Source organism: Petromyzon marinus, chromosome 56 (genome assembly GCF_048934315.1).
Source record: "Petromyzon marinus isolate PM22_M1 ecotype Great Lakes invasive population chromosome 56, UKy_Petmar_22M1.pri1.0, whole genome shotgun sequence".
NCBI lineage: Eukaryota > Metazoa > Chordata > Hyperoartia > Petromyzontiformes > Petromyzontidae > Petromyzon > Petromyzon marinus.
In genome coordinates, this window is record NC_133722.1 from 11,776,137 (window position 1) to 11,919,930 (window position 143,794).

Below are 143,794 nucleotides of genomic sequence, written 5' to 3' on the forward strand. Positions count from 1 at the left end.
GAGACTCCCATAGGGTTCAGTGTTAATCAGTGAGACTCCCACAGGGTTCAGTGTTAATCCGTGAGACTCCCACAAGGTTCAGTGTTAATCAGTGAAACTCCCACAGGGTTCAGGGGTAATCAGTAAGACTCCCACAGGGTTCAGTGTTAATCAGTGAGACACCCACAGGGTTCAGTGTTAATCAGTGAGACTCCCACAGGGTTCAGTGTTAATCAGTGAGACTCCCACATGGTTCAGTGTTAATCAGTGAAACTCCCACAAGGTTCATGGGTAATCAGTGAGACTCCCACAGGGTTCAGTGTTAATCAGTGAGACTCCCACAGGGTTCAGTGTTAATCAGTGAGACTCCCACAGGGTTCAGTGTTAATCAGTGAGACTCCCACAGTGTTCAGTGTTAATCAGTGAGGCTCCCACAGTGTTCAGTGTTAATCAGTGAGACTCCCACAGTGTTCAGTGTTAATCAGTGAGACTCCCATAGGGTTCAGTGTTAATCAGTGAGACTACCATAGGTTTCAGTGCTAATCAGTGAGACACCCACAGGGTTCAGTGTTAATCAGTGAGACTCCCACAGGGTTCAGTGTTAATCAGTGAGACTTCCACAGGGTTCAGTGTTAATCAGTGAGACTCCCATAGGGTTCAGTGTTAATCAGTGAGACTCCCACAGGGTTCATTGTTAATCAGTGAGACTCCCACAGGGTTCAGTGTTAATCAATGAGACTCCCATAGGGTTCAGTGTTAATCAGTGAGACTCCCACAGGGTTCAGTGTTAATCAGTGAGACTCCCACAGGGTTCAGTGTTAATCAGTGAGACTCCCTCAGGGTTCATGTGTTAATCAGTGAAACTCCCATAGGGTTCAGTGTTAATCATTGAGACTCCCACAGGGTTCAGTGTTAATCAGTGAGACTCCCACAGTGTTCAGTGTTAATGAGTGAGACTTCCACAGTGTTCCGTGTTAAACAGTGAGACTCCCTCTGGGTTCATGTGTTAATCACTAAGACTCCCAGAGGGTTCAGTGTTAATCAGTGAGACTCCCATAGGGTTCAGTGTTAATCAGTGAGAATCCCATATGGTTCAGTGTAAATCAGTGAGTCTCCCACAAGGTTCATGTGTTAATCAGTGAGACTCCCATAGGGATCAGTGTTAATCAGTGAGGCTCCCATAGGTTTCAGTGTTAATCAGTGAGACTCCCACAGGGTTCAGTGTTAATCAGTGAGACACCCATAGGGTTCAGTGTTAATCAGTGAGAATCCCATAGAGTTTGGTGTTAATCAGTGAGACTCCCATAGGGTTAATTGTTAATCATTGAGACTCCCATAGGGTTCAGTGTTAATCAGTGAGACTCCCATAGGTTTCAGTGTTAATCAGTGAGACTCCCATAGGGTTCAGTGTTAATCAGTGAGACTCCCACAGGGTTCATGTGTTAATCAGTGAGACTCCCATAGGGTTCAGTGTTAATCAGTGAGACTCCCACAGGGTTCAGTGTTAATCAGTGAGACTCCCACAGTGTTCAGTGTTAATGAGTGAGACTCCCACAGTGTTCCGTGTTAAACAGTGAGACTCCCTCAGGTTTCAGTTTAATCACTGAGACTCCCAGAGGGTTCAGTGTTAATCAGTGAGACACCCATAGGGTTCAGTGTTAATCAGTGAGAATCCCATAGAGTTCGGTGTTAATCAGTGAGACTCCCATAGGGTTAATTGTTAATCATTGAGACTCCCATAGGGTTCAGTGTTAATCAGTGAGACTCCCATAGGTTTCAGTGTTAATCAGTGAGACTCCCATATGGTTCAGTGTTAATCAGTGAGACTCCCACAGGGTTCATGTGTTAATCAGTGAGACTCCCATAGGGTTCAGTGTTAATCAGTGAGACTCCCACAGGGTTCAGTGTTAATCAGTGAGACTCCCACAGTGTTCAGTGTTAATGAGTGAGACTCCCACAGTGTTCCGTGTTAAACAGTGAGACTCCCTCAGGTTTCAGTTTAATCACTGAGACTCCCAGAGGGTTCAGTGTTAATCAGTGAGACTCCCATAGATTTCAGTGTTAATCAGTGAGACTCCCACAGGGTTCAGTGTTAATCAGTGAGACTCCCATAGGGTTCAGTGTTAATCAGTGAGAATCCCATAGAGTTTGGTGTTAATCAGTGAGACTCCCATAGGGTTCAGTGTTAATCAGTGAGACTCCCATAAGTTTAAGTGTTAATCAGTGAGACTCCCACAGGGTTCACTGTTAATCAGTGAGACTCCCATAGGGTTCAGTGTTAATCAGTGAGACTCCCACAGGGTTCAGTGTAAATCAGTGAGACTCCCTCAGGGTTCAAGTGTTAATCAGTGAGACTCCCATAGGGTTCAATGTTAATCAGTGAGACTCCCACAGGGTTCAGTGTTAATCATTGAGACTCCCACAGGGTTCAGTGTTAATCAGTGAGACTCCCACAGTGTTCAGTGTTAATCAGTGAGACTCCCACAGTGTTCAGTGTTAATGAGTGAGACTCCCACAGTGTTCCGTGTTAAACAGTGAGACTCCCTCAGGTTTCAGTTTAATCACTGAGACTCCCAGAGGGTTCAGTGTTAATCAGTGAGACACCCATAGGGTTCAGTGTTAATCAGTGAGAATCCCATAGAGTTCGGTGTTAATCAGTGAGACTCCCATAGGGTTAATTGTTAATCATTGAGACTCCCATAGGGTTCAGTGTTAATCAGTGAGACTCCCATAGAGTTCGGTGTTAATCAGTGAGACTCCCATAGGGTTAATTGTTAATCATTGAGACTCCCATAGGGTTCAGTGTTAATCAGTGAGACTCCCATAGGTTTCAGTGTTAATCAGTGAGACTCCCATAGGGTTCAGTGTTAATCAGTGAGACTCCCACAGGGTTCATGTGTTAATCAGTGAAACTCCCATAGGGTTCAGTGTTAATCAGTGAGACTCCCACAGGGTTCAGTGTTAATCAGTGAGACTCCCATAGGGTTCAGTGTTAATCAATGAGACTTCCATAGGGTTCAGTGTTAATCAGTGAGACTCCCATAGGGTTCAGTGTTAATCAGTGAGACTCCCATAGGGTTCAGTGTTAATCAGTGAGACTCCCATAGGGTTCAGTGTTAATCAGTGAGACTCCCACAGGGTTCATGTGTTAATCAGTGAGACTCCCATAGGGTTCAGTGTTAATCAGTGAGACTCCCATAGGGTTCAGTTTTAATCAGTGAGACTCCCACAGGGTTCAGTGTTAATCAGTGAGACTCCCTCAGGGTTCATGTGTTAATCAGTGAGACTCCCATAGGTTTCAGTGTTAATCAGTGAGACTCCCATAGGGTTCAGTGTTAATCAGTGAGACTCCCACAGGGTTCATGTGTTAATCAGTGAGACTCCCATAGGGTTCAGTGTTAATCAGTGAGACTCCCACAGGGTTCAATGTTAATCAGTGAGACTCCCACAGTGTTCAGTGTTAATGAGTGAGACTCCCACAGTGTTCCGTGTTAAACAGTGAGACTCCCTCAGGTTTCAGTGTTAATCACTGAGACTCCCAGAGGGTTCAGTGTTAATCAGTGAGACTCCCATAGGGTTCAGTGTTAATCAGTGAGAATCCCATAGGGTTCAGTGTAAATCAGTGAGTCTCCCACAAGGTTCATGTGTTAATCAGTGAGACTCCCATAGGGATCAGTGTTAATCAGTGAGACTCCCATAGGTTTCAGTGTTAATCAGTGAGACTCCCACAGTGTTCAGTGTTAATCAGTGAGACTCCCATAGGGTTCAGTGTTAATCAGTGAGACTACCATAGGTTTCAGTGCTAATCAGTGAGACTCCCACAGGGTTCAGTGTTAATCAGTGAGACTCCCACAGGGTTCAGTGTTAATCAGTGAGACTCCCACAGGGTTCAGTGTAAATCAGTGAGACTCCCTCAGGGTTCAAGTGTTAATCAGTGAGACTCCCATAGGGTTCAGTGTTAATCAGTGAGACTCCCACAGGGTTCAGTGTTAATCAGTGAGACTCCCACAGTGTTCAGTGTAAATCAGTGAGACTCCCACAGTGTTCAGTGTTAATCAGTGAGACTCCCATAGGGTTCAGTGTTAATCAGTGAGACTCCCTCAGGGTTCAGTGTTAATCAGTGAGACTCCCATAGGGTTAAGTGTTAATCAGTGAAACTCCCATAGGGTTCAGTGTGAATCAGTGAGACTCCCACAGGGTTCAGTGTTAATCAGTGAGACTCCCATAGGGTTCAGTGTTAATCAGTGAGACTCCTACAGGGTTCAGTGTTAATCAGTGAGACTCCCACAGGGTTCAGTGTTAATCCGTGAGACTCCCACAAGGTTCAGTGTTAATTAGTGAAACTCCCACAGGGTTCAGGGGTAATCAGTGAGACTCCCACAGGGTTCAGTGTTAATCAGTGAGACACCCACAGGGTTCAGTGTTAATCAGTGAGACTCCCACAGGGTTCAGTGTTAATCAGTGAGACTCCCACAGGGTTCAGTGTTAATCAGTGAGACTCCCACAGGGTTCAGTGTTAATCAGTGAGACTCCCACAGTGTTCAGTGTAAATCAGTGAGACTCCCACAGTGTTCAGTGTTAATCAGTGAGACTCCCATAGGGTTCAGTGTTAATCAGTGAGACTCCCTCAGGGTTCAGTGTTAATCAGTGAGACTCCCATAGGGTTAAGTGTTAATCAGTGAAACTCCCATAGGGTTCAGTGTGAATCAGTGAGACTCCCACAGGGTTCAGTGTTAATCAGTGAGACTCCCATAGGGTTCAGTGTTAATCAGTGAGACTCCTACAGGGTTCAGTGTTAATCAGTGAAACTCCCACAGGGTTCAGTGTTAATCCGTGAGACACCCACAGGGTTCAGTGTTAATCAGTGAGACTCCCACAGGGTTCAGTGTTAATCAGTGAGACTCCCACAGGGTTCAGTGTTAATCAGTGAAACTCCCACAAGGTTCAGGGGTAATCAGTGAGACTCCCACAGGGTTCAGTGTTAATCAGTGAGACACCCACAGGGTTCAGTGTTAATCAGTGAGACCCCCACAGGGTTCAGTGTTAATCAGTGAGACTCCCACAGTGTTCAGTGTTAATCAGTGAGACTCCCATAGGGTTCAGTGTTAATCAGTGAGACTCCCACAGGGTTCATTGTTAATCAGTGAGACTCCCACAGGGTTCAGTGTTAATCAGTGAGACTCCCATAGGGTTCAGTGTTAATCAGTGAGACTCCCACAGGGTTCAGTGTTAATTAGTGAGACTCCCACAGGGTTCAGTGTTAATCAGTGAGACTCCCTCAGGGTTCATGTGTTAATCAGTGAGACTCCCATAGGGTTCAGTGTTAATCAGTGAGACTCCCACAGGGTTCAGTGTTAATCAGTGAGACTCCCACAGTGTTCAGTGTTAATGAGTGAGACTCCCACAGTGTTCCGTGTTAAACAGTGAGACTCCCTCAGGTTTCAGTGTTAATCACTGAGACTCCCAGAGGGTTCAGTGTTAATCAGTGAGACTCCCATAGGGTTCAGTGTTAATCAGTGAGACTCCCACAGGGTTCAGTGTTAATCCGTGAGACTCCCACAAGGTTCAGTGTTAATCAGTGAAACTCCCACAAGGTTCATGGGTAATCAGTGAGACTCCCACAGGGTTCAGTGTTAATCAGTGAGACTCCCACAGGGTTCAGTGTTAATCAGTGAGACTCCCACAGGGTTCAGTGTTAATCAGTGAGACTCCCACAGTGTTCAGTGTTAATCAGTGAGGCTCCCACAGTGTTCAGTGTTAATCAGTGAGACTCCCACAGTGTTCAGTGTTAATCAGTGAGACTCCCATAGGGTTCAGTGTTAATCAGTGAGACTACCATAGGTTTCAGTGCTAATCAGTGAGACTCCCACAGGGTTCAGTGTTAATCAGTGAGACTCCCATAGGGTTCAGTGTTAATCAGTGAGACTCCCACAGGGTTCAGTGTTAATCAGTGAGACTCCCACAGGGTTCAGTGTTATTCAGTGAGACTCCCTCAGGGTTCATGTGTTAATCAGTGAGACTCCCATAGGGTTCAGTGTTAATCAGTGAGTTTCCCACAGGGTTCATTGTTAATCAGTGAGACTCCCACAGGGTTCAGTGTTAATCAATGAGACTCCCATAGGGTTCAGTGTTAATCAGTGAGACTCCCACAGGGTTCAGTGTTAATTAGTGAGACTCCCACAGGGTTCAGTGTTAATCAGTGAGACTCCCTCAGGGTTCATGTGTTAATCAGTGAGACTCCCATAGGGTTCAGTGTTAATCAGTGAGACTCCCACAGGGTTCAGTGTTAATCAGTGAGACTCCCACAGTGTTCAGTGTTAATGAGTGAGACTCCCACAGTGTTCCGTGTTAAACAGTGAGACTCCCTCAGGTTTCAGTGTTAATCACTGAGACTCCCAGAGGGTTCAGTGTTAATCAGTGAGACTCCCATAGGGTTCAGTGTTAATCAGTGAGACTCCCACAGGGTTCAGTGTTAATCCGTGAGACTCCCACAAGGTTCAGTGTTAATCAGTGAAACTCCCACAGGGTTCAAGGGTAATCAGTAAGACTCCCACAGGGTTCAGTGTTAATCAGTGAGACACCCACAGGGTTCAGTGTTAATCAGTGAGACTCCCACAGGGTCCAGTGTTAATCAGTGAGACTCCCACAGTGTTCAGTGTTAATCAGTGAGGCTCCCACAGTGTTCAGTGTTAATCAGTGAGACTCCCACAGTGTTCAGTGTTAATCAGTGAGACTCCCACAGGGTTCATTGTTAATCAGTGAGACTCCCACAGGGTTCAGTGTTAATCAATGAGACTCCCATAGGGTTCAGTGTTAATCAGTGAGACTCCCACAGGGTTCAGTGTTAATCAGTGAGACTCCCACAGGGTTCAGTGTTATTCAGTGAGACTCCCTCAGGGTTCATGTGTTAATCAGTGAGACTCCCATAGGGTTCAGTGTTAATCAGTGAGACTCCCACAGGGTTCATTGTTAATCAGTGAGACTCCCACAGGGTTCAGTGTTAATCAATGAGACTCCCATAGGGTTCAGTGTTAATCAGTGAGACTCCCACAGGGTTCAGTGTTAATTAGTGAGACTCCCACAGGGTTCAGTGTTAATCAGTGAGACTCCCTCAGGGTTCATGTGTTAATCAGTGAGACTCCCATAGGGTTCAGTGTTAATCAGTGAGACTCCCACAGGGTTCAGTGTTAATCAGTGAGACTCCCACAGTGTTCAGTGTTAATGAGTGAGACTCCCACAGTGTTCCGTGTTAAACAGTGAGACTCCCTCAGGTTTCAGTGTTAATCACTGAGACTCCCAGAGGGTTCAGTGTTAATCAGTGAGACTCCCATAGGGTTCAGTGTTAATCAGTGAGACTCCCACAGGGTTCAGTGTTAATCCGTGAGACTCCCACAAGGTTCAGTGTTAATCAGTGAAACTCCCACAGGGTTCAGGGGTAATCAGTAAGACTCCCACAGGGTTCAGTGTTAATCAGTGAGACACCCACAGGGTTCAGTGTTAATCAGTGAGACTCCCACAGGGTTCAGTGTTAATCAGTGAGACTCCCACATGGTTCAGTGTTAATCAGTGAAACTCCCACAAGGTTCATGGGTAATCAGTGAGACTCCCACAGGGTTCAGTGTTAATCAGTGAGACTCCCACAGGGTTCAGTGTTAATCAGTGAGACTCCCACAGGGTTCAGTGTTAATCAGTGAGACTCCCACAGTGTTCAGTGTTAATCAGTGAGGCTCCCACAGTGTTCAGTGTTAATCAGTGAGACTCCCACAGTGTTCAGTGTTAATCAGTGAGACTCCCATAGGGTTCAGTGTTAATCAGTGAGACTACCATAGGTTTCAGTGCTAATCAGTGAGACACCCACAGGGTTCAGTGTTAATCAGTGAGACTCCCACAGGGTTCAGTGTTAATCAGTGAGACTTCCACAGGGTTCAGTGTTAATCAGTGAGACTCCCATAGGGTTCAGTGTTAATCAGTGAGACTCCCACAGGGTTCATTGTTAATCAGTGAGACTCCCACAGGGTTCAGTGTTAATCAATGAGACTCCCATAGGGTTCAGTGTTAATCAGTGAGACTCCCACAGGGTTCAGTGTTAATCAGTGAGACTCCCACAGGGTTCAGTGTTAATCAGTGAGACTCCCTCAGGGTTCATGTGTTAATCAGTGAAACTCCCATAGGGTTCAGTGTTAATCATTGAGACTCCCACAGGGTTCAGTGTTAATCAGTGAGACTCCCACAGTGTTCAGTGTTAATGAGTGAGACTTCCACAGTGTTCCGTGTTAAACAGTGAGACTCCCTCTGGGTTCATGTGTTAATCACTAAGACTCCCAGAGGGTTCAGTGTTAATCAGTGAGACTCCCATAGGGTTCAGTGTTAATCAGTGAGAATCCCATATGGTTCAGTGTAAATCAGTGAGTCTCCCACAAGGTTCATGTGTTAATCAGTGAGACTCCCATAGGGATCAGTGTTAATCAGTGAGGCTCCCATAGGTTTCAGTGTTAATCAGTGAGACTCCCACAGGGTTCAGTGTTAATCAGTGAGACACCCATAGGGTTCAGTGTTAATCAGTGAGAATCCCATAGAGTTTGGTGTTAATCAGTGAGACTCCCATAGGGTTAATTGTTAATCATTGAGACTCCCATAGGGTTCAGTGTTAATCAGTGAGACTCCCATAGGTTTCAGTGTTAATCAGTGAGACTCCCATAGGGTTCAGTGTTAATCAGTGAGACTCCCACAGGGTTCATGTGTTAATCAGTGAGACTCCCATAGGGTTCAGTGTTAATCAGTGAGACTCCCACAGGGTTCAGTGTTAATCAGTGAGACTCCCACAGTGTTCAGTGTTAATGAGTGAGACTCCCACAGTGTTCCGTGTTAAACAGTGAGACTCCCTCAGGTTTCAGTTTAATCACTGAGACTCCCAGAGGGTTCAGTGTTAATCAGTGAGACACCCATAGGGTTCAGTGTTAATCAGTGAGAATCCCATAGAGTTCGGTGTTAATCAGTGAGACTCCCATAGGGTTAATTGTTAATCATTGAGACTCCCATAGGGTTCAGTGTTAATCAGTGAGACTCCCATAGGTTTCAGTGTTAATCAGTGAGACTCCCATATGGTTCAGTGTTAATCAGTGAGACTCCCACAGGGTTCATGTGTTAATCAGTGAGACTCCCATAGGGTTCAGTGTTAATCAGTGAGACTCCCACAGGGTTCAGTGTTAATCAGTGAGACTCCCACAGTGTTCAGTGTTAATGAGTGAGACTCCCACAGTGTTCCGTGTTAAACAGTGAGACTCCCTCAGGTTTCAGTTTAATCACTGAGACTCCCAGAGGGTTCAGTGTTAATCAGTGAGACTCCCATAGATTTCAGTGTTAATCAGTGAGACTCCCACAGGGTTCAGTGTTAATCAGTGAGACTCCCATAGGGTTCAGTGTTAATCAGTGAGAATCCCATAGAGTTTGGTGTTAATCAGTGAGACTCCCATAGGGTTCAGTGTTAATCAGTGAGACTCCCATAAGTTTAAGTGTTAATCAGTGAGACTCCCACAGGGTTCACTGTTAATCAGTGAGACTCCCATAGGGTTCAGTGTTAATCAGTGAGACTCCCACAGGGTTCAGTGTAAATCAGTGAGACTCCCTCAGGGTTCAAGTGTTAATCAGTGAGACTCCCATAGGGTTCAATGTTAATCAGTGAGACTCCCACAGGGTTCAGTGTTAATCATTGAGACTCCCACAGGGTTCAGTGTTAATCAGTGAGACTCCCACAGTGTTCAGTGTTAATCAGTGAGACTCCCACAGTGTTCAGTGTTAATGAGTGAGACTCCCACAGTGTTCCGTGTTAAACAGTGAGACTCCCTCAGGTTTCAGTTTAATCACTGAGACTCCCAGAGGGTTCAGTGTTAATCAGTGAGACACCCATAGGGTTCAGTGTTAATCAGTGAGAATCCCATAGAGTTCGGTGTTAATCAGTGAGACTCCCATAGGGTTAATTGTTAATCATTGAGACTCCCATAGGGTTCAGTGTTAATCAGTGAGACTCCCATAGGTTTCAGTGTTAATCAGTGAGACTCCCATAGGGTTCAGTGTTAATCAGTGAGACTCCCACAGGGTTCATGTGTTAATCAGTGAGACTCCCATAGGGTTCAGTGTTAATCAGTGAGACTCCCACAGGGTTCAGTGTTAATCAGTGAGACTCCCACAGTGTTCAGTGTTAATGAGTGAGACTCCCACAGTGTTCCGTGTTAAACAGTGAGACTCCCTCAGGTTTCAGTTTAATCACTGAGACTCCCAGAGGGTTCAGTGTTAATCAGTGAGACTCCCATAGATTTCAGTGTTAATCAGTGAGACTCCCACAGGGTTCAGTGTTAATCAGTGAGACTCCCATAGGGTTCAGTGTTAATCAGTGAGAATCCCATAGAGTTTGGTGTTAATCAGTGAGACTCCCATAGGGTTCAGTGTTAATCAGTGAGACTCCCATAAGTTTAAGTGTTAATCAGTGAGACTCCCACAGGGTTCAGTGTTAATCAGTGAGACTCCCATAGGGTTCAGTGTTAATCAGTGAGACTCCCACAGGGTTCAGTGTAAATCAGTGAGACTCCCTCAGGGTTCAAGTGTTAATCAGTGAGACTCCCATAGGGTTCAATGTTAATCAGTGAGACTCCCACAGGGTTCAGTGTTAATCATTGAGACTCCCACAGGGTTCAGTGTTAATCAGTGAGACTCCCACAGTGTTCAGTGTTAATCAGTGAGACTCCCACAGTGTTCAGTGTTAATGAGTGAGACTCCCACAGTGTTCCGTGTTAAACAGTGAGACTCCCTCAGGTTTCAGTTTAATCACTGAGACTCCCAGAGGGTTCAGTGTTAATCAGTGAGACACCCATAGGGTTCAGTGTTAATCAGTGAGAATCCCATAGAGTTCGGTGTTAATCAGTGAGACTCCCATAGGGTTAATTGTTAATCATTGAGACTCCCATAGGGTTCAGTGTTAATCAGTGAGACTCCCATAGGTTTCAGTGTTAATCAGTGAGACTCCCATAGGGTTCAGTGTTAATCAGTGAGACTCCCACAGGGTTCATGTGTTAATCAGTGAGACTCCCATAGGGTTCAGTGTTAATCAGTGAGACTCCCACAGGGTTCAGTGTTAATCAGTGAGACTCCCACAGTGTTCAGTGTTAATGAGTGAGACTCCCACAGTGTTCCGTGTTAAACAGTGAGACTCCCTCAGGTTTCAGTTTAATCACTGAGACTCCCAGAGGGTTCAGTGTTAATCAGTGAGACTCCCATAGATTTCAGTGTTAATCAGTGAGACTCCCACAGGGTTCAGTGTTAATCAGTGAGACTCCCATAGGGTTCAGTGTTAATCAGTGAGAATCCCATAGAGTTTGGTGTTAATCAGTGAGACTCCCATAGGGTTCAGTGTTAATCAGTGAGACTCCCATAAGTTTCAGTGTTAATCAGTGAGACTCCCACAGGGTTCAGTGTTAATCAGTGAGACTCCCATAGGGTTCAGTGTTAATCAGTGAGACTCCCACAGGGTTCAGTGTAAATCAGTGAGACTCCCTCAGGGTTCAAGTGTTAATCAGTGAGACTCCCATAGGGTTCAATGTTAATCAGTGAGACTCCCACAGGGTTCAGTGTTAATCATTGAGACTCCCACAGGGTTCAGTGTTAATCAGTGAGACTCCCACAGTGTTCAGTGTTAATCAGTGAGACTCCCACAGTGTTCAGTGTTAATCAGTGAGACTCCCACAGTGTTGAGTGTTAATCAGTGAGACTCCCATAGGGTTCAGTGTTAATCAGTGAGACTACCATAGGTTTCAGTGCTAATCAGTGAGACTCCCACAGGGTTCAGTGTTAATCAGTGAGACTCCCACAGGGTTCAGTGTTAATCAGTGAAACTCCCACAGGGTTCAGTGTAAATCAGTGAGACTCCCTCAGGGTTCAAGTGTTAATCAGTGAGACTCCCATAGGGTTCAGTGTTAATCAGTGAGACTCCCACAGGGTTAGTGTTAATCAGTGAGACTCCCACAGTGTTCAGTGTTAATCAGTGAGACTCCCATAGTGTTCAGTGTTAATCAGTGAGACTCCCATAGGGTTCAGTGTTAATCAGTGAGACTCCCATAGGGTTAAGTGTTAATCAGTGAAACTCCCATAGGGTTCAGTGTGAATCAGTGAGACTCCCACAGGGTTCAGTGTTAATCAGTGAGACTCCCATAGGGTTCAGTGTTAATCAGTGAGACTCCTACAGGGTTCAGTGTTAATCAGTGAGACTCCCACAGGGTTCAGTGTTAATCAGTGAGACACCCACAGGGTTCAGTGTTAATCAGTGAGACCCCCACAGGGTTCAGTGTTAATCAGTGAGACTCCCACAGGGTTCAGTGTTAATCAGTGAGATTCCCACAGGGTTCAGTGTTAATCAGTGAGACTCCCACAGTGTTCAGTGTAAATCAGTGAGACTCCCACAGTGTTCAGTGTTAATCAGTGAGACTCCCATAGGGTTCAGTGTTAATCAGTGAGACTCCCTCAGGGTTCAGTGTTAATCAGTGAGACTCCCATAGGGTTAAGTGTTAATCAGTGAAACTCCCATAGGGTTCAGTGTGAATCAGTGAGACTCCCACAGGGTTCAGTGTTAATCAGTGAGACTCCCATAGGGTTCAGTCTTAATCAGTGAGACTCCTACAGGGTTCAGTGTTAATCAGTGAGACTCCCACAGGGTTCAGTGTTAATCTGTGAGACACCCACAGGGTTCAGTGTTAATCAGTGAGACTCCCACAGGGTTCAGTGTTAATCAGTGAGACTCCCACAGGGTTCAGTGTTAATCAGTGAAACTCCCACAAGGTTCAGGGGTAATCAGTGAGACTCCCACAGGGTTCAGTGTTAATCAGTGAGACACCCACAGGGTTCAGTGTTAATCAGTGAGACCCCCACAGGGTTCAGTGTTAATCAGTGAGACTCCCACAGTGTTCAGTGTTAATCAGTGAGACTCCCATAGGGTTCAGTGTTAATCAGTGAGACTCCCACAGGGTTCATTGTTAATCAGTGAGACTCCCACAGGGTTCAGTGTTAATCAATGAGACTCCCATAGGGTTCAGTGTTAATCAGTGAGACTCCCACAGGGTTCAGTGTTAATTAGTGAGACTCCCACAGGGTTCAGTGTTAATCAGTGAGACTCCCTCAGGGTTCATGTGTTAATCAGTGAGACTCCCATAGGGTTCAGTGTTAATCAGTGAGACTCCCACAGGGTTCAGTGTTAATCAGTGAGACTCCCACAGTGTTCAGTGTTAATGAGTGAGACTCCCACAGTGTTCCGTGTTAAACAGTGAGACTCCCTCAGGTTTCAGTGTTAATCACTGAGACTCCCAGAGGGTTCAGTGTTAATCAGTGAGACTCCCATAGGGTTCAGTGTTAATCAGTGAGACTCCCACAGGGTTCAGTGTTAATCCGTGAGACTCCCACAAGGTTCAGTGTTAATCAGTGAAACTCCCACAAGGTTCATGGGTAATCAGTGAGACTCCCACAGGGTTCAGTGTTAATCAGTGAGACTCCCACAGGGTTCAGTGTTAATCAGTGAGACTCCCACAGGGTTCAGTGTTAATCAGTGAGACTCCCACAGTGTTCAGTGTTAATCAGTGAGGCTCCCACAGTGTTCAGTGTTAATCAGTGAGACTCCCACAGTGTTCAGTGTTAATCAGTGAGACTCCCATAGGGTTCAGTGTTAATCAGTGAGACTACCATAGGTTTCAGTGCTAATCAGTGAGACACCCACAGGGTTCAGTGTTAATCAGTGAGACTCCCACAGGGTTCAGTGTTAATCAGTGAGACTTCCACAGGGTTCAGTGTTAATCAGTGAGACTCCCATAGGGTTCAGTGTTAATCAGTGAGACTCCCACAGGGTTCATTGTTAATCAGTGAGACTCCCACAGGGTTCAGTGTTAATCAATGAGACTCCCATAGGGTTCAGTGTTAATCAGTGAGACTCCCACAGGGTTCAGTGTTAATCAGTGAGACTCCCACAGGGTTCAGTGTTATTCAGTGAGACTCCCTCAGGGTTCATGTGTTAATCAGTGAGACTCCCATAGGGTTCAGTGTTAATCAGTGAGACTCCCACAGGGTTCATTGTTAATCAGTGAGACTCCCACAGGGTTCAGTGTTAATCAATGAGACTCCCATAGGGTTCAGTGTTAATCAGTGAGACTCCCACAGGGTTCAGTGTTAATTAGTGAGACTCCCACAGGGTTCAGTGTTAATCAGTGAGACTCCCTCAGGGTTCATGTGTTAATCAGTGAGACTCCCATAGGGTTCAGTGTTAATCAGTGAGACTCCCACAGGGTTCAGTGTTAATCAGTGAGACTCCCACAGTGTTCAGTGTTAATGAGTGAGACTCCCACAGTGTTCCGTGTTAAACAGTGAGACTCCCTCAGGTTTCAGTGTTAATCACTGAGACTCCCAGAGGGTTCAGTGTTAATCAGTGAGACTCCCATAGGGTTCAGTGTTAATCAGTGAGACTCCCACAGGGTTCAGTGTTAATCCGTGAGACTCCCACAAGGTTCAGTGTTAATCAGTGAAACTCCCACAGGGTTCAGGGGTAATCAGTAAGACTCCCACAGGGTTCAGTGTTAATCAGTGAGACACCCACAGGGTTCAGTGTTAATCAGTGAGACTCCCACAGGGTTCAGTGTTAATCAGTGAGACTCCCACATGGTTCAGTGTTAATCAGTGAAACTCCCACAAGGTTCATGGGTAATCAGTGAGACTCCCACAGGGTTCAGTGTTAATCAGTGAGACTCCCACAGGGTTCAGTGTTAATCAGTGAGACTCCCACAGGGTTCAGTGTTAATCAGTGAGACTCCCACAGTGTTCAGTGTTAATCAGTGAGGCTCCCACAGTGTTCAGTGTTAATCAGTGAGACTCCCACAGTGTTCAGTGTTAATCAGTGAGACTCCCACAGGGTTCATTGTTAATCAGTGAGACTCCCACAGGGTTCAGTGTTAATCAATGAGACTCCCATAGGGTTCAGTGTTAATCAGTGAGACTCCCACAGGGTTCAGTGTTAATCAGTGAGACTCCCACAGGGTTCAGTGTTATTCAGTGAGACTCCCTCAGGGTTCATGTGTTAATCAGTGAGACTCCCATAGGGTTCAGTGTTAATCAGTGAGACTCCCACAGGGTTCATTGTTAATCAGTGAGACTCCCACAGGGTTCAGTGTTAATCAATGAGACTCCCATAGGGTTCAGTGTTAATCAGTGAGACTCCCATAGGGTTCAGTGTTAATCAGTGAGACTCCCACAGGGTTCAGTGTTAATCAGTGAGACTCCCACAGGGTTCAGTGTTATTCAGTGAGACTCCCTCAGGGTTCATGTGTTAATCAGTGAGACTCCCACAGTGTTCAGTGTTAATGAGTGAGATTCCCACAGTGTTCCGTGTTAAACAGTGAGACTCCCTCAGGTTTCAGTGTTAATCACTGAGACTCCCAGAGGGTTCAGTGTTAATCAGTGAGACTCCCATAGGGTTCAGTGTTAATCAGTGAGACTCCCACAGGGTTCAGTGTTAATCCGTGAGACTCCCACAAGGTTCAGTGTTAATCAATGAGACTCCCATAGGGTTCAGTGTTAATCAGTGAGACTCCCACAGGGTTCATTGTTAATCAGTGAGACTCCCACAGGGTTCAGTGTTAATCAGTGAGACTCCCTCAGGGTTCATGTGTTAATCAGTGAGACTCCCATAGGGTTCAGTGTTAATCATTGAGACTCCCACAGGGTTCAGTGTTAATCAGTGAGACTCCCACAGTGTTCAGTGTTAATGAGTGAGACTCCCACAGTGTTCCGTGTTAAACAGTGAGACTCCCTCAGGTTTCAGTGTTAATCACTGAGACTCCCAGAGGGTTCAGTGTTAATCAGTGAGAATCCCATATGGTTCAGTGTAAATCAGTGAGTCTCCCACAAGGTTCATGTGTTAATCAGTGAGACTCCCATAGGGATCAGTGTTAATCAGTGAGACTCCCATAGGTTTCAGTGTTAATCAGTGAGACTCCCACAGGGTTCAGTGTTAATCAGTGAGACACCCATAGGGTTCAGTGTTAATCAGTGAGAATCCCATAGAGTTCGGTGTTAATCAGTGAGACTCCCATAGGGTTAATTGTTAATCATTGAGACTCCCATAGGGTTCAGTGTTAATCAGTGAGACTCCCATAGGTTTCAGTGTTAATCAGTGAGACTCCCATAGGGTTCAGTGTTAATCAGTGAGACTCCCACAGGGTTCATGTGTTAATCAGTGAGACTCCCATAGGGTTCAGTGTTAATCAATGAGACTCCCATAGGGTTCAGTGTTAATCAGTGAGACTCCCACAGGGTTCAGTGTTAATCAGTGAGACTCCCACAGGTTTCAGTGTTAATCAGTGAGACTCCCTCAGGGTTCATGTGTTAATCAGTGAGACTCCCATAGGGTTCAGTGTTAATCAGTGAGACTCCCACAGGGTTCAGTGTTAATCAGTGAGACTCCCCCAGTGTTCAGTGTTAATGAGTGAGACTCCCACAGTGTTGCATGTTAAACAGTGAGACTCCCTCAGGTTTCAGTTTAATCACTGAGACTCCCAGAGGGTTCAGTGTTAATCAGTGAGACTCCCATAGGGTTCAGTGTTAATCAGTGAGAATCCCATAGGGTTCAGTGTAAATCAGTGAGTCTCCCACAAGGTTCATGTGTTAATCAGTGAGACTCCCATAGGGATCAGTGTTAATCAGTGAGACTCCCATAGATTTCAGTGTTAATCAGTGAGACTCCCACAGGGTTCAGTGTTAATCAGTGAGACTCCCATAGGGTTCAGTGTTAATCAGTGAGAATCCCATAGAGTTTGGTGTTAATCAGTGAGACTCCCATAGGGATAATTGTTAATCAGTGAGACTCCCATAGGGTTCAGTGTTAATCAGTGAGACTCCCATAAGTTTCAGTGTTAATCAGTGAGACTCCCACAGGGTTCAGTGTTAATCAGTGAGACTCCCATAGGGTTCAGTGTTAATCAGTGAGACTCCCACAGGGTTCAGTGTAAATCAGTGAGACTCCCTCAGGGTTCAAGTGTTAATCAGTGAGACTCCCATAGGGTTCAATGTTAATCAGTGAGACTCCCACAGGGTTCAGTGTTAATCAGTGAGACTCCCACAAGGTTCAGTGTTAATCAGTAAGACTCCCACAGTGTTCAGTGTTAATCAGTGAGACTCCCACAGTGTTCAGTGTTAATCAGTGAGACTCCCATAGGGTTCAGTGTTAATCAGTGAGACTCCCATAGGGTTAAGTGTTAATCAGTGAAACTCCCATAGGGTTCAGTGTGAATCAGTGAGACTCCCACAGGGTTCAGTGTTAATCAGTGAGACTCCCATAGGGTTCAGTGTTAATCAGTGAGACTCCTACAGGGTTCAGTGTTAATCAGTGAGACTCCCACAGGGTTCAGTGTTAATCAGTGAGACACCCACAGGGTTCAGTGTTAATCAGTGAGACCCCCACAGGGTTCAGTGTTAATCAGTGAGACTCCCACAGGGTTCAGTGTTAATCAGTGAGACTCCCACAGGGTTCAGTGTTAATCAGTGAGACTCCCACAGTGTTCAGTGTAAATCAGTGAGACTCCCACAGTGTTCAGTGTTAATCAGTGAGACTCCCATAGGGTTCAGTGTTAATCAGTGAGACTCCCTCAGGGTTCAGTGTTAATCAGTGAGACTCCCATAGGGTTAAGTGTTAATCAGTGAAACTCCCATAGGGTTCAGTGTGAATCAGTGAGACTCCCACAGGGTTCAGTGTTAATCAGTGAGACTCCCATAGGGTTCAGTGTTAATCAGTGAGACTCCTACAGGGTTCAGTGTTAATCAGTGAGACTCCCACAGGGTTCAGTGTTAATCTGTGAGACACCCACAGGGTTCAGTGTTAATCAGTGAGACTCCCACAGGGTTCAGTGTTAATCAGTGAGACTCCCACAGGGTTCAGTGTTAATCAGTGAAACTCCCACAAGGTTCAGGGGTAATCAGTGAGACTCCCACAGGGTTCAGTGTTAATCAGTGAGACACCCACAGGGTTCAGTGTTAATCAGTGAGACCCCCACAGGGTTCAGTGTTAATCAGTGAGACTCCCACAGTGTTCAGTGTTAATCAGTGAGACTCCCATAGGGTTCAGTGTTAATCAGTGAGACTCCCACAGGGTTCATTGTTAATCAGTGAGACTCCCACAGGGTTCAGTGTTAATCAATGAGACTCCCATAGGGTTCAGTGTTAATCAGTGAGACTCCCACAGGGTTCAGTGTTAATTAGTGAGACTCCCACAGGGTTCAGTGTTAATCAGTGAGACTCCCTCAGGGTTCATGTGTTAATCAGTGAGACTCCCATAGGGTTCAGTGTTAATCAGTGAGACTCCCACAGGGTTCAGTGTTAATCAGTGAGACTCCCACAGTGGTCAGTGTTAATGAGTGAGACTCCCACAGTGTTCCGTGTTAAACAGTGAGACTCCCTCAGGTTTCAGTGTTAATCACTGAGACTCCCAGAGGGTTCAGTGTTAATCAGTGAGACTCCCATAGGGTTCAGTGTTAATCAGTGAGACTCCCACAGGGTTCAGTGTTAATCCGTGAGACTCCCACAAGGTTCAGTGTTAATCAGTGAAACTCCCACAGGGTTCAGTGTTAATCAGTGAGACTCCCACAGGGTTCAGTGTTAATCAGTGAGACTCCCACAGTGTTCAGTGTTAATCAGTGAGGCTCCCACAGTGTTCAGTGTTAATCAGTGAGACTCCCACAGTGTTCAGTGTTAATCACTGAGACTCCCAGAGGGTTCAGTGTTAATCAGTGAGACTCCCATAGGGTTCAGTGTTAATCAGTGAGACTCCCACAGGGTTCAGTGTTAATCTGTGAGACTCCCACAAGGTTCAGTGTTAATCAGTGAAACTCCCACAGGGTTCAGTGTTAATCAGTGAGACTCCCACAGGGTTCAGTGTTAATCAGTGAGACTCCCACAGTGTTCAGTGTTAATCAGTGAGGCTCCCACAGTGTTCAGTGTTAATCAGTGAGACTCCCACAGTGTTCAGTGTTAATCAGTGAGACTCCCATAGGGTTCAGTGTTAATCAGTGAGACTACCATAGGTTTCAGTGCTAATCAGTGAGACACCCACAGGGTTCAGTGTTAATCAGTGAGACTCCCACAGGGTTCAGTGTTAATCAGTGAGACTTCCACAGGGTTCAGTGTTAATCAGTGAGACTCCCACAGGGTTCAGTGTTAATCAATGAGACTCCCATAGGGTTCAGTGTTAATCAGTGAGACTCCCACAGGGTTCAGTGTTAATCAGTGAGACTCCCACAGGGTTCAGTGTTATTCAGTGAGACTCCCTCAGGGTTCATGTGTTAATCAGTGAGACTCCCATAGGGTTCGGTGTTAATCAGTGAGACTCCCACAGGGTTCATTGTTAATCAGTGAGACTCCCACAGGGTTCAGTGTTAATCAATGAGACTCCCATAGGGTTCAGTGTTAATCAGTGAGACTCCCACAGGGTTCAGTGTTAATTAGTGAGACTCCCACAGGGTTCAGTGTTAATCAGTGAGACTCCCTCAGGGTTCATGTGTTAATCAGTGAGACTCCCATAGGGTTCAGTGTTAATCAGTGAGACTCCCACAGGGTTCAGTGTTAATCAGTGAGACTCCCACAGTGTTCAGTGTTAATGAGTGAGACTCCCACAGTGTTCCGTGTTAAACAGTGAGACTCCCTCAGGTTTCAGTGTTAATCACTGTGACTCCCAGAGGGTTCAGTGTTAATCAGTGAGACTCCCATAGGGTTCAGTGTTAATCAGTGAGACTCCCACAGGGTTCAGTGTTAATCCGTGAGACTCCCACAAGGTTCAGTGTTAATCAGTGAAACTCCCACAGGGTTCAGTGTTAATCAGTGAGACTCCCACAGGGTTCAGTGTTAATCAGTGAGACTCCCACAGTGTTCAGTGTTAATCAGTGAGGCTCCCACAGTGTTCAGTGTTAATCAGTGAGACTCCCACAGTGTTCAGTGTTAATCACTGAGACTCCCAGAGGGTTCAGTGTTAATCAGTGAGACTCCCATAGGGTTCAGTGTTAATCAGTGAGACTCCCACAGGGTTCAGTGTTAATCTGTGAGACTCCCACAAGGTTCAGTGTTAATCAGTGAAACTCCCACAGGGTTCAGTGTTAATCAGTGAGACTCCCACAGGGTTCAGTGTTAATCAGTGAGACTCCCACAGTGTTCAGTGTTAATCAGTGAGGCTCCCACAGTGTTCAGTGTTAATCAGTGAGACTCCCACAGTGTTCAGTGTTAATCAGTGAGACTCCCATAGGGTTCAGTGTTAATCAGTGAGACTACCATAGGTTTCAGTGCTAATCAGTGAGACACCCACAGGGTTCAGTGTTAATCAGTGAGACTCCCACAGGGTTCAGTGTTAATCAGTGAGACTTCCACAGGGTTCAGTGTTAATCAGTGAGACTCCCACAGGGTTCAGTGTTAATCAATGAGTCTCCCATAGGGTTCAGTGTTAATCAGTGAGACTCCCACAGGGTTCAGTGTTAATCAGTGAGACTCCCACAGGGTTCAGTGTTATTCAGTGAGACTCCCTCAGGGTTCATGTGTTAATCAGTGAGACTCCCATAGGGTTCGGTGTTAATCAGTGAGACTCCCACAGGGTTCATTGTTAATCAGTGAGACGCCCACAGGGTTCAGTGTTAATCAATGAGACTCCCATAGGGTTCAGTGTTAATCAGTGAGACTCCCACAGGGTTCAGTGTTAATTAGTGAGACTCCCACAGGGTTCAGTGTTAATCAGTGAGACTCCCTCAGGGTTCATGTGTTAATCAGTGAGACTCCCATAGGGTTCAGTGTTAATCAGTGAGACTCCCACAGGGTTCAGTGTTAATCAGTGAGACTCCCACAGTGTTCAGTGTTAATGAGTGAGACTCCCACAGTGTTCCGTGTTAAACAGTGAGACTCCCTCAGGTTTCAGTGTTAATCACTGAGACTCCCAGAGGGTTCAGTGTTAATCAGTGAGACTCCCATAGGGTTCAGTGTTAATCAGTGAGACTCCCACAGGGTTCAGTGTTAATCCGTGAGACTCCCACAAGGTTCAGTGTTAATCAGTGAAACTCCCACAGGGTTCAGGGGTAATCAGTAAGACTCCCACAGGGTTCAGTGTTAATCAGTGAGACACCCACAGGGTTCAGTGTTAATCAGTGAGACTCCCACAGGGTTCAGTGTTAATCAGTGAGCCTCCCACATGGTTCAGTGTTAATCAGTGAAACTCCCACAAGGTTCATGGGTAATCAGTGAGACTCCCACAGGGTTCAGTGTTAATCAGTGAGACTCCCACAGGGTTCAGTGTTAATCAGTGAGACTCCCACAGGGTTCAGTGTTAATCAGTGAGACTCCCACAGTGTTCAGTGTTAATCAGTGAGGCTCCCACAGTGTTCAGTGTTAATCAGTGAGACTCCCACAGTGTTCAGTGTTAATCAGTGAGACTCCCACAGGGTTCATTGTTAATCAGTGAGACTCCCACAGGGTTCAGTGTTAATCAATGAGACTCCCATAGGGTTCAGTGTTAATCAGTGAGACTCCCACAGGGTTCAGTGTTAATTAGTGAGACTCCCACAGGGTTCAGTGTTAATCAGTGAGACTCCCTCAGGGTTCATGTGTTAATCAGTGAGACTCCCATAGGGTTCAGTGTTAATCAGTGAGACTCCCACAGGGTTCAGTGTTAATCAGTGAGACTCCCACAGTGTTCAGTGTTAATGAGTGAGATTCCCACAGTGTTCCGTGTTAAACAGTGAGACTCCCTCAGGTTTCAGTGTTAATCACTGAGACTCCCAGAGGGTTCAGTGTTAATCAGTGAGACTCCCATAGGGTTCAGTGTTAATCAGTGAGACTCCCACAGGGTTCAGTGTTAATCCGTGAGACTCCCACAAGGTTCAGTGTTAATCAATGAGACTCCCATAGGGTTCAGTGTTAATCAGTGAGACTCCCACAGGGTTCAGTGTTAATCAGTGAGACTCCCACAGGGTTCAGTGTTAATCAGTGAGACTCCCTCAGGGTTCATGTGTTTATCAGTGAGACTCCCATAGGGTTCAGTGTTAATCATTGAGACTCCCACAGGGTTCAGTGTTAATCAGTGAGACTCCCACAGTGTTCAGTGTTAATGAGTGAGACTCACACAGTGTTCCGTGTTAAACAGTGAGACTCCCTCAGGTTTCAGTGTTAATCACTGAGACTCCCAGAGGGTTCAGTGTTAATCAGTGAGACTCCCATAGGGTTCAGTGTTAATCAGTGAGAATCCCATATGGTTCAGTGTAAATCAGTGAGTCTCCCACAAGGTTCACGTGTTAATCAGTGAGACTCCCATAGGGATCAGTGTTAATCAGTGAGACTCCCATAGGTTTCAGTGTTAATCAGTGAGACTCCCACAGGGTTCAGTGTTAATCAGTGAGACACCCATATAGGGTTCAGTGTTAATCAGTGAGAATCCCATAGAGTTCGGTGTTAATCAGTGAGACTCCCATAGGGTTAATTGTTAATCATTGAGACTCCCATAGGGTTCAGTGTTAATCAGTGAGACTCCCATAGGTTTCAGTGTTAATCAGTGAGACTCCCATAGGGTTCAGTGTTAATCAGTGAGACTCCCACAGGGTTCATGTGTTAATCAGTGAGACTCCCATAGGGTTCAGTGTTAATCAATGAGACTCCCATAGGGTTCAGTGTTAATCAGTGAGACTCCCACAGGGTTCAGTGTTAATCAGTGAGACTCCCACAGGTTTCAGTGTTAATCAGTGAGACTCCCTCAGGGTTCATGTGTTAATCAGTGAGACTCCCATAGGGTTCAGTGTTAATCAGTGAGACTCCCACAGGGTTCAGTGTTAATCAGTGAGACTCCCACAGTGTTCAGTGTTAATGAGTGAGACTCCCACAGTGTTCCGTGTTAAACAGTGAGACTCCCTCAGGTTTCAGTTTAATCACTGAGACTCCCAGAGGGTTCAGTGTTAATCAGTGAGACTCCCATAGGGTTCAGTGTTAATCAGTGAGAATCCCATAGGGTTCAGTGTAAATCAGTGAGTCTCCCACAAGGTTCATGTGTTAATCAGTGAGACTCCCATAGGGATCAGTGTTAATCAGTGAGACTCCCATAGATTTCAGTGTTAATCAGTGAGACTCCCACAGGGTTCAGTGTTAATCAGTGAGACTCCCATAGGGTTCAGTGTTAATCAGTGAGAATCCCATAGAGTTTGGTGTTAATCAGTGAGACTCCCATAGGGATAATTGTTAATCAGTGAGACTCCCATAGGGTTCAGTGTTAATCAGTGAGACTCCCATAAGTTTCAGTGTTAATCAGTGAGACTCCCACAGGGTTCAGTGTTAATCAGTGAGACTCCCATAGGGTTCAGTGTTAATCAGTGAGACTCCCACAGGGTTCAGTGTAAATCAGTGAGACTCCCTCAGGGTTCAAGTGTTAATCAGTGAGACTCCCATAGGGTTCAATGTTAATCAGTGAGACTCCCACAGGGTTCAGTGTTAATCAGTGAGACTCCCACAGGGTTCAGTGTTAATCAGTGAGACTCCCACAGTGTTCAGTGTTAATCAGTGAGACTCCCACAGTGTTCAGTGTTAATCAGTGAGACTCCCACAGTGTTGAGTGTTAATCAGTGAGACTCCCATAGGGTTCAGTGTTAATCAGTGAGACTACCATAGGTTTCAGTGCTAATCAGTGAGACTCCCACAGGGTTCAGTGTTAATCAGTGAGACTCCCACAGGGTTCAGTGTTAATCAGTGAAACTCCCACAGGGTTCAGTGTAAATCAGTGAGACTCCCTCAGGGTTCAAGTGTTAATCAGTGAGACTCCCATAGGGTTCAGTGTTAATCAGTGAGACTCCCACAGGGTTCAGTGTTAATCAGTGAGACTCCCACAGTGTTCAGTGTTAATCAGTGAGACTCCCATAGTGTTCAGTGTTAATCAGTGAGACTCCCATAGGGTTCAGTGTTAATCAGTGAGACTCCCATAGGGTTAAGTGTTAATCAGTGAGACACCCACAGGGTTCAGTGTTAATCAGTGAGACTCCCACAGGGTTCAGTGTTAATCAGTGAGACTCCCAAAGGGTTCAGTGTTAATCAGTGAAACTCCCACAAGGTTCAGGGGTAATCAGTGAGACTCCCACAGGGTTCAGTGTTAATCCGTGAGACTCCCACAAGGTTCAGTGTTAATCAGTGAAATTCCCACAGGGTTCAGGGGTAATCAGTGAGACTCCCACAGCGTTCAGTGTTAAACAGTGAGACACCCACAGGGTTCAGTGTTAATCAGTGAGACTCCCACCGGGTTCAGTGTTAATCAGTGAGACTCCCACAGGGTTCAGTGTTAATCAGTGAAACTCCCACAAGGTTCAGGGGTAATCAGTGAGACTCCCACAGGGTTCAGTGTTAATCAGTGAGACACCCACAGGGTTCAGTGTTAATCAGTGAGACTCCCACAGGGTTCAGTGTTAAGCAGTGAGACTCCCACAGGGTTCAGTGTTAATCAGTGAGACTCCCATAGGGTTCAGTGTTAATCAGTGAGACTCCCACAGGGTTCATTGTTAATCAGTGAGACTCCCACAGGGTTCAGTGTTAATCAATGAGACTCCCATAGGGTTCAGTGTTAATCAGTGAGACTCCCACAGGGTTCAGTGTTAATCAGTGAGACTCCCACAGGGTTCAGTGTTAATCAGTGAGACTCCCTCAGGGTTCATGTGTTAATCAGTGAGACTCCCATAGGGTTCAGTGTTAATCAGTGAGACTCCCACAGGGTTCAGTGTTAATCAGTGAGACTCCCACAGTGTTCAGTGTTAATGAGTGAGACTCCTACAGTGTTCCATGTTAAACAGTGAGACTCCCTCAGGTTTCAGTGTTAATCACTGAGACTCCCAGAGGGTTCAGTGTTAATCAGTGAGACTCCCATAGGGTTCAGTGTTAATCAGTGAGAATCCCATAGGGTTCAGTGTAAATCAGTGAGTCTCCCACAAGGTTCATGTGTTAATCAGTGAAACTCCATTAGGGATCGGTGTTAATCAGTGAGACTCCCATAGGTTTCAGTGTTAATCAGTGAGACTCCCACAGGGTTCAGTGTTAATCAGTGAGTCTCACATAGGGTTCAGTGTTAATCAGTGAGAATCCCATAGAGTTCGGTGTTAATCAGTGAGACTCCCATAGGGTTAATTGTTAATCAGTGAGACTCCCATAGGGTTCAGTGTTAATCAGTGAGACTCCCATAGGTTTCAGTGTTAATCAGTGAGACTCCCACAGGGTTCAGTGTTAATCAGTGAGACTCCCATAGGGTTCAGTGTTAATCAGTAAGACTCCCACAGGGTTCAGTGTAAATCAGTGAGACTCCCTCAGGGTTCAAGTGTTAATCAGCGAGACTCCCATAGGGTTCAGTGTTAATCAGCGAGACTCCCACAGGGTTCAGTGTTAATCAGTGAGACTCCCACAGGGTTCAGTGTTAATCATTGAGACGCCCACAGTGTTCAGTGTTAATCAGTGAGACTCCCACAGTGTGCAGTGTTAATCAGTGAGACTCCCACAGTGTTCAGTGTTAATCAGTGAGACTCCCATAGGGTTCAGTGTTAATCAGTGAGACTACCATAGGTTTCAGTGCTAATCAGTGAGACTCCCACAGGGTTCAGTTTTAATCAGTGAGACTCCCACAGGGTTCAGTGTTAATCAGTGAGACTCCCACAGGGTTCAGTGTAAATCAGTGAGACTCCCTCAGGGTTCAAGTGTTAATCAGTGAGACTCCCATAGGGTTCAGTGTTAATCAGTGAGACTCCCACAGGGTTCAGTGTTAATCAGTGAGACTCCCACAGTGTTCAGTGTTAATCAGTGAGACTCCCATAGGGTTCAGTGTTAATCAGTGAGACTCCCTCAGGGTTCAGTGTTAATCAGTGATACTCCCATAGGGTTAAGTGTTAATCAGTGAAACTCCCATAGGGTTCAGTGTGAATCAGTGAGACTCCCACAGGGTTCAGTGTTAATCAGTGAGACTCCCATAGGGTTCAGTGTTAATCAGTGAGATTCCTACAGGGTTCAGTGTTAATCAGTGAGACTCCCACAGGGTTCAGTGTTAATCACTGAGACTCCCACAGGGTTCAGGAGTAATCAGTGAGACTCCCACAAGGTTCATGTGTTAATCAGTGAAACTCCATTAGGGATCAGTGTTAATCAGTGAGACTCCCATAGGTTTCAGTGTTAATCAGTGAGACCCCCACAGGGTTCAGTGTTAATCAGTGAGACTCCCACAGGGTTCAGTGTTAATCAGTGAGACTCCCACAGGGTTCAGTGTAAATCAGTGAGACTCCCTCAGGGTTCAAGTGTTAATCAGTGAGACTCCCATAGGGTTCAGTGTTAATCAGTGAGACTCCCACAGGGTTCAGTTTTAATCAGTGAGACTCCCACAGTGTTCAGTGTTAATCAGTAAGACTCCCACAGTGTTCAGTGTTAATCAGTGAGACTCCCATAGGGTTCAGTGTTAATCAGTGAGACTCCCTCAGGGTTCAGTGTTAATAGTGAGCCTCCCATAGGGTTAAGTGTTAATCAGTGAAACTCCCATAGGGTTCAGTGTGAATCAGTGAGTCTCCCATAGGGTTCAGTCTTAATCAGTGAGACTCCCACAGGGTTCAGTGTTAATCAGTGAGACTCCCATAGGGTTCAGTGTTAATCAGTGAGACTCCCACAGGGTTCAGTGTTAATCAGTTAGACTCCCACAGGGTTCAGTGTTAATCCGTGAGACTCCCACAGGGTTCAGTGTTAATCAGTGAGACTCCCACAGGGTTCAGTGTTAATCAGTGAGACTCGCATAGGGTTCAGTGTTAATCAGTGAGACTCCCACAGGGTTCATTGTTAATCAGTGAGACTCCCACAGGGTTCAGTGTTAATCAGTGAGACTCCCATAGGGTTCTGTGTTAATCAGTGAGACTCCCACAGGGTTCATTGTTAATCAGTGAGACTCCCACAGGGTTCAGTGTTAATCAGTGAGACTCCCACAGGGTTCAGTGTTAATCAGTGAGACTCCCACAGGGTTCAGTGTAAATCAGTGAGACTCCCTCAGGGTTCAAGTGTTAATCAGTGAGACTCCCATAGGGTTCAGTGTTAATCAGTGAGACTCCCACAGGGTTCAGTTTTAATCAGTGAGACTCCCACAGTGTTCAGTGTTAATCAGTAAGACTCCCACAGTGTTCAGTGTTAATCAGTGAGACTCCCATAGGGTTCAGTGTTAATCAGTGAGACTCCCTCAGGGTTCAGTGTTAATCAGTGAGCCTCCCATAGGGTTAAGTGTTAATCAGTGAAACTCCCATAGGGTTCAGTGTGAATCAGTGAGTCTCCCATAGGGTTCAGTCTTAATCAGTGAGACTCCCACAGGGTTCAGTGTTAATCAGTGAGACTCCCATAGGGTTCAGTGTTAATCAGTGAGACTCCCACAGGGTTCAGTGTTAATCAGTGAGACTCCCACAGGGTTCAGTGTTAATCCGTGAGACTCCCACAAGGTTGAGTGTTAATCAGTGAAACTCCCACAGGGTTCAGGGGTAATCAGCGAGACTCCCACAGGGTTCAGTGTTAATCAGTCAGACACCCACAGGGTTCAGTGTTAATCAGTGAGACTCCCACAGGGTTCAGTGTTAATCAGTGAGACTCCCACAGGGTTCAGTGTCAATCAGTGAAACTCCCACAAGGTTCAGGGGTAATCAGTGAGACTCCCACAGGGTTCAGTGTTAATCAGTGAGACACCCACAGGGTTCAGTGTTCATCAGTGAGACTCCCACAGGGTTCAGTGTTAATCAGTGAGACTCCCACAGGGTTCATTGTTAATCAGTGAGACTCCCACAGGGTTCAGTGTTAATCAGTGAGACTCCCATAGGGTTCTGTGTTAATCAGTGAGACTCCCACAGGGTTCATTGTTAATCAGTGAGACTCCCACAGGGTTCAGTGTTAATCAGTGAGACTCCCACAGGGTTCATGTGTTAATCAGTGAGACTCCCATAGGGTTCAGTGTTAATCAGTGAGACTCCCACAGGGTTCAGTGTTAATCAGTGAGACTCCCATAGGGTTCAGTGTTAATCAATGAGACTCCCATAGGGTTCAGTGTTAATCAGTGAGACTCCCACAGGGTTCAGTGTTAATCAGTGAGACTCCCACAGGGTTCAGTGTTAATCAGTGAGACTCCCTCAGGGTTCATGTGTTAATCAGTGAGACTCCCATAGGGTTCAGTGTTAATCAGTGAGACTCCCACAGGTTCAGTGTTAATCAGTGAGACTCCCACAGTGTTCAGTGTTAATGAGTGAGACTCCCACAGTGTTCCGTGTTAAACAGTGAGACTCCCTCAGGTTTCAGTGTTAATCACTGAGACTCCCAGAGGGTTCAGTGTTAATCAGTGAGACTCCCATAGGGTTCAATGTTAATCAGTGAGAATCCCATAGGGTTCAGTGTAAATCAGTGAGTCTCCCACAAGGTTCATGTGTTAATCAGTGAGACTCCCATAGGGTTCAGTGTTAATCAGTGAGACTCCCATAGGGTTCAGTGTTAATCAGTGAGAATCCCATAGGTTTCAGTGTTAATCAGTGAGACTCCCACAGGGTTCAGTGTTAATCAGTGAGACTCCCATAGGGTTCAGTGTTAATCAGTGAGACTCCCACAGGGTTCAGTGTAAATCAGTGAGTCTCCCTCAGGGTTCAAGTGTTAATCAGTGAGACTCCCATAGGGTTCAGTGTTAATCAGTGAGACTCCCACAGTGTTCAGTGTTAATCAGTGAGACTCCCACAGGGTTCAGTGTTAATCAGTGAGACTCCCACAGGGTTCAGTGTTAATCAGTGAGACTCCCATAGGGTTCAGTGTTAATCAGTGAGACTACCATAGGGTTCAGTGTTAATCAGTGAGACTCCCACAGGTTCAGTGTTAATCAGTGAGACTCCCACAGTGTTCAGTGTTAATGAGTGAGACTCCCACAGTGTTCCGTGTTAAACAGTGAGACTCCCTCAGGTTTCAGTGTTAATCACTGAGACTCCCAGAGGGTTCAGTGTTAATCAGTGAGACTCCCATAGGGTTCAATGTTAATCAGTGAGAATCCCATAGGGTTCAGTGTAAATCAGTGAGTCTCCCACAAGGTTCATGTGTTAATCAGTGAGACTCCCATAGGGTTCAGTGTTAATCAGTGAGACTCCCATAGGTTTCAGTGTTAATCAGTGAGACTCCCACAGGGTTCAGTGTTAATCAGTGAGACTCCCATAGGGTTCAGTGTTAATCAGTGAGAATCCCATAGGTTTCAGTGTTAATCAGTGAGACTCCCACAGGGTTCAGTGTTAATCAGTGAGACTCCCATAGGGTTCAGTGTTAATCAGTGAGACTCCCACAGGGTTCAGTGTAAATCAGTGAGACTCCCTCAGGGTTCAAGTGTTAATCAGTGAGACTCCCATAGGGTTCAGTGTTAATCAGTGAGACTCCCACAGTGTTCAGTGTTAATCAGTGAGACTCCCACAGTGTTCAGTGTTAATCAGTGAGACTCCCACAGTGTTCAGTGTTAATCAGTGAGACTCCCATAGGGTTCAGTGTTAATCAGTGAGACTACCATAGGTTTCAGTGTTAATCAGTGAGACTCCCACAGGGTTCAGTGTTAATCAGTGAGACTCCCACAGGGTTCAGTGTTAATCAGTGAGACTCCCACAGGGTTCAGTGTAAATCAGTGAGACTCCCTCAGGGTTCAAGTGTTAATCAGTGAGACTCCCATAGGGTTCAGTGTTAATCAGTGAGACTCCCACAGGGTTCAGTGTTAATCAGTGAGACTCCCACAGTGTTCATTGTTAATCAGTGAGACTCCCACAGTGTTCAGTGTTAATCAGTGAGACTCCCATAGGGTTCAGTGTTTATCAGTGAGACTCCCTCAGGGTTCAGTGTTAATCAGTGAGACTCCCATAGGGTTAAGTGTTAATCAGTGAAACTCCCATAGGGTTCAGTGTGAATCAGTGAGACTCCCACAGGGTTCAGTGTTAATCAGTGAGACTCCCATAGGGTTCAGTGTTAATCAGTGAGACTCCTACAGGGTTCAGTGTTAATCAGTGAGACTCCCACAGGGTTCAGTGTTAATCCGTGAGACTCCCACAAGGTTCAGTGTTAATCAGTGAAACTCTCACAGGGTTCAGGGGTAATCAGTGAGACTCCCACAGGGTTCAATGTTAATCAGTGAGACACCCACAGGGTTCAGTGTTAATCAGTGAGACTCCCACAGTGTTCAGTGTTAATCAGTGAAACTCCCACAAGGTTCAGGGGTAATCAGTGAGACTCCCACAGGGTTCAGTGTTAATCAGTGAGACTCCCACAGGGTTCAGTGTTAATCAGTGAAACTCCCATAAGGTTCAGGGGTAATCAGTGAGACTCCCACAGGGTTCAGTGTTAATCAGTGAGACTCCCACAGGGTTCAGTGTTAATCAGTGAGACTCCCACAGGGTTCAGTGTTAATCAGTGAGACTCCCATAGGTTTCAGTGTTAATCAGTGAGACTCCCACAGGGTTCATTGTTAATCAGTGAGACTCCCACAGGGTTCTGTGTTAATCAGTGAGACTCCCATAGGGTTATGTGTTAATCAGTGAGACTCCCACAGGGTTCATTGTTTATCAGTGAGACCCCCATAGGGTTCAGCATTAATCTGTGAGAATGCCCATAGGGTTCAGTGTTAATCAGTGAGACTCCCACAGGGTTCAGTGTTAATCAGTGAAACTCCCATAGGGTTCAGTGTTAATCAGTGAGACTCCCACAGGGTTCAGTGTTAATCAGTGAGACTCCCATAGGGTTCAGTGTTAATCAGTGAGACTCCCACAGGGTTCAGTGTTAATCAGTGAGACTCCCATAGGGTTCAGTGTTAATCAGTGAGACTCCCATAGGGTTCAGTGTAAATCAGTGAGTATCCCACAAGGTTCATGTGTTAATCAGTGAGCTCCCACAGGGTTCAGTGTTAATCAATGAGACTCCCATAGGGTTCAGTGTTAATCAGTGAGACTCCCATAGGGTTCAGTCTTAATCAGTGAGACTCCCACAGGGTTCAGTGTTAATCAGTGAGACTCCCATAGGGTTCAGTGTTAATCAGTGAGACTCCCACAGGGTTCAGTGTTAATCAGTGAGACTCCCACAGGGTTCAGTGTTAATCCGTGAGACTCCCACAAGGTTCAGTGTTAATCAGTGAAACTCCCACAGGGTTCAGGGGTAATCAGTGAGACTCCCACAGCGTTCAGTGTTAATCAGTGAGACACCCACAGGGTTCAGTGTTAATCAGTGAGACTCCCACAGGGTTCAGTGTCAATCAGTGAAACTCCCACAAGGTTCAGGGGTAATCAGTGAGACTCCCACAGTGTTCAGTGTTAATCAGTGAGACTCCCACAGTGTTCAGTGTTAATCAGTGAGACTCCCATAGGGTTCAGTGTTAATCAGTGAGACTCCCTCAGGGTTCAGTGTTAATCAGTGAGACTCCCATAGGGTTAAGTGTTAATCAGTGAAACTCCCATAGGGTTCAGTGTGAATCAGTGAGTCTCCCATAGGGTTCAGTCTTAATCAGTGAGACTCCCACAGGGTTCAGTGTTAATCAGTGAGACTCCCATAGGGTTCAGTGTTAATCAGTGAGACTCCCACAGGGTTCAGTGTTAATCAGTGAGACTCCCACAGGGTTCAGTGTTAATCCGTGAGACTCCCACAAGGTTCAGTATTAATCAGTGAAACTCCCACAGGGTTCAGGGGTAATCAGTTAGACTCCCACAGGGTTCAGTGTTAATCAGTGAGACACCCACAGGGTTCAGTGTTAATCAGTGAGACTCCCACAGGGTTCAGTGTCAATCAGTGAAACTCCCACAAGGTTCAGGGGTAATCAGTGAGACTCCCACAGGGTTCAGTGTTAATCAGTGAGACACCCACATGGTTCAGTGTTAATCAGTGAGACTCCCACAGGGTTCAGTGTTAATCAGTGAGACTCCCACAGGGTTCAGTGTTAATCAGTGAGACTCCCATAGGGTTCAGTGTTAATCAGTGAGACTCCCACAGGGTTCATTGTTAATCAGTGATACTCCCACAGGGTTCAGTGTTAATCAGTAAGACTCCCATAGGGTTCAGTGTTAATCAGTGAGACTCCCACATGGTTCAGTGTTAATCAGTGAGACTCCCACAGGGTTCAGTGTTAATCAGTGAGACTCCCATAGGGTTCAGTGTTAATCAATGAGACTCCCATAGGGTTCAGTGTTAATCAGTGAGACTCCCACAGGGTTCAGTGTTAATCAGTGAGACTCCCACAGGGTTCAGTGTTAATCAGTGAGACTCCCTCAGGGTTCAGTGTTAATCAGTGAGACTCCCATAGGGTTCAGTGTTAATCAGTGAGACTCCCACAGGGTTCATTGTTAATCAGTGATACTCCCACAGGGTTCAGTGTTAATCAGTGAGACTCCCATAGGGTTCAGTGTTAATCAGTGAGACTCCCACAGGGTTCAGTGTTAATCAGTGAGACTCCCACAGGGTTCAGTGTTAATCAGTGAGACTCCCACAATGTTCATGTGTTAATCAGTGAGACTCCCATAGGTTTCAGTGTTAATCAGTGAGACTCCCACAGGGTTCAGTGTTAATCAGTGAGACTCCCATAGGGTTCAGTGTTAATCAATGAGACTCCCATAGGGTTCAGTGTTAATCAGTGAGACTCCCACAGGGTTCAGTGTTAATCAGTGAGACTCCCACAGGGTTCAGTGTTAATCAGTGAGACTCCCTCAGGGTTCATGTGTTAATCAGTGAGACTCCCATAGGGTTCAGTGTTAATTAGTGAGACTCCCACAGGGTTCAGTGTTAATCAGTGAGACTCCCACAGTGTTCAGTGTTAATCAGTGAGACTCCCGTTAATCAGTGAGACTCCCATAGGGTTCAGTGTTAATCAGTGAGAATCCCATAGGGTTCAGTGTAAATCAGTGAGTCTCCCACAAGGTTCATGCGTTAATCAGTGAGACTCCCATAGGGTTCAGTGTTAATCAGTGAGACTCCCATAGGTTTCAGTGTTAATCAGTGAGACTCCCACAGGGTTCAGTGTTAATCAGTGAGACTCCCATAGGGTTCAGTGTTAATCAGTGAGAATCCCATAGAGTTCGGTGTTAATCAGTGAGACTCCCATAGGGTTAATTGTTAATCAGTGAGACTCCCATAGGGTTCAGTGTTAATCAGTGAGACTCCCATAGGTTTCAGTGTTGATCAGTGAGACTCCCACAGGGTTCAGTGTTAATCAGTGAGACTCCCATAGGGTTCAGTGTTAATCAGTGAGACTCCCACAGGGTTCAGTGTAAATCAGTGAGACTCCCTCAGGGTTCAAGTGTTAATCAGTGAGACTCCCATAGGGTTCAGTGTTGATCAGTGAGACTCCCACAGGGTTCAGTGTTAATCAGTGAGACTCCCACAGTGTTCAGTGTTAATCAGTGAGACACCCACAGTGTTCAGTGTTAATCAGTGTGACTCCCATAGGGTTCAGTGTTAATCAGTGAGACTCCCTCAGGGTTCAGTGTTAATCAGTGAGACTCCCACAGGGTTCAGTGTTAATCAGTGAGACACCCACAGGGTTCAGTGTTAATCAGTGAGACTCCCACAGGGTTCAGTGTCAATCAGTGAAACTCCCACAAGGTTCAGGGGTAATCAGTGAGACTCCCACAGGGTTCAGTGTTAATCAGTGAGACACCCACATGGTTCAGTGTTAATCAGTGAGACTCCCACAGGGTTCAGTGTTAATCAGTGAGACTCCCACAGGGTTCAGTGTTAATCAGTGAGACTCCCATAGGGTTCAGTGTTAATCAGTGAGACTCCCATAGGGTTCAGTGTTAATCAGTGAGACTCCCTCAGGGTTCAGTGTTAATCAGTGAGACTCCCATAGGGTTAAGTGTTAATCAGTGAAACTCCCATAGGGTTCAGTGTGAATCAGTGAGTCTCCCATAGGGTTCAGTCTTAATCAGTGAGACTCCCACAGGGTTCAGTGTTAATCAGTGAGACTCCCATAGGGTTCAGTGTTAATCAGTGAGACTCCCACAGGGTTCAGTGTTAATCAGTGAGACTCCCACAGGGTTCAGTGTTAATCCGTGAGACTCCCACAAGGTTCAGTGTTAATCAGTGAAACTCCCACAGGGTTCAGGGGTAATCAGTGAGACTCCCACAGGGTTCAGTGTTAATCAGTGAGACACCCACAGGGTTCAGTGTTAATCAGTGAGACTCCCACAGGGTTCAGTGTCAATCAGTGAAACTCCCACAAGGTTCAGGGGTAATCAGTGAGACTCCCACAGTGTTCAGTGTTAATCAGTGAGACTCCCACAGTGTTCATTGTTAATCAGTGAGACTCCCATAGGGTTCAGTGTTAATCAGTGAGACTCCCTCAGGGTTCAAGTGTTAATCAGTGAGACTCCCACAGGGTTCAGTGTTAATCAGTGAGACTCCCATAGGGTTCAGTGTTAATCAGTGAGACTCCCACAGGGTTCAGTGTTAATCAGTGAGACTCCCATAGGGTTCAGTGTTAATCAGTGACACTCCCATAGGGTTCAGTGTAAATCAGTGAGTATCCCACAAGGTTCATGTGTTAATCAGTGAGCTCCCACAGGGTTCAGTGTTAATCAATGAGACTCCCATAGGGTTCAGTGTTAATCAGTGAGACTCCCATAGGGTTCAGTCTTAATCAGTGAGACTCCCACAGGGTTCAGTGTTAATCAGTGAGACTCCCATAGGGTTCAGTGTTAATCAGTGAGACTCCCACAGGGTTCAGTGTTAATCAGTGAGACTCCCATAGGGTTCAGTGTTAATCAGGGAGACACCCACAGGGTTCAGTGTTAATCAGTGAAACTCCCACAGGGTTCAGGGGTAATCAGTGAGACTCCCACAGCGTTCAGTGTTAATCAGTGAGACACCCACAGGGTTCAGTGTTAATCAGTGAGACTCCCACAGGGTTCAGTGTCAATCAGTGAAACTCCCACAAGGTTCAGGGGTAATCAGTGAGACTCCCACAGTGTTCAGTGTTAATCAGTGAGACTCCCACAGTGTTCAGTGTTAATCAGTGAGACTCCCACAGGGTTCAGTGTCAATCAGTGAAACTCCCACAAGGTTCAGGGGTAATCAGTGAGACTCCCACAGGGTTCAGTGTTAATCAGTGAGACACCCACATGGTTCAGTGTTAATCAGTGAGACTCCCACAGGGTTCAGTGTTAATCAGTGAGACTCCCACAGGGTTCAGTGTTAATCAGTGAGACTCCCATAGGGTTCAGTGTTAATCAGTGAGACTCCCACAGGGTTCATTGTTAATCAGTGATACTCCCACAGGGTTCAGTGTTAATCAGTGAGACTCCCATAGGGTTCAGTGTTAATCAGTGAGACTCCCACATGGTTCAGTGTTAATCAGTGAGACTCCCACAGGGTTCAGTGTTAATCAGTGAGACTCCCACAGGGTTCAGTGTTAATCAGTGAGACTCCCTCAGGGTTCAGTGTTAATCAGTGAGACTCCCATAGGGTTCAGTGTTAATCAGTGAGACTCCCACAGGGTTCATTGTTAATCAGTGATACTCCCACAGGGTTCAGTGTTAATCAGTGAGACTCCCATAGGGTTCAGTGTTAATCAATGAGACTCCCATAGGGTTCAGTGTTAATCAGGGAGACACCCACAGGGTTCAGTGTTAATCAGTGAGACTCCCACAGGGTTCAGTGTTAATCAGTGAGACTCCCTCAGGGTTCATGTGTTAATCAGTGAGACTCCCATAGGGTTCAGTGTTAATTAGTGAGACTCCCACAGGGTTCAGTGTTAATCAGTGAGACTCCCACAGTGTTCAGTGTTAATCAGTGAGACTCCCGTTAATCAGTGAGACTCCCATAGGGTTCAGTGTTAATCAGTGAGAATCCCATAGGGTTCAGTGTAAATCAGTGAGTCTCCCACAAGGTTCATGCGTTAATCAGTGAGACTCCCATAGGGTTCAGTGTTAATCAGTGAGACTCCCATAGGTTTCAGTGTTAATCAGTGAGACTCCCACAGGGTTCAGTGTTAATCAGTGAGACTCCCATAGGGTTCAGTGTTAATCAGTGAGAATCCCATAGAGTTCGGTGTTAATCAGTGAGACTCCCATAGGGTTAATTGTTAATCAGTGAGACTCCCATAGGGTTCAGTGTTAATCAGTGAGACTCCCATAGGTTTCAGTGTTGATCAGTGAGACTCCCACAGGGTTCAGTGTTAATCAGTGAGACTCCCATAGGGTTCAGTGTTAATCAGTGAGACTCCCACAGGGTTCAGTGTAAATCAGTGAGACTCCCTCAGGGTTCAAGTGTTAATCAGTGAGACTCCCACAGGGTTCAGTGTAAATCAGTGAGACTCCCTCAGGGTTCAAGTGTTAATCAGTGAGACTCCCATAGGGTTCAGTGTTAATCAGTGAGACTCCCACAGGGTTCAGTGTTAATCAGTGACACTCCCACAGTGTTCAGTGTTAATCAGTGAGACACCCACAGTGTTCAGTGTTAATCAGTGTGACTCCCATAGGGTTCAGTGTTAATCAGTGAGACTCCCTCAGGGTTCAGTGTTAATCAGTGAGACTCCCACAGGGTTCAGTGTTAATCAGTGAGACACCCACAGGGTTCAGTGTTAATCAGTGAGCCTCCCACAGGGTTCAGTGTCAATCAGTGAAACTCCCACAAGCTTCAGGGGTAATCAGTGAGACTCCCACAGGGTTCAGTGTTAATCAGTGAGACACCCACATGGTTCAGTGTTAATCAGTGAGACTCCCACAGGGTTCAGTGTTAATCAGTGAGACTCCCACAGGGTTCAGTGTTAATCAGTGAGACTCCCATAGGGTTCAGTGTTAATCAGTGAGACTCCCATAGGGTTCAGTGTTAATCAGTGAGACTCCCTCAGGGTTCAGTGTTAATCAGTGAGACTCCCATAGGGTTAAGTGTTAATCAGTGAAACTCCCATAGGGTTCAGTGTGAATCAGTGAGTCTCCCATAGTGTTCAGTCTTAATCTGTGAGACTCCCACAGGGTTCAGTGTTAATCAGTGAGACTCCCATAGGGTTCAGTGTTAATCCGTGAGACTCCCACAGGGTTCAGTGTTAATCAATGAGACTCCCACAGGATTCAGTGTTAATCAGTGAGACTCCCATAGGGTTCAGTATTAATCAGTGAGAATCCCATAGAGTTCAGTGCTAATCAGTGAGACTCCCACAGAGTTCAGTGTTAATCACTGAGACTCCCACAGGGTTCAGTCTTAATCAGTGAGACTCCCACAGGGTTCAGTGTTAATCAGTGAGACTCCCATAGGGTTCAGTGTTAATCAGTGAGACTCCCACAGGGTTCAAGGGTAATCAGTGAGACTCCCACAGGGTTCAGGGGTAATCAGTGAGACTCCCACAGGGTTCAGTGTTCATCAGTGAGACTCCCACAGGGTTCAGTGTTAATCAGTGAGACTCCCACAGGGTTCAGTCTTAATCAGTGAGACTCCCACAGGGTTCAGTGTTAATCAGTGAGACTCCCACAGGGTTCATGTGTTAATCAGTGAGACTCCCACAGGGTTCATGTGTTAATCAGTGAGACTCCCATAGGGTTCAGTGTTAATCAGTGAGACTCCCACAGGGTTCAGTGTTAATCAGTGAGAATCCCACAGGGTTCAGTGTTAATCAGTGAGACTCCCTCAGGGTTCATATGTTAATCAGTGAGATTCCCATAGGGTTCAGTGTTAATCAGTGAGACTCCCACAGGGTTCAGTGTAAATCAGTGAGGCTCCCATAGGGTTCATGTGTTAATCAGTGAGACTCCCATAGGGTTCAGTGTTAATCAGTGAGACTCCCACAGGGTTCAGTGTAAATCAGTGAGGCTTCCACAGGGTTCAGTGTTAATCAGTGAGACTCCCATAGGCGTCAGTGTTAATCAGTGAGACTCCCTCAGGGTTCATGTGTTAATCAATGAGACTCCCACAGGATTCAGTGTTAATCAGTGAGACTCCCATAGGGTTCAGTATTAATCAGTGAGAATCCCATAGAGTTCAGTGTTAATCAGTGAGACTCCCACAGAGTTCAGTGTTAATCACTGAGACTCCCACAGGGTTCAGTCTTAATCAGTGAGACTCCCACAGGATTCAGTGTTAATCAGTGAGACTCCCATAGGGTTCAGTGTTAATCAGTGAGACTCCCACAGGGTTCAGGGGTAATCACTGAGACTCCCACAGGGTTCAGGGGTAATCAGTGAGACTCCCACAGGGTTCAGTGTTCATCAGTGAGACTCCCACAGGGTTCAGTCTTAATCAGTGAGACTCCCACAGGGTTCAGTGTTAATCAGTGAGACTCCCACAGGGTTCAGTGTTAATCAGTGAGACTCCCACAGGGTTCATGTGTTAATCAGTGAGACTCCCACATGGTTCAGTGTTAATCAACGAGACTCCCATAGGGTTCAGTGTTAATCAGTGAGACTCCCACAGGATTTAGTGTTAATCAGTGAGACTCCCACAGGGTTCAGTGTTAATCAGTGAGACTCCCATAGGGTTCAGTGTTAATTAGTGAGACTCCCACAGGGTTCAGTGTTAATCAGTGAGACTCCCACAGTGTTCAGTGTTAATCAGTGAGACTCCCGTTAATCAGTGAGACTCCCATAGGGTTCAGTGTTAATCAATGAGACTCCCATAGGGTTCAGTGTTAATCAGGGAAACTCCCACAGGGTTCAGTGTTAATCAGTGAGACTCCCACAGGGTTCAGTGTTAATCAGTGAGACTCCCTCAGGGTTCATGTGTTAATCAGTGAGACTCCCATAGGGTTCAGTGTTAATTAGTGAGACTCCCACAGGGTTCAGTGTTAATCAGTGAGACTCCCACAGTGTTCAGTGTTAATCAGTGAGACTCCCGTTAATCAGTGAGACTCCCATAGGGTTCAGTGTTAATCAGTGAGAATCCCATAGGGTTCAGTGTAAATCAGTGAGTCTCCCACAAGGTTCATGCGTTAATCAGTGAGACTCCCATAGGGTTCAGTGTTAATCAGTGAGACTCCCATAGGTTTCAGTGTTAATCAGTGAGACTCCCACAGGGTTCAGTGTTAATCAGTGAGACTCCCATAGGGTTCAGTGTTAATCAGTGAGAATCCCATAGAGTTCGGTGTTAATCAGTGAGACTCCCATAGGGTTAATTGTTAATCAGTGAGACTCCCATAGGGTTCAGTGTTAATCAGTGAGACTCCCATAGGTTTCAGTGTTGATCAGTGAGACTCCCACAGGGTTCAGTGTTAATCAGTGAGACTCCCATAGGGTTCAGTGTTAATCAGTGAGACTCCCACAGGGTTCAGTGTAAATCAGTGAGACTCCCTCAGGGTTCAAGTGTTAATCAGTGAGACTCCCACAGGGTTCAGTGTAAATCAGTGAGACTCCCTCAGGGTTCAAGTGTTAATCAGTGAGACTCCCATAGGGTTCAGTGTTAATCAGTGAGACTCCCACAGGGTTCAGTGTTAATCAGTGACACTCCCACAGTGTTCAGTGTTAATCAGTGAGACACCCACAGTGTTCAGTGTTAATCAGTGTGACTCCCATAGGGTTCAGTGTTAATCAGTGAGACTCCCTCAGGGTTCAGTGTTAATCAGTGAGACTCCCACAGGGTTCAGTGTTAATCAGTGAGACACCCACAGGGTTCAGTGTTAATCAGTGAGACTCCCACAGGGTTCAGTGTCAATCAGTGAAACTCCCACAAGGTTCAGGGGTAATCAGTGAGACTCCCACAGGGTTCAGTGTTAATCAGTGAGACACCCACATGGTTCAGTGTTAATCAGTGAGACTCCCACAGGGTTCAGTGTTAATCAGTGAGACTCCCACAGGGTTCAGTGTTAATCAGTGAGACTCCCATAGGGTTCAGTGTTAATCAGTGAGACTCCCATAGGGTTCAGTGTTAATCAGTGAGACTCCCTCAGGGTTCAGTGTTAATCAGTGAGACTCCCATAGGGTTAAGTGTTAATCAGTGAAACTCCCATAGGGTTCAGTGTGAATCAGTGAGTCTCCCATAGTGTTCAGTCTTAATCTGTGAGACTCCCACAGGGTTCAGTGTTAATCAGTGAGACTCCCATAGGGTTCAGTGTTAATCCGTGAGACTCCCACAGGGTTCAGTGTTAATCAATGAGACTCCCACAGGATTCAGTGTTAATCAGTGAGACTCCCATAGGGTTCAGTATTAATCAGTGAGAATCCCATAGAGTTCAGTGTTAATCAGTGAGACTCCCACAGGGTTCAGGGGTAATCAGTGAGACTCCCACAGGGTTCAGGGGTAATCAGTGAGACTCCCACAGGGTTCAGTGTTCATCAGTGAGACTCCCACAGGGTTCAGTGTTAATCAGTGAGACTCCCACAGGGTTCAGTCTTAATCAGTGAGACTCCCACAGGGTTCAGTGTTAATCAGTGAGACTCCCACAGGGTTCATGTGTTAATCAGTGAGACTCCCACAGGGTTCATGTGTTAATCAGTGAGACTCCCATAGGGTTCAGTGTTAATCAGTGAGACTCCCACAGGGTTCAGTGTTAATCAGTGAGACTCCCACAGGGTTCAGTGTTAATCAGTGAGACTCCCTCAGGGTTCATATTTTAATCAGTGAGATTCCCATAGGGTTCAGTGTTAATCAGTGAGACTCCCACAGGGTTCAGTGTAAATCAGTGAGGCTCCCATAGGGTTCATGTGTTAATCAGTGAGACTCCCATAGGGTTCAGTGTTAATCAGTGAGACTCCCACAGGGTTCAGTGTAAATCAGTGAGGCTTCCACAGGGTTCAGTGTTAATCAGTGAGACTCCCAAAGGCGTCAGTGTTAATCAGTGAGACTCCCTCAGGGTTCATGTGTTAATCAATGAGACTCCCACAGGATTCAGTGTTAATCAGTGAGACTCCCATAGGGTTCAGTATTAATCAGTGAGAATCCCATAGAGTTCAGTGTTAATCAGTGAGACTCCCACAGAGTTCAGTGTTAATCACTGAGACTCCCACAGGGTTCAGTCTTAATCAGTGAGACTCCCACAGGGTTCAGTGTTAATCAGTGAGACTCCCATAGGGTTCAGTGTTAATCAGTGAGACTCCCACAGGGTTCAGGGGTAATCAGTGAGACTCCCACAGGGTTCAGGGGTAATCAGTGAGACTCCCACAGGGTTCAGTGTGCATCAGTGAGACTCCCACAGGGTTCAGTCTTAATCAGTGAGACTCCCACAGGGTTCAGTGTTAATCAGTGAGACTCCCACAGGGTTCAGTGTTAATCAGTGAGACTCCCACAGGGTTCATGTGTTAATCAGTGAGACTCCCACATGGTTCAGTGTTAATCAACGAGACTCCCATAGGGTTCAGTGTTAATCAGTGAGACTCCCACAGGATTTAGTGTTAATCAGTGAGACTCCCACAGGGTTCAGTGTTAATCAGTGAGACTCCCTCAGGGTTCATGTGTTAATCAGTGAGATTCCCATAGGGTTCAGTGTTAATCAGTGAGACTCCCACAGGGTTCAGAGTAAATCAGTGAGGCTCCCACAGGGTTCATGTGTTAATCAGTGAGACTCCCATAGGGTTCAGTATTAATCAGTGAGAATCCCATAGAGTTCAGTGTTAATCAGTGAGACTCCCACAGAGTTCAGTGTTAATCACTGAGACTCCCACAGGGTTCAGTCTTAATCAGTGAGACTCCCATAGGGTTCAGTGTTAATCAGTGAGACTCCCATAGGGTTCAGTGTTAATCAGTGAGACTCCCACAGGGTTCAGGGGTAATCAGTGAGACTCCCACAGGGTTCAGGGGTAATCAGTGAGACTCCCACAGGGTTCAGTGTTCATCAGTGAGACTCCCACAGGGTTCAGTGTTAATCAGTGAGACTCCCACAGGGTTCAGTCTTAATCAGTGAGACTCCCACAGGGTTCAGTGTTAATCAGTGAGACTCCCACAGGGTTCAGTGTAAATCAGTGAGAGTCCCACAGGGTTCATGTGTAAATCCGTGAGACTCCCACAGGGTTCAGTGTTAATCAATGAGACTCCCACAGGATTCAGTGTTAATCAGTGAGACTCCCATAGGGTTCAGTATTAATCAGTGAGAATCCCATAGAGTTCAGTGTTAATCAGTGAGACTCCCACAGAGTTCAGTGTTAATCACTGAGACTCCCACAGGGTTCAGTCTTAATCAGTGAGACTCCCACAGGGTTCAGTGTTAATCAGTGAGACTCCCATAGGGTTCAGTGTTAATCAGTGAGACTCCCACAGGGTTCAGGGGTAATCAGTGAGACTCCCACAGGGTTCAGGGGTAATCAGTGAGACTCCCACAGGGTTCAGTGTTCATCAGTGAGACTCCCACAGGGTTCAGTGTTAATCAGTGAGACTCCCACAGGGTTCAGTCTTAATCAGTGAGACTCCCACAGGGTTCAGTGTTAATCAGTGAGACTCCCACAGGGTTCATGTGTTAATCAGTGAGACTCCCACAGGGTTCATGTGTTAATCAGTGAGACTCCCATAGGGTTCAGTGTTAATCAGTGAGACTCCCACAGGGTTCAGTGTTAATCAGTGAGACTCCCACAGGGTTCAGTGTTAATCAGTGAGACTCCCTCAGGGTTCATATGTTAATCAGTGAGATTCCCATAGGGTTCAGTGTTAATCAGTGAGAATCCCACAGGGTTCAGTGTAAATCAGTGAGGCTCCCATAGGGTTCATGTGTTAATCAGTGAGACTCCCATAGGGTTCAGTGTTAATCAGTGAGACTCCCACAGGGTTCAGTGTAAATCAGTGAGGCTTCCACAGGGTTCAGTGTTAATCAGTGAGACTCCCAAAGGGGTCAGTGTTAATCAGTGAGACTCCCTCAGGGTTCATGTGTTAATCAATGAGACTCCCACAGGATTCAGTGTTAATCAGTGAGACTCCCATAGGGTTCAGTATTAATCAGTGAGAATCCCATAGAGTTCAGTGTTAATCAGTGAGACTCCCACAGAGTTCAGTGTTAATCACTGAGACTCCCACAGGGTTCAGTCTTAATCAGTGAGACTCCCACAGGGTTCAGTGTTAATCAGTGAGACTCCCATAGGGTTCAGTGTTAATCAGTGAGACTCCCAAAGGGTTCAGGGGTAATCAGTGAGACTCCCACAGGGTTCAGGGGTAATCAGTGAGACTCCCACAGGGTTCAGTGTTCATCAGTGAGACTCCCACAGGGTTCAGTCTTAATCAGTGAGACTCCCACAGGGTTCAGTGTTAATCAGTGAGACTCCCACAGGGTTCAGTGTTAATCAGTGAGACTCCCACAGGGTTCATGTGTTAATCAGTGAGACTCCCACATGGTTCAGTGTTAATCAACGAGACTCCCATAGGGTTCAGTGTTAATCAGTGAGACTCCCACAGGGTTCAGTGTTAATCAGTGAGACTCCCACAGGGTTCAGTGTTAATCAGTGAGACTCCCTCAGGGTTCATGTGTTAATCAGTGAGATTCCCATAGGGTTCAGTGTTAATCAGTGAGACTCCCACAGGGTTCAGAGTAAATCAGTGAGGCTCCCACAGGGTTCATGTGTTAATCAGTGAGACTCCCATAGGGTTCAGTATTAATCAGTGAGAATCCCATAGAGTTCAGTGTTAATCAGTGAGACTCCCACAGAGTTCAGTGTTAATCACTGAGACTCCCACAGGGTTCAGTCTTAATCAGTGAGACTCCCATACGGTTCAGTGTTAATCAGTGAGACTCCCATAGGGTTCAGTGTTAATCAGTGAGACTCCCACAGGGTTCAGGGGTAATCAGTGAGACTCCCACAGGGTTCAGGGGTAATCAGTGAGACTCCCACAGGGTTCAGTGTTCATCAGTGAGACTCCCACAGGGTTCAGTGTTAATCAGTGAGACTCCCACAGGGTTCAGTCTTAATCAGTGAGACTCCCACAGGGTTCAGTGTTAATCAGTGAGACTCCCACAGGGTTCAGTGTAAATCAGTGAGAGTCCCACAGGGTTCATGTGTTAATCAGTGAGACTCCCACAGGGTTCAGTGTTAATCAACGAGACTCCCATAGGGTTCAGTGTTAATCAGTGAGACTCCCACAGGGTTCAGTGTTAATCAGTGAGACTCCCACAGGGTTCAGTGTTAATCAGTGAGACTCCCTCAGGGTGCATGTGTTAATCAGTGAGATTCCCATAGGGTTCAGTGTTAATCAGTGAGACTCCCACAGGGTTCAGTGTAAATCAGTGAGGCTCCCACAGGGTTCATGTGTTAATCAGTGAGACTCCCATAGGGTTCAGTGTTAATCAATGAGACTCCAAAAGGGTTCAGTGTTAATCAGTGAGACTCCCACAGGGTTCAGTGTTAATCAGTGAGACTCCCAAAGGGTTCAGTGTTAATCAGTGAGACTCCCTCAGGGTTCATGTGTTAATCAATGAGACTCCCACAGGGTTCAGTGTTAATCAGTGAGACTCCCATAGGGTTCAGTGTTAATCAGTGAGAATCCCATAGAGTTCAGTGTTAATCAGTGAGACTCCCATAGGGTTCAGTCTTAATCAGTGAGACACCCACAGGGTTCAGTGTTAATCAGTGAGACTCCCATAGGGTTCAGTGTTAATCAGTGAGACTCCCATAGGGTTCAGTGTTAATCAGTGAGACTCCCATAGTGTTCAGTCTTAATCTGTGAGACTCCCACAGGGATCAGTGTTAATCAGTGAGACTCCCATAGGGTTCAGTGTTAATCCGTGAGACTCCCACAGGGTTCAGTGTTAATCAATGAGACTCCCACAGGATTCAGTGTTAATCAGTGAGACTCCCATAGGGTTCAGTATTAATCAGTGAGAATCCCATAGAGTTCAGTGTTAATCAGTGAGACTCCCACAGAGTTCAGTGTTAATCACTGAGACTCCCACAGGGTTCAGTCTTAATCAGTGAGACTCCCACAGGGTTCAGTGTTAATCAGTGAGACTCCCATAGGGTTCAGTGTTAATCAGTGAGACTCCCACAGGGTTCAGGGGTAATCAGTGAGACTCCCACAGGGTTCAGGGGTAATCAGTGAGACTCCCACAGGGTTCAGTGTTCATCAGTGAGACTCCCACAGGGTTCAGTCTTAATCAGTGAGACTCCCACAGGGTTCAGTGTTAATCAGTGAGACTCCCACAGGGTTCAGTGTTAATCAGTGAGACTCCCACAGGGTTCATGTGTTAATCAGTGAGACTCCCACATGGTTCAGTGTTAATCAACGAGATTCCCATAGGGTTCAGTGTTAATCAGTGAGACTCCCACAGGGTTCAGTGTTAATCAGTGAGACTCCCACAGGGTTCAGTGTTAATCAGTGAGACTCCCTCAGGGTTCATGTGTTAATCAGTGAGATTCCCATAGGGTTCAGTGTTAATCAGTGAGACTCCCACAGGGTTCAGTGTAAATCAGTGAGGCTCCCACAGGGTTCATGTGTTAATCAGTGAGACTCCCATAGGGTTCAGTATTAATCAGTGAGAATCCCATAGAGTTCAGTGTTAATCAGTGAGACTCCCACAGAGTTCAGTGTTAATCACTGAGACTCCCACAGGGTTCAGTCTTAATCAGTGAGACTCCCACAGGGTTCAGTGTTAATCAGTGAGACTCCCATAGGGTTCAGTGTTAATCAGTGAGACTCCCACAGGGTTCAGGGGTAATCAGTGAGACTCCCACAGGGTTCAGGGGTAATCAGTGAGACTCCCACAGGGTTCAGTGTTCATCAGTGAGACTCCCACAGGGTTCAGTGTTAATCAGTGAGACTCCCACAGGGTTCAGTCTTAATCAGTGAGAATCCCATAGAGTTCAGTGTTAATCAGTGAGACTCCCACAGGGTTCATGTGTTAATCAGTGAGACTCCCACATGGTTCAGTGTTAATCAACGAGACTCCCATAGGGTTCAGTGTTAATCAGTGAGACTCCCACAGGGTTCAGTGTTAATCAGTGAGACTCCCACAGGGTTCAGTGTTAATCAGTGAGACTCCCTCAGGGTTCATGTGTTAATCAGTGAGATTCCCATAGGGTTCAGTGTTAATCAGTGAGACTCCCGCAGGGTTCAGTGTAAATCAGTGAGGCTCCCACAGGGTTCATGTGTTAATCAGTGAGACTCCCATAGGGTTCAGTATTAATCAGTGAGAATCCCATAGAGTTCAGTGTTAATCAGTGAGACTCCCACAGAGTTCAGTGTTAATCACTGAGACTCCCACAGGGTTCAGTCTTAATCAGTGAGACTCCCACAGGGTTCAGTGTTAATCAGTGAGACTCCCATAGGGTTCAGTGTTAATCAGTGAGACTCCCACAGGGTTCAGGGGTAATCAGTGAGACTCCCACAGGGTTCAGGGGTAATCAGTGAGACTCCCACAGGGTTCAGTGTTCATCAGTGAGACTCCCACAGGGTTCAGTGTTAATCAGTGAGACTCCCACAGGGTTCAGTCTTAATCAGTGAGACTCCCACAGGGTTCAGTGTTAATCAGTGAGACTCCCACAGGGTTCAGTGTAAATCAGTGAGAGTCCCACAGGGTTCATGTGTTAATCAGTGAGACTCCCACAGGGTTCAGTGTTAATCAACGAGACTCCCATAGGGTTCAGTGTTAATCAGTGAGACTCCCACAGGGTTCAGTGTTAATCAGTGAGACTCCCACAGGGTTCAGTGTTAATCAGTGAGACTCCCTCAGGGTTCATGTGTTAATCAGTGAGATTCCCATAGGGTTCAGTGTTAATCAGTGAGACTCCCACAGGGTTCAGAGTAAATCAGTGAGGCTCCCACAGGGTTCATGTGTTAATCAGTGAGACTCCCATAGGGTTCAGTATTAATCAGTGAGAATCCCATAGAGTTCAGTGTTAATCAGTGAGACTCCCACAGAGTTCAGTGTTAATCACTGAGACTCCCACAGGGTTCAGTCTTAATCAGTGAGACTCCCATACGGTTCAGTGTTAATCAGTGAGACTCCCATAGGGTTCAGTGTTAATCAGTGAGACTCCCACAGGGTTCAGGGGTAATCAGTGAGACTCCCACAGGGTTCAGGGGTAATCAGTGAGACTCCCACAGGGTTCAGTGTTCATCAGTGAGACTCCCACAGGGTTCAGTGTTAATCAGTGAGACTCCCACAGGGTTCAGTCTTAATCAGTGAGACTCCCACAGGGTTCAGTGTTAATCAGTGAGACTCCCACAGGGTTCAGTGTAAATCAGTGAGAGTCCCACAGGGTTCATGTGTTAATCAGTGAGACTCCCACAGGGTTCAGTGTTAATCAACGAGACTCCCATAGGGTTCAGTGTTAATCAGTGAGACTCCCACAGGGTTCAGTGTTAATCAGTGAGACTCCCACAGGGTTCAGTGTTAATCAGTGAGACTCCCTCAGGGTGCATGTGTTAATCAGTGAGATTCCCATAGGGTTCAGTGTTAATCAGTGAGACTCCCACAGGGTTCAGTGTAAATCAGTGAGGCTCCCACAGGGTTCATGTGTTAATCAGTGAGACTCCCATAGGGTTCAGTGTTAATCAATGAGACTCCAAAAGGGTTCAGTGTTAATCAGTGAGACTCCCACAGGGTTCAGTGTTAATCAGTGAGACTCCCAAAGGGTTCAGTGTTAATCAGTGAGACTCCCTCAGGGTTCATGTGTTAATCAATGAGACTCCCACAGGGTTCAGTGTTAATCAGTGAGACTCCCATAGGGTTCAGTGTTAATCAGTGAGAATCCCATAGAGTTCAGTGTTAATCAGTGAGACTCCCATAGGGTTCAGTCTTAATCAGTGAGACACCCACAGGGTTCAGTGTTAATCAGTGAGACTCCCATAGGGTTCAGTGTTAATCAGTGAGACTCCCATAGGGTTCAGTGTTAATCAGTGAGACTCCCATAGTGTTCAGTCTTAATCTGTGAGACTCCCACAGGGTTCAGTGTTAATCAGTGAGACTCCCATAGGGTTCAGTGTTAATCCGTGAGACTCCCACAGGGTTCAGTGTTAATCAATGAGACTCCCACAGGATTCAGTGTTAATCAGTGAGACTCCCATAGGGTTCAGTATTAATCAGTGAGAATCCCATAGAGTTCAGTGTTAATCAGTGAGACTCCCACAGAGTTCAGTGTTAATCACTGAGACTCCCACAGGGTTCAGTCTTAATCAGTGAGACTCCCACAGGGTTCAGTGTTAATCAGTGAGACTCCCATAGGGTTCAGTGTTAATCAGTGAGACTCCCACAGGGTTCAGGGGTAATCAGTGAGACTCCCACAGGGTTCAGGGGTAATCAGTGAGACTCCCACAGGGTTCAGTGTTCATCAGTGAGACTCCCACAGGGTTCAGTCTTAATCAGTGAGACTCCCACAGGGTTCAGTGTTAATCAGTGAGACTCCCACAGGGTTCAGTGTTAATCAGTGAGACTCCCACAGGGTTCATGTGTTAATCAGTGAGACTCCCACTTGGTTCAGTGTTAATCAACGAGATTCCCATAGGGTTCAGTGTTAATCAGTGAGACTCCCACAGGGTTCAGTGTTAATCAGTGAGACTCCCACAGGGTTCAGTGTTAATCAGTGAGACTCCCTCAGGGTTCATGTGTTAATCAGTGAGATTCCCATAGGGTTCAGTGTTAGTCAGTGAGACTCCCACAGGGTTCAGTGTAAATCAGTGAGGCTCCCACAGGGTTCATGTGTTAATCAGTGAGACTCCCATAGGGTTCAGTATTAATCAGTGAGAATCCCATAGAGTTCAGTGTTAATCAGTGAGACTCCCACAGAGTTCAGTGTTAATCACTGAGACTCCCACAGGGTTCAGTCTTAATCAGTGAGACTCCCACAGGGTTCAGTGTTAATCAGTGAGACTCCCATAGGGTTCAGTGTTAATCAGTGAGACTCCCACAGGGTTCAGGGGTAATCAGTGAGACTCCCACAGGGTTCAGGGGTAATCAGTGAGACTCCCACAGGGTTCAGTGTTCATCAGTGAGACTCCCACAGGGTTCAGTGTTAATCAGTGAGACTCCCACAGGGTTCAGTCTTAATCAGTGAGAATCCCATAGAGTTCAGTGTTAATCAGTGAGACTCCCACAGGGTTCATGTGTTAATCAGTGAGACTCCCACATGGTTCAGTGTTAATCAACGAGACTCCCATAGGGTTCAGTGTTAATCAGTGAGACTCCCACAGGGTTCAGTGTTAATCAGTGAGACTCCCACAGGGTTCAGTGTTAATCAGTGAGACTCCCTCAGGGTTCATGTGTTAATCAGTGAGATTCCCATAGGGTTCAGTGTTAATCAGTGAGACTCCCGCAGGGTTAAGTGTAAATCAGTGAGGCTCCCACAGGGTTCATGTGTTAATCAGTGAGACTCCCATAGGGTTCAGTATTAATCAGTGAGAATCCCATAGAGTTCAGTGTTAATCAGTGAGACTCCCACAGAGTTCAGTGTTAATCACTGAGACTCCCACAGGGTTCAGTCTTAATCAGTGAGACTCCCACAGGGTTCAGTGTTAATCAGTGAGACTCCCATAGGGTTCAGTGTTAATCAGTGAGACTCCCACAGGGTTCAGGGGTAATCAGTGAGACTCCCACAGGGTTCAGGGGTAATCAGTGAGACTCCCACAGGGTTCAGTGTTCATCAGTGAGACTCCCACAGGGTTCAGTGTTAATCAGTGAGACTCCCACAGGGTTCAGTCTTAATCAGTGAGACTCCCACAGGGTTCAGTGTTAATCAGTGAGACTCCCACAGGGTTCAGTGTAAATCAGTGAGAGTCCCACAGGGTTCATGTGTTAATCAGTGAGACTCCCACAGGGTTCAGTGTTAATCAACGAGACTCCCATAGGGTTCAGTGTTAATCAGTGAGACTCCCACAGGGTTCAGTGTTAATCAGTGAGACTCCCACAGGGTTCAGTGTTAATCAGTGAGACTCCCTCAGGGTTCATGTGTTAATCAGTGAGATTCCCATAGGGTTCAGTGTTAATCAGTGAGACTCCCACAGGGTTCAGTGTAAATCAGTGAGGCTCCCACAGGGTTCATGTGTTAATCAGTGAGACTCCCATAGGGTTCAGTGTTAATCAATGAGACTCCAAAAGGGTTCAGTGTTAATCAGTGAGACTCCCACAGGGTTCAGTGTTAATCAGTGAGACTCCCAAAGGGTTCAGTGTTAATCAGTGAGACTCCCTCAGGGTTCATGTGTTAATCAATGAGACTCCCACAGGGTTCAGTGTTAATCAGTGAGACTCCCATAGGGTTCAGTGTTAACCAGTGAGAATCCCATAGAGTTCAGTGTTAATCAGTGATACTCCCATAGGGTTCAGTCTTAATCAGTGAGACACCCACAGGGTTCAGTGTTAATCAGTGAGACTCCCATAGGGTTCAGTGTTAATCAGTGAGACTCCCATAGGGTTCAGTGTTAATCAGTGAGACTCCCATAGTGTTCAGTCTTAATCTGTGAGACTCCCACAGGGTTCAGTGTTAATCAGTGAGACTCCCATAGGGTTCAGTGTTAATCCGTGAGACTCCCACAGGGTTCAGTGTTAATCAATGAGACTCCCACAGGATTCAGTGTTAATCAGTGAGACTCCCATAGGGTTCAGTATTAATCAGTGAGAATCCCATAGAGTTCAGTGTTAATCAGTGAGACTCCCACAGGGTTCAGTCTTAATCAGTGAGACTCCCACAGGGTTCAGTGTTAATCAGTGAGACTCCCATAGGGTTCAGTGTTAATCAGTGAGACTCCCACAGGGTTCAGGGGTAATCAGTGAGACTCCCACAGGGTTCAGGGGTAATCAGTGAGACTCCCACAGGGTTCAGTGTTCATCAGTGAGACTCCCACAGGGTTCAGTCTTAATCAGTGAGACTCCCACAGGGTTCAGTGTTAATCAGTGAGACTCCCACAGGGTTCAGTGTTAATCAGTGAGACTCCCACAGGGTTCATGTGTTAATCAGTGAGACTCCCACATGGTTCAGTGTTAATCAACGAGACTCCCATAGGGTTCAGTGTTAATCAGTGAGACTCCCACAGGGTTCAGTGTTAATCAGTGAGACTCCCACAGGGTTCAGTGTTAATCAGTGAGACTCCCTCAGGGTTCATGTGTTAATCAGTGAGATTCCCATAGGGTTCAGTGTTAATCAGTGAGACTCCCACAGGGTTCAGTGTAAATCAGTGAGGCTCCCACAGGGTTCATGTGTTAATCAGTGAGACTCCCATAGGGTTCAGTATTAATCAGTGAGAATCCCATAGAGTTCAGTGTTAATCAGTGAGACTCCCACAGAGTTCAGTGTTAATCACTGAGACTCCCACAGGGTTCAGTCTTAATCAGTGAGACTCCCACAGGGTTCAGTGTTAATCAGTGAGGCTCCCATAGGGTTCAGTGTTAATCAGTGAGACTCCCACAGGGTTCAGGGGTAATCAGTGAGACTCCCACAGGGTTCAGGGGTAATCAGTGAGACTCCCACAGGGTTCAGTGTTCATCAGTGAGACTCCCACAGGGTTCAGTGTTAATCAGTGAGACTCCCACAGGGTTCAGTCTTAATCAGTGAGACTCCCACAGGGTTCAGTGTTAAACAGTGAGACTCCCACAGGGTTCAGTGTTAATCAGTGAGAGTCCCACAGGGTTCATGTGTTAATCAGTGAGACTCCCACAGGGTTCAGTGTTAATCAACGAGACTCCCATAGGGTTCAGTGTTAATCAGTGAGACTCCCACAGGGTTCAGTGTTAATCAGTTAGACTCCCACAGGGTTCAGTGTTAATCAGTGAGACTCCCTCAGGGTTCATGTGTTAATCAGTGAGATTCCCATAGGGTTCAGTGTTAATCAGTGAGACTCCCACAGGGTTCAGTGTAAATCAGTGAGGCTCCCACAGGGTTCATGTGTTAATCAGTGAGACTCCCATAGGGTTCAGTGTTAATCAATGAGACTCCAAAAGGGTTCAGTGTTAATCAGTGAGACTCCCACAAGGTTCAGTGTTAATCAGTGAGACTCCCAAAGGGTTCAGTGTTAATCAGTGAGACTCCCTCAGGGTTCATGTGTTAATCAATGAGACTCCCACAGGGTTCAGTGTTAATCAGTGAGACTCCCATAGGGTTCAGTGTTAATCAGTGAGAATCCCATAGAGTTCAGTGTTAATCAGTGAGACTCCCATAGGGTTCAGTCTTAATCAGTGAGACACCCACAGGGTTCAGTGTTAATCAGTGAGACTCCCATAGGGTTCAGTGTTAATCAGTGAGACTCCCATAGGGTTCAGTTTTAATCAGTGAGACTCCCATAGGGTTCAGTCTTAATCTGTGAGACTCCCACAGGGTTCAGTGTTAATCAGTGAGACTCCCATAGGGTTCAGTGTTAATCCGTGAGACTCCCACAGGGTTCAGTGTTAATCAGTGAGACTCCCACAGGGTTCAGTGTTAATCAGTGAGACTCCCACAGGGTTCAGTGTTTATCAGTGAAACTCCCACAGGGTTCAGGGGTAATCAGTGAGACTCCCACAGGGTTCAGTGTTAATCAGTGAGACTCCCACAGGGTTCAGTGTTAATCAGTGAAACTCCCATAGGGTGCAGTGTTAATCAGTGAGACTCCCACAGGGTTCAGTGTTAATCAGTGAGACTGCCATAGTGTTCAGTGTTAATCAGTGAGACTCCCACAGGGTGCAGTGTTAATCAGTGAGACTCCCATAGGGTTCAGTGTTAATCAGTGAGACTCCCACAGGGTTCAGTGTTAATCAGTGAGACTCCGACCGGGTTCAGTGTTAATCAGTGAGACTCCCTCAGGGTTCATGTGTTAATCAGTGAGACTCCCATAGGGTTCAGTGTTCATCAGTGAGACTCCCACAGGGTTCAGTGTTAATCAGTGAGACTGCCACAGGGTTCAGTGTTAATCAGTGAGGCTCTCACAGGGTTCAGGGGTAATCAGTGAGACTCCCACAGGGTTCAATGTTAATCAGTCAGACTCCCACAAGGTTCAGTGTTAATCAGTGAGACTCCCACAGGGTTCAGTGTTAATCAGTGAGACTCCCTCAGGGTTCATGTGTTAATCAGTGAGACTCCCATAGGGTTCAATGTTAATCAGTGAGACTCCCATAGGGTTCAGAGTAAATCAGTGAGACTCCCACAGGGTTCATGTGTTAATCAGTGAGACTCCCACATGTTTCAGTGTTAATCAACGAGACTCCCATAGGGTTCAGTGTTAATCAGTGAGACTCCCACAGGGTTCAGTGTTAATCAGTGAGACTCCCACAGGGTTCAGTGTTAATCAGTGAGACTCCCATAGGGTTCAGTGTTAATCAGTGAGACTCCCACAGGGTTCAGTGTAAATCAGTGAGGCTCCCACAGGGTTCATGTGTTAATCAGTGAGACTCCCATAGGGTTCAGTGTTAATCAATGAGACTCCAAAAGGGTTCAGTGTTAATCAGTGAGACTCCCACAGGGTTCAGTGTTAATCAGTGAGACTCCCAAAGGGGTCAGTGTTAATCAGTGAGACTCCCTCAGGGTTCATGTGTTAATCAATGAGACCTCCCACAGGATTCAGTGTTAATCAGTGAGACTCCCATAGGGTTCAGTATTAATCAGTGAGAATCCCATAGAGTTCAGTGTTAATCAGTGAGACTCCCACAGAGTTCAGTGTTAATCACTGAGACTCCCACAGGGTTCAGTCTTAATCAGTGAGACTCCCACAGGGTTCAGTGTTAATCAGTAAGACTCCCATAGGGTTCAGTGTTAATCAGTGAGACTCCCACGGGGTTCAGGGGTAATCAGTGAGACTCCCACAGGGTTCAGTGTTCATCAGTGAGACTCCCACAGGGTTCAGTGTTAATCAGTGAGACTCCCACAGGGTTCAGTCTTAATCAGTGAGACTCCCACAGGGTTCAGTGTTAATCAGTGAGACTCCCATAGGGTTCAGTGTTAATCAGTGAGACTCCCACGGGGTTCAGGGGTAATCAGTGAGACTCCCACAGGGTTCAGTGTTCATCAGTGAGACTCCCACAGGGTTCAGTGTTAATCAGTGAGACTCCCACAGGGTTCAGTCTTAATCAGTGAGACTCCCACAGGGTTCAGTGTTAATCAGTGAGCCTCCCACAGGGTTCAGTGTCAATCAGTGAAACTCCCACAAGCTTCAGGGGTAATCAGTGAGACTCCCACAGGGTTCAGTGTTAATCAGTGAGACACCCACATGGTTCAGTGTTAATCAGTGAGACTCCCACAGGGTTCAGTGTTAATCAGTGAGACTCCCACAGGGTTCAGTGTTAATCAGTGAGACTCCCATAGGGTTCAGTGTTAATCAGTGAGACTCCCATAGGGTTCAGTGTTAATCAGTGAGACTCCCTCAGGGTTCAGTGTTAATCAGTGAGACTCCCATAGGGTTAAGTGTTAATCAGTGAAACTCCCATAGGGTTCAGTGTGAATCAGTGAGTCTCCCATAGTGTTCAGTCTTAATCTGTGAGACTCCCACAGGGTTCAGTGTTAATCAGTGAGACTCCCATAGGGTTCAGTGTTAATCCGTGAGACTCCCACAGGGTTCAGTGTTAATCAATGAGACTCCCACAGGATTCAGTGTTAATCAGTGAGACTCCCATAGGGTTCAGTATTAATCAGTGAGAATCCCATAGAGTTCAGTGTTAATCAGTGAGACTCCCACAGAGTTCAGTGTTAATCACTGAGACTCCCACAGGGTTCAGTCTTAATCAGTGAGACTCCCACAGGGTTCAGTGTTAATCAGTGAGACTCCCATAGGGTTCAGTGTTAATCAGTGAGACTCCCACAGGGTTCAAGGGTAATCAGTGAGACTCCCACAGGGTTCAGGGGTAATCAGTGAGACTCCCACAGGGTTCAGTGTTCATCAGTGAGACTCCCACAGGGTTCAGTGTTAATCAGTGAAACTCCCACAGGGTTCAGTCTTAATCAGTGAGACTCCCACAGGGTTCAGTGTTAATCAGTGAGACTCCCACAGGGTTCATGTGTTAATCAGTGAGACTCCCACAGGGTTCATGTGTTAATCAGTGAGACTCCCATAGGGTTCAGTGTTAATCAGTGAGACTCCCACAGGGTTCAGTGTTAATCAGTGAGAATCCCACAGGGTTCAGTGTTAATCAGTGAGACTCCCTCAGGGTTCATATGTTAATCAGTGAGATTCCCATAGGGTTCAGTGTTAATCAGTGAGACTCCCACAGGGTTCAGTGTAAATCAGTGAGGCTCCCATAGGGTTCATGTGTTAATCAGTGAGACTCCCATAGGGTTCAGTGTTAATCAGTGAGACTCCCACAGGGTTCAGTGTAAATCAGTGAGGCTTCCACAGGGTTCAGTGTTAATCAGTGAGACTCCCAAAGGCGTCAGTGTTAATCAGTGAGACTCCCTCAGGGTTCATGTGTTAATCAATGAGACTCCCACAGGATTCAGTGTTAATCAGTGAGACTCCCATAGGGTTCAGTATTAATCAGTGAGAATCCCATAGAGTTCAGTGTTAATCAGTGAGACTCCCACAGAGTTCAGTGTTAATCACTGAGACTCCCACAGGGTTCAGTCTTAATCAGTGAGACTCCCACAGGATTCAGTGTTAATCAGTGAGACTCCCATAGGGTTCAGTGTTAATCAGTGAGACTCCCACAGGGTTCAGGGGTAATCACTGAGACTCCCACAGGGTTCAGGGGTAATCAGTGAGACTCCCACAGGGTTCAGTGTTCATCAGTGAGACTCCCACAGGGTTCAGTCTTAATCAGTGAGACTCCCACAGGGTTCAGTGTTAATCAGTGAGACTCCCACAGGGTTCAGTGTTAATCAGTGAGACTCCCACAGGGTTCATGTGTTAATCAGTGAGACTCCCACATGGTTCAGTGTTAATCAACGAGACTCCCATAGGGTTCAGTGTTAATCAGTGAGACTCCCACAGGATTTAGTGTTAATCAGTGAGACTCCCACAGGGTTCAGTGTTAATCAGTGAGACTCCCATAGGGTTCAGTGTTAATTAGTGAGACTCCCACAGGGTTCAGTGTTAATCAGTGAGACTCCCACAGTGTTCAGTGTTAATCAGTGAGACTCCCGTTAATCAGTGAGACTCCCATAGGGTTCAGTGTTAATCAATGAGACTCCCATAGGGTTCAGTGTTAATCAGGGAAACTCCCACAGGGTTCAGTGTTAATCAGTGAGACTCCCACAGGGTTCAGTGTTAATCAGTGAGACTCCCTCAGGGTTCATGTGTTAATCAGTGAGACTCCCATAGGGTTCAGTGTTAATTAGTGAGACTCCCACAGGGTTCAGTGTTAATCAGTGAGACTCCCACAGTGTTCAGTGTTAATCAGTGAGACTCCCGTTAATCAGTGAGACTCCCATAGGGTTCAGTGTTAATCAGTGAGAATCCCATAGGGTTCAGTGTAAATCAGTGAGTCTCCCACAAGGTTCACGCGTTAATCAGTGAGACTCCCATAGGGTTCAGTGTTAATCAGTGAGACTCCCATAGGTTTCAGTGTTAATCAGTGAGACTCCCACAGGGTTCAGTGTTAATCAGTGAGACTCCCATAGGGTTCAGTGTTAATCAGTGAGAATCCCATAGAGTTCGGTGTTAATCAGTGAGACTCCCATAGGGTTAATTGTTAATCAGTGAGACTCCCATAGGGTTCAGTGTTAATCAGTGAGACTCCCATAGGTTTCAGTGTTGATCAGTGAGACTCCCACAGGGTTCAGTGTTAATCAGTGAGACTCCCATAGGGTTCAGTGTTAATCAGTGAGACTCCCACAGGGTTCAGTGTAAATCAGTGAGACTCCCTCAGGGTTCAAGTGTTAATCAGTGAGACTCCCACAGGGTTCAGTGTAAATCAGTGAGACTCCCTCAGGGTTCAAGTGTTAATCAGTGAGACTCCCATAGGGTTCAGTGTTAATCAGTGAGACTCCCACAGGGTTCAGTGTTAATCAGTGACACTCCCACAGTGTTCAGTGTTAATCAGTGAGACACCCACAGTGTTCAGTGTTAATCAGTGTGACTCCCATAGGGTTCAGTGTTAATCAGTGAGACTCCCTCAGGGTTCAGTGTTAATCAGTGAGACTCCCACAGGGTTCAGTGTTAATCAGTGAGACACCCACAGGGTTCAGTGTTAATCAGTGAGACTCCCACAGGGTTCAGTGTCAATCAGTGAAACTCCCACAAGGTTCAGGGGTAATCAGTGAGACTCCCACAGGGTTCAGTGTTAATCAGTGAGACACCCACATGGTTCAGTGTTAATCAGTGAGACTCCCACAGGGTTCAGTGTTAATCAGTGAGACTCCCACAGGGTTCAGTGTTAATCAGTGAGACTCCCATAGGGTTCAGTGTTAATCAGTGAGACTCCCATAGGGTTCAGTGTTAATCAGTGAGACTCCCTCAGGGTTCAGTGTTAATCAGTGAGACTCCCATAGGGTTAAGTGTTAATCAGTGAAACTCCCATAGGGTTCAGTGTGAATCAGTGAGTCTCCCATAGTGTTCAGTCTTAATCTGTGAGACTCCCACAGGGTTCAGTGTTAATCAGTGAGACTCCCATAGGGTTCAGTGTTAATCCGTGAGACTCCCACAGGGTTCAGTGTTAATCAATGAGACTCCCACAGGATTCAGTGTTAATCAGTGAGACTCCCATAGGGTTCAGTATTAATCAGTGAGAATCCCATAGAGTTCAGTGTTAATCAGTGAGACTCCCACAGGGTTCAGGGGTAATCAGTGAGACTCCCACAGGGTTCAGGGGTAATCAGTGAGACTCCCACAGGGTTCAGTGTTCATCAGTGAGACTCCCACAGGGTTCAGTGTTAATCAGTGAGACTCCCACAGGGTTCAGTCTTAATCAGTGAGACTCCCACAGGGTTCAGTGTTAATCAGTGAGACTCCCACAGGGTTCATGTGTTAATCAGTGAGACTCCCACAGGGTTCATGTGTTAATCAGTGAGACTCCCATAGGGTTCAGTGTTAATCAGTGAGACTCCCACAGGGTTCAGTGTTAATCAGTGAGACTCCCACAGGGTTCAGTGTTAATCAGTGAGACTCCCTCAGGGTTCATATGTTAATCAGTGAGATTCCCATAGGGTTCAGTGTTAATCAGTGAGACTCCCACAGGGTTCAGTGTAAATCAGTGAGGCTCCCATAGGGTTCATGTGTTAATCAGTGAGACTCCCATAGGGTTCAGTGTTAATCAGTGAGACTCCCACAGGGTTCAGTGTAAATCAGTGAGGCTTCCACAGGGTTCAGTGTTAATCAGTGAGACTCCCAAAGGCGTCAGTGTTAATCAGTGAGACTCCCTCAGGGTTCATGTGTTAATCAATGAGACTCCCACAGGATTCAGTGTTAATCAGTGAGACTCCCATAGGGTTCAGTATTAATCAGTGAGAATCCCATAGAGTTCAGTGTTAATCAGTGAGACTCCCACAGAGTTCAGTGTTAATCACTGAGACTCCCACAGGGTTCAGTCTTAATCAGTGAGACTCCCACAGGGTTCAGTGTTAATCAGTGAGACTCCCATAGGGTTCAGTGTTAATCAGTGAGACTCCCACAGGGTTCAGGGGTAATCAGTGAGACTCCCACAGGGTTCAGGGGTAATCAGTGAGACTCCCACAGGGTTCAGTGTTCATCAGTGAGACTCCCACAGGGTTCAGTCTTAATCAGTGAGACTCCCACAGGGTTCAGTGTTAATCAGTGAGACTCCCACAGGGTTCAGTGTTAATCAGTGAGACTCCCACAGGGTTCATGTGTTAATCAGTGAGACTCCCACATGGTTCAGTGTTAATCAACGAGACTCCCATAGGGTTCAGTGTTAATCAGTGAGACTCCCACAGGATTTAGTGTTAATCAGTGAGACTCCCACAGGGTTCAGTGTTAATCAGTGAGACTCCCTCAGGGTTCATGTGTTAATCAGTGAGATTCCCATAGGGTTCAGTGTTAATCAGTGAGACTCCCACAGGGTTCAGAGTAAATCAGTGAGGCTCCCACAGGGTTCATGTGTTAATCAGTGAGACTCCCATAGGGTTCAGTATTAATCAGTGAGAATCCCATAGAGTTCAGTGTTAATCAGTGAGACTCCCACAGAGTTCAGTGTTAATCACTGAGATTCCCACAGGGTTCAGTCTTAATCAGTGAGACTCCCATAGGGTTCAGTGTTAATCAGTGAGACTCCCATAGGGTTCAGTGTTAATCAGTGAGACTCCCACAGGGTTCAGGGGTAATCAGTGAGACTCCCACAGGGTTCAGGGGTAATCAGTGAGACTCCCACAGGGTTCAGTGTTCATCAGTGAGACTCCCACAGGGTTCAGTGTTAATCAGTGAGACTCCCACAGGGTTCAGTCTTAATCAGTGAGACTCCCACAGGGTTCAGTGTTAATCAGTGAGACTCCCACAGGGTTCAGTGTAAATCAGTGAGAGTCCCACAGGGTTCATGTGTAAATCCGTGAGACTCCCACAGGGTTCAGTGTTAATCAATGAGACTCCCACAGGATTCAGTGTTAATCAGTGAGACTCCCATAGGGTTCAGTATTAATCAGTGAGAATCCCATAGAGTTCAGTGTTAATCAGTGAGACTCCCACAGAGTTCAGTGTTAATCACTGAGACTCCCACAGGGTTCAGTCTTAATCAGTGAGACTCCCACAGGGTTCAGTGTTAATCAGTGAGACTCCCATAGGGTTCAGTGTTAATCAGTGAGACTCCCACAGGGTTCAGGGGTAATCAGTGAGACTCCCACAGGGTTCAGGGGTAATCAGTGAGACTCCCACAGGGTTCAATGTTCATCAGTGAGACTCCCACAGGGTTCAGTGTTAATCAGTGAGACTCCCACAGGGTTCAGTCTTAATCAGTGAGACTCCCACAGGGTTCAGTGTTAATCAGTGAGACTCCCACAGGGTTCATGTGTTAATCAGTGAGACTCCCACAGGGTTCATGTGTTAATCAGTGAGACTCCCATAGGGTTCAGTGTTAATCAGTGAGACTCCCACAGGGTTCAGTGTTAATCAGTGAGACTCCCACAGGGTTCAGTGTTAATCAGTGAGACTCCCTCAGGGTTCATATGTTAATCAGTGAGATTCCCATAGGGTTCAGTGTTAATCAGTGAGAATCCCACAGGGTTCAGTGTAAATCAGTGAGGCTCCCATAGGGTTCATGTGTTAATCAGTGAGACTCCCATAGGGTTCAGTGTTAATCAGTGAGACTCCCACAGGGTTCAGTGTAAATCAGTGAGGCTTCCACAGGGTTCAGTGTTAATCAGTGAGACTCCCAAAGGGGTCAGTGTTAATCAGTGAGACTCCCTCAGGGTTCATGTGTTAATCAATGAGACTCCCACAGGATTCAGTGTTAATCAGTGAGACTCCCATAGGGTTCAGTATTAATCAGTGAGAATCCCATAGAGTTCAGTGTTAATCAGTGAGACTCCCACAGAGTTCAGTGTTAATCACTGAGACTCCCACAGGGTTCAGTCTTAATCAGTGAGACTCCCACAGGGTTCAGTGTTAATCAGTGAGACTCCCATAGGGTTCAGTGTTAATCAGTGAGACTCCCACAGGGTTCAGGGGTAATCAGTGAGACTCCCACAGGGTTCAGGGGTAATCAGTGAGACTCCCACAGGGTTCAGTGTTCATCAGTGAGACTCCCACAGGGTTCAGTCTTAATCAGTGAGACTCCCACAGGGTTCAGTGTTAATCAGTGAGACTCCCACAGGGTTCAGTGTTAATCAGTGAGACTCCCACAGGGTTCATGTGTTAATCAGTGAGACTCCCACATGGTTCAGTGTTAATCAACGAGACTCCCATAGGGTTCAGTGTTAATCAGTGAGACTCCCACAGGGTTCAGTGTTAATCAGTGAGACTCCCACAGGGTTCAGTGTTAATCAGTGAGACTCCCTCAGGGTTCATGTGTTAATCAGTGAGATTCCCATAGGGTTCAGTGTTAATCAGTGAGACTCCCACAGGGTTCAGAGTAAATCAGTGAGGCTCCCACAGGGTTCATGTGTTAATCAGTGAGACTCCCATAGGGTTCAGTATTAATCAGTGAGAATCCCATAGAGTTCAGTGTTAATCAGTGAGACTCCCACAGAGTTCAGTGTTAATCACTGAGACTCCCACAGGGTTCAGTCTTAATCAGTGAGACTCCCATACGGTTCAGTGTTAATCAGTGAGACTCCCATAGGGTTCAGTGTTAATCAGTGAGACTCCCACAGGGTTCAGGGGTAATCAGTGAGACTCCCACAGGGTTCAGGGGTAATCAGTGAGACTCCCACAGGGTTCAGTGTTCATCAGTGAGACTCCCACAGGGTTCAGTGTTAATCAGTGAGACTCCCACAGGGTTCAGTCTTAATCAGTGAGACTCCCACAGGGTTCAGTGTTAATCAGTGAGACTCCCACAGGGTTCAGTGTAAATCAGTGAGAGTCCCACAGGGTTCATGTGTTAATCAGTGAGACTCCCACAGGGTTCAGTGTTAATCAACGAGACTCCCATAGGGTTCAGTGTTAATCAGTGAGACTCCCACAGGGTTCAGTGTTAATCAGTGAGACTCCCACAGGGTTCAGTGTTAATCAGTGAGACTCCCTCAGGGTGCATGTGTTAATCAGTGAGATTCCCATAGGGTTCAGTGTTAATCAGTGAGACTCCCACAGGGTTCAGTGTAAATCAGTGAGGCTCCCACAGGGTTCATGTGTTAATCAGTGAGACTCCCATAGGGTTCAGTGTTAATCAATGAGACTCCAAAAGGGTTCAGTGTTAATCAGTGAGACTCCCACAGGGTTCAGTGTTAATCAGTGAGACTCCCAAAGGGTTCAGTGTTAATCAGTGAGACTCCCTCAGGGTTCATGTGTTAATCAATGAGACTCCCACAGGGTTCAGTGTTAATCAGTGAGACTCCCATAGGGTTCAGTGTTAATCAGTGAGAATCCCATAGAGTTCAGTGTTAATCAGTGAGACTCCCATAGGGTTCAGTCTTAATCAGTGAGACACCCACAGGGTTCAGTGTTAATCAGTGAGACTCCCATAGGGTTCAGTGTTAATCAGTGAGACTCCCATAGGGTTCAGTGTTAATCAGTGAGACTCCCATAGTGTTCAGTCTTAATCTGTGAGACTCCCACAGGGTTCAGTGTTAATCAGTGAGACTCCCATAGGGTTCAGTGTTAATCCGTGAGACTCCCACAGGGTTCAGTGTTAATCAATGAGACTCCCACAGGATTCAGTGTTAATCAGTGAGACTCCCATAGGGTTCAGTATTAATCAGTGAGAATCCCATAGAGTTCAGTGTTAATCAGTGAGACTCCCACAGAGTTCAGTGTTAATCACTGAGACTCCCACAGGGTTCAGTCTTAATCAGTGAGACTCCCACAGGGTTCAGTGTTAATCAGTGAGACTCCCATAGGGTTCAGTGTTAATCAGTGAGACTCCCACAGGGTTCAGGGGTAATCAGTGAGACTCCCACAGGGTTCAGGGGTAATCAGTGAGACTCCCACAGGGTTCAGTGTTCATCAGTGAGACTCCCACAGGGTTCAGTCTTAATCAGTGAGACTCCCACAGGGTTCAGTGTTAATCAGTGAGACTCCCACAGGGTTCAGTGTTAATCAGTGAGACTCCCACAGGGTTCATGTGTTAATCAGTGAGACTCCCACATGGTTCAGTGTTAATCAACGAGATTCCCATAGGGTTCAGTGTTAATCAGTGAGACTCCCACAGGGTTCAGTGTTAATCAGTGAGACTCCCACAGGGTTCAGTGTTAATCAGTGAGACTCCCTCAGGGTTCATGTGTTAATCAGTGAGATTCCCATAGGGTTCAGTGTTAATCAGTGAGACTCCCACAGGGTTCAGTGTAAATCAGTGAGGCTCCCACAGGGTTCATGTGTTAATCAGTGAGACTCCCATAGGGTTCAGTATTAATCAGTGAGAATCCCATAGAGTTCAGTGTTAATCAGTGAGACTCCCACAGAGTTCAGTGTTAATCACTGAGACTCCCACAGGGTTCAGTCTTAATCAGTGAGACTCCCACAGGGTTCAGTGTTAATCAGTGAGACTCCCATAGGGTTCAGTGTTAATCAGTGAGACTCCCACAGGGTTCAGGGGTAATCAGTGAGACTCCCACAGGGTTCAGGGGTAATCAGTGAGACTCCCACAGGGTTCAGTGTTCATCAGTGAGACTCCCACAGGGTTCAGTGTTAATCAGTGAGACTCCCACAGGGTTCAGTCTTAATCAGTGAGAATCCCATAGAGTTCAGTGTTAATCAGTGAGACTCCCACAGGGTTCATGTGTTAATCAGTGAGACTCCCACATGGTTCAGTGTTAATCAACGAGACTCCCATAGGGTTCAGTGTTAATCAGTGAGACTCCCACAGGGTTCAGTGTTAATCAGTGAGACTCCCACAGGGTTCAGTGTTAATCAGTGAGACTCCCTCAGGGTTCATGTGTTAATCAGTGAGATTCCCATAGGGTTCAGTGTTAATCAGTGAGACTCCCGCAGGGTTCAGTGTAAATCAGTGAGGCTCCCACAGGGTTCATGTGTTAATCAGTGAGACTCCCATAGGGTTCAGTATTAATCAGTGAGAATCCCATAGAGTTCAGTGTTAATCAGTGAGACTCCCACAGAGTTCAGTGTTAATCACTGAGACTCCCACAGGGTTCAGTCTTAATCAGTGAGACTCCCACAGGGTTCAGTGTTAATCAGTGAGACTCCCATAGGGTTCAGTGTTAATCAGTGAGACTCCCACAGGGTTCAGGGGTAATCAGTGAGACTCCCACAGGGTTCAGGGGTAATCAGTGAGACTCCCACAGGGTTCAGTGTTCATCAGTGAGACTCCCACAGGGTTCAGTGTTAATCAGTGAGACTCCCACAGGGTTCAGTCTTAATCAGTGAGACTCCCACAGGGTTCAGTGTTAATCAGTGAGACTCCCACAGGGTTCAGTGTAAATCAGTGAGAGTCCCACAGGGTTCATGTGTTAATCAGTGAGACTCCCACAGGGTTCAGTGTTAATCAACGAGACTCCCATAGGGTTCAGTGTTAATCAGTGAGACTCCCACAGGGTTCAGTGTTAATCAGTGAGACTCCCACAGGGTTCAGTGTTAATCAGTGAGACTCCCTCAGGGTTCATGTGTTAATCAGTGAGATTCCCATAGGGTTCAGTGTTAATCAGTGAGACTCCCACAGGGTTCAGTGTAAATCAGTGAGGCTCCCACAGGGTTCATGTGTTAATCAGTGAGACTCCCATAGGGTTCAGTGTTAATCAATGAGACTCCAAAAGGGTTCAGTGTTAATCAGTGAGACTCCCACAGGGTTCAGTGTTAATCAGTGAGACTCCCAAAGGGTTCAGTGTTAATCAGTGAGACTCCCTCAGGGTTCATGTGTTAATCAATGAGACTCCCACAGGGTTCAGTGTTAATCAGTGAGACTCCCATAGGGTTCAGTGTTAACCAGTGAGAATCCCATAGAGTTCAGTGTTAATCAGTGATACTCCCATAGGGTTCAGTCTTAATCAGTGAGACACCCACAGGGTTCAGTGTTAATCAGTGAGACTCCCATAGGGTTCAGTGTTAATCAGTGAGACTCCCATAGGGTTCAGTGTTAATCAGTGAGACTCCCATAGTGTTCAGTCTTAATCTGTGAGACTCCCACAGGGTTCAGTGTTAATCAGTGAGACTCCCATAGGGTTCAGTGTTAATCCGTGAGACTCCCACAGGGTTCAGTGTTAATCAATGAGACTCCAAAAGGGTTCAGTGTTAATCAGTGAGACTCCCACAGGGTTCAGTGTTAATCAGTGAGACTCCCAAAGGGTTCAGTGTTAATCAGTGAGACTCCCTCAGGGTTCATGTGTTAATCAATGAGACTCCCACAGGGTTCAGTGTTAATCAGTGAGACTCCCATAGGGTTCAGTGTTAATCAGTGAGAATCCCATAGAGTTCAGTGTTAATCAGTGAGACTCCCATAGGGTTCAGTCTTAATCAGTGAGACACCCACAGGGTTCAGTGTTAATCAGTGAGACTCCCATAGGGTTCAGTATTAATCAGTGAGAATCCCATAGAGTTCAGTGTTAATCAGTGAGACTCCCACAGAGTTCAGTGTTAATCACTGAGACTCCCACAGGGTTCAGTCTTAATCAGTGAGACTCCCACAGGGTTCAGTGTTAATCAGTGAGGCTCCCATAGGGTTCAGTGTTAATCAGTGAGACTCCCACAGGGTTCAGGGGTAATCAGTGAGACTCCCACAGGGTTCAGGGGTAATCAGTGAGACTCCCACAGGGTTCAGTGTTCATCAGTGAGACTCCCACAGGGTTCAGTGTTAATCAGTGAGACTCCCACAGGGTTCAGTCTTAATCAGTGAGACTCCCACAGGGTTCAGTGTTAAACAGTGAGACTCCCACAGGGTTCAGTGTTAATCAGTGAGAGTCCCACAGGGTTCATGTGTTAATCAGTGAGACTCCCACAGGGTTCAGTGTTAATCAACGAGACTCCCATAGGGTTCAGTGTTAATCAGTGAGACTCCCACAGGGTTCAGTGTTAATCAGTGAGACTCCCACAGGGTTCAGTGTTAATCAGTGAGACTCCCTCAGGGTTCATGTGTTAATCAGTGAGATTCCCATAGGGTTCAGTGTTAATCAGTGAGACTCCCACAGGGTTCAGTGTAAATCAGTGAGGCTCCCACAGGGTTCATGTGTTAATCAGTGAGACTCCCACAGGGTTCAGTGTTAATCAATGAGACTCCAAAAGGGTTCAGTGTTAATCAGTGAGACTCCCACAGGGTTCAGTGTTAATCAGTGAGACTCCCAAAGGGTTCAGTGTTAATCAGTGAGACTCCCTCAGGGTTCATGTGTTAATCAATGAGACTCCCACAGGGTTCAGTGTTAATCAGTGAGACTCCCATAGGGTTCAGTGTTAATCAGTGAGAATCCCATAGAGTTCAGTGTTAATCAGTGAGACTCCCATAGGGTTCAGTCTTAATCAGTGAGACACCCACAGGGTTCAGTGTTAATCAGTGAGACTCCCATAGGGTTCAGTGTTAATCAGTGAGACTCCCATAGGGTTCAGTTTTAATCAGTGAGACTCCCATAGGGTTCAGTCTTAATCTGTGAGACTCCCACAGGGTTCAGTGTTAATCAGTGAGACTCCCATAGGGTTCAGTGTTAATCCGTGAGACTCCCACAGGGTTCAGTGTTAATCAGTGAGACTCCCACAGGGTTCAGTGTTAATCAGTGAGACTCCCACAGGGTTCAGTGTTTATCAGTGAAACTCCCACAGGGTTCAGGGGTAATCAGTGAGACTCCCACAGGGTTCAGTGTTAATCAGTGAGACTCCCACAGGGTTCAGTGTTAATCAGTGAAACTCCCATAGGGTGCAGTGTTAATCAGTGAGACTCCCACAGGGTTCAGTGTTAATCAGTGAGACTGCCATAGTGTTCAGTGTTAATCAGTGAGACTCCCACAGGGTGCAGTGTTAATCAGTGAGACTCCCATAGGGTTCAGTGTTAATCAGTGAGACTCCCACAGGGTTCAGTGTTAATCAGTGAGACTCCGACCGGGTTCAGTGTTAATCAGTGAGACTCCCTCAGGGTTCATGTGTTAATCAGTGAGACTCCCATAGGGTTCAGTGTTCATCAGTGAGACTCCCACAGGGTTCAGTGTTAATCAGTGAGACTGCCACAGGGTTCAGTGTTAATCAGTGAGGCTCTCACAGGGTTCAGGGGTAATCAGTGAGACTCCCACAGGGTTCAATGTTAATCAGTCAGACTCCCACAAGGTTCAGTGTTAATCAGTGAGACTCCCACAGGGTTCAGTGTTAATCAGTGAGACTCCCTCAGGGTTCATGTGTTAATCAGTGAGACTCCCATAGGGTTCAATGTTAATCAGTGAGACTCCCATAGGGTTCAGAGTAAATCAGTGAGACTCCCACAGGGTTCATGTGTTAATCAGTGAGACTCCCACATGTTTCAGTGTTAATCAACGAGACTCCCATAGGGTTCAGTGTTAATCAGTGAGACTCCCACAGGGTTCAGTGTTAATCAGTGAGACTCCCACAGGGTTCAGTGTTAATCAGTGAGACTCCCATAGGGTTCAGTGTTAATCAGTGAGACTCCCACAGGGTTCAGTGTAAATCAGTGAGGCTCCCACAGGGTTCATGTGTTAATCAGTGAGACTCCCATAGGGTTCAGTGTTAATCAATGAGACTCCAAAAGGGTTCAGTGTTAATCAGTGAGACTCCCACAGGGTTCAGTGTTAATCAGTGAGACTCCCAAAGGGGTCAGTGTTAATCAGTGAGACTCCCTCAGGGTTCATGTGTTAATCAATGAGACCTCCCACAGGATTCAGTGTTAATCAGTGAGACTCCCATAGGGTTCAGTATTAATCAGTGAGAATCCCATAGAGTTCAGTGTTAATCAGTGAGACTCCCACAGAGTTCAGTGTTAATCACTGAGACTCCCACAGGGTTCAGTCTTAATCAGTGAGACTCCCACAGGGTTCAGTGTTAATCAGTGAGACTCCCATAGGGTTCAGTGTTAATCAGTGAGACTCCCACGGGGTTCAGGGGTAATCAGTGAGACTCCCACAGGGTTCAGTGTTCATCAGTGAGACTCCCACAGGGTTCAGTGTTAATCAGTGAGACTCCCACAGGGTTCAGTCTTAATCAGTGAGACTCCCACAGGGTTCAGTGTTAATCAGTGAGACTCCGACAGGGTTCAGTCTTAATCAGTGAGACTCCCACAGGGTTCAGTGTTAATCAGTGAGACTCCCACAGGGTTCAGTGTTAATCAGTGAGACTCCCACAGGGTTCATGTGTTAATCAGTGAGACTCCCACAGGGTTCAGTGTTAATGAACGAGACTCCCATAGGGTTCAGTGTTAATCAGTGAGACTCCCACAGGGTTCAGTGTTAATCAGTGAGACTCCCACAGGGTTCAGTGTTAATCAGTGAGACTCCCTCAGGGTTCATGTGTTAATCAGTGAGATTCCCATAGCGTTCAGTGTTAATCAGTGAGAATCCCACAGGGTTCAGTGTAAATCAGTGAGGCTCCCACAGGGTTCATGTGTTAATCAGTGAGACTCCCATAGGGTTCAGTGTTAATCAATGAGACTCCAAAAGGGTTCAGTGTTAATCAGTGAGACTCCCACAGGGTTCAGTGTTAATCAGTGAGACTCCCAAAGGGTTCAGTGTTAATCAGTGAGACTCAGGGTTCATGTGTTAATCAATGAGACTCCCACAGGGTTCAGTGTTAATCAGTGAGACTCCCATAGGGTTCAGTGTTAATCAGTGAGAATCCCATAGAGTTCAGTGTTAATCAGTGAGACTCCCATAGGGTTCAGTCTTAATCAGTGAGACACCCACAGGGTTCAGTGTTAATCAGTGAGACTCCCATAGGGTTCAGTGTTAATCAGTGAGACTCCCATAGGGTTCAGTCTTAATCAGTGAGACTCCCACAGGGTTCAGTGTTAATCAGTGAGACTCCCACAGGGTTCAGTGTTAATCCGTGAGACTCCCACAGGGTTCAGTGTTAATCAGTGAGACTCCCACAGGGTTCAGTGTTAATCAACGAGACTCCCATAGGGTTCAGTGTTAATCAGTGAGACTCCCACAGGGTTCAGTGTTAATCAGTGAGACTCCCACAGGGTTCAGTGTTAATCAGTGAGACTCCCTCAGGGTTCATGTGTTAATCAGTGAGATTCCCATAGGGTTCAGTGTTAATCAGTGAGACTCCCACAGGGTTCAGTGTAAATCAGTGAGGCTCCCACAGGGTTCATGTGTTAATCAGTGAGACTCCTATAGGGTTCAGTGTTAATCAATGAGACTCCAAAAGGGTTCAGTGTTAATCAGTGAGACTCCCACAGGGTTCAGTGTTAATCAGTGAGACTCCCAAAGGGTTCAGTGTTAATCAGTGAGACTCAGGGTTCATGTGTTAATCAATGAGACTCCCACAGGGTTCAGTGTTAATCAGTGAGACTCCCATAGGGTTCAGTGTTAATCAGTGAGAATCCCATAGAGTTCAGTGTTAATCAGTGAGACTCCCATAGGGTTCAGTCTTAATCAGTGAGACACCCACAGGGTTCAGTGTTAATCAGTGAGACTCCCATAGGGTTCAGTGTTAATCAGTGAGACTCCCATAGGGTTCAGTCTTAATCAGTGAGACTCCCACAGGGTTCAGTGTTAATCAGTGAGACTCCCACAGGGTTCAGTGTTAATCCGTGAGACTCCCACAGGGTTCAGTGTTAATCAGTGAGACTCCCACAGGGTTCAGTGTTAATCAGTGAGACTCCCACAGGGTTCAGTGTTTATCAGTGAAACTCCCACAGGGTTCAGGGGTAATCAGTGAGACTCCCACAGGGTTCAGTGTTAATCAGTGAGACTCCCACAGTGTTCAGTGTTAACCAGTGAGACTCCCTCAGGGTTCAGTGTTAATAACTGAGACTCCCACTGGGTTCAGTGTTAATCAGTGAGACTCCCATAGGGTTCAGTGTTAATCAGTGAGACTCCCATAGGGTCCAGTCTTAATCAGTGAGACTCCCACAGGGTTCATTGTTAATCAGTGAGACTCCCATAGGGTTCAGTGTTAATCCGTGAGACTCCCACAGGGTTCAGTGTTAATCAGTGAGACTCCCACAGGGTTCAGTTTTAATCAGTGAGACTCCCACAGGGTTCAGCGTTTATCAGTGAAACTCCCACAGGGTTCAGTGTTAATCAGTGAGACTCCCACAGGGTTCAGTGTTAATCAGTGAAACTCCCATAGGGTGCAGTGTTAATCAGTGAGACTCCCACAGGGTGCAGTGTTAATCAGTGAGACTCCCACAGGGTTCAGTGTTAATCAGTGAGACTCCCATAGGGTTCAGTGTTAATCAGTGAGACTCCCACAGGGTGCAGTGTTAATCAGTGAGACTCCCATAGGGTTCAGTGTTCATCAGTGAGACTCCCACAGGGTTCAGTGTTAATCAGTGAGACTCCCACAGGGTTCAGTGTTAATCAGTGAGGCTCTCACAGGGTTCAGGGGTAATCAGTGAGACTCCCACAGGGTTCAGTGTTAATCACTGAGACTCCCACAGGGTTCAGTCTTAATCAGTGAGACTCCCATAGGGTTCAGTGTTAATCAGTGAGACTCCCACGGGGTTCAGGGGTAATCAGTGAGACTCCCACAGGGTTCAGTGTTCATCAGTGAGACTCCCACAGGGTTCAGTGTTAATCAGTGAGACTCCCACAGGGTTCAGTCTTAATCAGTGAGACTCCCACAGGGTTCAGTGTTAATCAGTGAGACTCCGACAGGGTTCAGTCTTAATCAGTGAGACACCCACAGGGTTCAGTGTTAATCAGTGAGACTCCCATAGGGTTCAGTGTTAATCAGTGAGACTCCCATAGGGTTCAGTCTTAATCAGTGAGACTCCCACAGGGTTCAGTGTTAATCAGTGAGACTCCCACAGGGTTCAGTGTTAATCCGTGAGACTCCCACAGGGTTCAGTGTTAATCAGTGAGACTCCCACAGGGTTCAGTGTTAATCAGTGAGACTCCCACAGGGTTCAGTGTTTATCAGTGAAACTCCCACAGGGTTCAGGGGTAATCAGTGAGACTCCCACAGGGTTCAGTGTTAATCAGTGAGACTCCCACAGTGTTCAGTGTTAACCAGTGAGACTCCCTCAGGGTTCAGTGTTAATAACTGAGACTCCCACTGGGTTCAGTGTTAATCAGTGAGACTCCCATAGGGTTCAGTGTTAATCAGTGAGACTCCCATAGGGTCCAGTCTTAATCAGTGAGACTCCCACAGGGTTCATTGTTAATCAGTGAGACTCCCATAGGGTTCAGTGTTAATCCGTGAGACTCCCACAGGGTTCAGTGTTAATCAGTGAGACTCCCACAGGGTTCAGTTTTAATCAGTGAGACTCCCACAGGGTTCAGCGTTTATCAGTGAAACTCCCACAGGGTTCAGTGTTAATCAGTGAGACTCCCACAGGGTTCAGTGTTAATCAGTGAAACTCCCATAGGGTGCAGTGTTAATCAGTGAGACTCCCACAGGGTGCAGTGTTAATCAGTGAGACTCCCACAGGGTTCAGTGTTAATCAGTGAGACTCCCATAGGGTTCAGTGTTAATCAGTGAGACTCCCACAGGGTGCAGTGTTAATCAGTGAGACTCCCATAGGGTTCAGTGTTCATCAGTGAGACTCCCACAGGGTTCAGTGTTAATCAGTGAGACTCCCACAGGGTTCAGTGTTAATCAGTGAGGCTCTCACAGGGTTCAGGGGTAATCAGTGAGACTCCCACAGGGTTCAGTGTTAATCACTGAGACTCCCACAGGGTTCAGTCTTAATCAGTGAGACTCCCATAGGGTTCAGTGTTAATCAGTGAGACTCCCACGGGGTTCAGGGGTAATCAGTGAGACTCCCACAGGGTTCAGTGTTCATCAGTGAGACTCCCACAGGGTTCAGTGTTAATCAGTGAGACTCCCACAGGGTTCAGTCTTAATCAGTGAGACTCCCACAGGGTTCAGTGTTAATCAGTGAGACTCCGACAGGGTTCAGTCTTAATCAGTGAGACTCCCACAGGGTTCAGTGTTAATCAGTGAGACTCCCACAGGGTTCAGTGTTAATCAGTGAGACTCCCACAGGGTTCATGTGTTAATCAGTGAGACTCCCACAGGGTTCAGTGTTAATCAACGAGACTCCCATAGGGTTCAGTGTTAATCAGTGAGACTCCCACAGGGTTCAGTGTTAATCAGTGAGACTCCCACAGGGTTCAGTGTTAATCAGTGAGACTCGCTCAGGGTTCATGTGTTAATCAGTGAGATTCCCATAGGGTTCAGTGTTAATCAGTGAGACTCCCACAGGGTTCAGTGTAAATCAGTGAGGCTCCCATAGGGTTCATGTGTTAATCAGTGAGACTCCCATAGGGTTCAGTGTTAATCAATGAGACTCCAAAAGGGTTCAGTGTTAATCAGTGAGACTCCCACAGGGTTCAGTGTTAATCAGTGAGACTCCCAAAGGGTTCAGTGTTAATCAGTGAGACTCAGGGTTCATGTGTTAATCAATGAGACTCCCACAGGGTTCAGTGTTAATCAGTGAGACTCCCATAGGGTTCAGTGTTAATCAGTGAGAATCCCATAGAGTTCAGTGTTAATCAGTGAGACTCCCATAGGGTTCAGTCTTAATCAGTGAGACACCCACAGGGTTCAGTGTTAATCAGTGAGACTCCCATAGGGTTCAGTGTTAATCAGTGAGACTCCCATAGGGTTCAGTGTTAATCAGTGAGACTCCCATAGGGTTCAGTCTTAATCAGTGAGACTCCCACAGGGTTCAGTGTTAATCAGTGAGACTCCCATAGGGTTCAGTGTTAATCCGTGAGACTCCCACAGGGTTCAGTGTTAATCAGTGAGACTCCCACAGGGTTCAGTGTTAATCAGTGAGACTCCCACAGGGTTCAGTGTTTATCAGTGAAACTCCCACAGGGTTCTGGGGTAATCAGTGAGATTCCCACAGGGTTCAGTGTTAATCAGTGAGACTCCCACAGTGTTCAGTGTTAACCAGTGAGACTCCCTCAGGGTTCAGTGTTAATAACTGAGACTCCCACTGGGTTCAGTGTTAATCAGTGAGACTCCCATAGGGTTCAGTGTTAATCAGTGAGACTCCCATAGGGTTCAGTCTTAATCATTGAGACTCCCACAGGGATCATTGTTAATCAGTGAGACTCCCATAGGGTTCAGTGTTAATCCGTGAGACTCCCACAGGGTTCAGTGTTAATCAGTGAGACTCCCACAGGGTTCAGTTTTAATCAGTGAGACTCCCACAGGGTTCAGCGTTTATCAGTGAAACTCCCACAGGGTTCAGTGTTAATCATTGAGACTCCCACAGGGTTCAGTGTTAATCAGTGAAACTCCCATAGGGTGCAGTGTTAATCAGTGAGACTCCCACAGGGTGCAGTGTTAATCAGTGAGACTCCCACAGGGTTCAGTGTTAATCAGTGAGTCTCCCATAGGGTTCAGTGTTAATCAGTGAGACTCCCACAGGGTGCAGTGTTAATCAGTGAGACTCCCATAGGGTTCAGTGTTCATCAGTGAGACTCCCACAGGGTTCAGTGTTAATCAGTGAGGCTCTCACAGGGTTCAGGGGTAATCAGTGAGACTCCCACAGGGTTCAGTGTTAATCAATGAGACTCCCACAGGGTTCAGTGTTAATCAGTGAGACTCCCACAGGGTTCAGTGTTAATCAGTGAGACTCCCTCAGGGTTCATGTGTTAATCAGTGAGACTCCCATAGGGTTCAATGTTAATCAGTGAGACTCCCATAGGGTTCAGAGTAAATCAGTGAGACTCCCACAGGGTTCATGTGTTAATCAGTGAGACTCCCACATGGTTCAGTGTTAATCAACGAGACTCCCATAGGGTTCAGTGTTAATCAGTGAGACTCTCACAGGGTTCAGTGTTAATCAGTGATACTCTCACAGGGTTCAGTGTTAATCAGTGAGACTCCCTCAGGGTTCATGTGTTAATCAGTGAGATTCCCATAGAGTTCAGTGTTAATCAGTGAGACTCCCACAGGGTTCAGTGTAAATCAGTGAGGCTCCCACAGGGTTCATGTGTTAATCAGTGAGACTCCCATAGGGTTCAGTGTTAATCAATGAGACTCCAAAAGGGTTCAGTGTTAATCAGTGAGACTCCCACAGGGTTCAGTGTTAATCAGTGAGACTCCCAAAGGGGTCAGTGTTAATCAGTGAGACTCCCTCAGGTTCATGTGTTAATCAATGAGACTCCCACAGGATTCAGTGTTAATCAGTGAGACTCCCATAGGGTTCAGTATTAATCAGTGAGAATCCCATAGAGTTCAGTGTTAATCAGTGAGACTCCCACAGAGTTCAGTGTTAATCACTGAGACTCGCTCAGGGTTCATGTGTTAATCAGTGAGATTCCCATAGGGTTCAGTGTTAATCAGTGAGACTCCCACAGGGTTCAGTGTAAATCAGTGAGGCTCCCATAGGGTTCATGTGTTAATCAGTGAGACTCCCATAGGGTTCAGTGTTAATCAATGAGACTCCAAAAGGGTTCAGTGTTAATCAGTGAGACTCCCACAGGGTTCAGTGTTAATCAGTGAGACTCCCAAAGGGTTCAGTGTTAATCAGTGAGACTCAGGGTTCATGTGTTAATCAATGAGACTCCCACAGGGTTCAGTGTTAATCAGTGAGACTCCCATAGGGTTCAGTGTTAATCAGTGAGAATCCCATAGAGTTCAGTGTTAATCAGTGAGACTCCCATAGGGTTCAGTCTTAATCAGTGAGACACCCACAGGGTTCAGTGTTAATCAGTGAGACTCCCATAGGGTTCAGTGTTAATCAGTGAGACTCCCATAGGGTTCAGTGTTAATCAGTGAGACTCCCATAGGGTTCAGTCTTAATCAGTGAGACTCCCACAGGGTTCAGTGTTAATCAGTGAGACTCCCATAGGGTTCAGTGTTAATCCGTGAGACTCCCACAGGGTTCAGTGTTAATCAGTGAGACTCCCACAGGGTTCAGTGTTAATCAGTGAGACTCCCACAGGGTTCAGTGTTTATCAGTGAAACTCCCACAGGGTTCTGGGGTAATCAGTGAGATTCCCACAGGGTTCAGTGTTAATCAGTGAGACTCCCACAGTGTTCAGTGTTAACCAGTGAGACTCCCTCAGGGTTCAGTGTTAATAACTGAGACTCCCACTGGGTTCAGTGTTAATCAGTGAGACTCCCATAGGGTTCAGTGTTAATCAGTGAGACTCCCATAGGGTTCAGTCTTAATCATTGAGACTCCCACAGGGATCATTGTTAATCAGTGAGACTCCCATAGGGTTCAGTGTTAATCCGTGAGACTCCCACAGGGTTCAGTGTTAATCAGTGAGACTCCCACAGGGTTCAGTTTTAATCAGTGAGACTCCCACAGGGTTCAGCGTTTATCAGTGAAACTCCCACAGGGTTCAGTGTTAATCATTGAGACTCCCACAGGGTTCAGTGTTAATCAGTGAAACTCCCATAGGGTGCAGTGTTAATCAGTGAGACTCCCACAGGGTGCAGTGTTAATCAGTGAGACTCCCACAGGGTTCAGTGTTAATCAGTGAGTCTCCCATAGGGTTCAGTGTTAATCAGTGAGACTCCCACAGGGTGCAGTGTTAATCAGTGAGACTCCCATAGGGTTCAGTGTTCATCAGTGAGACTCCCACAGGGTTCAGTGTTAATCAGTGAGGCTCTCACAGGGTTCAGGGGTAATCAGTGAGACTCCCACAGTGTTCAGTGTTAATCAATGAGACTCCCACAGGGTTCAGTGTTAATCAGTGAGACTCCCACAGGGTTCAGTGTTAATCAGTGAGACTCCCTCAGGGTTCATGTGTTAATCAGTGAGACTCCCATAGGGTTCAATGTTAATCAGTGAGACTCCCATAGGGTTCAGAGTAAATCAGTGAGACTCCCACAGGGTTCATGTGTTAATCAGTGAGACTCCCACATGGTTCAGTGTTAATCAACGAGACTCCCATAGGGTTCAGTGTTAATCAGTGAGACTCTCACAGGGTTCAGTGTTAATCAGTGATACTCTCACAGGGTTCAGTGTTAATCAGTGAGACTCCCTCAGGGTTCATGTGTTAATCAGTGAGATTCCCATAGAGTTCAGTGTTAATCAGTGAGACTCCCACAGGGTTCAGTGTAAATCAGTGAGGCTCCCACAGGGTTCATGTGTTAATCAGTGAGACTCCCATAGGGTTCAGTGTTAATCAATGAGACTCCAAAAGGGTTCAGTGTTAATCAGTGAGACTCCCACAGGGTTCAGTGTTAATCAGTGAGACTCCCAAAGGGGTCAGTGTTAATCAGTGAGACTCCCTCAGGTTCATGTGTTAATCAATGAGACTCCCACAGGATTCAGTGTTAATCAGTGAGACTCCCATAGGGTTCAGTATTAATCAGTGAGAATCCCATAGAGTTCAGTGTTAATCAGTGAGACTCCCACAGAGTTCAGTGTTAATCACTGAGACTCCCACAGGGTTCAGTCTTAATCAGTGAGACTCCCACAGGGTTCAGTGTTAATCAGTGAGACTCCCACATGGTTCAGGGGTAATCAGTGAGACTCCCACAGGGTTCAGGGGTAATCAGTGAGACTCCCACAGGGTTCAGTGTTCATCAGTGAGACTCCCACAAGGTTCAGTGTTAATCAGTGAGACTCCCACAGGGTTCAGTCTTAATCAGTGAGACTCCCACAGGGTTCAGTGTTAATCAGTGAGACTCCCACAGGGTTCAGTGTTAATCAGTGAGACTCCCACAGGGTTCATGTGTTAATCAGTGAGACTCCGACAGGGTTCAGTGTTAATCAACGAGACTCCCATAGGGTTCAGTGTTAATCAGTGAGAATCCCACAGGGTTCAGTGTTAATCAGTGAGACTCCCACAGGGTTCAGTGTTAATCAGTGAGACTCCCTCAGGGTTCATGTGTTAATCAGTGAGATTCCCATGGGGTTCAGTGTTAATCAGTGAGACTCCCACAGGGTTCAGTGTAAATCAGTGAGGCTCCCACAGGGTTCATGTGTTAATCATTGAGACTCCCATAGGGTTCAGTGTTCATCATTGAGACTCCCAAAGGGTTCAGTGTTAATCAGTGAGACTCCCTCAGGGTTCATGTGTTAATCAATGAGACTCCCACAGGGTTCAGTGTTAATCAGTGAGACTCCCATAGGGTTCAGTGTTAATCAGTGAGAATCCCATAGAGTTCAGTGTTAATCAGTGAGACTCCCATAGGGTTCAGTCTTAATCAGTGAGACACCCACAGGGTTCAGTGTTAATCAGTGAGACTCCCATAGGGTTCAGTGTTAATCAGTGAGACTCCCATAGGGTTCAGTGTTAATCAGTGAGACTCCCATAGGGTTCAGTCTTAATCAGTGAGACTCCCACAGGGTTCAGTGTTAATCAGTGAGACTCCCATAGGGTTCAGTGTTAATCTGTGAGACTCCCACAGGGTTCAGTGTTAATCAGTGAGACTCCCACAGGGTTCAGTGTTAATCAGTGAGACTCCCACAGGGTTCAGTGTTTATCAGTGAAACTCCCACAGGGTTCAGGGGTAATCAGTGAGACTCCCACAGGGTTCAGTGTTAATCAGTGAGACTCCCACAGGGTTCAGTGTTAATCAGTGAAACTCCCATAGGGTGCAGTGTTAATCAGTGAGACTCCCACAGGGTTCAGTGTTAATCAGTGAGACTCCCATAGGGTTCAGTGTTAATCAGTGAGACTCCCACAGGGTGCAGTGTTAATCAGTGAGACTCCCATAAGGTTCAGTGTTAATCAGTGAGACTCCCACAGGGTTCAGTGTTAATCAGTGAGACTCCGACAGGGTTCAGTGTTAATCAGTGAGACTCCCTCAGGGTTCATGTGTTAATCAATGAGACTCCCATAGGGTTCATTGTTAATCAGTGAGACTCCCACAGTGTTCAGTGTTAATCACTGAGACTTCCTCAGGGTTCAGTGTTAATAACTGAGACTCCCAAAGGGTTCAGTGTTAATAAGTGAGACTCCCATAGGGTTCAGTGTTAATCAGTGAGAATCCCATAGAGTTCAGTGTTAATCAGTGAGAATCCCATAGAGTTCAGTGTTAATCAGTGAGCCTCCCTCAGGGTTCAGTGTTAATCAGTGAGACTCCCATAGGGTTAAGTGTTAATTAGTGAGACTCCCATAGTGTGCAGTGTTAATCAGTGAGACTCCCATAGGGTTCAGTGTTCATCAGTGAGACTCCCACAGGGTTCAGTGTTAATCAGTGAGACTCCCACAGGGTTCAGTGTTAATCAGTGAGGCTCTCACAGGGTTCAGGGGTAATCAGTGAGACTCCCACAGGGTTCAGTGTTAATCAGTGAGACTCCCACAGGGTTCAGTGTTAATCAGTGAGACTCCCACAGGGTTCAGTGTTAATCAGTGAGACTCCCTCAGGGTTCATGTGTTAATCAGTGAGACTCCCATAGGGTTCAATGTTAATCAGTGAGACTCCCATAGGGTTCAGAGTAAATCAGTGAGACTCCCACAGGGTTCATGTGTTAATCAGTGAGATTCCCATAGGGTTCAGTGTTAATCAGTGAGACTCCCACAGGGTTCAGTGTTAATCAGTGAGACTCCCATAGGGTTCAGTGTTAATCAGTGAGACTCCCATAGGTTTCAGTGTTAATCAGTGAGACTCCCATAGGGTTCAGTCTTAATCAGTGAGACTCACAGCGTTCAGTGTTAATCAGTGAGACTCCCATAGGGTTCAGTGTTAAGCAGTGAGACTCCCACAGGGATCAGTGTTAATCAGTGAGACTCCCACAGGGTTCAGTGTTAATCAGTGAGACTCCCACAGTGTTCAGTCTTAATCAGTGAAACTCCCATAGGGTTCAGTGTAAATCAGTGAGACTCCCAAAGGGTTCATGTGTTAATCAGTGAGACTCCCATAGGGTTCAGTGTTAATCAGTGAGACTCCCTCAGGGTTCATGTGTTAATCAGTGAGACTCCCATAGGGTTCAGTGTTAATCAGTGAGACTCCCACAGGGTTCAGTGTAAATCAGTGAGACTCCCACAGGGTTCATTTGTTAATCAGTGAGACTCCCATAGGGTTCAGTGTTAATCAGTGAGACTCCCACAGGGTTCAGTGTTAATCAGTGAGACTCCCATAGGGTTCAGTGTTAATCAGTGAGACTCCCATAGGTTTCAGTGTTAATCATTGAGACTCCCACAGGGTTCAGTGTTAATCAGTGAGACGCCGATAGGGTTCAGTGACAATCACTGAGACTCCCATAGGGTTCAGTGTTAATCAGTGAGACTCCCATAGGGTTCAGTGTTATATCAGTGAGGCTCCCACAGGGTTCAGTGTTAATCAGTGAGACTCCCACAGAGTTCAGTGTTAATCAGTGAGACTCCCATAGGGTTCAGTGTTAATCAGTGACACTCCCCTATTGTTCGTGTGTTAATCAGTGAGGCTCCCACAGGGTTCAGTGTTAATCAGTGAGACTCCCACAGAGTTCAGTGTTAATCAGTGAGACTCCCATAGGGTTCAGTGTTAATCAGTGACACTCCCCTATTGTTCGTGTGTTAATCAGTGAGACTCCCACAGGGTTCAGTGTAAAACAGTGAGACTCCCACAGGGTTCATGTGTTAATCAGTGAGACCCCCATAGGGTTCAGTGACAATCACTGAGACTCCCATAGGGTTCAGTGTTAATCAGTGAGACTCCCATAGGGTTCAGTGTTAATCAGTGAGGCTCCCACAGGGTTCAGTGTTAATCAGTGAGACTCCCACAGAGTTCAGTGTTAATCAGTGAGACTCCCATAGGGTTCAGTGTTAATCAGTGACACTCCCCTATTGTTCGTGTGTTAATCAGTGAGACTCCCACAGGGTTCAGTGTTAATCAGTGAGACTCCGACAGGGTTCAGTGTTAATCAGTGAGACTCCCTCAGGGTTCATGTGTTAATCAATGAGACTCCCATAGGGTTCATTGTTAATCAGTGAGACTCCCACAGTGTTCAGTGTTAATCACTGAGACTTCCTCAGGGTTCAGTGTTAATAACTGAGACTCCCACAGGGTTCAGTGTTAATCAGTGAGACTCCCATAGGGTTCAGTGTTAATCAGTGAGAATCCCATAGAGTTCAGTGTTAATCAGTGAGAATCCCATAGAGTTCAGTGTTAATCAGTGAGCCTCCCTCAGGGTTCAGTGTTAATCAGTGAGACTCCCATAGGGTTAAGTGTTAATTAGTGAGACTCCCATAGTGTGCAGTGTTAATCAGTGAGACTCCCATAGGGTTCAGTGTTCATCAGTGAGACTCCCACAGGGTTCAGTGTTAATCAGTGAGACTCCCACAGGGTTCAGTGTTAATCAGTGAGGCTCTCACAGGGTTCAGGGGTAATCAGTGAGACTCCCACAGGGTTCAGTGTTAATCAGTGAGACTCCCACAGGGTTCAGTGTTAATCAGTGAGACTCCCACAGGGTTCAGTGTTAATCAGTGAGACTCCCATAGGGTTCAGTGTTAATCAGTGAGACTCCCATAGGTTTCAGTGTTAATCAGTGAGACTCCCATAGGGTTCAGTCTTAATCAGTGAGACTCACAGCGTTCAGTGTTAATCAGTGAGACTCCCATAGGGTTCAGTGTTAATCAGTGAGACTCCCATAGGGTTCAGTCTTAATCAGTGAGACTCACAGCGTTCAGTGTTAATCAGTGAGACTCCCATAGGGTTCAGTGTTAATCAGTGAGACTCCCTCAGGGTTCATGTGTTAATTAGTGAGACTCCCATAGGGTTCAGTGTTAATCAGTGAGACTCCCACAGGGTTCAGTGTAAATCAGTGAGACTCCCACAGGGTTCATGTGTTAATCAGTGAAACTCCCATAGGGTTCAGTGTTAATCAGTGAGACTCCCACAGGGTTCAGTGTTAATCAGTGAGACTCCCATAGGGTTCAGTGTTAATCAGTGAGACTCCCATAGGTTTCAGTGTTAATCATTGAGACTCCCACAGGGTTCAGTGTTAATCAGTGAGACGCCGATAGGGTTCAGTGACAATCACTGAGACTCCCATAGGGTTCAGTGTTAATCAGTGAGACTCCCATAGGGTTCAGTGTTAATCAGTGAGGCTCCCACAGGGTTCAGTGTTAATCAGTGAGACTCCCACAGAGTTCAGTGTTAATCAGTGAGACTCCCATATGGTTCAGTGTTAATCAGTGACACTCCCCTATTGTTCGTGTGTTAATCAGTGAGACTCCCACAGGGTTCAGTGTAAAACAGTGAGACTCCCACAGGGTTCACGTGTTAATCAGTGAGACCCCCATAGGGTTCAGTGACAATCACTGAGACTCCCATAGGGTTCAGTGTTAATAAGTGAGACTCCCATAGGGTTCAGTGTTAATCAGTGAGGCTCCCACAGGGTTCAGTGTTAATCAGTGAGACTCCCACAGAGTTCAGTGTTAATCAGTGAGACTCCCATAGGGTTCAGTGTTAATCAGTGACACTCCCCTATTGTTCGTGTGTTAATCAGTGAGACTCCCACAGGGTTCAGTGTAAAACAGTGAGACTCCCACAGGGTTCACGTGTTAATCAGTGAGACCCCCATAGGGTTCAGTGTTAATCAATGAGACTCCCATAGGGTTCAGTGTTAATCAGTGAGACTCCCACAGGGTTCAGTGTTAATCAGTGAGAGTCCCACAGGGTTCAGTGTTTATCAGTGAAACTCCCCCAGGGTTCAGGCGTAATCAGTGAGACTCCCACAGGGTTCAGTGTTAATCAGTGAGACTCCCAAGGGGTTCAGTGTTAATCAGTGAGACTTCCACAGGGTTCAGTGTTAATCAGTGAGACTCCCATAGGGTTCAGTGTTAATCAGTGATACTCCCACAGGGTTCAGTGTTAATCACTGAGACTCCCACAGGGTTCAGGGGTAATCAGTGAGACTCCCACAGGGTTCAGTGTTAATCAGTGAAGCTCCCACAGGGATCAGTGTTAATCAATGAGACTCCCACAGGGTTCAGTGTTAATCAGTGAGACTCCCACACGGTTCAGTGTTTATCACTGAGACTCCCACAGGGTTCAGTGTTAATCAGTGAGACTCCCACAAGGTTCAGTGTTAATCAGTGAGACTCCCACAGGGTTCAGTGTTAATAAGTGAGACTCCCACAGATTTCAGTGTTAATCACTGAGACTTCCACAGGGTTCAGTCTTAATCAGTGAGACTCCCACAGGGTTCAGTGTTAATCAGTGAGACTCCCATAGGGTTCAGTGTTAATCAGTGAGACTCCCACAGGCTGCAGGGGTAATCAGTGAGACTCCCACAGGGTTCAGTGTTCATCAGTGAGACTCCCACAGGGTTCAGTGTTAATCAGTGAGACTCCAATAGGGTTCAGTCTTAATCAGTGAGACTCCCACAGGGTTCAGTGTTAATCAGTGAAACTCCCATAGGGTGCAGTGTTAATCAGTGAGACTCCCACAGGGTTCAGTGTTAATCAGTGAGACTCCCATATGGTTCAGTGTTAATCAGTGAGACTCCCACAGGGTTCAGTGTTAATCAGTGAGACTCCCATAGGGTTCAGTGTTAATCAGTGAGACTCCCATTGGTTTTGTGTAAATCAGTGAGACTCCCACAGGGTTCATGTGTTAATCAGTGAGACTCCCACAGTGTTCAGTGTTAATCAATGAGACTCCCATAGGGTTCAGTGTTAATCAGTGAGACTCCCACAGGGTTCAGTGTTAATCAGTGAGACTCCCACAGGGTTCAGTGTTAATCAGTGAGACTCCCTCAGGGTTCATGTGTTAATCAGTGAGACTCCCATAGGGTTCAGTGTTAATCAGTGAGACTCCCACAGGGTTCAGTGTAAATCAGTGAGACTCCCACAGGGTTCATGTGTTAATCAATGAGACTCCCATAGGGTTCAGTGTTAATCAATGAGATTCCCATAGGGTTCAGTGTTAATCAGTGAGACTCCCACAGGGTTCAGTGTTAATCAGTGAGACTCCCACAGGGTTCAGTGTTAATCAGTGAGACTCCCACAAGGATCAGTGTTAATCAGTGAGACTCCCACAGGGTTCAGTGTTAATCTGTGAGACTCCCACAGGGTTCAGTGTTTATCAGTGAAACTCCCACAGGGTTCAGGGATAATCAGTGAGACTCCCACAGGGTTCAGTGTTAATCAGTGAGACTCCCACAGGGTTCAGTGTTAATCAGTGAGACTTCCACAGGGTTCAGTGTTAATCAGTGAGACTCCCATAGGGTTCAGTGTTAATCAGTGAGACTCCCACAGGGTTCAGTGTTAATCAGTGAGACTCCCACAGGGTTCAGTGTTAATCAGTGAGACTCCCACAGGGTTCAGTGTTAATCAGTGAGACTCCCATAGGGTTCAGTGTTAATCAGTGATACTCCCACAGGGTTCAGTGTTAATCACTGAGACTCCCACAGGGTTCAGGGGTAATCAGTGAGACTCCCACAGGGTTCAGTGTTAATCAGTGAAGCTCCCACAGGGATCAGTGTTAATCAATGAGACTCCCACAGGGTTCAGTGTTAATCAGTGAGACTCCCACACGGTTCAGTGTTTATCACTGAGACTCCCACAGGGTTCAGTGTTAATCAGTGAGACTCCCACAAGGTTCAGTGTTAATCAGTGAGACTCCCACAGGGTTCAGTGTTAATCAGTGAGACTCCCACAGATTTCAGTGTTAATCACTGAGACTTCCACAGGGTTCAGTCTTAATCAGTGAGACTCCCACAGGGTTCAGTGTTAATCAGTGAGACTCCCATAGGGTTCAGTGTTAATCAGTGAGACTCCCACAGGCTGCAGGGGTAATCAGTGAGACTCCCACAGGGTTCAGTGTTCATCAGTGAGACTCCCACAGGGTTCAGTGTTAATCAGTGAGACTCCAATAGGGTTCAGTCTTAATCAGTGAGACTCCCACAGGGTTCAGTGTTAATCAGTGAAACTCCCATAGGGTGCAGTGTTAATCAGTGAGACTCCCACAGGGTTCAGTGTTAATCAGTGAGACTCCCATATGGTTCAGTGTTAATCAGTGAGACTCCCACAGGGTTCAGTGTTAATCAGTGAGACTCCCATAGGGTTCAGTGTTAATCAGTGAGACTCCCATTGGTTTTGTGTAAATCAGTGAGACTCCCACAGGGTTCATGTGTTAATCAGTGAGACTCCCACAGTGTTCAGTGTTAATCAATGAGACTCCCATAGGGTTCAGTGTTAATCAGTGAGACTCCCACAGGGTTCAGTGTTAATCAGTGAGACTCCCACAGGGTTCAGTGTTAATCAGTGAGACTCCCTCAGGGTTCATGTGTTAATCAGTGAGACTCCCATAGGGTTCAGTGTTAATCAGTGAGACTCCCACAGGGTTCAGTGTAAATCAGTGAGGCTCCCATAGGGTTCATGTGTTAATCAGTGAGACTCCCATAGGGTTCAGTGTTAATCAATGAGACTCCAAAAGGGTTCAGTGTTAATCAGTGAGACTCCCACAGGGTTCAGTGTTAATCAGTGAGACTCCCAAAGGGTTCAGTGTTAATCAGTGAGACTCAGGGTTCATGTGTTAATCAATGAGACTCCCACAGGGTTCAGTGTTAATCAGTGAGACTCCCATAGGGTTCAGTGTTAATCAGTGAGAATCCCATAGAGTTCAGTGTTAATCAGTGAGACTCCCATAGGGTTCAGTCTTAATCAGTGAGACACCCACAGGGTTCAGTGTTAATCAGTGAGACTCCCATAGGGTTCAGTGTTAATCAGTGAGACTCCCATAGGGTTCAGTGTTAATCAGTGAGACTCCCATAGGGTTCAGTCTTAATCAGTGAGACTCCCACAGGGTTCAGTGTTAATCAGTGAGACTCCCATAGGGTTCAGTGTTAATCCGTGAGACTCCCACAGGGTTCAGTGTTAATCAGTGAGACTCCCACAGGGTTCAGTGTTAATCAGTGAGACTCCCACAGGGTTCAGTGTTTATCAGTGAAACTCCCACAGGGTTCTGGGGTAATCAGTGAGATTCCCACAGGGTTCAGTGTTAATCAGTGAGACTCCCACAGTGTTCAGTGTTAACCAGTGAGACTCCCTCAGGGTTCAGTGTTAATAACTGAGACTCCCACTGGGTTCAGTGTTAATCAGTGAGACTCCCATAGGGTTCAGTGTTAATCAGTGAGACTCCCATAGGGTTCAGTCTTAATCATTGAGACTCCCACAGGGATCATTGTTAATCAGTGAGACTCCCATAGGGTTCAGTGTTCATCAGTGAGACTCCCACAGGGTTCAGTGTTAATCAGTGAGGCTCTCACAGGGTTCAGGGGTAATCAGTGAGACTCCCACAGGGTTCAGTGTTAATCAATGAGACTCCCACAGGGTTCAGTGTTAATCAGTGAGACTCCCACAGGGTTCAGTGTTAATCAGTGAGACTCCCTCAGGGTTCATGTGTTAATCAGTGAGACTCCCATAGGGTTCAATGTTAATCAGTGAGACTCCCATAGGGTTCAGAGTAAATCAGTGAGACTCCCACAGGGTTCATGTGTTAATCAGTGAGACTCCCACATGGTTCAGTGTTAATCAACGAGACTCCCATAGGGTTCAGTGTTAATCAGTGAGACTCTCACAGGGTTCAGGGTTAATCAGTGATACTCTCACAGGGTTCAGTGTTAATCAGTGAGACTCCCTCAGGGTTCATGTGTTAATCAGTGAGATTCCCATAGAGTTCAGTGTTAATCAGTGAGACTCCCACAGGGTTCAGTGTAAATCAGTGAGGCTCCCACAGGGTTCATGTGTTAATCAGTGAGACTCCCATAGGGTTCAGTGTTAATCAATGAGACTCCAAAAGGGTTCAGTGTTAATCAGTGAGACTCCCACAGGGTTCAGTGTTAATCAGTGAGACTCCCAAAGGGGTCAGTGTTAATCAGTGAGACTCCCTCAGGTTCATGTGTTAATCAATGAGACTCCCACAGGATTCAGTGTTAATCAGTGAGACTTCCATAGGGTTCAGTATTAATCAGTGAGAATCCCATAGAGTTCAGTGTTAATCAGTGAGACTCCCACAGAGTTCAGTGTTAATCACTGAGACTCCCACAGGGTTCAGTCTTAATCAGTGAGACTCCCACAGGGTTCAGTGTTAATCAGTGAGACTCCCACATGGTTCAGGGGTAATCAGTGAGACTCCCACAGGGTTCAGGGGTAATCAGTGAGACTCCCACAGGGTTCAGTGTTCATCAGTGAGACTCCCACAAGGTTCAGTGTTAATCAGTGAGACTCCCACAGGGTTCAGTCTTAATCAGTGAGACTCCCACAGGGTTCAGTGTTAATCAGTGAGACTCCCACAGGGTTCAGTGTTAATCAGTGAGACTCCCACAGGGTTCATGTGTTAATCAGTGAGACTCCGACAGGGTTCAGTGTTAATCAACGAGACTCCCATAGGGTTCAGTGTTAATCAGTGAGAATCCCACAGGGTTCAGTGTTAATCAGTGAGACTCCCACAGGGTTCAGTGTTAATCAGTGAGACTCCCTCAGGGTTAATGTGTTAATCAGTGAGATTCCCATGGGGTTCAGTGTTAATCAGTGAGACTCCCACAGGGTTCAGTGTAAATCAGTGAGGCTCCCACAGGGTTCATGTGTTAATCATTGAGACTCCCATAGGGTTCAGTGTTCATCATTGAGACTCCCAAAGGGTTCAGTGTTAATCAGTGAGACTCCCTCAGGGTTCATGTGTTAATCAATGAGACTCCCACAGGGTTCAGTGTTAATCAGTGAGACTCCCATAGGGTTCAGTGTTAATCAGTGAGAATCCCATAGAGTTCAGTGTTAATCAGTGAGACTCCCATAGGGTTCAGTCTTAATCAGTGAGACACCCACAGGGTTCAGTGTTAATCAGTGAGACTCCCATAGGGTTCAGTGTTAATCAGTGAGACTCCCATAGGGTTCAGTGTTAATCAGTGAGACTCCCATAGGGTTCAGTCTTAATCAGTGAGACTCCCACAGGGTTCAGTGTTAATCAGTGAGACTCCCATAGGGTTCAGTGTTAATCTGTGAGACTCCCACAAGGTTCAGTGTTAATCAGTGAGACTCCCACAGGGTTCAGTGTTAATCAGTGAGACTCCCACAGGGTTCAGTGTTTATCAGTGAAACTCCCACAGGGTTCAGGGGTAATCAGTGAGACTCCCACAGGGTTCAGTGTTAATCAGTGAGACTCCCACAGGGTTCAGTGTTAATCAGTGAAACTCCCATAGGGTGCAGTGTTAATCAGTGAGACTCCCACAGGGTTCAGTGTTAATCAGTGAGACTCCCATAGGGTTCAGTGTTAATCAGTGAGACTCCCACAGGGTGCAGTGTTAATCAGTGAGACTCCCATAAGGTTCAGTGTTAATCAGTGAGACTCCCACAGGGTTCAGTGTTAATCAGTGAGACTCCGACAGGGTTCAGTGTTAATCAGTGAGACTCCCTCAGGGTTCATGTGTTAATCAATGAGACTCCCATAGGGTTCATTGTTAATCAGTGAGACTCCCACAGTGTTCAGTGTTAATCACTGAGACTTCCTCAGGGTTCAGTGTTAATAACTGAGACTCCCAAAGGGTTCAGTGTTAATAAGTGAGACTCCCATAGGGTTCAGTGTTAATCAGTGAGAATCCCATAGAGTTCAGTGTTAATCAGTGAGAATCCCATAGAGTTCAGTGTTAATCAGTGAGCCTCCCTCAGGGTTCAGTGTTAATCAGTGAGACTCCCATAGGGTTAAGTGTTAATTAGTGAGACTCCCATAGTGTGCAGTGTTAATCAGTGAGACTCCCATAGGGTTCAGTGTTCATCAGTGAGACTCCCACAGGGTTCAGTGTTAATCAGTGAGACTCCCACAGGGTTCAGTGTTAATCAGTGAGGCTCTCACAGGGTTCAGGGGTAATCAGTGAGACTCCCACAGGGTTCAGTGTTAATCAGTGAGACTCCCACAGGGTTCAGTGTTAATCAGTGAGACTCCCACAGGGTTCAGTGTTAATCAGTGAGACTCCCTCAGGGTTCATGTGTTAATCAGTGAGACTCCCATAGGGTTCAATGTTAATCAGTGAGACTCCCATAGGGTTCAGAGTAAATCAGTGAGACTCCCACAGGGTTCATGTGTTAATCAGTGAGATTCCCATAGGGTTCAGTGTTAATCAGTGAGACTCCCACAGGGTTCAGTGTTAATCAGTGAGACTCCCATAGGGTTCAGTGTTAATCAGTGAGACTCCCATAGGTTTCAGTGTTAATCAGTGAGACTCCCATAGGGTTCAGTCTTAATCAGTGAGACTCACAGCGTTCAGTGTTAATCAGTGAGACTCCCATAGGGTTCAGTGTTAAGCAGTGAGACTCCCACAGGGATCAGTGTTAATCAGTGAGACTCCCACAGGGTTCAGTGTTAATCAGTGAGACTCCCACAGTGTTCAGTCTTAATCAGTGAAACTCCCATAGGGTTCAGTGTAAATCAGTGAGACTCCCAAAGGGTTCATGTGTTAATCAGTGAGACTCCCATAGGGTTCAGTGTTAATCAGTGAGACTCCCTCAGGGTTCATGTGTTAATCAGTGAGACTCCCATAGGGTTCAGTGTTAATCAGTGAGACTCCCACAGGGTTCAGTGTAAATCAGTGAGACTCCCACAGGGTTCATTTGTTAATCAGTGAGACTCCCATAGGGTTCAGTGTTAATCAGTGAGACTCCCACAGGGTTCAGTGTTAATCAGTGAGACTCCCATAGGGTTCAGTGTTAATCAGTGAGACTCCCATAGGTTTCAGTGTTAATCATTGAGACTCCCACAGGGTTCAGTGTTAATCAGTGAGACGCCGATAGGGTTCAGTGACAATCACTGAGACTCCCATAGGGTTCAGTGTTAATCAGTGAGACTCCCATAGGGTTCAGTGTTATATCAGTGAGGCTCCCACAGGGTTCAGTGTTAATCAGTGAGACTCCCACAGAGTTCAGTGTTAATCAGTGAGACTCCCATAGGGTTCAGTGTTAATCAGTGACACTCCCCTATTGTTCGTGTGTTAATCAGTGAGGCTCCCACAGGGTTCAGTGTTAATCAGTGAGACTCCCACAGAGTTCAGTGTTAATCAGTGAGACTCCCATAGGGTTCAGTGTTAATCAGTGACACTCCCCTATTGTTCGTGTGTTAATCAGTGAGACTCCCACAGGGTTCAGTGTAAAACAGTGAGACTCCCACAGGGTTCACGTGTTAATCAGTGAGACCCCCATAGGGTTCAGTGACAATCACTGAGACTCCCATAGGGTTCAGTGTTAATCAGTGAGACTCCCATAGGGTTCAGTGTTAATCAGTGAGGCTCCCACAGGGTTCAGTGTTAATCAGTGAGACTCCCACAGAGTTCAGTGTTAATCAGTGAGACTCCCATAGGGTTCAGTGTTAATCAGTGACACTCCCCTATTGTTCGTGTGTTAATCAGTGAGACTCCCACAGGGTTCAGTGTTAATCAGTGAGACTCCGACAGGGTTCAGTGTTAATCAGTGAGACTCCCTCAGGGTTCATGTGTTAATCAATGAGACTCCCATAGGGTTCATTGTTAATCAGTGAGACTCCCACAGTGTTCAGTGTTAATCACTGAGACTTCCTCAGGGTTCAGTGTTAATAACTGAGACTCCCACAGGGTTCAGTGTTAATCAGTGAGACTCCCATAGGGTTCAGTGTTAATCAGTGAGAATCCCATAGAGTTCAGTGTTAATCAGTGAGAATCCCATAGAGTTCAGTGTTAATCAGTGAGCCTCCCTCAGGGTTCAGTGTTAATCAGTGAGACTCCCATAGGGTTAAGTGTTAATTAGTGAGACTCCCATAGTGTGCAGTGTTAATCAGTGAGACTCCCATAGGGTTCAGTGTTAATCAGTGAGACTCCCATAGGGTTCAGTCTTAATCAGTGAGACACCCACAGGGTTCAGTGTTAATCAGTGAGACTCCCATAGGGTTCAGTGTTAATCAGTGAGACTCCCATAGGGTTCAGTGTTAATCAGTGAGACTCCCATAGGGTTCAGTCTTAATCAGTGAGACTCCCACAGGGTTCAGTGTTAATCAGTGAGACTCCCATAGGGTTCAGTGTTAATCTGTGAGACTCCCACAGGGTTCAGTGTTAATCAGTGAGACTCCCACAGGGTTCAGTGTTAATCAGTGAGACTCCCACAGGGTTCAGTGTTTATCAGTGAAACTCCCACAGGGTTCAGGGGTAATCAGTGAGACTCCCACAGGGTTCAGTGTTAATCAGTGAGACTCCCACAGGGTTCAGTGTTAATCAGTGAAACTCCCATAGGGTGCAGTGTTAATCAGTGAGACTCCCACAGGGTTCAGTGTTAATCAGTGAGACTCCCATAGGGTTCAGTGTTAATCAGTGAGACTCCCACAGGGTGCAGTGTTAATCAGTGAGACTCCCATAAGGTTCAGTGTTAATCAGTGAGACTCCCACAGGGTTCAGTGTTAATCAGTGAGACTCCGACAGGGTTCAGTGTTAATCAGTGAGACTCCCTCAGGGTTCATGTGTTAATCAATGAGACTCCCATAGGGTTCATTGTTAATCAGTGAGACTCCCACAGTGTTCAGTGTTAATCACTGAGACTTCCTCAGGGTTCAGTGTTAATAACTGAGACTCCCAAAGGGTTCAGTGTTAATAAGTGAGACTCCCATAGGGTTCAGTGTTAATCAGTGAGAATCCCATAGAGTTCAGTGTTAATCAGTGAGAATCCCATAGAGTTCAGTGTTAATCAGTGAGCCTCCCTCAGGGTTCAGTGTTAATCAGTGAGACTCCCATAGGGTTAAGTGTTAATTAGTGAGACTCCCATAGTGTGCAGTGTTAATCAGTGAGACTCCCATAGGGTTCAGTGTTCATCAGTGAGACTCCCACAGGGTTCAGTGTTAATCAGTGAGACTCCCACAGGGTTCAGTGTTAATCAGTGAGGCTCTCACAGGGTTCAGGGGTAATCAGTGAGACTCCCACAGGGTTCAGTGTTAATCAGTGAGACTCCCACAGGGTTCAGTGTTAATCAGTGAGACTCCCACAGGGTTCAGTGTTAATCAGTGAGACTCCCTCAGGGTTCATGTGTTAATCAGTGAGACTCCCATAGGGTTCAATGTTAATCAGTGAGACTCCCATAGGGTTCAGAGTAAATCAGTGAGACTCCCACAGGGTTCATGTGTTAATCAGTGAGATTCCCATAGGGTTCAGTGTTAATCAGTGAGACTCCCACAGGGTTCAGTGTTAATCAGTGAGACTCCCATAGGGTTCAGTGTTAATCAGTGAGACTCCCATAGGTTTCAGTGTTAATCAGTGAGACTCCCATAGGGTTCAGTCTTAATCAGTGAGACTCACAGCGTTCAGTGTTAATCAGTGAGACTCCCATAGGGTTCAGTGTTAAGCAGTGAGACTCCCACAGGGATCAGTGTTAATCAGTGAGACTCCCACAGGGTTCAGTGTTAATCAGTGAGACTCCCACAGTGTTCAGTCTTAATCAGTGAAACTCCCATAGGGTTCAGTGTAAATCAGTGAGACTCCCAAAGGGTTCATGTGTTAATCAGTGAGACTCCCATAGGGTTCAGTGTTAATCAGTGAGACTCCCTCAGGGTTCATGTGTTAATCAGTGAGACTCCCATAGGGTTCAGTGTTAATCAGTGAGACTCCCACAGGGTTCAGTGTAAATCAGTGAGACTCCCACAGGGTTCATTTGTTAATCAGTGAGACTCCCATAGGGTTCAGTGTTAATCAGTGAGACTCCCACAGGGTTCAGTGTTAATCAGTGAGACTCCCATAGGGTTCAGTGTTAATCAGTGAGACTCCCATAGGTTTCAGTGTTAATCATTGAGACTCCCACAGGGTTCAGTGTTAATCAGTGAGACGCCGATAGGGTTCAGTGACAATCACTGAGACTCCCATAGGGTTCAGTGTTAATCAGTGAGACTCCCATAGGGTTCAGTGTTATATCAGTGAGGCTCCCACAGGGTTCAGTGTTAATCAGTGAGACTCCCACAGAGTTCAGTGTTAATCAGTGAGACTCCCATAGGGTTCAGTGTTAATCAGTGACACTCCCCTATTGTTCGTGTGTTAATCAGTGAGGCTCCCACAGGGTTCAGTGTTAATCAGTGAGACTCCCACAGAGTTCAGTGTTAATCAGTGAGACTCCCATAGGGTTCAGTGTTAATCAGTGACACTCCCCTATTGTTCGTGTGTTAATCAGTGAGACTCCCACAGGGTTCAGTGTAAAACAGTGAGACTCCCACAGGGTTCACGTGTTAATCAGTGAGACCCCCATAGGGTTCAGTGACAATCACTGAGACTCCCATAGGGTTCAGTGTTAATCAGTGAGACTCCCATAGGGTTCAGTGTTAATCAGTGAGGCTCCCACAGGGTTCAGTGTTAATCAGTGAGACTCCCACAGAGTTCAGTGTTAATCAGTGAGACTCCCATAGGGTTCAGTGTTAATCAGTGACACTCCCCTATTGTTCGTGTGTTAATCAGTGAGACTCCCACAGGGTTCAGTGTTAATCAGTGAGACTCCGACAGGGTTCAGTGTTAATCAGTGAGACTCCCTCAGGGTTCATGTGTTAATCAATGAGACTCCCATAGGGTTCATTGTTAATCAGTGAGACTCCCACAGTGTTCAGTGTTAATCACTGAGACTTCCTCAGGGTTCAGTGTTAATAACTGAGACTCCCACAGGGTTCAGTGTTAATCAGTGAGACTCCCATAGGGTTCAGTGTTAATCAGTGAGAATCCCATAGAGTTCAGTGTTAATCAGTGAGAATCCCATAGAGTTCAGTGTTAATCAGTGAGCCTCCCTCAGGGTTCAGTGTTAATCAGTGAGACTCCCATAGGGTTAAGTGTTAATTAGTGAGACTCCCATAGTGTGCAGTGTTAATCAGTGAGACTCCCATAGGGTTCAGTGTTCATCAGTGAGACTCCCACAGGGTTCAGTGTTAATCAGTGAGACTCCCACAGGGTTCAGTGTTAATCAGTGAGGCTCTCACAGGGTTCAGGGGTAATCAGTGAGACTCCCACAGGGTTCAGTGTTAATCAGTGAGACTCCCACAGGGTTCAGTGTTAATCAGTGAGACTCCCTCAGGGTTCAGTGTTAATCAGTGAGACTCCCATAGGGTTCAGTGTTAATCAGTGAGACTCCCATAGGTTTCAGTGTTAATCAGTGAGACTCCCATAGGGTTCAGTCTTAATCAGTGAGACTCACAGCGTTCAGTGTTAATCAGTGAGACTCCCATAGGGTTCAGTGTTAATCAGTGAGACTCCCATAGGGTTCAGTCTTAATCAGTGAGACTCACAGCGTTCAGTGTTAATCAGTGAGACTCCCATAGGGTTCAGTGTTAATCAGTGAGACTCCCTCAGGGTTCATGTGTTAATTAGTGAGACTCCCATAGGGTTCAGTGTTAATCAGTGAGACTCCCACAGGGTTCAGTGTAAATCAGTGAGACTCCCACAGGGTTCATGTGTTAATCAGTGAAACTCCCATAGGGTTCAGTGTTAATCAGTGAGACTCCCACAGGGTTCAGTGTTAATCAGTGAGACTCCCATAGGGTTCAGTGTTAATCAGTGAGACTCCCATAGGTTTCAGTGTTAATCATTGAGACTCCCACAGGGTTCAGTGTTAATCAGTGAGACGCCGATAGGGTTCAGTGACAATCACTGAGACTCCCATAGGGTTCAGTGTTAATCAGTGAGACTCCCATAGGGTTCAGTGTTAATCAGTGAGGCTCCCACAGGGTTCAGTGTTAATCAGTGAGACTCCCACAGAGTTCAGTGTTAATCAGTGAGACTCCCATATGGTTCAGTGTTAATCAGTGACACTCCCCTATTGTTCGTGTGTTAATCAGTGAGACTCCCACAGGGTTCAGTGTAAAACAGTGAGACTCCCACAGGGTTCACGTGTTAATCAGTGAGACCCCCATAGGGTTCAGTGACAATCACTGAGACTCCCATAGGGTTCAGTGTTAATAAGTGAGACTCCCATAGGGTTCAGTGTTAATCAGTGAGGCTCCCACAGGGTTCAGTGTTAATCAGTGAGACTCCCACAGAGTTCAGTGTTAATCAGTGAGACTCCCATAGGGTTCAGTGTTAATCAGTGACACTCCCCTATTGTTCGTGTGTTAATCAGTGAGACTCCCACAGGGTTCAGTGTAAAACAGTGAGACTCCCACAGGGTTCACGTGTTAATCAGTGAGACCCCCATAGGGTTCAGTGTTAATCAATGAGACTCCCATAGGGTTCAGTGTTAATCAGTGAGACTCCCACAGGGTTCAGTGTTAATCAGTGAGAGTCCCACAGGGTTCAGTGTTTATCAGTGAAACTCCCCCAGGGTTCAGGCGTAATCAGTGAGACTCCCACAGGGTTCAGTGTTAATCAGTGAGACTCCCAAGGGGTTCAGTGTTAATCAGTGAGACTTCCACAGGGTTCAGTGTTAATCAGTGAGACTCCCATAGGGTTCAGTGTTAATCAGTGATACTCCCACAGGGTTCAGTGTTAATCACTGAGACTCCCACAGGGTTCAGGGGTAATCAGTGAGACTCCCACAGGGTTCAGTGTTAATCAGTGAAGCTCCCACAGGGATCAGTGTTAATCAATGAGACTCCCACAGGGTTCAGTGTTAATCAGTGAGACTCCCACACGGTTCAGTGTTTATCACTGAGACTCCCACAGGGTTCAGTGTTAATCAGTGAGACTCCCACAAGGTTCAGTGTTAATCAGTGAGACTCCCACAGGGTTCAGTGTTAATCAGTGAGACTCCCACAGATTTCAGTGTTAATCACTGAGACTTCCACAGGGTTCAGTCTTAATCAGTGAGACTCCCACAGGGTTCAGTGTTAATCAGTGAGACTCCCATAGGGTTCAGTGTTAATCAGTGAGACTCCCACAGGCTGCAGGGGTAATCAGTGAGACTCCCACAGGGTTCAGTGTTCATCAGTGAGACTCCCACAGGGTTCAGTGTTAATCAGTGAGACTCCAATAGGGTTCAGTCTTAATCAGTGAGACTCCCACAGGGTTCAGTGTTAATCAGTGAAACTCCCATAGGGTGCAGTGTTAATCAGTGAGACTCCCACAGGGTTCAGTGTTAATCAGTGAGACTCCCATATGGTTCAGTGTTAATCAGTGAGACTCCCACAGGGTTCAGTGTTAATCAGTGAGACTCCCATAGGGTTCAGTGTTAATCAGTGAGACTCCCATTGGTTTTGTGTAAATCAGTGAGACTCCCACAGGGTTCATGTGTTAATCAGTGAGACTCCCACAGTGTTCAGTGTTAATCAATGAGACTCCCATAGGGTTCAGTGTTAATCAGTGAGACTCCCACAGGGTTCAGTGTTAATCAGTGAGACTCCCACAGGGTTCAGTGTTAATCAGTGAGACTCCCTCAGGGTTCATGTGTTAATCAGTGAGACTCCCATAGGGTTCAGTGTTAATCAGTGAGACTCCCACAGGGTTCAGTGTAAATCAGTGAGACTCCCACAGGGTTCATGTGTTAATCAGTGAGACTCCCATAGGGTTCAGTGTTAATCAATGAGATTCCCATAGGGTTCAGTGTTAATCAGTGAGACTCCCACAGGGTTCAGTGTTAATCAGTGAGACTCCCACAGGGTTCATTGTTAATCAGTGAGACTCCCACAAGGATCAGTGTTAATCAGTGAGACTCCCACAGGGTTCAGTGTTAATCTGTGAGACTCCCACAGGGTTCAGTGTTTATCAGTGAAACTCCCACAGGGTTCAGGGATAATCAGTGAGACTCCCACAGGGTTCAGTGTTAATCAGTGAGACTCCCACAGGGTTCAGTGTTAATCAGTGAGACTTCCACAGGGTTCAGTGTTAATCAGTGAGACTCCCATAGGGTTCAGTGTTAATCAGTGAGACTCCCACAGGGTTCAGTGTTAATCAGTGAGACTCCCACAGGGTTCAGTGTTAATCAGTGAGACTCCCACAGGGTTCAGTGTTAATCAGTGAGACTCCCATAGGGTTCAGTGTTAATCAGTGATACTCCCACAGGGTTCAGTGTTAATCACTGAGACTCCCACAGGGTTCAGGGGTAATCAGTGAGACTCCCACAGGGTTCAGTGTTAATCAGTGAAGCTCCCACAGGGATCAGTGTTAATCAATGAGACTCCCACAGGGTTCAGTGTTAATCAGTGAGACTCCCACACGGTTCAGTGTTTATCACTGAGACTCCCACAGGGTTCAGTGTTAATCAGTGAGACTCCCACAAGGTTCAGTGTTAATCAGTGAGACTCCCACAGGGTTCAGTGTTAATCAATGAGACTCCCACAGATTTCAGTGTTAATCACTGAGACTTCCACAGGGTTCAGTCTTAATCAGTGAGACTCCCACAGGGTTCAGTGTTAATCAGTGAGACTCCCATAGGGTTCAGTGTTAATCAGTGAGACTCCCACAGGCTGCAGGGGTAATCAGTGAGACTCCCACAGGGTTCAGTGTTCATCAGTGAGACTCCCACAGGGTTCAGTGTTAATCAGTGAGACTCCAATAGGGTTCAGTCTTAATCAGTGAGACTCCCACAGGGTTCAGTGTTAATCAGTGAAACTCCCATAGGGTGCAGTGTTAATCAGTGAGACTCCCACAGGGTTCAGTGTTAATCAGTGAGACTCCCATATGGTTCAGTGTTAATCAGTGAGACTCCCACAGGGTTCAGTGTTAATCAGTGAGACTCCCATAGGGTTCAGTGTTAATCAGTGAGACTCCCATTGGTTTTGTGTAAATCAGTGAGACTCCCACAGGGTTCATGTGTTAATCAGTGAGACTCCCACAGTGTTCAGTGTTAATCAATGAGACTCCCATAGGGTTCAGTGTTAATCAGTGAGACTCCCACAGGGTTCAGTGTTAATCAGTGAGACTCCCACAGGGTTCAGTGTTAATCAGTGAGACTCCCTCAGGGTTCATGTGTTAATCAGTGAGACTCCCATAGGGTTCAGTGTTAATCAGTGAGACTCCCACAGGGTTCAGTGTAAATCAGTGAGACTCCCACAGGGTTCATGTGTTAATCAGTGAGACTCCCATAGGGTTCAGTGTTAATCAATGAGATTCCCATAGGGTTCAGTGTTAATCAGTGAGACTCCCACAGGGTTCAGTGTTAATCAGTGAGACTCCCACAGGGTTCAGTGTTAATCAGTGAGACTCCCACAAGGATCAGTGTTAATCAACGAGACTCCCATAGGGTTCAGTGCTAATCAGTGAGACTCCCACAGGGTTCAGTGTTAATCAGTGAGACTCCCACAGGGTTCAGTGTTAATCAGGGTTCAGTGTTAATCAGTGAGACTCCCATAGGGTTCAGTGTTAATCAGTGAGACTCCCACAGGGTTCAGTGTTAATCAGTGAGACTCCCACAGAGTTCAGTGTTGATCACTGCGACTCCCACAGGGTTCAGGGGTAATCAGTGAGACTCCCACAGGGTTCAGTGTTAATCAGTGAGGGTCCCACAGGGTTCAGTGTTAATCAGTGAGACTCCCACAGGGTTCAGTGTTAATCAGTGAGACTCCCACACATTTCGGTGTTTATCACTGAGACTCCCACAGGGTTCAGTGTTAATCAGTGAGACTCCCACAGGGTTCAGTGTTAATCAGTGAGACTCCCACAGGGTTCAGGGGTAATCAGTGAGACTCCCACAGGGTTCAGGGGTAATCAGTGAGACTCCCACAGGGTTCAGTGTTCATCAGTGAGACTCGCACAGGGTTCAGTGTTAATCAGTGAGACTCCCACAGGGTTCAGTCTTAATCAGTGAGACTCCCACAGGGTTCAGTGTTAATCAGTGAGACTCCCACACGGTTCAGTGTTAATCAGTGAGACTCCCACAGGGTTCATGTGTTAATCAGTGAGACTCCCACAGGGTTCAGTGTTAATCAACGAGACTCCCATAGGGTTCAGTGCTAATCAGTGAGACTCCCACAGGGTTCAGTGTTAATCAGTGAGACTCCCACAGGGTTCAGTGTTAATCAGGGTTCAGTGTTAATCAGTGAGACTCCCATAGGGTTCAGTGTTAATCAGTGAGACTCCCACAGGGTTCAGTGTTAATCAACGAGACTCCCATAGGGTTCAGTGCTAATCAGTGAGACTCCCACAGGGTTCAGTGTTAATCAGTGAGACTCCCACAGGGTTCAGTGTTAATCAGTGAGACTCCCTCAGGGTTCATGTGTTAATCAGTGAGATTCCCATAGGGTTCAGTGTTAATCAGTGAGACTCCCACAGGGTTCAGTGTAAATCAGTGAGGCTCCCGCAGGGTTCATGTGTTAATCAGTGAGACTCCCATAGGGTTCAGTGTTAATCAATGAGACTCCCACAGGGTTCAGTGTTAATCAGTGAGACTCCCATAGGGTTCAGTCTTAATCAGTGAGACTCTCACAGGGTTCAGTGTTAATCAGTGAGACTTCCACAGGGTTCAGTGTTAATCAGTGAGACTCCCATAGGGTTCAGTGTTAATCAGTGAGACTCCCACAGGGTTCAGTGTTAATCAGTGAGACTCCCACAGGGTTCAGTGTTAATCAGTGAGACTCCCACAGAGTTCAGTGTTGATCACTGAGACTCCCACAGGGTTCAGGGGTAATCAGTGAGACTCCCACAGGGTTCAGTGTTAATCAGTGAGGGTCCCACAGGGTTCAGTGTTAATCAGTGAGACTCCCACAGGGTTCAGTGTTAATCAGTGAGACTCCCACACATTTCAGTGTTGATCACTGAGACTCCCACAGGGTTCAGTGTTAATCAGTGAGACTCCCACAGGGTTCAGTGTTAATCAGTGAGACTCCCACAGGGTTCAGGGGTAATCAGTGAGACTCCCACAGGGTTCAGGGGTAATCAGTGAGACTCCCACAGGGTTCAGTGTTCATCAGTGAGACTCGCACAGGGTTCAGTGTTAATCAGTGAGACTCCCACAGGGTTCAGTCTTAATCAGTGAGACTCCCACAGGGTTCAGTGTTAATCAGTGAGACTCCCACACGGTTCAGTGTTAATCAGTGAGACTCCCACAGGGTGCATGTGTTAATCAGTGAGACTCCCACAGGGTTCAGTGTTAATCAACGAGACTCCCATAGGGTTCAGTGCTAATCAGTGAGACTCCCACAGGGTTCAGTGTTAATCAGTGAGACTCCCACAGGGTTCAGTGTTAATCAGTGAGACTCCCTCAGGGTTCATGTGTTAATCAGTGAGATTCCCATAGGGTTCAGTGTTAATCAGTGAGACTCCCACAGGGTTCAGTGTAAATCAGTGAGGCTCCCGCAGGGTTCATGTGTTAATCAGTGAGACTCCCATAGGGTTCAGTGTTAATCAATGAGACTCCCACAGGGTTCAGTGTTAATCAGTGAGACTCCCATAGGGTTCAGTCTTAATCAGTGAGACTCTCACAGGGTTCAGTGTTAATCAGTGAGACTCCCATAGGGTTCAGTGTTAAGCAGTGAGACTCCCACAGGGATCAGTGTTAATCAGTGAGACTCCCACAGGGTTCAGTGTTAATCAGTGAGACTCCCACAGGGTCCAGTGTTAATCAGTGAAACTCCCATAGGGTGCAGTGTTAATCAGTGAGACTCCCACAGGGTTCAGTGTTAATCAGTGAGACTCCCATATGGTTCAGTGTTAATCAGTGAGACTCCCACAGGGTTCAGTGTTAATCAGTGAGACTCCCATAGGGTTCAGTGTTAATCAGTGAGACTCCCACAGGGTTCAGTGTTAATCAGTGAGACTCCCACAGGGTTCAGTGTTAATCAGTGAGACTCCCACAGGGTTCAGTGTTTATCAGTGAAACTCCCACAGGGTTCAGGGGTAATCAGTGAGACTCCCACAGGGTTCAGTGTTAATCAGTGTGACTCCCACAGGGTTCAGTGTTAATCAGTGAGACTTCCACAGGGTTCAGTGTTAATCAGTGAGACTCCCATAGGGTTCAGTGTTAATCAGTGAGACTGACTCAGGGTTCAGTGTTAATCAGTGAGACTCCCACAGGGTTCAGTGTTAATCAGTGAGACTCCCACAGAGTTCAGTGTTAATCACTGAGACTCCCACAGGGTTCAGTGTTAATCAGTGAGACTCCCACAGAGTTCAGTGTTAATCACTGAGACTCCCACAGGGTTCAGGGGTAATCAGTGAGACTCCCACAGGGTTCAGTGTTAATCAGTGAGGCTCCCACAGGGTTGTGTTAATCAGTGAGACTCCCACAGGGTTCAGTGTTAATCAGTGAGACTCCCACACGGTTCAGTGTTTATCACTGAGACTCCCACAGGGTTCAGTGTTAATCAGTGAGACTCCCACAGGGTTCAGTATTGATCAGTGAGACTCCCACAGGGTTCAGTGTTAATCAGTGAGACTCCCACCGAGTTCAGTGTTAATCACTGAGACTCCCACAGGGTTCAGTCTTAATCAGTGAGACTCCCACAGGGTTCAGTGTTAATCAGTGAGACTCCCGTAGGGTTCAGTGTTAATCAGTGAGACTCCCACAGGGTTCAGGGGTAATCAGTGAGACTCCCACAGGGTTCAGGGGTAATCATTGAGACTCCCACAGGGTTCAGTGTTCATCAGTGAGACTCCCACAGGGTTCAGTGTTAATCAGTGAGACTCCCACAGGGTTCAGTCTTAATCAGTGAGACTCCCACAGGGTTCAGTGTTAATCAGTGAGACTCCCACAGGGTTCAGTGTTAATCAGTGAGACTCCCACAGGGTTCATGTGTTAATCAGTGAGACTCCCACATGGTTCAGTGTTAATCAACGAGACTCCCATAGGGTTCAGTGTTAATCAGTGAGACTCCCACATGGTTCAGTGTTAATCAGTGAGACTCCCACAGGGTTCAGTGTTAATCAGTGAGACTCCCTCAGGGTTCATGTGTTAATCAGTGAGATTCCCATAGGGTTCAGTGTTAATCAGTGAGACTCCCACAGTGGTTCAGTGTAAATCAGTGAGGCTCCCACAGGGTTCATGTGTGAATCAGTGAGACTCCCATAGGGTTCAGTGTTAATCAATGAGACTCCAAAAGGGTTCAGTGTTAATCAGTGAGACTCCCACAGGGTTCAGTGTTAATCAGTGAGACTCCCAAACGGTTCAGTGTTAATCAGTGAGACTCCCTCAGGGTTCATGTGTTAATCAATGAGACTCCCACAGGGTTCAGTGTTAATCAGTGAGACTCCCATAGGGTTCAGTGTTAATCAGTGAGAATCCCATAGAGTTCAGTGTTAATCAGTGAGACTCCCACAAAGTTCAGTGTTAATCACTGAGACTCCCACAGGGGTAAGTCTTAATCAGTGAGACTCCCACAGGGTTCAGTGTTAATCAGTGAGACTCCCATAGGGTTCAGTGTTAATCAGTGAGACTCCCACAGGGTTCAGGGGTAATCAGTGAGACTCCCACATGGTTCAGGGGTAATCAGTGAGACTCCCACAGGGTTCAGTGTTCATCAGTGAGACTCCCACAGGGTTCAGTGTTAATCAGTGAGACTTCCACAGGGTTCAGTGTTAATCAGTGAGACTCCCACAGGGTTCATGTGTTAATCAGTGAGACTCCCACAGGGTTCAGTGTTAATCAACGAGACTCCCATAGGGTTCAGAGTTAATCAGTGAGACTCCCACAGGGTTCAGTGTTAATCAGTGAGACTCCCACAGGGTTCAGTGTTAATCAGTGAGACTCCCTCAGGGTTCATGTGTTAATCAGTGAGATTCCCATAGGTTTCAGTGTTAATCAGTGAGACTCCCACAGGGTTCAGTGTAAATCAGTGAGGCTCCCACAGGGTTCATGTGTTAATCAGTGAGACTCCCATAGGGTTCAGTGTTAATCAATGAGACTCCAAAAGGGTTCAGTGTTAATCAGTGAGACTCCCACAGGGTTCAGTGTTAATCAGTGAGACTCCCAATGGGTTCAGTGTTAATCAGTGAGACTCCCTCAGGGTTCATGTGTTAATCAATGAGACTCCCACAGGGTTCAGTGTTAATCAGTGAGACTCCCACAGGGTTCAGTGTTAATCAGTGAGACTCCCATATGGTTCAGTGTTAATCAGTGAGACTCCCACAGGGTTCAGTCTTAATCAGTGAGACTCCCACAGGGTTCAGTGTTAATCAGTGAGAGTCCCACAGGGTTCAGTGTTAATCAGTGAGACTCCCACAGGGTTCATGTGTTAATCAGTGAGACTCCCACATGGTTCAGTGTTAATCAACGAGACTCCCATAGGGTTCAGTGTTAATCAGTGAGACTCCCACATGGTTCAGTGTTAATCAGTGAGACTCCCACAGGGTTCAGTGTTAATCAGTGAGACTCCCTCAGGGTTCATGTGTTAATCAGTGAGATTCCCATAGGGTTCAGTGTTAATCAGTGAGACTCCCACAGGGTTCAGTGTAAATCAGTGAGGCTCCCACAGGGTTCATGTGTTAATCAGTGAGACTCCCATAGGGTTCAGTGTTAATCAATGAGACTCCAAAAGGGTTCAGTGTTAATCAGTGAGACTCCCACAGGGTTCAGTGTTAATCAGTGAGACTCCCAAACGGTTCAGTGTTAATCAGTGAGACTCCCTCAGGGTTCATATGTTAATCAATGAGACTCCCACAGGGTTCAGTGTTAATCAGTGAGAGTCCCACAGGGTTCAGTGTTAATCAGTGAGACTCCCACAGGGTTCATGTGTTAATCAGTGAGACTCCCACATGGTTCAGTGTTAATCAACGAGACTCCCATAGGGTTCAGTGTTAATCAGTGAGACTCCCACATGGTTCAGTGTTAATCAGTGAGACTCCCACAGGGTTCAGTGTTAATCAGTGAGACTCCCTCAGGGTTCATGTGTTAATCAGTGAGATTCCCATAGGGTTCAGTGTTAATCAGTGAGACTCCCATAGGGTTCAGTGTTAATCAATGAGACTCCAAAAGGGTTCAGTGTTAATCAGTGAGACTCCCACAGGGTTCAGTGTTAATCAGTGAGACTCCCAAACGGTTCAGTGTTAATCAGTGAGACTCCCTCAGGGTTCATGTGTTAATCAATGAGACTCCCACATGGTTCAGTGTTAATCAGTGAGACTCCCATAGGGTTCAGTGTTAACCAGTGAGAATCCCATAGAGTTCAGTGTTAATCAGTGAGACTCCCACAGAGTTCAGTGTTAATCACTGAGACTCCCACAGGGATAAGTCTTAATCAGTGAGACTCCCACAGGGTTCAGTGTTAATCAGTGAGACTCCCATAGGGTTCAGTGTTAATCAGTGAGACTCCCACAGGGTTCAGGGGTAATCAGTGAGACTCCCACAGGGTTCAGGGGTAATCAGTGAGACTCCCACAGGGTTCAGTGTTCATCAGTGAGACTCCCACAGGGTTCAGTGTTAATCAGTGAGACTTCCACAGGGTTCAGTGTTAATCAGTGAGACTCCCACAGGGTTCATGTGTTAATCAGTGAGACTCCCACAGGGTTCAGTGTTAATCAACGAGACTCCCATAGGGTTCAGTGTTAATCAGTGAGACTCCCACAGGGTTCAGTGTTAATCAGTGAGACTCCCACAGGGTTCAGTGTTAATCAGTGAGACTCCCTCAGGGTTCATGTGTTAATCAGTGAGATTCCCATAGGGTTCAGTGTTAATCAGTGAGACTCCCACAGGGTTCAGTGTAAATCAGTGAGGCTCCCACAGGGTTCATGTGTTAATCAGTGAGACTCCCATAGGGTTCAGTGTTAATCAATGAGACTCCAAAAGGGTTCAGTGTTAATCAGTGAGACTCCCACAGGGTTCAGTGTTAATCAGTGAGACTCCCAATGGGTTCAGTGTTAATCAGTGAGACTCCCTCAGGGTTCATGTGTTAATCAATGAGACTCCCACAGGGTTCAGTGTTAATCAGTGAGACTCCCATAGGGTTCAGTGTTAATCAGTGAGACTCCCACAGGGTTCAGGGGTAATCAGTGAGACTCCCACAGGGTTCAGGGGTAATCAGTGAGACTCCCACAGGGTTCAGTGTTCATCAGTGAGACTCCCACAGGGTTCAGTGTTAATCAGTGAGACTTCCACAGGGTTCAGTGTTAATCAGTGAGACTCCCACAGGGTTCATGTGTTAATCAGTGAGACTCCCACAGGGTTCAGTGTTAATCAACGAGACTCCCATAGGGTTCAGTGTTAATCAGTGAGACTCCCACAGGGTTCAGTGTTAATCAGTGAGACTCCCACAGGGTTCAGTGTTAATCAGTGAGACTCCCTCAGGGTTCATGTGTTAATCAGTGAGATTCCCATAGGGTTCAGTGTTAATCAGTGAGACTCCCACAGGGTTCAGTGTAAATCAGTGAGGCTCCCACAGGGTTCATGTGTTAATCAGTGAGACTCCCATAGGGTTCAGTGTTAATCAATGAGACTCCAAAAGGGTTCAGTGTTAATCAGTGAGACTCCCACAGGGTTCAGTGTTAATCAGTGAGACTCCCAATGGGTTCAGTGTTAATCAGTGAGACTCCCTCAGGGTTCATGTGTTAATCAATGAGACTCCCACAGGGTTCAGTGTTAATCAGTGAGACTCCCACAGGGTTCAGTGTTAATCAGTGAGACTCCCATATGGTTCAGTGTTAATCAGTGAGACTCCCACAGGGTTCAGTGTTAATCAGTGAGACTCCCATAGGGTTCAGTGTTAATCAGTGAGACTCCCACAGGGTTCAGTGTTAATCAGTGAGACTCCCACAGGGTTCAGAGTTAATCAGTGAGACTCCCACAGGGTTCAGTGTTTATCAGTGAAAATCCCACAGGGTTCAGGGGTAATCAGTGAGACTCCCACAGGGTTCAGTGTTAATCAGTGAGACTCCCACAGGGTTCAGTGTTAATCAGTGAGACTTCCACAGGGTTCAGTGTTAATCAGTGAGACTCCCATAGGGTTCAGTGTTAATCAGTGAGACTCCCACAGGGTTCAGTGTTAATCAGTGAGACTCCCACAGGGTTCAGTGTTAATCAGTGAGACTCCCACAGAGTTCAGTGTTAATCACTGAGACTCCCACAGGGTTCAGGGGTAATCAGTGAGACTCCCACAGGGTTCAGTGTTAATCAGTGAGGCTCCCACAGGGTTCAGTGTTAATCAGTGAGACTCCCACAGGGTTCAGTGTTAATCAGTGAGACTCCCACACGGTTCAGTGTTTATCACTGAGACTCCCACAGGGTTCAGTGTTAATCAGTGAGACTCCCACAGGGTTCAGTGTTAATCAGTGAGACTCCCACAGGGTTCAGTGTTAATCAGTGAGACTCCCACAGAGTTCAGTGTTAATCACTGAGACTCCCACAGGGTTCAGTCTTAATCAGTGAGACTCCCACAGGGTTCAGTGTTAATCAGTGAGACTCCCATAGGGTTCAGTGTTAATCAGTGAGACTCCCACAGGGTTCAGGGGTAATCAGTGAGACTCCCACAGGGTTCAGTGGTAATCAGTGAGACTCCCACAGGGTTCAGTGTTCATCAGTGAGACTCCCACAGGGTTCAGTGTTAATCAGTGAGACTCCCACAGGGTTCAGTCTTAATCAGTGAGACTCCCACAGGGTTCAGTGTTAATCAGTGAGAATCCCACAGGGTTCAGTGTTAATCAGTGAGACTCCCACAGGGTTCATGTCTTAATCAGTGAGACTCCCACATGGTTCAGTGTTAATCAACGAGACTCCCATAGGGTTCAGTGTTAATCAGTGAGACTCCCACAGGGTTCAGTGTTAATCAGTGAGACTCCCACAGGGTTCAGTGTTAATCAGTGAGACTCCCTCAGGGTTCATGTGTTAATCAGTGAGATTCCCATAGGGTTCAGTGTTAATCAGTGAGACTCCCACAGGGTTCAGTGTAAATCAGTGAGGCTCCCAAAGGGTTAATGTGTTAATCAGTGAGACTCCCATAGGGTTCAGTGTTAATCAATGAGACTCCAAAAGGGTTCAGTGTTAATCAGTGAGACTCCCACAGGGTTCAGTGTTAATCAGTGAGACTCCCAAAGGGGTCAGTGTTAATCAGTGAGCCTCCCTCAGGGTTCATGTGTTAATCAATGAGACTCCCACAGGATTCAGTGTTAATCAGTGAGACTCCCATATTGTTCAGTATTAATCAGTGAGAATCCCATAGAGTTCAGTGTTAATCAGTGAGACTCCCACAGAGTTCAGTGTTAATCACTGAGACTCCCACAGGGTTCAGTGTTAATCAGTGAGACTCCCACAGGGTTCATGTGTTAATCAGTGAGACTCCCACAGGGTTCAGTGTTAATCAGTGAGACTCCCACAGGGTTCAGTGTTAATCAGTGAGACTCCCACAGGGTTCATGTCTTAATCAGTGAGACTCCCACATGGTTCAGTGTTAATCAACGAGACTCCCATAGGGTTCAGTGTTAATCAGTGAGACTCCCACAGGGTTCAGTGTTAATCAGTGAGACTCCCACAGGGTTCAGTGTTAATCAGTGAGACTCCCTCAGGGTTCATGTGTTAATCAGTGAGATTCCCATAGGGTTCAGTGTTAATCAGTGAGACTCCCACAGGGTTCAGTGTAAATCAGTGAGGCTCCCAAAGGGTTAATGTGTTAATCAGTGAGACTCCCATAGGGTTTAGTGTTAATCAATGAGACTCCAAAAGGGTTCAGTGTTAATCAGTGAGACTCCCACAGGGTTCAGTGTTAATCAGTGAGACTCCCAAAGGGGTCAGTGTTAATCAGTGAGCCTCCCTCAGGGTTCATGTGTTAATCAATGAGACTCCCACAGGATTCAGTGTTAATCAGTGAGACTCCCATATTGTTCAGTATTAATCAGTGAGAATCCCATAGAGTTCAGTGTTAATCAGTGAGACTCCCACAGAGTTCAGTGTTAATCACTGAGACTCCCACAGGGTTCAGTGTTAATCAGTGAGACTCCCACAGGGTTCATGTGTTAATCAGTGAGACTCCCACAGGGTTCAGTGTTAATCAACGAGACTCCCATAGGGTTCAGTGTTAATCAGTGAGACTCCCACAGGGTTCAGTGTTAATCAGTGAGACTCCCACAGGGTTCAGTGTTAATCAACGAGACTCCCATAGGGTTCAGTGTTAATCAGTGAGATTCCCACAGGGTTCAGTGTTAATCATTGAGACTCCCACAGGGTTCAGTGTTAATCAGTGAGACTCCCTCAGGGTTCATGTGTTAATCAGTGAGATTCCCATAGGGTTCAGTGTTAATCAGTGAGACTCCCACAGGGTTCAGTGTAAATCAGTGAGGCTCCCACAGGGTTCATGTGTTAATCAGTGAGACTCCCATAGGGTTCAGTGTTAATCAATGAGACTCCAAAAGGGTTCAGTGTTAATCAGTGAGACTCCCACAGGGTTCAGTGTTAATCAGTGAGACTCCCACAGGGTTCAGTGTTAATCAGTGAGACTCCCTCAGGGTTCATGTGTTAATCAGTGAGATTCCCATAGGGTTCAGTGTTAATCAGTGAGACTCCCACAGGGTTCAGTGTAAATCAGTGAGGCTCCCACAGGGTTCATGTGTTAATCAGTGAGACTCCCATAGGGTTCAGTGTTAATCAATGAGACTCCAAAAGGGTTCAGTGTTAATCAGGGAGACTCCCACAGGGTTCAGTGTTAATCAGTGAGACTCCCACAGGGTTCAGTGTTAATCAACGAGACTCCCATATGGTTCAGTGTTAATCAGTGAGACTCCCACAGGGTTCAGTGTTAATCAGTGAGACTCCCACAGGGTTCAGTGTTAATCAGTGAGACTCCCTCAGGGTTCATTAGTTAATCAGTGAGATTCCCACAGGGTTCAGTGTTAATCAACGAGACTCCCATAGGGTTCAGTGTTAATCAGTGAGACTCCCACAGGGTTCAGTGTTAATCAGTGAGACTCCCACAGGGTTCAGTGTTAATCAGTGAGACTCCCTCAGGGTTCATGTGTTAATCAGTGAGATTCCCATAGGGTTCAGTGTTAATCAGTGAGACTCCCACAGGGTTCAGTGTAAATCAGTGAGGCTCCCACAGGGTTCATGTGTTAATCAGTGAGACTCCCATAGGGTTCAGTGTTAATCAATGAGACTCCAAAAGGGTTCAGTGTTAATCAGTGAGACTCCCACAGGGTTCAGTGTTAATCAGTGAGACTCCCAATGGGTTCAGTGTTAATCAGTGAGACTCCCTCAGGGTTCATGTGTTAATCAATGAGACTCCCACAGGGTTCAGTGTTAATCAGTGAGACTCCCACAGGGTTCAGTGTTAATCAGTGAGACTCCCATATGGTTCAGTGTTAATCAGTGAGACTCCCACAGGGTTCAGTGTTAATCAGTGAGACTCCCATAGGGTTCAGTGTTAATCAGTGAGACTCCCACAGGGTTCAGTGTTAATCAGTGAGACTCCCACAGGGTTCAGAGTTAATCAGTGAGACTCCCACAGGGTTCAGTGTTTATCAGTGAAAATCCCACAGGGTTCAGGGGTAATCAGTGAGACTCCCACAGGGTTCAGTGTTAATCAGTGAGACTCCCACAGGGTTCAGTGTTAATCAGTGAGACTTCCACAGGGTTCAGTGTTAATCAGTGAGACTCCCATAGGGTTCAGTGTTAATCAGTGAGACTCCCACAGGGTTCAGTGTTAATCAGTGAGACTCCCACAGGGTTCAGTGTTAATCAGTGAGACTCCCACAGAGTTCAGTGTTAATCACTGAGACTCCCACAGGGTTCAGGGGTAATCAGTGAGACTCCCACAGGGTTCAGTGTTAATCAGTGAGGCTCCCACAGGGTTCAGTGTTAATCAGTGAGACTCCCACAGGGTTCAGTGTTAATCAGTGAGACTCCCACACGGTTCAGTGTTTATCACTGAGACTCCCACAGGGTTCAGTGTTAATCAGTGAGACTCCCACAGGGTTCAGTGTTAATCAGTGAGACTCCCACAGGGTTCAGTGTTAATCAGTGAGACTCCCACAGAGTTCAGTGTTAATCACTGAGACTCCCACAGGGTTCAGTCTTAATCAGTGAGACTCCCACAGGGTTCAGTGTTAATCAGTGAGACTCCCATAGGGTTCAGTGTTAATCAGTGAGACTCCCACAGGGTTCAGGGGTAATCAGTGAGACTCCCACAGGGTTCAGTGGTAATCAGTGAGACTCCCACAGGGTTCAGTGTTCATCAGTGAGACTCCCACAGGGTTCAGTGTTAATCAGTGAGACTCCCACAGGGTTCAGTCTTAATCAGTGAGACTCCCACAGGGTTCAGTGTTAATCAGTGAGACTCCCACAGGGTTCAGTGTTAATCAGTGAGACTCCCACAGGGTTCATGTCTTAATCAGTGAGACTCCCACATGGTTCAGTGTTAATCAACGAGACTCCCATAGGGTTCAGTGTTAATCAGTGAGACTCCCACAGGGTTCAGTGTTAATCAGTGAGACTCCCACAGGGTTCAGTGTTAATCAGTGAGACTCCCTCAGGGTTCATGTGTTAATCAGTGAGATTCCCATAGGGTTCAGTGTTAATCAGTGAGACTCCCACAGGGTTCAGTGTAAATCAGTGAGGCTCCCAAAGGGTTAATGTGTTAATCAGTGAGACTCCCATAGGGTTCAGTGTTAATCAATGAGACTCCAAAAGGGTTCAGTGTTAATCAGTGAGACTCCCACAGGGTTCAGTGTTAATCAGTGAGACTCCCAAAGGGGTCAGTGTTAATCAGTGAGCCTCCCTCAGGGTTCATGTGTTAATCAATGAGACTCCCACAGGATTCAGTGTTAATCAGTGAGACTCCCATATTGTTCAGTATTAATCAGTGAGAATCCCATAGAGTTCAGTGTTAATCAGTGAGACTCCCACAGAGTTCAGTGTTAATCACTGAGACTCCCACAGGGTTCAGTGTTAATCAGTGAGACTCCCACAGGGTTCATGTGTTAATCAGTGAGACTCCCACAGGGTTCAGTGTTAATCAACGAGACTCCCATAGGGTTCAGTGTTAATCAGTGAGACTCCCACAGGGTTCAGTGTTAATCAGTGAGACTCCCACAGGGTTCAGTGTTAATCAACGAGACTCCCATAGGGTTCAGTGTTAATCAGTGAGATTCCCACAGGGTTCAGTGTTAATCATTGAGACTCCCACAGGGTTCAGTGTTAATCAGTGAGACTCCCTCAGGGTTCATGTGTTAATCAGTGAGATTCCCATAGGGTTCAGTGTTAATCAGTGAGACTCCCACAGGGTTCAGTGTAAATCAGTGAGGCTCCCACAGGGTTCATGTGTTAATCAGTGAGACTCCCATAGGGTTCAGTGTTAATCAATGAGACTCCAAAAGGGTTCAGTGTTAATCAGTGAGACTCCCACAGGGTTCAGTGTTAATCAGTGAGACTCCCACAGGGTTCAGTGTTAATCAGTGAGACTCCCTCAGGGTTCATGTGTTAATCAGTGAGATTCCCATAGGGTTCAGTGTTAATCAGTGAGACTCCCACAGGGTTCAGTGTAAATCAGTGAGGCTCCCACAGGGTTCATGTGTTAATCAGTGAGACTCCCATAGGGTTCAGTGTTAATCAATGAGACTCCAAAAGGGTTCAGTGTTAATCAGTGAGACTCCCACAGGGTTCAGTGTTAATCAGTGAGACTCCCACAGGGTTCAGTGTTAATCAACGAGACTCCCATATGGTTCAGTGTTAATCAGTGAGACTCCCACAGGGTTCAGTGTTAATCAGTGAGACTCCCACAGGGTTCAGTGTTAATCAGTGAGACTCCCTCAGGGTTCATTAGTTAATCAGTGAGATTCCCATAGGGTTCAGTGTTAATCAGTGAGACTCCCACAGGGTTCAGTGTAAATCAGTGAGGCTCCCACAGGGTTCATGTGTTAATCAGTGAGACTCCCATAGGGTTCAGTGTTAATCAATGAGACTCCAAAAGGGTTCAGTGTTAATCAGTGAGACTCCCACAGGGTTCAGTGTTAATCAGTGAGACTCCCACAGGGTTCAGTGTTAATCAGTGAGACTCCCTCAGGGTTCATGTGTTAATCAGTGAGATTCCCATAGGGTTCAGTGTTAATCAGTGAGACTCCCACAGGGTACAGTGTAAATCAGTGAGGCTCCCACAGGGTTCATGTGTTAATCAGTGAGACTCCCATAGGGTTCAGTGTTAATCAATGAGACTCCAAAAGGGTTCAGTGTTAATCAGTGAGACTCCCACAGGGTTCAGTGTTAATCATTGAGACTCCCAAAGGGTTCAGTGTTAATCAGTGAGACTCCCTCAGGGTTCATGTGTTAATCAATGAGACTCCCACAGGGTTCAGTGTTAATCAGTGAGACTCCCATAGGGTTCAGTGTTAATCAGTGAGAATCCCATAGAGTTCAGTGTTAATCAGTGAGACTCCCACAGAGTTCAGTGTTAATCACTGAGACTCCCACAGGGTTCAGTCTTAATCAGTGAGACTCCCACAGGGTTCAGTGTTAATCAGTGAGACTCCCATAGGGTTCAGTGTTAATCAGTGAGACTCCCACAGGGTTCAGGGGTAATCATTGAGACTCCCACAGGGTTCAGGGGTAATCAGTGAGACTCCCACAGGGTTCAGTGTTCATCAGTGAGACTCCCACAGGGTTCAGTGTTAATCAGTGAGACTCCCACAGGGTTCAGTGTTAATCAGTGAGACTCCCACAGGGTTCAGTGTTAATCAGTGAGACTCCCACAGAGTTCAGTGTTAATCACTGAGACTCCCACAGGGTTCAGGGGTAATCAGTGAGACTCCCACAGGGTTCAGTGTTAATCAGTGAGGCTCCCACAGGGTTCAGTGTTAATCAGTGAGACTCCCACAGGGTTCAGTGTTAATCAGTGAGACTCCCACACGGTTCAGTGTTTATCACTGAGACTCCCACAGGGTTCAGTGTTAATCAGTGAGACTCCCACAGGGTTCAGTGTTAATCAGTGAGACTCCCACAGGGTTCAGTGTTAATCAGTGAGACTCCCACAGAGTTCAGTGTTAATCACTGAGACTCCCACAGGGTTCAGTCTTAATCAGTGAGACTCCCACAGGGTTCAGTGTTAATCAGTGAGACTCCCATAGGGTTCAGTGTTAATCAGTGAGACTCCCACAGGGTTCAGGGGTAATCAGTGAGACTCCCACAGGGTTCAGTGGTAATCAGTGAGACTCCCACAGGGTTCAGTGTTCATCAGTGAGACTCCCACAGGGTTCAGTGTTAATCAGTGAGACTCCCACAGGGTTCAGTCTTAATCAGTGAGACTCCCACAGGGTTCAGTGTTAATCAGTGAGACTCCCACAGGGTTCAGTGTTAATCAGTGAGACTCCCACAGGGTTCATGTCTTAATCAGTGAGACTCCCACATGGTTCAGTGTTAATCAACGAGACTCCCATAGGGTTCAGTGTTAATCAGTGAGACTCCCACAGGGTTCAGTGTTAATCAGTGAGACTCCCACAGGGTTCAGTGTTAATCAGTGAGACTCCCTCAGGGTTCATGTGTTAATCAGTGAGATTCCCATAGGGTTCAGTGTTAATCAGTGAGACTCCCACAGGGTTCAGTGTAAATCAGTGAGGCTCCCACAGGGTTCATGTGTTAATCAGTGAGACTCCCATAGGGTTCAGTGTTAATCAATGAGACTCCAAAAGGGTTCAGTGTTAATCAGTGAGACTCCCACAGGGTTCAGTGTTAATCAGTGAGACTCCCAAAGGGGTCAGTGTTAATCAGTGAGACTCCCTCAGGGTTCATGTGTTAATCAATGAGACTCCCACAGGATTCAGTGTTAATCAGTGAGACTCCCATATTGTTCAGTATTAATCAGTGAGAATCCCATAGAGTTCAGTGTTAATCAGTGAGACTCCCACAGAGTTCAGTGTTAATCACTGAGACTCCCACAGGGTTCAGTGTTAATCAGTGAGACTCCCACAGGGTTCATGTGTTAATCAGTGAGACTCCCACAGGGTTCAGTGTTAATCAACGAGACTCCCATAGGGTTCAGTGTTAATCAGTGAAACTCCCACAGGGTTCAGTGTTAATCAGTGAGACTCCCACAGGGTTCAGTGTTAATCAACGAGACTCCCATAGGGTTCAGTGTTAATCAGTGAGATTCCCACAGGGTTCAGTGTTAATCAGTGAGACTCCCACAGGGTTCAGTGTTAATCAGTGAGACTCCCTCAGGGTTCATGTGTTAATCAGTGAGATTCCCATAGGGTTCACGGTTAATCAGTGAGACTCCCACAGGGTTCAGTGTAAATCAGTGAGGCTCCCACAGGGTTCATGTGTTAATCAGTGAGACTCCCATAGGGTTCAGTGTTAATCAATGAGACTCCAAAAGGGTTCAGTGTTAATCAGTGAGACTCCCACAGGGTTCAGTGTTAATCAGTGAGACTCCCACAGGGTTCAGTGTTAATCAGTGAGACTCCCTCAGGGTTCATGTGTTAATCAGTGAGATTCCCATAGGGTTCAGTGTTAATCAGTGAGGCTCCCACAGGGTTCAGTGTAAATCAGTGAGGCTCCCATAGGGTTCAGTGTTAATCAATGAGACTCCCACAGGGTTCAGTGGTAATCAGTGAGACTCCCACAGGGTTCAGTGTTCATCAGTGAGACTCCCACAGGGTTCAGTGTTAATCAGTGAGACTCCCACAGGGTTCAGTCTTAATCAGTGAGACTCCCACAGGGTTCAGTGTTAATCAGTGAGACTCCCACAGGGTTCAGTGTTAATCAGTGAGACTCCCACAGGGTTCATGTCTTAATCAGTGAGACTCCCACATGGTTCAGTGTTAATCAACGAGACTCCCATAGGGTTCAGTGTTAATCAGTGAGATTCCCACAGGGTTCAGTGTTAATCATTGAGACTCCCACAGGGTTCAGTGTTAATCAGTGAGACTCCCTCAGGGTTCATGTGTTAATCAGTGAGATTCCCATAGGGTTCAGTGTTAATCAGTGAGACTCCCACAGGGTTCAGTGTAAATCAGTGAGGCTCCCACAGGGTTCATGTGTTAATCAGTGAGACTCCCATAGGGTTCAGTGTTAATCAATGAGACTCCAAAAGGGTTCAGTGTTAATCAGTGAGACTCCCACAGGGTTCAGTGTTAATCAGTGAGACTCCCACAGGGTTCAGTGTTAATCAGTGAGACTCCCTCAGGGTTCATCTGTTAATCAGTGAGATTCCCATAGGGTTCAGTGTTAATCAGTGAGACTCCCACAGGGTTCAGTGTAAATCAGTGAGGCTCCCACAGGGTTCATGTGTTAATCAGTGAGACTCCCATAGGGTTCAGTGTTAATCAATGAGACTCCAAAAGGGTTCAGTGTTAATCAGTGAGACTCCCACAGGGTTCAGTGTTAATCAGTGAGACTCCCACAGGGTTCAGTGTTAATCAACGAGACTCCCATATGGTTCAGTGTTAATCAGTGAGACTCCCACAGGGTTCAGTGTTAATCAGTGAGACTCCCACAGGGTTTAGTGTTAATCAGTGAGACTCCCTCAGGGTTCATTAGTTAATCAGTGAGATTCCCATAGGGTTCAGTGTTAATCAGTGAGACTCCCACAGGGTTCAGTGTAAATCAGTGAGGCTCCCACAGGGTTCATGTGTTAATCAGTGAGACTCCCATAGGGTTCAGTGTTAATCAATGAGACTCCAAAAGGGTTCAGTGTTAATCAGTGAGACTCCCACAGGGTTCAGTGTTAATCAGTGAGACTCCCACAGGGTTCAGTGTTAATCAGTGAGACTCCCTCATGGTTCATGTGTTAATCAGTGAGATTCCCATAGGGTTCAGTGTTAATCAGTGAGACTCCCACAGGGTACAGTGTAAATCAGTGAGGCTCCCACAGGGTTCATGTGTTAATCAGTGAGACTCCCATAGGGTTCAGTGTTAATCAATGAGACTCCAAAAGGGTTCAGTGTTAATCAGTGAGACTCCCACAGGGTTCAGTGTTAATCATTGAGACTCCCAAAGGGTTCAGTGTTAATCAGTGAGACTCCCTCAGGGTTCATGTGTTAATCAATGAGACTCCCACAGGTTTCAGTGTTAATCAGTGAGACTCCCATAGGGTTCAGTGTTAATCAGTGAGAATCCCATAGAGTTCAGTGTTAATCAGTGAGACTCCCACAGAGTTCAGTGTTAATCACTGAGACTCCCACAGGGTTCAGTCTTAATCAGTGAGACTCCCACAGGGTTCAGTGTTAATCAGTGAGACTCCCATAGGGTTCAGTGTTAATCAGTGAGACTCCCACAGGGTTCAGGGGTAATCATTGAGACTCCCACAGGGTTCAGGGGTAATCAGTGAGACTCCCACAGGGTTCAGTGTTCATCAGTGAGACTCCCACAGGGTTCAGTGTTAATCAGTGAGACTCCCACAGGGTTCAGTGTTAATCAGTGAGACTCCCACAGGGTTCAGTGTTAATCAGTGAGACTCCCACAGAGTTCAGTGTTAATCACTGAGACTCCCACAGGGTTCAGGGGTAATCAGTGAGACTCCCACAGGGTTCAGTGTTAATCAGTGAGGCTCCCACAGGGTTCAGTGTTAATCAGTGAGACTCCCACAGGGTTCAGTGTTAATCAGTGAGACTCCCACACGGTTCAGTGTTTATCACTGAGACTCCCACAGGGTGCAGTGTTAATCAGTGAGACTCCCACAGGGTTCAGTGTTAATCAGTGAGACTCCCACAGGGTTCAGTGTTAATCAGTGAGACTCCCACAGAGTTCAGTGTTAATCACTGAGACTCCCACAGGGTTCAGTCTTAATCAGTGAGACTCCCACAGGGTTCAGTGTTAATCAGTGAGACTCCCATAGGGTTCAGTGTTAATCAGTGAGACTCCCACAGGGTTCAGGGGTAATCAGTGAGACTCCCACAGGGTTCAGTGGTAATCAGTGAGACTCCCACAGGGTTCAGTGTTCATCAGTGAGACTCCCACAGGGTTCAGTGTTAATCAGTGAGACTCCCACAGGGTTCAGTCTTAATCAGTGAGACTCCCACAGGGTTCAGTGTTAATCAGTGAGACTCCCACAGGGTTCAGTGTTAATCAGTGAGACTCCCACAGGGTTCATGTCTTAATCAGTGAGACTCCCACATGGTTCAGTGTTAATCAACGAGACTCCCATAGGGTTCAGTGTTAATCAGTGAGACTCCCACAGGGTTCAGTGTTAATCAGTGAGACTCCCACAGGGTTCAGTGTTAATCAGTGAGACTCCCTCAGGGTTCATGTGTTAATCAGTGAGATTCCCATAGGGTTCAGTGTTAATCAGTGAGACTCCCACAGGGTTCAGTGTAAATCAGTGAGGCTCCCACAGGGTTCATGTGTTAATCAGTGAGACTCCCATAGGGTTCAGTGTTAATCAATGAGACTCCAAAAGGGTTCAGTGTTAATCAGTGAGACTCCCACAGGGTTCAGTGTTAATCAGTGAGACTCCCAAAGGGGTCAGTGTTAATCAGTGAGACTCCCTCAGGGTTCATGTGTTAATCAATGAGACTCCCACAGGATTCAGTGTTAATCAGTGAGACTCCCATATTGTTCAGTATTAATCAGTGAGAATCCCATAGAGTTCAGTGTTAATCAGTGAGACTCCCACAGAGTTCAGTGTTAATCACTGAGACTCCCACAGGGTTCAGTGTTAATCAGTGAGACTCCCACAGGGTTCATGTGTTAATCAGTGAGACTCCCACAGGGTTCAGTGTTAATCAACGAGACTCCCATAGGGTTCAGTGTTAATCAGTGAAACTCCCACAGGGTTCAGTGTTAATCAGTGAGACTCCCACAGGGTTCAGTGTTAATCAACGAGACTCCCATAGGGTTCAGTGTTAATCAGTGAGATTCCCACAGGGTTCAGTGTTAATCAGTGAGACTCCCACAGGGTTCAGTGTTAATCAGTGAGACTCCCTCAGGGTTCATGTGTTAATCAGTGAGATTCCCATAGGGTTCACGGTTAATCAGTGAGACTCCCACAGGGTTCAGTGTAAATCAGTGAGGCTCCCACAGGGTTCATGTGTTAATCAGTGAGACTCCCATAGGGTTCAGTGTTAATCAATGAGACTCCAAAAGGGTTCAGTGTTAATCAGTGAGACTCCCACAGGGTTCAGTGTTAATCAGTGAGACTCCCACAGGGTTCAGTGTTAATCAGTGAGACTCCCTCAGGGTTCATGTGTTAATCAGTGAGATTCCCATAGGGTTCAGTGTTAATCAGTGAGGCTCCCACAGGGTTCAGTGTAAATCAGTGAGGCTCCCATAGGGTTCAGTGTTAATCAATGAGACTCCCACAGGGTTCAGTGGTAATCAGTGAGACTCCCACAGGGTTCAGTGTTCATCAGTGAGACTCCCACAGGGTTCAGTGTTAATCAGTGAGACTCCCACAGGGTTCAGTCTTAATCAGTGAGACTCCCACAGGGTTCAGTGTTAATCAGTGAGACTCCCACAGGGTTCAGTGTTAATCAGTGAGACTCCCACAGGGTTCATGTCTTAATCAGTGAGACTCCCACATGGTTCAGTGTTAATCAACGAGACTCCCATAGGGTTCAGTGTTAATCAGTGAGACTCCCACAGGGTTCAGTGTTAATCAGTGAGACTCCCACAGGGTTCAGTGTTAATCAGTGAGACTCCCTCAGGGTTCATGTGTTAATCAGTGAGATTCCCATAGGGTTCAGTGTTAATCAGTGAGACTCCCACAGGGTTCAGTGTAAATCAGTGAGGCTCCCAAAGGGTTAATGTGTTAATCAGTGAGACTCCCATAGGGTTCAGTGTTAATCAATGAGACTCCAAAAGGGTTCAGTGTTAATCAGTGAGACTCCCACAGGGTTCAGTGTTAATCAGTGAGACTCCCAAACGGGTCAGTGTTAATCAGTGAGCCTCCCTCAGGGTTCATGTGTTAATCAATGAGACTCCCACAGGATTCAGTGTTAATCAGTGAGACTCCCATATTGTTCAGTATTAATCAGTGAGAATCCCATAGAGTTCAGTGTTAATCAGTGAGACTCCCACAGAGTTCAGTGTTAATCACTGAGACTCCCACAGGGTTCAGTGTTAATCAGTGAGACTCCCACAGGGTTCATGTGTTAATCAGTGAGACTCCCACAGGGTTCAGTGTTAATCAACGAGACTCCCACAGGGTTCAGTGTTAATCAGTGAGACTCCCACAGGGTTCAGTGTTAATCAACGAGACTCCCATAGGGTTCAGTGTTAATCAGTGAGATTCCCACAGGGTTCAGTGTTAATCATTGAGACTCCCACAGGGTTCAGTGTTAATCAGTGAGACTCCCTCAGGGTTCATGTGTTAATCAGTGAGATTCCCATAGGGTTCAGTGTTAATCAGTGAGACTCCCACAGGGTTCAGTGTAAATCAGTGAGGCTCCCACAGGGTTCATGTGTTAATCAGTGAGACTCCCATAGGGTTCAGTGTTAATCAATGAGACTCCAAAAGGGTTCAGTGTTAATCAGTGAGACTCCCACAGGGTTCAGTGTTAATCAGTGAGACTCCCACAGGGTTCAGTGTTAATCAGTGAGACTCCCTCAGGGTTCATGTGTTAATCAGTGAGATTCCCATAGGGTTCAGTGTTAATCAGTGAGACTCCCACAGGGTTCAGTGTAAATCAGTGAGGCTCCCACAGGGTTCATGTGTTAATCAGTGAGACTCCCATAGGGTTCAGTGTTAATCAATGAGACTCCAAAAGGGTTCAGTGTTAATCAGTGAGACTCCCACAGGGTTCAGTGTTAATCAGTGAGACTCCCACAGGGTTCAGTGTTAATCAACGAGACTCCCATATGGTTCAGTGTTAATCAGTGAGACTCCCACAGGGTTCAGTGTTAATCAGTGAGACTCCCACAGGGTTCAGTGTTAATCAGTGAGACTCCCTCAGGGTTCATTAGTTAATCAGTGAGATTCCCATAGGGTTCAGTGTTAATCAGTGAGACTCCCACAGGGTTCAGTGTAAATCAGTGAGGCTCCCACAGGGTTCATGTGTTAATCAGTGAGACTCCCATAGGGTTCAGTGTTAATCAATGAGACTCCAAAAGGGTTCAGTGTTAATCAGTGAGACTCCCACAGGGTTCAGTGTTAATCAGTGAGACTCCCACAGGGTTCAGTGTTAATCAGTGAGACTCCCTCAGGGTTCATGTGTTAATCAGTGAGATTCCCATAGGGTTCAGTGTTAATCAGTGAGACTCCCACAGGGTTCAGTGTAAATCAGTGAGGCTCCCACAGGGTTCATGTGTTAATCAGTGAGACTCCCATAGGGTTCAGTGTTAATCAATGAGACTCCAAAAGGGTTCAGTGTTAATCAGTGAGACTCCCACAGGGTTCAGTGTTAATCAGTGAGACTCCCAAAGGGTTCAGTGTTAATCAGTGAGACTCCCTCAGGGTTCATGTGTTAATCAATGAGACTCCCACAGGGTTCAGTGTTAATCAGTGAGACTCCCATAGGGTTCAGTGTTAATCAGTGAGAATCCCATAGAGTTCAGTGTTAATCAGTGAGACTCCCACAGAGTTCAGTGTTAATCACTGAGACTCCCACAGGGTTCAGTCTTAATCAGTGAGACTCCCACAGGGTTCAGTGTTAATCAGTGAGACTCCCATAGGGTTCAGTGTTAATCAGTGAGACTCCCACAGGGTTCAGGGGTAATCATTGAGACTCCCACAGGGTTCAGGGGTAATCAGTGAGACTCCCACAGGGTTCAGTGTTCATCAGTGAGACTCCCACAGGGTTCAGTGTTAATCAGTGAGACTCCCACAGGGTTCAGTGTTAATCAGTGAGACTCCCACAGGGTTCAGTGTTAATCAGTGAGACTCCCACAGAGTTCAGTGTTAATCACTGAGACTCCCACAGGGTTCAGGGGTAATCAGTGAGACTCCCACAGGGTTCAGTGTTAATCAGTGAGGCTCCCACAGGGTTCAGTGTTAATCAGTGAGACTCCCACAGGGTTCAGTGTTAATCAGTGAGACTCCCACACGGTTCAGTGTTTATCACTGAGACTCCCACAGGGTTCAGTGTTAATCAGTGAGACTCCCACAGGGTTCAGTGTTAATCAGTGAGACTCCCACAGGGTTCAGTGTTAATCAGTGAGACTCCCACAGAGTTCAGTGTTAATCACTGAGACTCCCACAGGGTTCAGTCTTAATCAGTGAGACTCCCACAGGGTTCAGTGTTAATCAGTGAGACTCCCATAGGGTTCAGTGTTAATCAGTGAGACTCCCACAGGGTTCAGGGGTAATCAGTGAGACTCCCACAGGGTTCAGTGGTAATCAGTGAGACTCCCACAGGGTTCAGTGTTCATCAGTGAGACTCCCACAGGGTTCAGTGTTAATCAGTGAGACTCCCACAGGGTTCAGTCTTAATCAGTGAGACTCCCACAGGGTTCAGTGTTAATCAGTGAGACTCCCACAGGGTTCAGTGTTAATCAGTGAGACTCCCACAGGGTTCATGTCTTAATCAGTGAGACTCCCACATGGTTCAGTGTTAATCAACGAGACTCCCATAGGGTTCAGTGTTAATCAGTGAGACTCCCACAGGGTTCAGTGTTAATCAGTGAGACTCCCACAGGGTTCAGTGTTAATCAGTGAGACTCCCTCAGGGTTCATGTGTTAATCAGTGAGATTCCCATAGGGTTCAGTGTTAATCAGTGAGACTCCCACAGGGTTCAGTGTAAATCAGTGAGGCTCCCACAGGGTTCATGTGTTAATCAGTGAGACTCCCATAGGGTTCAGTGTTAATCAATGAGACTCCAAAAGGGTTCAGTGTTAATCAGTGAGACTCCCACAGGGTTCAGTGTTAATCAGTGAGACTCCCAAAGGGGTCAGTGTTAATCAGTGAGACTCCCTCAGGGTTCATGTGTTAATCAATGAGACTCCCACAGGATTCAGTGTTAATCAGTGAGACTCCCATATTGTTCAGTATTAATCAGTGAGAATCCCATAGAGTTCAGTGTTAATCAGTGAGACTCCCACAGAGTTCAGTGTTAATCACTGAGACTCCCACAGGGTTCAGTGTTAATCAGTGAGACTCCCACAGGGTTCATGTGTTAATCAGTGAGACTCCCACAGGGTTCAGTGTTAATCAACGAGACTCCCATAGGGTTCAGTGTTAATCAGTGAAACTCCCACAGGGTTCAGTGTTAATCAGTGAGACTCCCACAGGGTTCAGTGTTAATCAACGAGACTCCCATAGGGTTCAGTGTTAATCAGTGAGATTCCCACAGGGTTCAGTGTTAATCAGTGAGACTCCCACAGGGTTCAGTGTTAATCAGTGAGACTCCCTCAGGGTTCATGTGTTAATCAGTGAGATTCCCATAGGGTTCAGTGTTAATCAGTGAGACTCCCACAGGGTTCAGTGTAAATCAGTGAGGCTCCCACAGGGTTCATGTGTTAATCAGTGAGACTCCCATAGGGTTCAGTGTTAATCAATGAGACTCCAAAAGGGTTCAGTGTTAATCAGTGAGACTCCCACAGGGTTCAGTGTTAATCAGTGAGACTCCCACAGGGTTCAGTGTTAATCAGTGAGACTCCCTCAGGGTTCATGTGTTAATCAGTGAGATTCCCATAGGGTTCAGTGTTAATCAGTGAGGCTCCCACAGGGTTCAGTGTAAATCAGTGAGGCTCCCACAGGGTTCATGTGTTAATCAGTGAGACTCCCATAGGGTTCAGTGTTAATCAATGAGACTCCAAAAGGGTTCAGTGTTAATCAGTGAGACTCCCACAGGGTTCAGTGTTAATCAGTGAGACTCCCACCGGGTTCAGTGTTAATCAACGAGACTCCCATATGGTTCAGTGTTAATCAGTGAGACTCCCACAGGGTTCAGTGTTAATCAGTGAGACTCCCACAGGGTTCAGTGTTAATCAGTGAGACTCCCTCAGGGTTCATTAGTTAATCAGTGAGATTCCCATAGGGTTCAGTGTTAATCAGTGAGACTCCCACAGGGTTCAGTGTAAATCAGTGAGGCTCCCACAGGGTTCATGTGTTAATCAGTGAGACTCCCATAGGGTTCAGTGTTAATCAATGAGACTCCAAAAGGGTTCAGTGTTAATCAGTGAGACTCCCACAGGGTTCAGTGTTAATCAGTGAGACTCCCACAGGGTTCAGTGTTAATCAGTGAGACTCCCTCAGGGTTCATGTGTTAATCAGTGAGATTCCCATAGGGTTCAGTGTTAATCAGTGAGACTCCCACAGGGTTCAGTGTAAATCAGTGAGGCTCCCACAGGGTTCATGTGTTAATCAGTGAGACTCCCATAGGGTTCAGTGTTAATCAATGAGACTCCAAAAGGGTTCAGTGTTAATCAGTGAGACTCCCACAGGGTTCAGTGTTAATCAGTGAGACTCCCAAAGGGGTCAGTGTTAATCAGTGAGACTCCCTCAGGGTTCATGTGTTAATCAATGAGACTCCCACAGGATTCAGTGTTAATCAGTGAGACTCCCATATTGTTCAGTATTAATCAGTGAGAATCCCATAGAGTTCAGTGTTAATCAGTGAGACTCCCACAGAGTTCAGTGTTAATCACTGAGACTCCCACAGGGTTCAGTGTTAATCAGTGAGACTCCCACAGGGTTCATGTGTTAATCAGTGAGACTGCCACAGGGTTCAGTGTTAATCAACGAGACTCCCATAGGGTTCAGTGTTAATCAGTGAAACTCCCACAGGGTTCAGTGTTAATCAGTGAGACTCCCACAGGGTTCAGTGTTAATCAACGAGACTCCCATAGGGTTCAGTGTTAATCAGTGAGATTCCCACAGGGTTCAGTGTTAATCAGTGAGACTCCCACAGGGTTCAGTGTTAATCAGTGAGACTCCCTCAGGGTTCATGTGTTAATCAGTGAGATTCCCATAGGGTTCAGTGTTAATCAGTGAGACTCCCACAGGGTTCAGTGTAAATCAGTGAGGCTCCCACAGGGTTCATGTGTTAATCAGTGAGACTCCCATAGGGTTCAGTGTTAATCAATGAGACTCCAAAAGGGTTCAGTGTTAATCAGTGAGACTCCCACAGGGTTCAGTGTTAATCAGTGAGACTCCCACAGGGTTCAGTGTTAATCAGTGAGACTCCCTCAGGGTTCATGTGTTAATCAGTGAGATTCCCATAGGGTTCAGTGTTAATCAGTGAGGCTCCCACAGGGTTCAGTGTAAATCAGTGAGGCTCCCACAGGGTTCATGTGTTAATCAGTGAGACTCCCATAGGGTTCAGTGTTAATCAATGAGACTCCAAAAGGGTTCAGTGTTAATCAGTGAGACTCCCACAGGGTTCAGTGTTAATCAGTGAGACTCCCACCGGGTTCAGTGTTAATCAACGAGACTCCCATATGGTTCAGTGTTAATCAGTGAGACTCCCACAGGGTTCAGTGTTAATCAGTGAGACTCCCACAGGGTTCAGTGTTAATCAGTGAGACTCCCTCAGGGTTCATTAGTTAATCAGTGAGATTCCCATAGGGTTCAGTGTTAATCAGTGAGACTCCCACAGGGTTCAGTGTAAATCAGTGAGGCTCCCACAGGGTTCATGTGTTAATCAGTGAGACTCCCATAGGGTTCAGTGTTAATCAATGAGACTCCAAAAGGGTTCAGTGTTAATCAGTGAGACTCCCACATGGTTCAGTGTTAATCAGTGAGACTCCCACAGGGTTCAGTGTTAATCAGTGAGACTCCCTCAGGGTTCATGTGTTAATCAGTGAGATTCCCATAGGGTTCAGTGTTAATCAGTGAGACTCCCACAGGGTTCAGTGTAAATCAGTGAGGCTCCCACAGGGTTCATGTGTTAATCAGTGAGACTCCCATAGGGTTCAGTGTTAATCAATGAGACTCCAAAAGGGTTCAGTGTTAATCAGTGAGACTCCCACAGGGTTCAGTGTTAATCAGTGAGACTCCCAAAGGGTTCAGTGTTAATCAGTGAGCCTCCCTCAGGGTTCATGTGTTAATCAATGAGACTCCCACAGGGTTCAGTGTTAATCAGTGAGACTCCCATAGGGTTCAGTGTTAATCAGTGAGAATCCCATAGAGTTCAGTGTTAATCAGTGAGACTCCCACAGAGTTCAGTGTTAATCACTGAGACTCCCACAGGGTTCAGTCTTAATCAGTGAGACTCCCACAGGGTTCAGTGTTAATCAGTGAGACTCCCATAGGGTTCAGTGTTAATCAGTGAGACTCCCACAGGGTTCAGGGGTAATCAGTGAGACTCCCACAGGGTTCAGGGGTAATCAGTGAGACTCCCACAGGGTTCAGTGTTCATCAGTGAGACTCCCACAGGGTTCAGTGTTAATCAGTGAGACTCCCACAGGGTTCAGTGTTAATCAGTGAGACTCCCACAGGGTTCAGTGTTAATCAGTGAGACTCCCACAGAGTTCAGTGTTAATCACTGAGACTCCCACAGGGTTCAGGGGTAATCAGTGAGACTCCCACAGGGTTCAGTGTTAATCAGTGAGGCTCCCACAGGGTTCAGTGTTAATCAGTGAGACTCCCACAGGGTTCAGTGTTAATCAGTGAGACTCCCACACGGTTCAGTGTTTATCATTGAGACTCCCACAGGGTTCAGTGTTAATCAGTGAGACTCCCACAGGGTTCAGTGTTAATCAGTGAGACTCCCACAGGGTTCAGTGTTAATCAGTGAGACTCCCACAGAGTTCAGTGTTAATCACTGAGACTCCCACAGGGTTCAGTCTTAATCAGTGAGACTCCCACAGGGTTCAGTGTTAATCAGTGAGACTCCCATAGGGTTCAGTGTTAATCAGTGAGACTCCCACAGGGTTCAGGGGTAATCAGTGAGACTCCCACAGGGTTCAGTGGTAATCAGTGAGACTCCCACAGGGTTCAGTGTTCATCAGTGAGACTCCCACAGGGTTCAGTGTTAATCAGTGAGACTCCCACAGGGTTCAGTCTTAATCAGTGAGACTCCCACAGGGTTCAGTGTTAATCAGTGAGACTCCCACAGGGTTCAGTGTTAATCAGTGAGACTCCCACAGGGTTCATGTCTTAATCAGTGAGACTCCCACATGGTTCAGTGTTAATCAACGAGACTTCCATAGGGTTCAGTGTTAATCAGTGAGACTCCCACAGGGTTCAGTGTTAATCAGTGAGACTCCCACAGGGTTCAGTGTTAATCAGTGAGACTCCCTCAGGGTTCATGTGTTAATCAGTGAGATTCCCATAGGGTTCAGTGTTAATCAGTGAGACTCCCACAGGGTTCAGTGTAAATCAGTGAGGCTCCCACAGGGTTCATGTGTTAATCAGTGAGACTCCCATAGGGTTCAGTGTTAATCAATGAGACTCCAAAAGGGTTCAGTGTTAATCAGTGAGACTCCCACAGGGTTCAGTGTTAATCAGTGAGACTCCCAAAGGGGTCAGTGTTAAACAGTGAGACTCCCTCAGGGTTCATGTGTTAATCAATGAGACTCCCACAGGATTCAGTGTTAATCAGTGAGACTCCCATATTGTTCAGTATTAATCAGTGAGAATCCCATAGAGTTCAGTGTTAATCAGTGAGACTCCCACAGAGTTCAGTGTTAATCACTGAGACTCCCACAGGGTTCAGTGTTAATCAGTGAGACTCCCACAGGGTTCATGTGTTAATCAATGAGACTCCCACAGGATTCAGTGTTAATCAGTGAGACTCCCATATTGTTCAGTATTAATCAGTGAGAATCCCATAGAGTTCAGTGTTAATCAGTGAGACTCCCACAGGGTTCAGTGTTAATCAACGAGACTCCCATAGGGTTCAGTGTTACTCAGTGAAACTCCCACAGGGTTCAGTGTTAATCAGTGAGACTCCCACAGGGTTCAGTGTTAATCAACGAGACTCCCATAGGGTTCAGTGTTAATCAGTGAGATTCCCACAGGGTTCAGTGTTAATCAGTGAGACTCCCACAGGGTTCAGTGTTAATCAGTGAGACTCCCTCAGGGTTCATGTGTTAATCAGTGAGATTCCCATAGGGTTCAGTGTTAATCAGTGAGACTCCCACAGGGTTCAGTGTAAATCAGTGAGGCTCCCACAGGGTTCATGTGTTAATCAGTGAGACTCCCATAGGGTTCAGTGTTAATCAATGAGACTCCAAAAGGGTTCAGTGTTAATCAGTGAGACTCCCACAGGGTTCAGTGTTAATCAGTGAGACTCCCACAGGGTTCAGTGTTAATCAGTGAGACTCCCTCAGGGTTCATGAGTTAATCAGTGAGATTCCCATAGGGTTCAGTGTTAATCAGTGAGGCTCCCACAGGGTTCAGTGTAAATCAGTGAGGCTCCCACAGGGTTCATGTGTTAATCAGTGAGACTCCCATAGGGTTCAGTGTTAATCAATGAGACTCCAAAAGGGTTCAGTGTTAATCAGTGAGACTCCCACAGGGTTCAGTGTTAATCAGTGAGACTCCCACAGGGTTCAGTGTTAATCAGTGAGACTCCCTCAGGGTTCATGAGTTAATCAGTGAGATTCCCATAGGGTTCAGTGTTAATCAGTGAGGCTCCCACAGGGTTCAGTGTTCATCAGTGAGACTCCCACAGGGTTCAGTGTTAATCAGTGAGACTCCCACAGGGTTCAGTGTTAATCAGTGAGACTCCCACAGGGTTCAGTGTTAATCAGTGAGACTCCCACAGAGTTCAGTGTTAATCACTGAGACTCCCACAGGGTTCAGGGGTAATCAGTGAGACTCCCACAGGGTTCAGTGTTAATCAGTGAGGCTCCCACAGGGTTCAGTGTTAATCAGTGAGACTCCCACAGGGTTCAGTGTTAATCAGTGAGACTCCCACACGGTTCAGTGTTTATCATTGAGACTCCCACAGGGTTCAGTGTTAATCAGTGAGACTCCCACAGGGTTCAGTGTTAATCAGTGAGACTCCCACAGGGTTCAGTGTTAATCAGTGAGACTCCCACAGAGTTCAGTGTTAATCACTGAGACTCCCACAGGGTTCAGTCTTAATCAGTGAGACTCCCACAGGGTTCAGTGTTAATCAGTGAGACTCCCATAGGGTTCAGTGTTAATCAGTGAGACTCCCACAGGGTTCAGGGGTAATCAGTGAGACTCCCACAGGGTTCAGTGGTAATCAGTGAGACTCCCACAGGGTTCAGTGTTCATCAGTGAGACTCCCACAGGGTTCAGTGTTAATCAGTGAGACTCCCACAGGGTTCAGTCTTAATCAGTGAGACTCCCACAGGGTTCAGTGTTAATCAGTGAGACTCCCACAGGGTTCAGTGTTAATCAGTGAGACTCCCACAGGGTTCATGTCTTAATCAGTGAGACTCCCACATGGTTCAGTGTTAATCAACGAGACTTCCATAGGGTTCAGTGTTAATCAGTGAGACTCCCACAGGGTTCAGTGTTAATCAGTGAGACTCCCACAGGGTTCAGTGTTAATCAGTGAGACTCCCTCAGGGTTCATGTGTTAATCAGTGAGATTCCCATAGGGTTCAGTGTTAATCAGTGAGACTCCCACAGGGTTCAGTGTAAATCAGTGAGGCTCCCACAGGGTTCATGTGTTAATCAGTGAGACTCCCATAGGGTTCAGTGTTAATCAATGAGACTCCAAAAGGGTTCAGTGTTAATCAGTGAGACTCCCACAGGGTTCAGTGTTAATCAGTGAGACTCCCAAAGGGGTCAGTGTTAAACAGTGAGACTCCCTCAGGGTTCATGTGTTAATCAATGAGACTCCCACAGGATTCAGTGTTAATCAGTGAGACTCCCATATTGTTCAGTATTAATCAGTGAGAATCCCATAGAGTTCAGTGTTAATCAGTGAGACTCCCACAGAGTTCAGTGTTAATCACTGAGACTCCCACAGGGTTCAGTGTTAATCAGTGAGACTCCCACAGGGTTCATGTGTTAATCAATGAGACTCCCACAGGATTCAGTGTTAATCAGTGAGACTCCCATATTGTTCAGTATTAATCAGTGAGAATCCCATAGAGTTCAGTGTTAATCAGTGAGACTCCCACAGGGTTCAGTGTTAATCAACGAGACTCCCATAGGGTTCAGTGTTACTCAGTGAAACTCCCACAGGGTTCAGTGTTAATCAGTGAGACTCCCACAGGGTTCAGTGTTAATCAACGAGACTCCCATAGGGTTCAGTGTTAATCAGTGAGATTCCCACAGGGTTCAGTGTTAATCAGTGAGACTCCCACAGGGTTCAGTGTTAATCAGTGAGACTCCCTCAGGGTTCATGTGTTAATCAGTGAGATTCCCATAGGGTTCAGTGTTAATCAGTGAGACTCCCACAGGGTTCAGTGTAAATCAGTGAGGCTCCCACAGGGTTCATGTGTTAATCAGTGAGACTCCCATAGGGTTCAGTGTTAATCAATGAGACTCCAAAAGGGTTCAGTGTTAATCAGTGAGACTCCCACAGGGTTCAGTGTTAATCAGTGAGACTCCCACAGGGTTCAGTGTTAATCAGTGAGACTCCCTCAGGGTTCATGAGTTAATCAGTGAGATTCCCATAGGGTTCAGTGTTAATCAGTGAGGCTCCCACAGGGTTCAGTGTAAATCAGTGAGGCTCCCACAGGGTTCATGTGTTAATCAGTGAGACTCCCATAGGGTTCAGTGTTAATCAATGAGACTCCAAAAGGGTTCAGTGTTAATCAGTGAGACTCCCACAGGGTTCAGTGTTAATCAGTGAGACTTCCACCGGGTTCAGTGTTAATCAACGAGACTCCCATATGGTTCAGTGTTAATCAGTGAGACTCCCACAGGGTTCAGTGTTAATCAGTGAGACTCCCACAGGGTTCAGTGTTAATCAGTGAGACTCCCTCAGGGTTCATTAGTTAATCAGTGAGATTCCCATAGGGTTCAGTGTTAATCAGTGAGACTCCCACAGGGTTCAGTGTAAATCAGTGAGGCTCCCACAGGGTTCATGTGTTAATCAGTGAGACTCCCATAGGGTTCAGTGTTAATCAATGAGACTCCAAAAGGGTTCAGTGTTAATCAGTGAGACTCCCACAGGGTTCAGTGTTAATCAGTGAGACTCCCACAGGGTTCAGTGTTAATCAGTGAGACTCCCTCAGGGTTCATGTGTTAATCAGTGAGATTCCCATAGGGTTCAGTGTTAATCAGTGAGACTCCCACAGGGTTCAGTGTAAATCAGTGAGGCTCCCACAGGGTTCATGTGTTAATCAGTGAGACTCCCATAGGGTTCAGTGTTAATCAATGAGACTCCAAAAGGGTTCAGTGTTCATCAGTGAGACTCCCACAGGGTTCAGTGTTAATCAGTGAGACTCCCAAAGGGTTCAGTGTTAATCAGTGAGACTCCCTCAGGGTTCATGTGTTAATCAATGAGACTCCCACAGGGTTCAGTGTTAATCAGTGAGACTCCCATAGGGTTCAGTTTTAATCAGTGAGAATCCCATAGAGTTCAGTGTTAATCAGTGAGACTCCCACAGAGTTCAGTGTTAATCGCTGAGACTCCCACAGGGTTCAGTCTTAATCAGTGAGACTCCCACAGGGTTCAGTGTTAATCAGTGAGACTCCCATAGGGTTCAGTGTTAATCAGTGAGACTCCCACAGGGTTCAGGGGTAATCAGTGAGACTCCCACAGGGTTCAGGGGTAATCAGTGAGACTCCCACAGGGTTCAGTGTTCATCAGTGAGACTCCCACAGGGTTCAGTGTTAATCAGTGAGACTCCCACAGGGTTCAGTGTTAATCAACGAGACTCCCATAGGGTTCAGTGTTAATCAGTGAGACTCCCTCAGGGTTCATTAGTTAATCAGTGAGATTCCCATAGGGTTCAGTGTTAATCAGTGAGACTCCCACAGGGTTCAGTGTAAATCAGTGAGGCTCCCACAGGGTTCATGTGTTAATCAGTGAGACTCCCACAGGGTTCAGTGTTAATCAGTGAGACTCCCACAGGGTTCAGTGTTAATCAGTGAGACTCCCTCAGGGTTCATGTGTTAATCAGTGAGATTCCCATAGGGTTCAGTGTTAATCAGTGAGACTCCCACAGGGTTCAGTGTAAATCAGTGAGGCTCCCACAGGGTTCATGTGTTAATCAGTGAGACTCCCATAGGGTTCAGTGTTAATCAATGAGACTCCAAAAGGGTTCAGTGTTAATCAGTGAGACTCCCACAGGGTTCAGTGTTAATCAGTGAGACTCCCAAAGGGTTCAGTGTTAATCAGTGAGACTCCCTCAGGGTTCATGTGTTAATCAATGAGACTCCCACAGGGTTCAGTGTTAATCAGTGAGACTCTCATAGGGTTCAGTTTTAATCAGTGAGAATCCCATAGAGTTCAGTGTTAATCAGTGAGACTCCCACAGAGTTCAGTGTTAATCACTGAGACTCCCACAGGGTTCAGTCTTAATCAGTGAGACTCCCACAGGGTTCAGTGTTAATCAGTGAGACTCCCATAGGGTTCAGTGTTAATCAGTGAGACTCCCACAGGGTTCAGGGGTAATCAGTGAGACTCCCACAGGGTTCAGGGGTAATCAGTGAGACTCCCACAGGGTTCAGTGTTCATCAGTGAGTCTCCCACAGGGTTCAGTGTTAATCAGTGAGACTCCCACAGGGTTCAGTGTTAATCAACGAGACTCCCATAGGGTTCAGTGTTAATCAGTGAGACTCCCACAGGGTTCAGTGTTAATCAGTGAGACTCCCACAGGGTTCAGTGTTAATCAACGAGACTCCCATAGGGTTCAGTGTTAATCAGTGAGATTCCCACAGGGTTCAGTGTTAATCAGTGAGACTCCCACAGGGTTCAGTGTTAATCAGTGAGACTCCCTCAGGGTTCATGTGTTAATCAGTGAGATTCCCATAGGGTTCAGTGTTAATCAGTGAGACTCCCACAGGGTTCAGTGTAAATCAGTGAGGCTCCCACAGGGTTCATGTGTTAATCAGTGAGACTCCCATAGGGTTCAGTGTTAATCAATGAGACTCCAAAAGGGTTCAGTGTTAATCAGTGAGACTCCCACAGGGTTCAGTGTTAATCAGTGAGACTCCCACAGGGTTCAGTGTTAATCAGTGAGACTCCCTCAGGGTTCATGAGTTAATCAGTGAGATTCCCATAGGGTTCAGTGTTAATCAGTGAGACTCCCACAGGGTTCAGTGTAAATCAGTGAGGCTCCCACAGGCTTCATGTGTTAATCAGTGAGACTCCCATAGGGTTCAGTGTTAATCAATGAGACTCCAAAAGGGTTCAGTGTTAATCAGTGAGACTCCCACAGGGTTCAGTGTTAATCAGTGAGACTCCCACAGGGTTCAGTGTTAATCAGTGAGACTCCCTCAGGGTTCATGTGTTAATCAGTGAGATTCCCATAGGGTTCAGTGTTAATCAGTGAGACTCCCACAGGGTTCAGTGTAAATCAGTGAGGCTCCCACAGGGTTCATGTGTTAATCAGTGAGACTCCCATAGGGTTCAGTGTTAATCAATGAGACTCCAAAAGGGTTCAGTGTTAATCAGTGAGACTCCCACAGGGTTCAGTGTTAATCAGTGAGACTCCCAAAGGGTTCAGTGTTAATCAGTGAGACTCCCTCAGGGTTCATGTGTTAATCAATGAGACTCCCACAGGGTTCAGTGTTAATCAGTGAGACTCCCATAGGGTTCAGTTTTAATCAGTGAGAATCCCATTGAGTTCAGTGTTAATCAGTGAGACTCCCACAGAGTTCAGTGTTAATCGCTGAGACTCCCACAGGGTTCAGTCTTAATCAGTGAGACTCCCACAGGGTTCAGTGTTAATCAGTGAGACTCCCATAGGGTTCAGTGTTAATCAGTGAGACTCCCACAGGGTTCAGGGGTAATCAGTGAGACTCCCACAGGGTTCAGGGGTAATCAGTGAGACTCCCACAGGGTTCAGTGTTCATCAGTGAGACTCCCACAGGGTTCAGTGTTAATCAGTGAGACTCCCACAGGGTTCAGTGTTAATCAACGAGACTCCCATAGGGTTCAGTGTTAATCAGTGAGACTCCCTCAGGGTTCATTAGTTAATCAGTGAGATTCCCATAGGGTTCAGTGTTAATCAGTGAGACTCCCACAGGGTTCAGTGTAAATCAGTGAGGCTCCCACAGGGTTCATGTGTTAATCAGTGAGACTCCCACAGGGTTCAGTGTTAATCAGTGAGACTCCCACAGGGTTCAGTGTTAATCAGTGAGACTCCCTCAGGGTTCATGTGTTAATCAGTGAGATTCCCATAGGGTTCAGTGTTAATCAGTGAGACTCCCACAGGGTTCAGTGTAAATCAGTGAGGCTCCCACAGGGTTCATGTGTTAATCAGTGAGACTCCCATAGGGTTCAGTGTTAATCAATGAGACTCCAAAAGGGTTCAGTGTTAATCAGTGAGACTCCCACAGGGTTCAGTGTTAATCAGTGAGACTCCCAAAGGGTTCAGTGTTAATCAGTGAGACTCCCTCAGGGTTCATGTGTTAATCAATGAGACTCCCACAGGGTTCAGTGTTAATCAGTGAGACTCTCATAGGGTTCAGTTTTAATCAGTGAGAATCCCATAGAGTTCAGTGTTAATCAGTGAGACTCCCACAGAGTTCAGTGTTAATCACTGAGACTCCCACAGGGTTCAGTCTTAATCAGTGAGACTCCCACAGGGTTCAGTGTTAATCAGTGAGACTCCCATAGGGTTCAGTGTTAATCAGTGAGACTCCCACAGGGTTCAGGGGTAATCAGTGAGACTCCCACAGGGTTCAGGGGTAATCAGTGAGACTCCCACAGGGTTCAGTGTTCATCAGTGAGTCTCCCACAGGGTTCAGTGTTAATCAGTGAGACTCCCACAGGGTTCAGTGTTAATCAACGAGACTCCCATAGGGTTCAGTGTTAATCAGTGAGACTCCCACAGGGTTCAGTGTTAATCAGTGAGACTCCCACAGGGTTCAGTGTTAATCAACGAGACTCCCATAGGGTTCAGTGTTAATCAGTGAGACTCCCACAGGGTTCAGTGTTAATCAGTGAGACTCCCTCAGGGTTCATGTGTTAATCAGTGAGATTCCCATAGGGTTCAGTGTTAATCAGTGAGACTCCCACAGGGTTCAGTGTAAATCAGTGAGGCTCCCACAGGGTTCATGTGTTAATCAGTGAGACTCCCATAGGGTTCAGTGTTAATCAATGAGACTCCAAAAGGGTTCAGTGTTAATCAGTGAGACTCCCACAGGGTTCAGTGTTAATCAGTGAGACTCCCACAGGGTTCAGTGTTAATCAGTGAGACTCCCTCAGGGTTCATGTGTTAATCAGTGAGATTCCCATAGGGTTCAGTGTTAATCAGTGAGACTCCCACAGGGTTCAGTGTAAATCAGTGAGGCTCCCACAGGGTTCATGTGTTAATCAGTGAGACTCCCATAGGGTTCAGTGTTAATCAATGAGACTCCAAAAGGGTTCAGTGTTAATCAGTGAGACTCCCACAGGGTTCAGTGTTAATCAGTGAGACTCCCTCAGGGTTCATGTGTTAATCAGTGATATTCCCATAGGGTTCAGTGTTAATCAGTGAGACTCCCACAGGGTTCAGTGTAAATCAGTGAGGCTCCCACAGGGTTCATGTGTTAATCAGTGAGACTCCCATAGGGTTCAGTGTTAATCAATGAGACTCCAAAAGGGTTCAGTGTTAATCAGTGAGACTCCCACAGGGTTCAGTGTTAATCAGTGAGACTCCCACAGGGTTCAGTGTTAATCAGTGAGACTCCCTCAGGGTTCATGTGTTAATCAGTGAGATTCCCATAGGGTTCAGTGTTAATCAGTGAGACTCCCACAGGGTTCAGTGTAAATCAGTGAGGCTCCCACAAGGTTCATGTGTTAATCAGTGAGACTCCCATAGGGTTCAGTGTTAATCAATTAGACTCCAAAAGGGTTCAGTGTTAATCAGTGAGACTCCCATAGGGTTCAGTGTTAATCAGTGAGACTCCCACAGGGTTCAGTGTTAATCAACGAGACTTCCATAGGGTTCAGTGTTAATCAGTGAGACTCCCACAGGGTTCAGTGTTAATCAGTGAGACTCCCACAGGGTTCAGTGTTAATCAGTGAGACTCCCTCAGGGTTCATGTGTTAATCAGTGAGATTCCCATAGGGTTCAGTGTTAATCAGTGAGACGCCCACAGGGTTCAGTGTAAATCAGTGAGGCTCCCACAGGGTTCATGTGTTAATCAGTGAGACTCCCATAGGGTTCAGTGTTAATCAATGAGACTCCAAAAGGGTTCAGTGTTAATCAGTGAGACTCCCACAGGGTTCAGTGTTAATCAGTGAGACTCCCACAGGGTTCAGTGTTAATCAGTGAGACTCCCATAGGGTTCAGTGTTAATCAATGAGACTCCAAAAGGGTTCAGTGTTAATCAGTGAGACTCCCACAGGGTTCAGTGTTAATCAGTGAGACTCCCAAAGGGTTCAGTGTTAATCAGTGAGACTCCCATAGGGTTCAGTGTTAATCAGTGAGAATCCCATAGAGTTCAGTGTTAATCAGTGAGACTCCCACAGAGTTCAGTGTTAATCACTGAGACTCCCACAGGGTTCAGTCTTAATCAGTGAGACTCCCACAGGGTTCAGTGTTAATCAGTGAGACTCCCACAGGGTTCAGGGGTAATCAGTGAGACTCCCACAGGGTTCAGTGTTCATCAGTGAGACTCCCACAGGGTTCAGTGTTAATCAGTGAGACTCCCACAGGGTTCAGTCTTAATCAGTGAGACTCCCACAGGGTTCAGTGTTAATCAGTGAGACTTCCACAGGGTTCAGTGTTAATCAGTGAGACTCCCACAGGGTTCATGTGTTAATCAGTGAGACTCCCACAGGGTTCAGTGTTAATCAACAAGACTCCCATAGGGTTCAGTGTTAATCAGTGAGACTCCCACAGGGTTCAGTGTTAATCAGTGAGACTCCCACAGGGTTCAGTGTTAATCAGTGAGACTCCCTCAGGGTTCATGTGTTAATCAGTGAGATTCCCATAGGGTTCAGTGTTAATCAGTGAGACTCCCACAGGGTTCAGTGTAAATCAGTGAGGCTCCCACAGGGTTCATGTGTTAATCAGTGAGACTCCCATAGGGTTCAGTGTTAATCAATGAGACTCCAAAAGGGTTCAGTGTTAATCAGTGAGACTCCCACAGGGTTCAGTGTTAATCAGTGAGACTCCCAATGGGTTCAGTGTTAATCAGTGAGAATCCCATAGAGTTCAGTGTTAATCAGTGAGACTCCCACAGAGTTCAGTGTTAATCACTGAGACTCCCACAGGGTTCAGTCTTAATCAGTGAGACTCCCACAGGGTTCAGTGTTAATCAGTGAGACTCCCACAGGGTTCAGGGTTAATCAGTGAGACTCCCACAGGGTTCAGTGTTCATCAGTGAGACTCCCACAAGGTTCAGTGTTAATTAGTGAGACTCCCACAGGGTTCAGTCTTAATCAGTGAGACTCCCACAGGGTTCAGTGTTAATCAGTGAGACTTCCACAGGGTTCAGTGTTAATCAGTGAGACTCCCACAGGGTTCATGTGTTAATCAGTGAGACTCCCACAGGGTTCAGTGTTAATCAACGAGACTCCCATAGGGTTCAGTGTTAATCAGTGAGACTCCCACAGGGTTCAGTGTTAATCAGTGAGACTCCCACAGGGTTCAGTGTTAATCAGTGAGACTCCCTCAGGGTTCATGTGTTAATCAGTGAGATTCCCATAGGGTTCAGTGTTAATCAGTGAGACTCCCACAGGGTTCAGTGTAAATCAGTGAGGCTCCCACAGGGTTCATGTGTTAATCAGTGAGACTCCCATAGGGTTCAGTGTTAATCAATGAGACTCCAAAAGGGTTCAGTGTTAATCAGTGAGACTCCCACAGGGTTCAGTGTTAATCAGTGAGACTCCCAATGGGTTCAGTGTTAATCAGTGAGACTCTCTCAGGGTTCATGTGTTAATCAATGAGACTCCCACAGGGTTCAGTGTTAATCAGTGAGACTCCCACAGGGTTCAATGTTAATCAGTGAGACTCCCATATGGTTCAGTGTTAATCAGTGAGACTCCCACAGGGTTCAGTGTTAATCAGTGAGACTCCCATAGGGTTCAGTGTTAATCAGTGAGACTCCCACAGGGTTCAGTGTTAATCAGTGAGACTCCCACAGGGTTCAGTGTTAATCAGTGAGACTCCCACAGGGTTCAGTGTTTATCAGTGAAACTCCCTCAGGGTTCAGGGGTAATCAGTGAGACTCCCACAGGGTTCAGTGTTAATCAGTGAGACTCCCACAGGGTTCAGTCTTAATCAGTGAGACTTCCACAGGGTTCAGTGTTAATCAGTGAGACTCCCATAGGGTTCAGTGTTAATCAGTGAGACTCCCACAGAGTTCAGTGTTAATCAGTGAGACTCCCACAGGGTTCAGTGTTAATCAGTGAGACTCCCACAGAGTTCAGTGTTAATCACTGAGACTCCCACAGGGTTCAGGGGTAATCAGTGAGACTCCCACAGGGTTCAGTGTTAATCAGTGAGACTCCCACACGGTTCAGTGTTTATCACTGAGACTCCCACAGGGTTCAGTGTTAATCAGTGAGACTCCCACAGGGTTCAGTGTTAATCAGTGAGACTCCCAAAGGGTTCAGTCTTAATCAGTGAGACTCCCACAGGGTTCAGTGTTAATCAGTGAGACTCCCATAGGGTTCAGTGTTAATCAGTGAGACTCCCACAGGGTTCAGTGGTAATCAGTGAGACTCCCACAGGGTTCAGGGGTAATCAGTGAGACTCCCACAGGGTTCAGTGTTCATCAGTGAGACTCCCACAGGGTTCAGTGTTAATCAGTGAGACTCCCACAGGGTTCAGTCTTAATCAGTGAGACTCCCACAGGGTTCAGTGTTAATCAGTGAGACTCCCACAGTGTTCAGTGTTAATCAGTGAGACTCCCACAGGGTTCATGTGTTAATCAGTGAGACTCCCACAGGGTTCAGTGTTAATCAACGAGACTCCCATAGGGTTCAGTGTTAATCAGTGAGACTCCCACAGGGTTCAGTGTTAATCAGTGAGACTCCCACAGGGTTCAGTGTTAATCAGTGAGACTCCCTCAGGGTTCATGTGTTAATCAGTGAGATTCCCATAGGGTTCAGTGTTAATCACTGAGACTCCCACAGGGTTCAGTCTTAATCAGTGAGACTCCCACAGGGTTCAGTGTTAATCAGTGAGACTCCCACAGGGTTCAGGGGTAATCAGTGAGACTCCCACAGGGTTCAGTGTTCATCAGTGAGACTCCCACAGGGTTCAGTGTTAATCAGTGAGACTCCCACAGGGTTCAGTCTTAATCAGTGAGACTCCCACAGGGTTCAGTGTTAATCAGTGAGACTTCCACAGGGTTCAGTGTTAATCAGTGAGACTCCCACAGGGTTCATGTGTTAATCAGTGAGACTCCCACAGGGTTCAGTGTTAATCAACGAGACTCCCATAGGGTTCAGTGTTAATCAGTGAGACTCCCACAGGGTTCAGTGTTAATCAGTGAGACTCCCACAGGGTTCAGTGTTAATCAGTGAGACTCCCTCAGGGTTCATGTGTTAATCAGTGAGATTCCCATAGGGTTCAGTGTTAATCAGTGAGACTCCCACAGGGTTCAGTGTAAATCAGTGAGGCTCCCACAGGGTTCATGTGTTAATCAGTGAGACTCCCATAGGGTTCAGTGTTAATCAATGAGACTCCAAAAGGGTTCAGTGTTAATCAGTGAGACTCCCACAGGGTTCAGTGTTAATCAGTGAGACTCCCAATGGGTTCAGTGTTAATCAGTGAGACTCTCTCAGGGTTCATGTGTTAATCAATGAGACTCCCACAGGGTTCAGTGTTAATCAGTGAGACTCCCACAGGGTTCAATGTTAATCAGTGAGACTCCCATATGGTTCAGTGTTAATCAGTGAGACTCCCACAGGGTTCAGTGTTAATCAGTGAGACTCCCATAGGGTTCAGTGTTAATCAGTGAGACTCCCACAGGGTTCAGTGTTAATCAGTGAGACTCCCACAGGGTTCAGTGTTAATCAGTGAGACTCCCACAGGGTTCAGTGTTTATCAGTGAAACTCCCACAGGGTTCAGGGGTAATCAGTGAGACTCCCACAGGGTTCAGTGTTAATCAGTGAGACTCCCACAGGGTTCAGTCTTAATCAGTGAGACTTCCACAGGGTTCAGTGTTAATCAGTGAGACTCCCATAGGGTTCAGTGTTAATCAGTGAGACTCCCACAGGGTTCAGTGTTAATCAGTGAGACTCCCACAGGGTTCAGTGTTAATCAGTGAGACTCCCACAGAGTTCAGTGTTAATCACTGAGACTCCCACAGGGTTCAGGGGTAATCAGTGAGACTCCCACAGGGTTCAGTGTTAATCAGTGAGACTCCCACACGGTTCAGTGTTTATCACTGAGACTCCCACAGGGTTCAGTGTTAATCAGTGAGACTCCCACAGGGTTCAGTCTTAATCAGTGAGACTCCCACAGGGTTCAGTGTTAATCAGTGAGACTCCCACAGTGTTCAGTGTTAATCAGTGAGACTCCCACAGGGTTCATGTGTTAATCAGTGAGACTCCCACAGGGTTCAGTGTTAATCAACGAGACTCCCATAGGGTTCAGTGTTAATCAGTGAGACTCCCACAGGGTTCAGTGTTAATCAGTGAGACTCCCACAGGGTTCAGTGTTAATCAGTGAGACTCCCTCAGGGTTCATGTGTTAATCAGTGAGATTCCCATAGGGTTCAGTGTTAATCACTGAGACTCCCACAGGGTTCAGTCTTAATCAGTGAGACTCCCACAGGGTTCAGTGTTAATCAGTGAGACTCCCACAGGGTTCAGGGGTAATCAGTGAGACTCCCACAGGGTTCAGTGTTCATCAGTGAGACTCCCACAGGGTTCAGTGTTAATCAGTGAGACTCCCACAGGGTTCAGTCTTAATCAGTGAGACTCCCACAGGGTTCAGTGTTAATCAGTGAGACTTCCACAGGGTTCAGTGTTAATCAGTGAGACTCCCACAGGGTTCATGTGTTAATCAGTGAGACTCCCACAGGGTTCAGTGTTAATCAACGAGACTCCCATAGGGTTCAGTGTTAATCAGTGAGACTCCCACAGGGTTCAGTGTTAATCAGTGAGACTCCCACAGGGTTCAGTGTTAATCAGTGAGACTCCCTCAGGGTTCATGTGTTAATCAGTGAGATTCCCATAGGGTTCAGTGTTAATCAGTGAGACTCCCACAGGGTTCAGTGTAAATCAGTGAGGCTCCCACAGGGTTCATGTGTTAATCAGTGAGACTCCCATAGGGTTCAGTGTTAATCAATGAGACTCCAAAAGGGTTCAGTGTTAATCAGTGAGACTCCCACAGGGTTCAGTGTTAATCAGTGAGACTCCCAATGGGTTCAGTGTTAATCAGTGAGACTCTCTCAGGGTTCATGTGTTAATCAATGAGACTCCCACAGGGTTCAGTGTTAATCAGTGAGACTCCCACAGGGTTCAATGTTAATCAGTGAGACTCCCATATGGTTCAGTGTTAATCAGTGAGACTCCCACAGGGTTCAGTGTTAATCAGTGAGACTCCCATAGGGTTCAGTGTTAATCAGTGAGACTCCCACAGGGTTCAGTGTTAATCAGTGAGACTCCCACAGGGTTCAGTGTTAATCAGTGAGACTCCCACAGGGTTCAGTGTTTATCAGTGAAACTCCCACAGGGTTCAGGGGTAATCAGTGAGACTCCCACAGGGTTCAGTGTTAATCAGTGAGACTCCCACAGGGTTCAGTCTTAATCAGTGAGACTTCCACAGGGTTCAGTGTTAATCAGTGAGACTCCCATAGGGTTCAGTGTTAATCAGTGAGACTCCCACAGGGTTCAGTGTTAATCAGTGAGACTCCCACAGGGTTCAGTGTTAATCAGTGAGACTCCCACAGAGTTCAGTGTTAATCACTGAGACTCCCACAGGGTTCAGGGGTAATCAGTGAGACTCCCACAGGGTTCAGTGTTAATCAGTGAGACTCCCACACGGTTCAGTGTTTATCACTGAGACTCCCACAGGGTTCAGTGTTAATCAGTGAGACTCCCACAGGGTTCAGTGTTAATCAGTGAGACTCCCAAAGGGTTCAGTCTCAATCAGTGATACTCCCACAGGGTTCAGTGTTAATCAGTGAGACTCCCATAGGGTTAAGTGTTAATCAGTGAGACTCCCACAGGGTTCAGGGGTAATCAGTGAGACTCCCACAGGGTTCAGGGGTAATCAGTGAGACTCCCACAGGGTTCAGTGTTCATCAGTGAGACTCCCACAGGGTTCAGTGTTAATCAGTGAGACTCCCACAGGGTTCAGTCTTAATCAGTGAGACTCCCACAGGGTTCAGTGTTAATCAGTGAGACTCCCACAGTGTTCAGTGTTAATCAGTGAGACTCCCACAGGGTTCATATGTTAATCAGTGAGACTCCCACAGGGTTCAGTGTTAATCAACGAGACTCCCATAGGGTTCAGTGTTAATCAGTGAGACTCCCACAGGGTTCAGTGTTAATCAGTGAGACTCCCACAGGGTTCAGTGTTAATCAGTGAGACTCCCTCAGGGTTCATGTGTTAATCAGTGAGATTCCCATAGGGTTCAGTGTTAATCAGTGAGACTCCCACAGGGTTCAGTGTAAATCAGTGAGGCTCCCACAGGGTTCATGTGTTAATCAGTGAGACTCCCATAGGGTTCAGTGTTAATCAATTCGACTCCAAAAGGGTTCAGTGTTAATCAGTGAGACTCCCACAGGGTTCAGTGTTAATCAGTGAGACTCCCACAGGGTTCAGTGTTAATCAACGAGACTTCCATAGGGTTCAGTGTTAATCAGTGAGACTCCCACAGGGTTCAGTGTTAATCAGTGAGACTCCCACAGGGTTCAGTGTTAATCAGTGAGACTCCCACAGGGTTCAGTGTTTATCAGTGAGACTCCCACAGGGTTCAGTGTTAATCAGTGAGACTCCCACAGGGTTCAGTGTTTATCAGTGAAACTCCCACAGGGTTCAGGGGTAATCAGTGAGACTCCCACAGGGTTCAGTGTTAATCAGTGATACTCCCACAGGGTTCAGTGTTAATCAGTGAGACTTCCACAGGGTTCAGTGTTAATCAGTGAGACTCCCATAGGGTTCAGTGTTAATCAGTGAGACTCCCACAGGGTTCAGTGTTAATCAGTGAGACTCCCACAGGGTTCAGTGTTAATCGGTGAGACTCCCACAGAGTTCAGTGTTAATCACTGAGACTCCCACAGGGTTCAGTGTTAATCAGTGAGACTCCCACACATTTCAGGGGTAATCAGTGAGACTCCCACAGGGTTCAGTGTTAATCAGTGAGACTCCCACAGGGTTCAGTGTTAATTAGTGAGACTCCCACAGGGTTCAGTGTTAATCAGTGAGACTCCCACACATTTCAGTGTTTATCACTGAGACTCCCACAGGGTTCAGTGTTAATCAGTGAGACTCCCACAGGGTTCAGTGTTAATTAGTGAGACTCCCACAGGGTTCAGTGTTAATCAGTGAGACTCCCACAGAGTTCAGTGTTAATCACTGAGACTCCCAAAGGGTTCAGTCTCAATCAGTGATACTCCCACAGGGTTCAGTGTTAATCAGTGAGACTCCCATAGGGTTCAGTGTTAATCAGTGAGACTCCCACAGGGTTCAGGGGTAATCAGTGAGACTCCCACAGGGTTCAGGGGTAATCAGTGAGACTCCCACAGGGTTCAGTGTTCATCAGTGAGACTCCCACAGGGTTCAGTGTTAATCAGTGAGACTCCCACAGGGTTCAGTCTTAATCAGTGAGACTCCCACAGGGTTCAGTGTTAATCAGTGAGACTCCCACAGTGTTCAGTGTTAATCAGTGAGACTCCCACAGGGTTCATGTGTTAATCAGTGAGACTCCCACAGGGTTCAGTGTTAATCAACGAGACTCCCATAGGGTTCAGTGTTAATCAGTGAGACTCCCACAGGGTTCAGTGTTAATCAGTGAGACTCCCACAGGGTTCAGTGTTAATCAGTGAGACTCCCTCAGGGTTCATGTGTTAATCAGTGAGATTCCCATAGGGTTCAGTGTTAATCAGTGAGACTCCCACAGGGTTCAGTGTAAATCAGTGAGGCTCCCACAGGGTTCATGTGTTAATCAGTGAGACTCCCATAGGGTTCAGTGTTAATCAATTCGACTCCAAAAGGGTTCAGTGTTAATCAGTGAGACTCCCACAGGGTTCAGTGTTAATCAGTGAGACTCCCACAGGGTTCAGTGTTAATCAACGAGACTTTCATAGGGTTCAGTGTTAATCAGTGAGACTCCCACAGGGTTCAGTGTTAATCAGTGAGACTCCCACAGGGTTCAGTGTTAATCAGTGAGACTCCCTTAGGGTTCATGTGTTAATCAGTGAGATTCCCATAGGGTTCAGTGTTAATCAGTGAGACTCCCACAGGGTTCAGTGTAAATCAGTGAGGCTCCCACAGGGTTCAGTGTTAATCAGTGAGATTCCCATAGGGTTCAGTGTTAATCAGTGAGAATCCCATAGAGTTCAGTGTTAATCAGTGAGACTCCCACAGAGTTCAGTGTTAATCACTGAGACTCCCACAGGGTTCAGTCTTAATCAGTGAGACTCCCACAGGGTTCAGTGTTAATCAGTGAGACTCCCACAGGGTTCAGGGGTAATCAGTGAGACTCCCACAGGGTTCAGTGTTCATCAGTGAGACTCCCACAGGGTTCAGTGTTAATCAGTGAGACTCCCACAGGGTTCAGTCTTAATCAGTGAGACTCCCACAGGGTTCAGTGTTAATCAGTGAGACTTCCACAGGGTTCAGTGTTAATCAGTGAGACTCCCACAGGGTTCATGTGTTAATCAGTGAGACTCCCACAGGGTTCAGTGTTAATCAACAAGACTCCCATAGGGTTCAGTGTTAATCAGTGAGACTCCCACAGGGTTCAGTGTTAATCAGTGAGACTCCCACAGGGTTCAGTGTTAATCAGTGAGACTCCCTCAGGGTTCATGTGTTAATCAGTGAGATTCCCATAGGGTTCAGTGTTAATCAGTGAGACTCCCACAGGGTTCAGTGTAAATCAGTGAGGCTCCCACAGGGTTCATGTGTTAATCAGTGAGACTCCCATAGGGTTCAGTGTTAATCAATGAGACTCCAAAAGGGTTCAGTGTTAATCAGTGAGACTCCCACAGGGTTCAGTGTTAATCAGTGAGACTCCCACAGGGTTCAGGGTTAATCAGTGAGACTCCCACAGGGTTCAGTGTTCATCAGTGAGACTCCCACAGGGTTCAGTGTTAATTAGTGAGACTCCCACAGGGTTCAGTCTTAATCAGTGAGACTCCCACAGGGTTCAGTGTTAATCAGTGAGACTTCCACAGGGTTCAGTGTTAATCAGTGAGACTCCCACAGGGTTCATGTGTTAATCAGTGAGACTCCCACAGGGTTCAGTGTTAATCAACGAGACTCCCATAGGGTTCAGTGTTAATCAGTGAGACTCCCACAGGGTTCAGTGTTAATCAGTGAGACTCCCACAGGGTTCAGTGTTAATCAGTGAGACTCCCTCAGGGTTCATGTGTTAATCAGTGAGATTCCCATAGGGTTCAGTGTTAATCAGTGAGACTCCCACAGGGTTCAGTGTAAATCAGTGAGGCTCCCACAGGGTTCATGTGTTAATCAGTGAGACTCCCATAGGGTTCAGTGTTAATCAATGAGACTCCAAAAGGGTTCAGTGTTAATCAGTGAGACTCCCACAGGGTTCAGTGTTAATCAGTGAGACTCCCAATGGGTTCAGTGTTAATCAGTGAGACTCTCTCAGGGTTCATGTGTTAATCAATGAGACTCCCACAGGGTTCAGTGTTAATCAGTGAGACTCCCACAGGGTTCAATGTTAATCAGTGAGACTCCCATATGGTTCAGTGTTAATCAGTGAGACTCCCACAGGGTTCAGTGTTAATCAGTGAGACTCCCATAGGGTTCAGTGTTAATCAGTGAGACTCCCACAGGGTTCAGTGTTAATCAGTGAGACTCCCACAGGGTTCAGTGTTAATCAGTGAGACTCCCACAGGGTTCAGTGTTTATCAGTGAAACTCCCTCAGGGTTCAGGGGTAATCAGTGAGACTCCCACAGGGTTCAGTGTTAATCAGTGAGACTCCCACAGGGTTCAGTCTTAATCAGTGAGACTTCCACAGGGTTCAGTGTTAATCAGTGAGACTCCCATAGGGTTCAGTGTTAATCAGTGAGACTCCCACAGAGTTCAGTGTTAATCAGTGAGACTCCCACAGGGTTCAGTGTTAATCAGTGAGACTCCCACAGAGTTCAGTGTTAATCACTGAGACTCCCACAGGGTTCAGGGGTAATCAGTGAGACTCCCACAGGGTTCAGTGTTAATCAGTGAGACTCCCACACGGTTCAGTGTTTATCACTGAGACTCCCACAGGGTTCAGTGTTAATCAGTGAGACTCCCACAGGGTTCAGTGTTAATCAGTGAGACTCCCAAAGGGTTCAGTCTTAATCAGTGAGACTCCCACAGGGTTCAGTGTTAATCAGTGAGACTCCCATAGGGTTCAGTGTTAATCAGTGAGACTCCCACAGGGTTCAGTGGTAATCAGTGAGACTCCCACAGGGTTCAGGGGTAATCAGTGAGACTCCCACAGGGTTCAGTGTTCATCAGTGAGACTCCCACAGGGTTCAGTGTTAATCAGTGAGACTCCCACAGGGTTCAGTCTTAATCAGTGAGACTCCCACAGGGTTCAGTGTTAATCAGTGAGACTCCCACAGTGTTCAGTGTTAATCAGTGAGACTCCCACAGGGTTCATGTGTTAATCAGTGAGACTCCCACAGGGTTCAGTGTTAATCAACGAGACTCCCATAGGGTTCAGTGTTAATCAGTGAGACTCCCACAGGGTTCAGTGTTAATCAGTGAGACTCCCACAGGGTTCAGTGTTAATCAGTGAGACTCCC